Below are 144179 nucleotides of genomic sequence, written 5' to 3'. Positions count from 1 at the left end.
TTTAAATACATCCATACATCTTTTTAGTACATACATCTTTTTAGTAAATTCTACTAAAAAGTGTGCAAGTTATATTCTGCAGCCCATGAAATAATTAATAACATAAATACAAAATACCAAGTAATATTAAGATGCCGAAAAATGGGAACTGATTAAAATATTTATATCAACTCAATCTATTCACAAAAGAATCTCCACAAATCAAATGGAAAAGGCCTTTCTGTCGAAATCGGCAAAAAATTTAGTAAAAGATCATTTACCATCTCCCAGTTTTTGTTTTTGGACTCTTCAACAAGTACTTCGAAATGAATAGCTTCATTTTGCAAATGAATAAAGTTAAAAAGATTTTATTTTGAAACTTCAACTTACATTTTATAAAATACACCAAATTTTTTTACAAGGCAGACAGATTTTTAACGTGTTAGTTTTTATGTATGAGTCAAAATATTAATAAGTCAAATGGATAATAAAATTTTAAAGGAAAAAAATTGCAAAATATTAATTTTTTTATGGCAAACAAAATTATATTATTTTCTGTGTATAATATAAAATTTCATATTATTTTGCAAAAAAAATATTATATTTGTTGTTTAGGTATAAAAATATGTTTGTTATAAACAAGAATGAAATATAATATTTTATTTTAATGGCCATATTCCAAAAACTACGGGATGTACAGAAAAAATAATATACAATTTGTGATGTATGCTAGAGTAGACACAAGAATACCAATATTATAACATTTTATATGCCATAAGAATTTTTCAAAACGATTGAAAGGGTTTGATTTTGTTAACCCTTTGATGGTATGAGTGTCTGTTTCTGACAATGAACTTCGTAAATCATATTTGGTTATAACACGATTCTGATTTTTAAAAGCTTAATTTTACGATTCGTAGCTTCGCTCCCGTTGGTGTTTAATGATTAGACTAACCGAGTTAGTTAGACCCTCAACCGAATGAAATCTCTTCATACTTGCGAAAGTCTTTTTAGTGCATCATTCGTGAATTTTGCCTTTGTTGAGTAGTACATTTCCTGGCTGGCAAACAATTCCTGAAAATCTAATCTTTCGGCCTATATTCCGGGATTCAAGGGAATGCATGTGAATAGGGGAAGGTGTCCTATAATGACCCCTTAAAAATATAATTTATAGCCAAACTATTCGACATATGTACAGTTCAAATATTTTTGGTTTCTTTATTCAATTGTGAAAATACTGACATGTCAATTTTTTTTGACCTGTTTAAATTTTTGGAACTATTCAATATTTCTCAAAAGGATCCTTTTGACCGACCTTGTAATAATAGTTAGTAAAATGGTCCCATTTTATTTTATACCAAACAGTTCACATAAAATATTAACTGTTGTCTTACATTGCATCAACGATTACTATGAAAACAAAAATCACTGGTAAAATCTACTAAATAAACACAAGACCTGCGACATGATGGGATATCATTTTACCTATTATAATTTTACACACAAAATAGGGATCATTTAAACGTATATAAAAGGGATCATTTTGACTCTAACGGCATATTTGAATATGAGTATATCAGAAAAGGTAGCCATTAATTGTGACGTTTACTATTTTAAATTTTTACTGAAATCTTTAATTTATGGTTCAAAATAATGATCATAACTCTGCTCCATCTGTGATCATCCTTTTGATCCATAAATTAATGATTTCTGTAAAATTTTAAAATAGTAAATGTCAGATAAAATTTATTAAACAAAAACTTTTTTTGTGGGTGTATCTTTTTAATTTACAGCTCATGTGTTATTCTGATGTATGAGCCACATTGCTGTACAGTTTCATTAAAAACCATTCGCTAGTTTTTGCGTGAAAGCGTAATAAACAAACAAACAAATTAACTAACTAACTAACTAACATCCTTACTTTCAAATTTATTATATATAGGGATACAAAATTGAAAAACATGCAGAGTTGCCATTTGTAACGATGTGACCGTTAAAGGGTTAATCGATATAAGAGTATATTAACAGATATTAAATACATGTTTATAAGATGATACCTCTACCTATTATTATAAAAATATTTTTTTTCATACCTAAACACGAATATGTGCTTAATTCACGCATGTTATGAAAAATCGTTTCACTATTTAACGTGATAACAATCATTTAGTTTCATATTTCATAATTCAATATTTTTAAAGCATGTCATTTTTATTAATCTTTCTGATTTTATTATTTGGTATATTTCATGTATATTGACATAAAATTTGAAAGATGAATAAAAATCATTTTTAATATATTGCTAAATTGTTTACACGTTTTTTATTAGCTTTACCTGCATTTTCATTTCATTGTAACGGCATTTGGTTCTGGAGTATAAACTACTCGAATAATCAGGGCCGGATTTAAATTTCTGCCGCCCTGGATCACTTTAGAAAATGCCGCCCTATGACTGAAATTTTATTTTAATAGTTTTGATACCTTATTTTTTTAAAATTAGAATAACTAATTAATTGCAGAAAATTTATTATGTATTACATATTATTATTACTGTTCTTTTAAATTAAAATTAATTAGTATTATTTGATAATTCTCCAATTTTAGGAAAATTCATTGATCAATTAAAGTTTCTGTTATCAAAAAGACATACATAATTTGAAAATATTTTTAATTCTTCAAAAAAACTATATTAATTTATCAATTCCAGAAAATAAAAATATCAAATTTTATTTTTGCAAACCTTTATGGAAATAAATTAATTAAACTATTTTAATAGTTTTCACTTAAATTTCCTATATTATAATAATATGTATACAAAATTTTGATTTGATACATAATGCATAAATTATATTTCTTGAAAAATAAAATGTTTATTTAAAAGAATTAGTTAATTATATATTGTATAGAAAATATTTTCTCACATTCCAAATTTTGCCGCCCTAGAAAATTTGCCGCCCTGGGCACTAGCCCCGACTGCCCCTAGTGTAAATCCACCACTGCGAATAATTTCCATTTATATAATTTGCTCGCCATTTCTATAACAGAAAACTGGAACCTTTAAAAAGGAAGAACTAGGTCCTTTAAAAAGTAATTAAAAAAATGCATTGTCATCCAATTTACATACAAACATTGCAAGTTAAATAAAAGCTTGTTAAATAAAATGATTTTACTGGAGGCACATTTGCTTCTTTTCCGCTTGCTTAAATCTTCTACTGTATTACGTCAATATATTTTATGAGACTCAAAAAAACTCTTAGATCGTTTCGATAGAATTTTCTCTTATAGGTACACATATTTAAAAGTGCTATTGATGGATAGAAACCAAAAAATAAAAACAAATACAAATAAATGCATTATCTCTACTTAAACAATATCTTTTAGACTTTTAGATAAATCATAGAACACGAGCTCAAAAAAATAAAAAATAAAACTATTATTTATAGTTTTTATTATACATTGTCTTTGATGATGAATTTTAACACTTAAATATTCTGGACACACCTTATGAAGGTAGAACCAGAAACGACATTGGACGAACTTTTGTGTACACAACGTGTTCATATATATTTTGATAAATAATGGGTCTTCTCTACTGCTCACGAATGTCGGTATTATTTTTATTTATTTTTTAGTCATATTATCTTTGAAAATATAGACTTGTGCTCTGTATTGAAGATCAACGTGGAGGGCGTATGTGTGCGTTATAAATCCGTTGTATAGTCCCTTAAACACGATTTAGGAAGTTATACGTAATCCAGATTGTTTATTGAACGAATCGATGTTATATAAAGGCCGCGGCTTATTTAAATAATTTCGACGTTTCTAAAGCATTGCTCATCTCTACTACCCCTTCAAGTTGGGTTGAAGGGTTTTAAATTTTTATGTACAATCAAATACTGTCAATGCAGTGCTTTTGGAAGTGTCACCTTTTGAGCATCAAATTCTTGTTTTTCGTGGTACTATCTTTTTTTTTTTTGCTGTTTTCATAGCTTTGTGTCTCCACAGCTCCTCCAAATTGAGCTAGAGCACTGTTACTTTTTGCATTTCTGTGCGTTGATAATTTTAGGTTTAATTTTTTTTTCTTTTTTTTTTTCTTGCATGATACTGTTTGCATATCTGTGATTGATAATTCTGAAATTTTAAAGTATTAATTTAAGAATTCCAATACTTGATTTATTGTTTAAAGAATTATATCTACTTTAACTCTGTACTATATGAATTAATTAATTAATATTATCTTAAAAAAGGCATACTTCCGATTTAGTAGCCAATCCAATATGTGCGTACATTTCCCACAGTTTGTTTGATCAGGATATTTAATATGGCATAACATAAAATTTGCTTGTATTTCCTTTAAATTATTTCTATTATGTTTAACTTCTGATAACTCACAAGTCATTTTTTTGAATAAAAAACATAAATTTTGTACAAAAAATAGAAGTTGACAAATTTTAAAATGTTTTTGCATATTCTTAAAATTCATGGCAAGCTGAATAGATTAAAAAGTTTTAGTTTCCTGGTAACCTGCTTGTTGGATTTTGGGCTTGTTTTTATTTGTTGCACTTTTTTTGGTTTTACCTCCCACCCAGCGAACAAATCATAATGTGCGATAAGGAGAATAATTCCAAAACCTGAAAAGACCGAAACAGATAATCGTCAAATAATACGAAGTATTTACTAAGGGAAAACTAATACCTTAGTGACAGTGCACTGCTACTCTCATGTTTTTTTTTTTTATGTTGTACTTCAAACATTTCCAAACGTAGATATTGTGTATGTTTGTTCATTTTTATGTGTGACAGACGAATACGAAACTTGACTTTTAACGCTTTATTTTAAATGTGTGAAATGTAATAAAAATATTTTTTGAATTTATTATTCATATATATGTTATATACCTTGGGTCGAGTACAGTTTATTCAAAAGATGAAAACAATTACTGAAACTGACAATTTTGATGGATCATTAATTATCACGTCAAACTTGAAATAGGTGTACGATGTCAGATGAACTCTAAATAATTATCCTACCCTTTAATAAACGAAATGTTACTTGTCTTTTTATGTCAAAATTGTAATTAAGATTTAAAACTCACTTTGCCAATGCAAGGATGGTATGGAAATGGAAGAAAAAAGAAAAAAATCAACTTCAAATTTTCCATTCATTATCTGAAATTTTGTGAAAAGGTTGTATGAAAGATTTTCCATAACTCACATTTTAAAGAATTTATTATCCAAGTTCAATTTTTATAGATACAAGAGTAAAATTTTGCCATTCTTACTTATTTTTAGCCCCCGAACCAAAAAAAGGGTCTTATAAGATTGACCGCTATCTGTGTATGTCTGTCTGTGGCAAACTAGCGCCTAAACAAATGAACTGATTTGCATTTTTTTTTTTTTCGTTTGAAAGGTAATTAAATGGAGTGTACTCTAAGCTATGTTTCAAGTGCGAGTTTTAAGTTCCGTTCCCGAAATAACTAAAAAATAGGCGATGATCTTCAAAATTGGTTCAGCTTGGAGAAGGCTATAAGGAAAAAGGTAAATTAATAGAGAGTGTTCTTAGATATGTTTCAAGTACCAGCTTAGGGTTTCGTACCGAAAAATTTGTTGGGGGCTTCTTAAATTTTGTAAATTTCACTTGTTTTTAGTAGATTCTCCTTGCCCGATCTCTATCAAGTTGGCTGGATAAATTTTAATCGCAACATAAAATTATAACCCGGGGTAGGTAGTCATTTTCGGTTTAAGTTCATAAAGGCAATAATTCTTTGTACATGCAGTAGAAAATCATTTATATTACTTTTCCAACAAATAATAAATATGAATATTGAATATAATATTTAATAGATTTTAAATTACTAAAACAAATAAAGTAAAACTAAAGTAAAATTAATTATATAATGTAAATAAAGTAAGTAATATATTTACTATTTTTTTTGAAGAAGCTTTTAAAAGTCTTTCCTTTATGTTTCACCGTCGTGTCATTTGTGTAAATAATTACCAAGTTCCCAAACAATATATCGGAGAGAGTAGCTATATCAGAACCCTTTAACTTTGAAGAACTGGTGCATTAATTAATCTAATTTACTTTAAAAAATAATTTTTATTATTAAAATTATTGCTATTTATTAAAATGATTAAAAAATTTTAATTTTACTAAACCATCTTTTAATAAAACATTGCTTATTTGGTAACTATTCTAGATTATTTATTAATTAATCCAAATATATTTATTTAAACTATTTTTAATCCATACTATTAATAAACACATGATACATTTTTTTGCTATCAATTTTTTATTATAAATTGATAAGAATATTGTTTACGTTACTTATAAGCTCGGGATATCCGTCAACACACAAACGAATAAACCTCAATTTAAAAACCACAAAAAAATATCACAAATAGTCAAAAGGAAATTACAATCTTAATAATAATATAAAAAAATATTTGTATGTACAAAAATATAATAATCTATAATGAGAAATTTTTGACCTTCATTAACTATGAATTTTTAATTTGAAAACACAAGTTTTATTATTAGAAGTAGTAATGAAACTTTATCAACAAATGTTGAAGTTGTTGCTTCGCTATTTTTATTGGAGGGTTTTCAACTTCTGGACTCGAATATATTATGTCTCGATTTGTTTCAGAGTTTGAAATCTGCAGATGAACCATATTAGAGAACACTGATGATAAAAAAAAGATAAAAACATGGGCTTTACAAAATTTTTACTTCAAAATGTGCTCAGTTAATCCATTCAACACGTTTAAGAAGATAGAACAACTTCATTTGTTTTATTAATTTAATATTTTGTATAAGTTATCCAAAAGCTTCCAAAAAGTTTCTTTGTTAAGATTACATTCGAAAATAAAAAAAGAATTCATCTTTAGAATGATGTATTGAATTTGTTACCAGTAGTGAATGTATTTTTGAAATAAAGGCGAAAAGTTTTTTGTTTTTAGAATCAATATTTTTAAGCGTTACAAACTTGGGACCAAACTGTATATTAAGTTTTTAGCTGTTTTTTTAAGCTTGATATATTTAATATATGTATATATGGTATAATAATCACTAAAACACGTTCATAATCAGCAGAGAATTCGCATAATAAAAAAACACATACAAATTATTTTTTAAGTACTCTCGAATTGATTTTCTCTAATTTTGATCTATTTAATTCTTGATTCCAGTTTTGAATTGTTACTTGGCAACGGTAGACAAACATTTAATAACAAATATATTTTAAATCATTTTTATTGCGATTATATTATATTTTAATTAATCGCGAGTTTTTTTAATAATTGCGAATTATTTATAAGTATAGATACTATGTCATTAAATCAGTTAAAACTTGTTCGTAGTCAAAAGGATATTCCTTTTAATGATGAAATTGAAAATGTTTTTGATAATGTAGACCATTTATATAGTGATAAAAAACGAGTTATTAGTTTTGGTTCGTCTGAAGTAGTAAGTTGACATTCTCATAAAATATTCGCAAAAACAAATCAGAAACCAGAATTCGACTTTGATCTGTACGCCCGAACAGTATTGAGAACGGTTCGACTATCATTTCCGTAGCGATCTCCTGATTTGAATACTCGTAACTAGTATTCTGGGATATGACATGTTAAAAAATCGATGTAGTAGATAGGCTCTTGCGTCGATGTGGGCATTTTCCCTCATTGAACATATATATGATAGAACAGCTATTTTTAAGTTAGGGGGCTTGTACAAATCAGGGGTAAAAATTGAGCCCTAAAAGTCATGAAGAAAAGGTAAGTTAAAGCATCCATTTTATATAAACCGGGAAAATAGTGGAAGACAAAACTTTATGGCAGTTTCGGAGAAAGGTGGGGTTGAATTAAACCGGTAAAAAAGTGAATCCTACCTACATAAACTCAAGTGAGATTTTCTTATTACAACATATCCTTTTATGGAAAAATAGTGTCAGACACCCCAGACTGGAAGAGTGACGGTAATTTTTAAATCAAGCCTGGGAGTATTTTCGAAAAAACTTTAAAACAAAATAAAAACTGAAAAAAATTGCCGCTAACGACCGCACAAACGTTTCACTGTGCAAGCAGGCATTTTCCCTCTCTAAATGTGACCATAAGGGCCACACAAACATGAACAGCTTGTTTCTTTGAAAAGGAGAAAATTTGAACAACTTTAATTTCAAGCTTGATTTTTTAGTCTCTTCTTTTAACACTTCACCAGAATATTAAATTCAAAAGTTAGGAAATAATATTATCTTTATTAATAATTTTTTTTTAATTTTTAGCTCGATTACAAATTTCCAATAATCGAAGATGCAGTTAAGGAGGATGAATCAGAAGGGGATAAAATTATTATCGCATATTTTAAACAACATAAAATTCAAGAATTATTTCATACTTTATTAACACATATGTTAATTAAAATGCCAGGTTTCTATCACAAATATTTTCTTAAATATATTTAAACTGCTATTGCATTAGCTAACAATTAATCACATTAAAACAGTGATACCAGAATCCAACGTTTTGGGTAAAATCATCTTGCTAAGTATTTTTTTTTTTTAATTAGTTCATATTAAAATCTGAACCTGTTAGGGCATCCTTTATTTACATTTCAGAATTTTTATACCAAAATTCATCAAAATGTCGAATGATGTCATTTTTTTATTAACTTAAGATTAATAAGTTTCTTTGCATTTTAAAGATGATCCAGTTCAGTATTTAATATGTCTATTAGAAAGATTTAATTTATATGTTACTGGAGAAATTCAAGAACCTCCATTAGTATTCAGAAGGAGGCATATTGGTAAGTCAAAAACATAATAATACTATTGACTTAAAGCGAATTCTGGGAAAAATGCTAATTTTTTAGAACACGTTATTAAAACACACTTATTTTCAGTTTTACTAAAAATCCTTAATTTATGTATTATAATTTATTTATGATACCTAAAAAAATGCATAAGAATAGCAAACATTTAGTCCTTTATCAGAATAGGAAAAATTTAAAAGTTATTAAATTCAGCCTTGCATTGATATGGAACGTATTGAGGATATTTTTTGTAGTACCCTAACCAGGTGATAGATTTTCTTTCTCCAATCCACTTCGAAGTTAATCACATGAATCAAATAACAATTATTTTAACTTCATACTTTCACATTTTTAATTGGTTTGAAATATCGAAAATGATAAATTTTCTAATATTTATTTTTCTTTCTAAATTCAGAATCAATTTTTCAAGCAATGGATATTTTTGATAGCGGTACCATTACTGTTAATCAATACTTCTCAGGTAATAAATTATTATAATCATAATTTTTCTCCTTACGACCGTATTGGCCATTATCCTGATAATATTTTAAAACCCTTAACTTGAAAAAATTTAAATAATTCTAACTAACTAAAATTATAATAATTTCGAACTAAAATTTTAGGAAATTGAAAAACTTTATACTGAGGTTTTTCACAATTTTCGAATTCCTATTATAGCAAATATCAATAATTTTCAAGATACCAATAATACCGATGATTCTCGACTGCTCATGGTATCACTTCGAACGTATTAATAATAAAATCCATTCGAGAATCTTAAGTCAAAAACGATGGGTATTTTTACCAAAGAATTACCAGTTTGTAATAAAGATGGTTTAATTAAAAAAGAAGAGTTTTTTAAAAACGCGTAAATATTTTAACACACATAATTTTATAAACTATAAACAAAGCTCTATTGGTCATTCGAAATAATCGATTTAATTAGAACGATATATTTTTTCGTCTTTGACTTTTCTTACCAAATCTTAAAGTCAGGTACTCTGAAAGCAATACATATTATATTAATTGTTTCGTTGCTAGTGCCTTTAATTTATTGATGGTTTCCTATTATTTTTTGTTGTTTAAAGTCATGTAGACAGCGATTTTGTTGTATTTTGTGATTGTCTCCATTTCCGTAAACTTGAGGTAACGTTACTGCAACCATCAATAAACATGTTCCACTGCATGTCTTCAGTTTGAACATAATTTAAGAAACGGAATGGCTGAACTTCTCAGTTGTATTCTTATAATCGACCATAATACCCATTTGGCCGACCACCAAATCGACCGTGGATCGATTTAAAGGCAAGTTTACATCAATTGCACTTGAAGGAGCACTTCTTTCATCCTATGGAAATATTTGGACGACAACATGGATCATAAATAGTCTCAATAGGCTATAGTTTCGTTGAAGAGCACTCTCGTTTATATAACGTTAGAGGATTTCGTACTCTTTAGTCTAGATAATGACATTTTTCTACAACTTTTTCAATTTGCGGTTAAACTATGATTGAAAGGAATTCCTTGGAAATACTTTGTTACTTTAACTACAACTTAATTATTTTATAGATATTCTGGTCAACTCACTATGGTGAATGAAATAGTTATGCTACAAATGTGGTGGGATTTAATGCAAGAAGACCAAAAGCAGACTGAAGCAATCAGCAGATACTTATTAGATAGCAGACACATTAAAAACGATCGCCGATAAAGTTTTATACATTAATTTTTATATATTTAATATTAATTATACATAAATAAAATTATTTCAACTTTTTTTTACAATTATTTTATTATAAGATAAAAATAAAGTAAAAAATTGAGACAAGCTTTTATATTACATATGAACCGAAGTATATAACCTTTCAAAGTGCCTCCTTGATGTTAACATTGCATAATGTTTACACGTGACGGTAGTACAATTTTAACCAGCACAATTATTTACTTATATTTCCATTTCAATCGGGCAGAAAATTTAAGTGGTATTTCGATTCACATAGCATTTTGAGGACACCCAATGGTACTCAGCAGCTCTTTTCTATCTTTTTCAAAATACCTATATTCCCGTAGCCTTTATTTGAAAAATGAGTTAACACCTGTGTATTTGTTACACTTAACCCTAAATTACGATATCCCCAAGGACTTCCTTTTCCGATTTTTTCAAATATGGAAATATCATGTTTTTGAGGTTTTCAGGTCTTGCACACCTCCACAGCCCCTCCAAATGTGATACGAGGTTTAAAAATTTGTGTGTGAAAAGATTGAAAGTTAGTAAAAGTGCCTTCTGGTGGTTTAAACAAACCAATCCCCTTCCCGCCCTTTTATGTAGGCATTTCATGTATTCAGACCTTCGAAAAATCAGACCTACGTGATGGAGAGCGGTTGATGAGAGTTTTCAATTGTAAATAATCGAAAACTGAAACGATCTCAATTTAAAGATCGATAATTTTCCAATCTATTCAAATTTGTCAAATATTCTCATTTCAGAGCTAGAAGCTTAATATTTACTGTTTCCCTAACAACAGTTTCAACAAAATTTTTTACTAATTTTATGTGACTCTTCGCCAATAAACCTACATGCTTTTCATGTAGGTAATTTGTAATTTTTTATTATCGACGTTTTTTACATTTCTTATTGTAGTTTATTGCTATATGAAACTACTTGTTTGATGTTTATTGTCAACAGAAATTTTACGTATAGGCAATTAAAACCAACATTCAACATTTTGACCCCCAAACATTTTTATTTAACTTCTCTAAATTATCAATATAATAATTATTGTAATGTCGACGAGCAAACGTCGTGCAGACAGTTTGAAGGTTTCTGTAAATGTAGCTGAATGTAAAATTTGCCGTTCTGAAGATTGTACTCATTGTAATCCAAAGAATTGTAATTGTTGTTATGAAAACTGTATATGCGAACAAAAATGTGTATGTCATCAATCAGTAAAAGCAAACGATTGTGCTTGTGTTGAATGTACATGTCATAATGTAGATTCGAACAATCGAACAAAACCTCTGAAGGTATAATTTTTTATTATTCAATAATTTTTGTACAAAATTTGAACATGCACATACACCTTTCTTCCGCAGTTATCCGGTCAAATTAAACGAAAAAATTGGAGTGAAGGTACAAAAACAAAAATTCGCACACAGATCAAAATTGGTAGGATTGTTCAAAACACGGATACACACAAGGGAAAAATTTTTTTTGCTAAAAATATGCCTAATCCAATTTGGTTTAATAAACTTAATCGAAATATAAAACGAATTATTTTTTGTTAATTGTAAATTTTTCTGATTAATATTGACCTTTTTGTATAAACTTTGAATATGGAAGAAAGGAGAATTAATTGAAATTTATAAAATGTAAAATTCTTTTTTTCTTTTAAGATTGGTGGAAGACCACCCGATACCCCCGAATTTTTAGCGCATATGCCCGAACATGGTCTTAAAATAAATGATTATTTCAAAGAGCATAAAATTCATGAATTTTTCCATTTCTTAATGTGTCATTTATTAGCTAAAATGCCTGGTAAACTAGCAATAAAATAAATATGACTATTCCAACTACGAATAACTTTTAAAACCAATATTATTTTTTTATTATACAGATAAACCTATAGAATTCTTATTGGATTTGCTAGATAGAATTCAAAATTACGCAGTTAGTTTTGATTTTAAGCCACCATTATTATACGATGAGAAACATATTGGTAATAATAATATAAACTTTAAAATTTCAAAAATGTTGATGCTCGTTATTGTCGGTAACCACCCATTCTAAGGGGTGTAAAAATATACGGTAAAAATGACTACAGGAATCGAAATGGAAATAAATTCTAAGTAAAAGTCATTACTATCCGAGTTGAAATTCAGAGTATTTCAAACGATTGAAATTCAGAGTATTTAACGCCAAATAACTGAAAAATTTTTGTGCTGAATAAAACATAAAAAAAAAGGTACGATTAATTTTCTTTTCGTTTTAACTTCGTTTAATGATTTTTTATAGTACGTTCAAAAGTGTACGAATTTTACAGTTATTTGACGTTAAATACTCCGAATTTCAATGGCCAATAATTCGGAAAATATTGACTTTTCGAAATATGCTTAAGACACTTTTTGCCTAGAATTCATTCTTCTTTCGATTTCCGTTGTCATGCTCAATACATATTTGACCACATCTGGACACAAGCAACACTCAGCACCATATAACTTGATCTAGGGGGTACACTTTGCTTGATCCCAAATTTTCATCAAATCGGTCTATGGGTCAAAATTTTCAAATTTCGTCTTTTTTCCTCCTCGTTTAATTGGAGTATAAATTCAGTTCTCGAAATTATTTTGTCTTAGTTTTGCTTACATTTTTCCATTACTATTAGAACAAAAACAACGAATATATCTGTATAATGCTTGCATTCGTATCACTTTTTTTTGTAAAATCAAATATTGTATTTTTTATTTTTCAAGAATTTTTATTTCGAAAACATAGCGCCTAGAGAAAAAAATCTCACGAGTACTTTTTTGCTTAAAACTGATCAAAAATTTCAAAATTTTGTAAGTTTGCTTGAATTATCACTTGAAGATTTTTTGAAATTTTACATTTTTAACACTTTGTATAATACTTTAATTGATTTTTTAGTATCGATATATAACGCAATGGATCCTTTAGGCTTTAACTGTATAAATTACAATCAATATTACAATGGTAAATCTTTATATAGTAAATTTCTAAAATACACGCAGACTAAAGTTGATCACTTTTTAAATTTTTTCGAAATTCAAGAAGCGCTTAGTTGTGTCCGTTCATTTTATTTTTTGAATAAATTGAACTTTCGACAGATGATGTACATTAATGTAAAGTTAGATTTTAAGGAAAAATATCCATCACAAATCTATAACCTGAAACGAAAAAACTGGAAAATTGGTCTACTTCAGTTTGTAAGAATATCATTTTAAATTGAGTAACAAAACAATGTACCTATTTATTTTAGGACTTATAACGCTAGGTGTGGATAATTTCACAACAACTCCTCCACTTGACGAAAATCAAATGATAAGCAAGCATTTCTTTTGCTCACATGCGTAAGTTAGACATTCAGTTTCCGCATTAACTATCTAAATCTTTGCAAATTATTAATGATGCAAACAATGCCAAATATTCGATCATCTTTCTAGATACCAAGGCTATTTACAATCATAATTCATTCGTTTCCATCATTCAAAGGCAGAGAAACTTTATTATCTTATTTCTATACGGTTTTAGAACCAGTCAAGCCCCTCAGATTGTGAACTAAAGTAACATAGGCATTCACTACTTTTAGCTTAGAATTTGATATAACAATTTTTTTTCCTGCAGAAAACAATGTTTAATACTCGCTTTAAACGATTTGTTAACATATCCTAATCCAGAAGATGGAAGGTCTGATGTGACAGAAAATACAAATTCGACTGTAGGAGGAACATTGAACAGCACTACATTAAATGAAAGTGAAAATGAAAGTTCTCAACTAAATAAAGAAATAAATTAATAATTTTCTATTCAATGCCTATGTGGAAAAGTTGAAGAATGTTGGTCAGGTGGTGAAGCTTTACAAAAAAAAATTCAATGTTAAATTTTGTTGTAAATGTGAAGAATGTTCTGTGTTATACAAGGTTTCACTGTAATACATTTAATTTTGACCCATTTCATTTTAAAACAAATCTTTTGCATTTTGTAAATTCATTTTTTAATAAATAGTAATTATGAAAAGATTTTGAAGAATAACATGTTGTGATTAATACACAAAAAATACCGGTCAAGAGCGAATAGGACACGCAAGTATACTATAATTCCGTTGCCTCTTTTGGCATATTTATTAATAACAGAAAGTTAGGAAGCTGATTGCGTACATAACCCGTTCAATTTTTCATATATAAACTTATTTTCTTCATATTTTTCCTGCAAGACTATACAAGAAGGGGGTAAAATGGCATGAGCCCTTTTAAAAGCTTGTGATATTCAGATTTAAACTTATTTTATTAGTGGTTAACCATTTTGTTTTGAGCTGTCAATGAATCGATGATTAATGAGACCTATAAGAAGTTATCCCCTCCGAACTTAAAAACTAAGGCCAGTTTGGGTATCTAAGACCTAATTGGATGAAAAGCAAGACTGTCAGAAAAGAAAGAGTGCTTGAGTATGCTTTTTAGTTACTATTCGCAGTAACGAGTGTATGATAAATTTTAATAGCGGGCTCAGGATGTAAAAAGAGAGGTTGAGTTGTTGAGAGCAACATAGGTCAATTGGGTCTTATAAAACGTAAGAGATAGAACAAAAGTTTAAATGTAAAAAATGTCCCTTAAAAAAAAAAATTAAAAACTTTTGTTTTAAACATTTTTTCGTTAACATAAGATCGCAAATTAGATGAGAACATTTTACCGTATGTATTATATAGGAATATCAGTTATGTGTGTGTGTGACACCACAATCATGTTATATATACACCACTGCGGCTATCTATGAGTGTCTTTTTTTATTTACATGACGCAAAAAAGAAACGATTGCGTAAATCACATTCCCAAAAAATTTCAACTTGCTGTAGATACTTGAAATCAGAAACATTATTATCGCTTTGAACATTGACGCAATTATTCTATACAGAACCTTTAAAAAGTGATTTAAGTACTTAATTATATTAAATGAATTTTTTTAACATAATGCTTAAAAAAATTAACACGGCATCGGTTGTGCAGTTATAAGGTCACTCACGATTTTTTTTTCAACTTCAACCAATTATAAGAAATTAACCTTTGATTTTATTTGTGTTGCTGTATGTAAAATGAATGGATAGTACTAAGAAATTGTGTGACCTTTCAACTAAAAACAAAAAAATCATTAAAATTTCTATATTTTTTTTAAATATGAATTTCGTGTTTATAAAATAAAACAATAATTTTTGCCAACATTTGATGAAATAAATTGCGTAATATCAAAGGAATATTGCAAAAAAAAATTACACTACAATTCGTTATCTGACTCAATATTCGATATTTTCCAAAAACCCTTTTCGTAAGTCAAAAATTCGGTGTTCGACAAGTGTCTACTTTCAAGTTTTTTACGTATCGTCATACAACTTTAATGATAGGTAAATAACATTGTAAGAATTTCACAAAACCAATTGAAACAAAAAGGGGAGATACGCAGCCTTATTTCACCCTGTTCCTCAATTTATACTGTTGACAGCAAATTCATGTTCGAATTAAATTCTTCTCTCCATAACAATGCCAACCAATTCTTTGAAATTAAAATGATATGAATTCAATTATTAAATATGTAGGTATAAATTAACAATTGACTGAGTTAACTGTTAAAATACCTCAACATCGACAGTGCTTAATACCGTGATTTTTTTTTATAAATAAGATAAGTCAAAAAAATTCATGTAGGATAAAATAGCAACCATTGTCCCACGCAAATTTCGAAAAAATTTCAATAAATTTCTTGTTTATTTGGAATTTACATGCTCTAAAACGAATTTTTAACAAAAAATTGACCCTTTTTATCCCCTTAATATTATCGAATAGGTTTAATTGAAATGGGAATCAAAAGACTCACTATTTTAAGCTCCCTACAAATTTTCAACTCTCAATCTTCTACAGTTTTGAAAAAAATTGACACCTAAGCTTTGACCTAATTTGAATCCTCACGCGAAAACAAAGATTTACAATAAAATGTTTGATGTGATTTTTAGATAAGGAACATTTTTGCATTTAAATTTTTGTTCTATCTCTTATGGTTTAAAAGATATGTTCTACGGATCATTTTTTACGTCCTGCCCAAGCTTTAAAAATTTTATATTTTCGTTTTCCAGTTTTTTACTGATAAACGGGCGGACAGACGAAAATGGATTCATTAGGTAATTATATGAACATCTATACCAAAATTTTATTTGCTTATTTCTAATCGTTACAAACTTAGAACTAAACTAAATATACTCTGATAAATATCATCATATACGGAGTATAAAAAATAGTCGCTTTTATTATTTATTGTATTATAATCTTGAGTATAAATTTTATGGGTAGAACAATGAAATATATTTTTTGTTGTGTAGACCTTAATTTGATTTATATTATTTAAATAATACCAATAAAATGAGAACAATACAAATATTGTTTTATAGGAATTTTTTATGTCCGCAATATTATGAATCAACTTGGTTATAACAACTATAGGTGTCCTGAAATTATTAAATATATCTTCTAAAAAATTTTTTAATTTAGCATTCAAATATAATTCGCAGTGAAAATCTAGATGATCAAAAAAGTTGTTGTTCATATTTATATAGCCGATAAATTCATAGATACACCATAAGGAAAGCTTATTACACGAAGATACATTAATCGAAAAAAAGTCCTAACTCTGTCTCTTAATGCTTTTGCTGAAAATTTTCAAACGTTTATTATACATTGCTGCAGTATACTTCCTCTTCCCAAGAACATCTAACCATCTGGAAGAAATGCATTTAAAACTAACGACTTTAATCGATTTTATATTATTCGTCTTCGAATAAGAAAGATTAGAAAAGTTGTTCAAAAATTCTTGAACGTAAATTTCATTTCGCATCATTTTTTTATTTCAATTTTATTTCGATACTTCAGGTTCCAAAAGTGAACTAAAACCATAAATGTCCAAAAATACGAATCTCTGATTTTGATACGTCAGTGTACTACGTATTCAATTTTTGCTACCACAGAATATAAAATAATCTTGACCAGACCTCTTATCAAGGCGCTTACTGTTATGTATACGATACCAATTTTATTTTTCTATATAAACATTCATTGTTTACGCAAAATAAGGAACTCATATTATCGACGCGACAATCGAATCAATTGAATGTTTACAAACTAAAAATATCCGTGCAAACCACTGTAGATAGGTATAAAATAAACGATTCAGTATAAAAAGGGGCACTAGTCACTATTCAGTATGCTCGGCGCAAACAGATTGTATGAAAAAGCGTAGTTGAAACTGTTACTTGACGCTTAGATAAGGTTAGCTTATTAAAGATACCTATAACGTTTTAATATTTCAACCACATTATGTTACAAAGAATGTGAAACGGCTAGTGCTATCTTGTCTCTGATTTATCCTAACTCTGATAATCTAAAATATCGAAATAATTAAATACAAGTTGAAAGTATGAATATAATTACCGATTAATTAATTTATTACATAACATGTAAACATAACAGAAACAAGAACAAGTAACATGGTGCCCCATAATATGATAGACGATATATATTATTAATTACATAGATTATCAATAGTAAATCGATTATTGTGTCCGCTACAGGTTCTATGATACTGTTCCCAATATGACATGTTAAAGAAAACACCTTTAGATACAATGGTGGAGAAGATCCTAGATACATTCAGATATGGTTCAAGGTGCAATGTGCTTTTGTACCATGAATCACATATTAATCGATAGTTGTTTAACTTATCGATAGATGATTTTGCTACAACCGGCAAATCAGAAAGAATATAATAAGCCCGACGGTGGGGTTAAAAAATTTGTCAACTGCCATTGAATTCATTGTTATAAACAATAATAATTGTTGTTTTTAGACAAAATTTAAACATTTGGTTTCAGAAAAAAACGCAAAAAAAACGCAATAATTTTTCATTTCTTGTGCTGAATTTTTGCATGACTTCGTCGTCGTTTTTTAAATACGTCAATTTTTGTTCTCTGATTGATTACCTTTACATTTTACTAAAGTTGGATTTTAATTATATTTAACCTTTTAGAATCATCGAAAAAATGAAAATCTAGGGAAATTCAAAAAAGATCGATTCAGTTTTTTGTTAGCAGACACTGAAGAGAACGGCTGTACGTGAATTCATTATTTAAACACTTTTTGGTATAGTCAATACCGACTGGACACACTTCAATTCGTAGAAGGTATAAAACTCATATATTAACGGCCCTCGCACATTTAAACAATGGATGGACACAAGACAACAGCAAACATAAGCAAGCGAGAAGCCAAGATTTTCAATTCACAATAATGTTGAGTGTGTTTGGTTATTTTTATTTATTTTTTATATTTGATAAGACAACGCCTACAACTTTAAACAGTTCCTTTTGACTTCACAAAACACTATAACACTAAAACTTGTTAACGTTTTATATATAATCAAGTATACACCTTGCAATGAAAGAATGTGACTCGAAAAACGTAGACTTTATTAAACGTACACTTTATTTAAATTCTGCTGTTCACCTCTTAAAACGTTAACAAGATGAAAGCTACGGGAACACATTGTTTGATGAATAGAATTCAATAAAAAAGTTGTCAAATTTTAGTCCATTTCTACAAACAAAAACTTTAAATATCTTCTTATTTAAAGGACCCAAAAATTTTTTTAGAATAGTAGAAGACCTTTTTTTGAACTTCCTGATTCTAAGCTAAGAAGTACCATTAATTTGAATGATGGCTTTTTAGTTCTAAAGGTATGAAAGTGTCCCTCTATTATCATGAACCAAAAAATTGACCCTTTCCATTCCCAAAAAAATTAAACTTATTTTTCAAAGTAAAGCGTTCTTGGACGTTCTACTGTATCATCAATCTTCGTCTTCGGCATTAGTCATTTATAAATATAAATATTTGTGTGTTGGCAGATATAACCATTATGGCAGATATTAAAAAATGCTTAAAAACAGCATGGGTCCTGGGAATGACTAGTCTTAGACAGTTTATTCATACATTTGGAAAGTATAATTGTCAACTACTATGGTTTCTTAATGTACACTTATTCATTCATTTCCTGCTGAAACTCATATGAAGCTTGTTAAATTAGTTCTATATTAAGCCGCCGATTTCCGCCTGGTAAATTGAGTTTTCCAATATTTAAATAATTTATTGAAAAATGAACCATTCTAATCGTTCATTGAAATCAAATTGATTTCACAACAAGTCGTATATACCTACATGATATTTTGTTTTAAATATATTTTATCAGTAGGTTTTACACTTTCATATCACTACGCAAGTTCCACTTTAATACCTCTTACTATACGATAAAAATGGCCATAGTATGGTGGTGGCCCCACTCACTATAACTATATTATACGATAAAAAAAATTATTATTATTTTTGTTCCGTTTGCATTGTAAATGTATATCAACCATACTATATACGTATTACGTAGGTATACTATTGTTTTACGAATATTACGTCTATAAAGATTACAGCAGATATCATATGAAATTTATTTATCGATTCAAGTCAATAAATAATATACCTAAATAAATTTCTATCCCTATATATTATAAATGTGAAAGTAAAGATGTTTGTTTGTTTGTTACGCTTTTAAGAAAAAGCAACTCAATAAATTTTAATGAAAAATGACAATAACAAAAAAATAATTATAATTAATTATAATAAGGTTCCAATTAAAATCGGAAAATAGAATATTCTTCAGTAGGATTGTCCATAATATTTATTGTTTTGACATTTCATAAAACGAATAAGTAAATTTTCACCTAATGGTTGCTCGTATCAGGGATACGTTATAGATTGTCGTACTTTCTTAAATATTGTTGAAGAATTTTTTTATTTCTATTGAAAACTATTAGTATTGTCTCAATTTCTATACTTCTCAGTATACATAAATAATCAGTATACATAGATACATTATGAATGAATATGCAAAAACATAAATGATAAAAATTTTTTATGGTTGAAAATGAAATATATACGAAGTTTTTTTTATTTATAACTATACCGAATAAATACACTAAAGTAATAAATTTTTATCTTTCATTTGATCAGATAATTAAATTAAATGTTATTACGGTTATTAATCTATAATTCTCGTATGATTATTTTATCAATTTTGTTTGGTACAAGCCATAAATTATAATCTAATTAAAATTAACCGAATAACAATATACCTACAATATATTATACATATATATGTATAGTTTTTATTAATTTATAATTAAGAAATTGTATAGGAATATTATAATTATTATAATTTTAAATTACATCTTTATCAAAAATACTTACAATATTACCTCTACAAAAAGTTTATGAGATAGTGAAGTAATGGTATGGGGGATATACGAATATCGAATATCTGTGCGAAATTAACGAATATCTGCGGCTGCGCCGAGATTTTAATACTCGCCAAAGATATCGTTTTGCATCAAGGCTTGATCTCATAGCCTTCTAATATGAGGGGAAATATAAGCACCCATAATTGAAATTATTTCGGAAACTTCAGCATGATTGATTGCATCGTAAAACATCCACAAATAGGTAGCAATGAAACGATCTGCTAATTTCCATTATATTTCATCGACATAAAATCATTAATTTTATGAAGGTATAGGCGATTCAAATTTGGTTCAATTTGGTTCTATGTTACGCAATTCAGCCATGCCAAAAATGCCTTCCTAAAACTATTTAACTTTTGGGAGTTTATATCTACTCTCTGATTGGGACTACGTGATTGAGTCTTAGCTCAATATAACAGAAAATCATCGATGTCTTTGACTTATTATTAGTATTAAAATTTTGATTCAGTTATTTTGGATGATTTTCTCCCCTTTATCTCCCGGACCATAGATATGAACTATTTTTATAAACGCACTGACATGTACGGCATTGCTTGAATAATTTGCTCGCGAAAGCTGATGATTTTTTCATTTTTGTCGAAGCTATTTAAATTAATCGTTTATTATTATTATTTTTTTTTTTAGTTCTTTCACCCCTCATTCATGTGGGTATACTTCTATTCTAAACTATTATATTCAAGAGTGTATTGTTAAATATTCTGAAACAATTTCACAGGTTTCTAATTTCCATCCCATCTACAAGTATTACCTTTGTAGTTTTGCACTTTTTTCAGCTAACCACTTTGAACATTTTTGAATGCATTGTATAAACAGTTTGTATATTATAGATTGTGTTTTAAATTTTTTATTAGTAATAAAATTTATTTATTAGTGATATATGTACAATACAAGTAAAAAAATTAGGAATTTAATTATAATAAATGTATTATATTACTTATACAAATGACCGAAAACCTGTCGAAAAATCAACAGAATCCATTATTTGCACGTTGGTTGCAAATAGGAAAAACTATTGAGATTAACGTTTCGGACTATTTTTTATTCCTTCTTCAGATTCTACAATAACAATATATACAAACAACTTCGTTTTAATGTATTTATTAGTGTTTATGAGCGATATTTGTTATAAAGTATTAAAAAAATGCTGGTTATGTCTGTTTAACGATATATATATCGTAGTACCTTAATGATGACGTCAACCATTTAGAAAAGCACACTAATGAATCACAAACCATTCAACCATGTGATGACAATTTGCAGATAGCCATAAAATGAAAAGCAGAAAGCTATTTGAGTAGTATTTAAAGTTTGTATTAATAAAGCCCATTTTGTTGTATTTTTCGACATATCTGACATTTTAGTGTCAAAAAATATCTCAAAAATCCCCTATTGCTATATTTCTAGTATCTTAAGTAGAATCCTAACTTAAAGAGCATGGCAATTGGCACTTGGACCATTCAATAGAATTATATTTATGCTATTATAATCTGCAATATATTCATACATTGGCGTTTTTAAATTTATCTATACAGAGTGTAACTAAAATATTAGAGGCTGCTTAATCTCCTTATTCTAAATACGAACTTAAATGAGCAAAATACATTCGTGTAATCTCGAAACAATTGATACAAATAAAGAGTTTAATATTAATGGTATATGGATCTTTCTGTTGAATATATTCAAAGTCGTATAAAACCGAAATTCACAAGGAATTCAAAATTATCATTTTTTATTTTTTAGTGTTTTTGTCTTTACTCTTTTTTGGTTATTCTTAAACTTTTTAAGTTTTAAACTTATAAATTTTGGTTTAAAAAACTAAAAAAAACTACATTTTCATCTTAACACTATCTAATTCTTGAATTTATTATTATTAACACTTCATACCGTGTTATGAAAATTACACCAAGCAAATTTTTATTATTTAGCCAATATTTTGACACAAAATTTATTGGGCTTAAAAAAATCTTTATGAATCCTATATTCGAAATGACAACTTTTAACACTGTAGTCTAAGTGGCGCTTTCGTCAATCAGAAAATGTAATTTCAACAAGTTTAATAGGTTATTAAAGAGTCAATGACCATCATACACCTATTATAGAAATATCGTTCAATAAAATCATATTTACAAATTAAACATATAATTTCGTTGAAGGTCCGTTGCGTAATTTTCTGTATTATCTCAAAAATTATAAGTCATAAGGAAGTTATATAAAATAAGTTAAAAGTACGTAAAATAATTATTTAAAAAAAAAATATTTACCATCAAAAAACTAAATTCCTGAATTCTCTTAAGATATGTTGAAATTTTCCTAAAATGGAAAGCTAGAAGCAGAGATAAAATGTATTTCAGTTTTACTAAATTAATGGAAAATTTACGAAGTAACTGCAAGGATAGTAAATCGAGAAATTCGTTTTCCATTTTTTCGGTTCTACCATTTCATACAATAAAATAAATGGTTGAATAGCATTGGAAAACGAATGGTTTTAGATTGTTGCTGGTAAAAGAATTGAAATGATTTTGAAAAAGATAATGGCATGATCTTATAAGAAAGTACGGAAATTTCCTGCCTTTTAGATTGTCCTGTCAATTGAAACTTTGAAAAAAATATCCCCGGACTCGTAAAAATATTGGGATAACGTTTACGAATAGCCAAGTATCCAAGATAAGAGTACAAAAGCAACAAATTTTTTCGATATGTTAAGTTGCAAATTTCATACTACAATGCTTTACATCAGTTTCCATGCTTTTGCTAAAACATAAAATATTCAAGATTGATTTTTTCAACGGGTATTCGAACTCGTACATCAATAAAAATAAATATAGTAATAATAAATAATAATTTATTGATGTTCAATATCTTTTAAACATTTGTTATAAATATTATTTTAAACAATAAATAAAAATATTTAACATTAGAATAAAGTTTATAAGAAAAAAAACCACCCGCTTGGTTTTTTATTGTGTCGCTCGCAATACCATATTCAAAAACAACTAAAATGTATATTGTTTTGTTTTTGTGTTATTATTAAGTGTCTTTATTTCAAAAAAGGAAATTCGAAAAAGAATTATTTATTTACTAGCTGTTACCCGCCCGCTTTGCGTGGCGTAAAATATACCCGCTTTGCTGGGCAACATCCCCACTTGCACCCCTCCCTCCACATTTCCTTGCGTTGGGTAACAGTTTTGTAATGTACACGTCATGCTCTTTTATTTGATACCCCACTTAGGTATATTTGTAAATATTCGATATTTCCTTCCCACTTTCTCGCTACAACTTTCTACCCTCCGAAGGTAAAAAAAATTTCTAAATGTAATTTAAAACATTCTGACCAAGTTTTGAACTATTAAAAGCCATAATTTAAAAATATGAATTTTTTAGTCATGAACACCCCCGCAACCCCTCTTGTGGGTGGAATTTCGTAAAATCCGTTCTTAGCTGACCTCTACTTGGCAAAAGAAATATTCCTGCCAAATTTCAAGTCTCTAGGTCTTATAGTTCCAGAGATATCGTGATGAGTGACTATCTATCTATATCTATAGAAAGTCTCCTATATATATAAGATTTATTTATTGTATCTTATTCTTTTGTAACAAATCAATAATTATTTTGATTATTCGATTCATAAACAGGATCGCATTTAAAAAAAATCTGATGATGGACACTGACTGAATGACTTCCTTGCACATTTTTATACTACACCAAATGGGCTTAAGGATAGCAAAAAAAAAAAAGTTTCCATTAAAAAATTTTCGTTACATACAAGAGAAGATGACAATGATTTTTGAGTTATACGATATACTTACGCCACGCCACCCTATACAGGAACTTACAAGAGGCTCAGTGTAAGCCCTGGATTGTTCCAAGTGTGTACAACATTGGGCCTAGCTTGTTGGCACAGTTTTGGTGAAATTCTGTGCGATAAATTTGTCCCACGCTTGGTTACCATGACTGATTCAATCTTGATTGCACTGGCTGAACAAGATACGTCCGAGACTGGTCTGCAAGCCTGAGCAAAGACTGGTTGAAAATGTTGGCTCTAGCTTGCGAAAGAGTGTTGGCCTAGCTTTTGTGGAACTCTGATAGAATAGCTTCAAAGTTGTGTTCAAATTTCAATTGTCATTTTGAGGAGGTATATCTACACCATGTAGAGCTTTATCAAGATTAACTTGTTTTCATAAAACAAATTTTCCATAAGTCGACATAATTGGACACACTGCATATCCATATAAGAAATGACTTTCGAAGATCGGTTACTCAAAAAACATATGTTGTCCCGTGTTAACGGAACTCCAATTCGTTAATCCCAATACTATCTCGCTAAACACAAATTTTACTCCTATCTATTGCCTCTTATCTATCCCGTTAAACCTATCCCACTAAACCCAAATTTTATTCCTATGTATTTGGCCTTTGGCCTGGTCTTCGATCTGGTTGGAGACAAATATATATTCACAATACCTAAATAATACTAAATAATACCTTAATACTATTAAAAATACATAGTTCTTTTTATGTTGTAATATAATGTAGATAATATATGATTTATATGCGCTCCCACCATTTAATTTTTAATTTTTTTGCTGCGGAGCCCTCAAAAAAAGTTGGAGTGTACCGAATGGTAAATATCAATCATCATATAAATATCAAAATTTCATCAAAATCATTCAGTCCGTTTAGGAGGAGTATTGTGCCTAACATCCACTATCTACAGTGCCTAACATCTACACACTCGAAATTTATATAATAGATTAGTAAATAACCTACGCTTAAATTTTTTATATAGCACAATCTTAATTGCAGTACAGGATTCTTCATTCTCAGCTTATGATTCAATTAAATTTTGGTTATTGATAAGAATATAAGAAATTACTTGATGAGCTATGACGTGAACACATTCGGGCATATTTATACTGCGTTAAAATGAGTACTCGTGTTATCATTTACACTCACCCAACGGCTCATATTACACTAAAATACACTTAATACCATAAAAGTACCAGCTCATTTTTTTTCACACTTTAGAAAATCCAAATTTTCTCCACTAGTTTTACAACAAATTACTATTAAATACATCTCTGTACTAATTATTATCAATCTTATGAACTTATTTATTGACGAATGATCAAAAACACACCGGGTGTTTGACAATTATTTTCTTTACAAATCAATACAAACTAATAATTACTAATAATTATTTATGCTTATGGATTCTTATTCTATTTGAATAGAAATCGGCAACCATTATAAAAAAAATGTATTTATTGATGTTTATGCTATGGGTTAATAATTTTTATAATACTTAAATAATAATTATATTTTTTATTTCACAATAATAAAAAAACCATCTGCTAATCAATACACGCATTACGGTGGTATATTAATGATTAAAAACCATCAATTATCGTGTTTCAAACAAGTTTCTTTGTAAGATTGAAAATTTGGGATATAAAATGTCATTGTTTTCAAACTACCGTTTGATAAACAAAGTACTTAAAAAACTTGATTCAAAGATGACCCAGAATTATTACGAAATACCTTTATTTATCGATTTATAATAAATAAAAGAGTTAATCAATTTTGAATATTAATTAATTGATTGATGAGTAGATAAAAAGTTTTTAAGGAGGCAAACTTTCTCAATTTTCGATTTTTTATATATGTGTTTTCAACAAGAGTCCACTGCTGGTTCCCTAGCTGCTGGAGTCTAGATAAAATTAAAATACCCAGGTCACTTGGGCCAGTTGAATTTAACGCAACTCTATAGCTTTATTTTACAATTCAACACTGCAAGAACATAAAAATATTAAACTTGCAATACATATATATATATATATATAAACAATTAAGGACGTACGAACGCCTGAATAATGAAAAAGGCTTGATTTTTTTTTTATACCAGGTTAGACTAAGTCAAAAGTAAGCATAATTTAAATTGGCCTTATGGAAAAACGGTAAATGGATGATATGTTTTCATAGATTTCTCCAAAACGTTTTCATATTAGGTGAAAATTAAAAAAAATATTTAAATTTAAGATAAATCCTTAATAAATTATTGAAAACAAAAAAAATCTATCTGACCCACTAAATAAGGATGTGTGAGCACGGTAGTGGGGACACAAATTTATAAAAATATATTTTAATTTAAAAGACGAAAAGTAGGAATACAATTTTTCGATATCTCTGGAGTAATTTTTCAAATATCGAAAATTGAAAATTTTGTTTAATTATTTGGCTCAATATTTCGAAAACAAAGGCAGATATCGAAAAATTTTATTCTTTTTTTCGTCTAAATTCATGAAATTAAAACAAAATTCATATCAAAGTTGAAAATAAGGTAAAAATAATTTCAACCACAAGTCTAAACCTGCTTTTATTATATTATTTTCCACTTCACACTTTTAATAGATTACTTTTCTATAGTTAGTTATGATACCAGACTCGTTACAATAGTATAAAATAAAAGAATTACTATGAGTATGGAGCCATGTATCATGAATTTGGGTATATACTCACTTCAAAATGAAACCTCATATCAAAAACTTTTCGTACAAATAGCTGATCTTCCAAAACTCAAACAAAAGTCAAACCAAATGAAAGTTTATTGCGAAGCATCACCAAGTTATAGTCTAGGAAAAGTTAATAAAACTGGGACTTTAGAAATACTTTTAGATCTTTAGGAGATATATTAGATCAAGTTGGTCCTACTTCTAATGTTACCTACACTGCTCAACTACAATAAACTACCTACTGTTAAGGACTATATCCTTTGCACTTTCTATATCACGTTGACCTTAAACATTCTATATATGTCTAAATAAAGCATACAACATAAAAAACGCGTACATTACATAAGTAAATAAATGTCTCAGTAAACAAAACCATTTTTGAAAAAATATATTATTAAAAAAAAGTATAATAACATATTCCTGTCTACTATACAGTACCCAACCTTTTTAAATGCAAGACGTTAGCTATTATAAGCATATACAAAAAGTAAAAAAAACCTACCCATTGTTCTACCAACAATCCACCACTAGATGTATATTATACTGCCCACAATTCGTGTTTTGGACTGAGTTCACAGATTATTGTCGCGACCATTTAGTTTATATTATTACAATACATATACGTAAGTGAGTTGGTATTGTTATTATGTGTCATTGTGGGTATTGAATAAGGCTACAGTTTTATATGTTTTAGAATGAGAGTCGAAACTCTAATACGATTCAAATTTTACCCAATAACTAATTTCTAAGATCAAAATGGCCTAATCAAAGAATATGTAATCGTCTTATATTATATTTCTATGGCGAAAACGTTTAGAAAAATGCTTTATTTTCATCTGTAACTGAATCTGAAGTTCAAAAAATCCTCTTTTTGGTACAATGTAATTTTTAGTGGAAAATTTCAAAACTCCGGAAAGTATCAACTTTGGGAAAAAAAGATTTATTTTGGCGTATATAAAAGTATGTTTACGCTTTATTTTGATACCTTATTGGGTAGTTTTTCTAAAGTCATCTACGAACTGTAAGAAATTTCCCTGCGCTTTCGCCATATTTTGTATATCAAATATTTTTCTCATCAAATCAATACAGCTACACCGTTTTTTTATCTCATAATATAAAGCTATGTTTCACTGTTTAACTTCATTTTGACTCCACACTTTTTTTTGTTAGTTTTTTTTTTTTTTTTTTTGGAAAAACAGATATTTACCAGAATGTTGGGGTAACCTGAGTACAAATTGGAAATAAGTGCTATTCATTATCTCGTACTAAGAGCCTGTAGCAATGGTAGAAATTAACTTGAAAGCCAATTGAGAAGATAGAAACGAGCATAAGTTCAGAAAATATACATTTTGACCAAAACGCTTGTACAGATAAGAAATTATTTTGAGCCAATTAAAGTTTTTCAAGAATATAGTATGCTAAAATTTTTTACGTATTAATACGAGAAATCCCCATACTAAAAATTGATCTGAATAATATTTTCTATGTAAGTTGATCAATCCATCACTATTATTGGTAGACAACAAAACCTGATTCGAGAACACTATTTTCGCTGTTATAACCCACCATGTTAATGTAAAAAGTCATAGAGAAGTTGCCGAATAAAGCCGTATGAGTACGTTCAGATTTTTTTAAGCAGAGCCCTCAATTTTAGTATTATCCATATGAAGTTTTGATGGTACGAAAATAACATAAAGGATATACGTGTCCTTACACTCTTATTCGCCTCTCCCGGCCCGTTCTATCTAATACCCCCTCAGCTATACACACTTACCAAGTTTACTTAAGAAAGTATTGAAATTGCGCATAGACATCTAGATTCTAGCTAAGCTCTGCCTCTTAGCCTAACATTTTATTTACATATAAAAAATATTATTATTATTATTATTATATGCAGAATAAAATTTCAAGTTGACCCCATGTTGTTCGTTAATATTCCAATGTAATAAATCATTTTTTTATTATTATTTTAAAATTGAATTCTATAAGTATGTACATTTATATATAGTTCTGATGCTTGTGTAGTTTAAGATTTCCATTAAAGTGTTATTATACAAGTCATATTCTAGTTGGACTACTGGTATTTAGAATATTGTATTTTATGAGCCATTTATTTTTCATAATATTAGCTTCGAAAAATCGATTAGAAAACATCCTGAAAATACATTAAAAATAGTCATTGATTGGTAATTCTTGTGGAAAAATGTATTTTTAATAAAACCTGTTGAAAGATCAAAAGTACTATTACCTTCACCAATTTTGATTGATAAGATATTTCAATAAGCTGTTTCTTTTAAATTACAGATTCTTACAGATTCAAATTTTAACTTTATGTTTAATAACAAGCTCCAAAAACGAATAATAACATCGAAAAATATAGAATAAAAACAAATGCATTGAGGAGAATTACACTTTAATATTACCAACATATAAATTAAAAACACTTCTATTCTTAGTGCTTCCATATTATTTAATAGATTCACACACTATTAGAATTAAGAAAAGAAATGATTTGAACAAATAGAAAGAAATGAAAGAAATACACAGGAGCCAGGGCTCGAACCCGGGAACTCCGGTCTAGGACGTAACCATCTCCGTCACTAGTGCTTTATGTGAGTGACTCCAATTATATATAACATCTTCGTGTCTATTCCATTTGTATGTTTGTGTCTACAGAACACAAAAATTACATATTTTTATTATGAAACTAAACTTTATACATTTATTTCAAATTTTGTGTGAACTTGATAAGTCAAAGTCTTTAATACATGATACTATTAACGCATTTTACCCGTTAACATATGAGAGTGAGTCTGTACACTTCAATGGACATTACGTATTTTCCTTTGACCAAATAGAAAGAAATGGAAAAATTACACAGAAAAAAAGACACGACAAAAAACATACAAAAAGAATAGACACGAAGACGTTACATATAATTGGAATCACTCACATAAAGCAATAAAGCAGGATTGGCGGAGTTGATTATGCCTTGGACTGGGCTTCGAGTCCCCGCTTCTGTGTAATTTTTTCGTTTTTTTCTATTTGTTCAAGTAAAAAAAACTTAATACGAATATTTTTTTATAAAGAAATATAATATTAATATACATAAGTAAGGTTTAGGGCTAGAAACTTCGATAATCGCATTACAATACAATTATTTTGTCATTAAATCATTAAATGGAAAGAGGACTACAAAATGATGATTTGAGGAGAGGGCGGAGTATCCGTCGATCGTAGGGCTCTGGACACTGGTTCAGTGGAAAAGAATAGCCTGATTAGCCTCGTTTGTCTGAATTTTAATAATAATTAACAAATATAAATTAACACTTGGTATAATATTTTCTTATCCATAGGTAATCATGTCACTTAATGGGCAAAAGTAGTCACATAAGCATAAGCATATAGCCATATCATACACGTACGCACGTACTTTTTTTCTCCTATATGTACTCACATGTGCAACAATAGATTGCCTTTTATATTATTGTACATATAATGTACAAACGTGAATACAATCATATGTATACAGTCTAGGAGCTGACATGAATATTCACGTAAAAAACCTATCTCTCTTGGTTAGTAAACTCTACTCTTGGTTAGTAATGCAGTCCGTAATCGGTATATATTTTAGTTTGGGCTGGTGGAAGGGATTATCTTAGAATGGAAGTTTTATTCTTTCAGCCTTATCGGATAGATCCTTTGTCAATGCTCCAATGCTCCTAGAATTAGTTTTTTTCCATATTAAAAAAAAGTGATTAAATGTGGAAAACGATTTTGTTTTCTTTCTCGGTAAAAAAACATACTAAAAATTAAAAAAGTACGGTTTAGTTACCTTTAATCACTCTTAAGTCTTATGAATTAATTCAATAAACCTTAACGGGGCAGACTTAGTGCTTCTTCTAGAAGCAACCTTCACAGTCCCCCATGATACCAGCCTCGCTACAATGTATTGAACTGATATACGTATAAAACTTCATTTAAATAATTAGTACCTCGAAAGCTTTTGATCACCGACAAGACAAAGAAAACTGCTGCCATTACAACAGCGCTCACCAACAGGAGAGCTAATTTTCAAGGAGTATGACACGAAAATGAGTGAATGAGGCAGAAATTCTAATATTTGTTTTAGAAAAATTTTATACTTTTTCATTTTTTGTTACTTTCCTTTAATGTTTTACTCAAAAAAGGGATTAAAACTGAGGCTATTTCCTTTGAAGCTGGTAGAAGGTTCATTGAGTATTCATTAACATCGGCTACCTGCAACTTCAATCAGCAGACGATTTTAAATTTTTAAAGTAAACTACATGTCATCTCCTAGACCCATATGTTGTTATAATATAAGTAGCTATACTAAGTCTTTTTATTAGCTACTTTATATTATTTACTATAGTTATGGTTGTTATAGTAGCTTGTACATTTTGTGCTTATATACCACACAACAAACGAGTTTGTTTTTATTAATAATCTACTCTTTTAGTTACGGTTCTTTATGCCATAACAAAATAATAAAAATACTAGAAGTAGGTATGGTTATGTTTTGTGTTTAAAAAGAAACATGAATAAGGGTGCGAGTTCGAAAGAAGAAAAGGCTAGGTACAAATGAATGATTTTTATTTACATCCAAAAATCTAAAACATGATCAGATATGAATGTGTGAAACTAAGTTAAACTACGAATATATAGAAAATTACTACAAGATTATTACAAGTCAGAAATTGTACCCGAATCTCCTGAATTTATATTCGAAAAGAGTTAAGTATTCGACCAACTATAAATAATCCACGGTCCAAATATTCTTTTAAATTGAATATCATATTCTTTTCAATGAATAGTTCACTTTAAATTCAGCAATTTATAAGAAATCACTTCGATATTTTATTCCTTTAACTGTGTAGGTTGAGGCCAGTCAGAAACAAACAATATGAATGTATCCTTTTGTCCCATCCGGTATGATAACGAGCTTTAAAGCGTTATGGAAACAAATCAATACAACATTGGTGTACCCAAACATGACAATGCATCGAAATAAGTCATCTAAAAACAGGAAAAACCCAAAATTGTATAACCAAATTAATTTTAAATTAATTCAAAACTAATTACCGCTCTTTCAATGATTAAACCTATACAAACGTATGTAATATACCTTGGTAGAAATTAGATAATAGAGAATTAAATAAAAGGACCAAAAATTTAAAGTTTATCAATCAAATTCAGAGATAACACTTTCTTAAGCACTTTTCAAATCAGAGAAAATCTTTGGCCAGTTTGAATTAACTCCACCAATAGTTGCTTTAATATAAATATATATTAATAAGCTTAAAATATCGATACTCAGGGGTATTATGAATCTGTATGGAAACAAACACGCGGTTTCTTCTCATATTGGATCGAAAATATTCAAGGTACTCGAATGTGCATTATCATTTTTGGTATACAACTTTACATTCAACTTTTCGCAGGCAAGCCCACTACATATAAAAAGCTATCTATATGTTGATTATAAGAAAAATTTTATTATCTGCTTGGTATTTTTTAAAGATTTAGCATGAAAAAAATTCATCTGATCGAAAAATTTTAAGAAATCAACAATATCATTGAAGTGTGAACCTAGGAAATATTTTTTATTTTTAAAATGTATGTAAATTGGCAATTTTTGAGTTTATCAGAAAAAAGTTTCCCATATTTCACTGCGCCACCACCAAATTAATAATAATATTTCTATTTAACATTTTTTGTATTACAAAATTTTATCAGTTTTGAAAAAACAATCAGGTATAAATGATTGCTGGATATTAAATATTAATCAGTTATTATTAGATGGTAATGAAAATATGATATTATTTACGAGCTATTAGGTACGAATTAGGTAGAAAACTTGTGTCTCTTCCTCCTCATAGTTTGTGTTTTAACATTGGATCTCAAGCACTTCCGTAATATATATCATAGTATGTCTTGTAATATGTACATAGAGGTCTAAAATATTCGATAAAACTTTCACATTTATTAAATTAAATAATTAAATCAATAAAAAGTATTTAATTAATAACTTCACACATGTGATACAAAGGTTGATATGTTGATTGGTAGGTACCTACCAATCAACATATCACATATGTTTAATTCAACATTATATATGTGACTTGTTGAAGCCCATTGAAAAATGTAATTCAGAATACAAATTCTATTTTTTACACATTATTACGGTTTAAAGTTGAGGTCGTATACCGTATAGAACCCGAAAAATTAACCTGAACTATTTTGATTAAATTAGATTTTTTGACGAGCATAGCAACCGATTTTTTTCCTTGTCATAATAACAGTCCCATGCACGATACGAGGCGCTCGTTAACCTATATTTACGTATGTATAAACACACTCATTTGCATGTTTATGTGCAAAAAGCAACCAAAAACAACAAAAAACAATTAAAAACTGGAGAAAATTGTACAAAAGTTATTCCCAATGTCTCGTTGTGCCCTCAATAATACTTCAGCTTTTCCTCAATAATTTCATTCTAGCGAGACCCGGGCATACGTACAGACAACAAACCCAAACCAGTTAAAATAAATTCAGGGAATAATAAAAATAGATTCATTTTGAGAGTCAACACCGGGTTTACTGTTATGAATACAATACTGAACTTTCTTCTCTTTTTACAGCGAAGTGGGAGGCAAATTATGTATTTTAGATTCAAAACAGTTAACATGGAACATTCGGGAATAAATAATTCATATGTTGTGTTTTAATTTATTATTATGTATTAAAATTACTTTATTAAACAGAAATTTATATGTAAAAAATAAATAATAATTAATATGTAAATGAATTACAAGAGATAAAAAAAGATACATGGAAGATTTTTTGATTATATAATAAAAAATATAATTTAATTATGGAAGCGGATTTATTAGAAGGTCATTTAAAAGTTACTCTGTTTAAAGTCAAAGTTCTAGAATTCTTACTAAGCTTATTATTTTGTGCCTGTGAAGATATTTTAAATGAAAACGAATAAACGTAAAAAAATGGACGTTATATTAAGATCCATAAAGTAAAAAATTCAGGTTCTATTGAATCAGACAGATTAAGAACTCCTATTTTTGAGCCGTATCGTTGTCAACTGACACCAGATTTTTAATTTACTTGAATAAAACACGAAAAACTGATTCATTTTCTGAAACTTTCTACTGAATATCATCCTTTGTATATTATTTTGGTCGATATCTCACAAACTACTCGTCAATTGTCGAAGTGGTTGGATTTTTGTATTTTCCATTCAACATTTGATGAAACTTAAACATAAAGAAACTTAAACAAATCTGGTTCATCTGTAAAAAAAGCCTATAATTCTGGACATTTATCGAAAAATATCAATATACTCGCAGGAATTTTCGTTACAATATTTTCAAATTGACTTTACATGTTAATAATATCTATTAGAAATGAAGTGAAAAGTTGTATTCGAAATTTTCCATCAATTGGACTGTCCAGTTTATAATTAATAAAACTTTTTTAAATAAATAAAAATTTTACATAAAGCCTGTTATTATTCTCACTTATTTATTCCAGCATACGTTGTTTTCTTACCAATCTATTATGCTCAATACATTACAAATAATTAAATTCAACATATTTTTGGTACCTTTTAAAATAAATAAATAGTACAGTAGTCATTTTTTAATAATATATTATTATGTTGATAAAGTCAACTTTATAATTAATTTTAATCACACTATGATACTTTTATCATCTGATAATAAACAATTCTTTACGTTATATGTTGGTTATACTTTTTTCTGTCTTTTAGTCATATTTATCTCCAAAATTATAGACCTATGCATCATATCAAAAGCCATTAAGGAATGGTAAAAGTGTGATATAAATCACTTTTAATTCAAAAATTCTGAATTTCAGTATGAAGGATTGTTTAGTAGGTAAATTGATTTTTGAGCGGGGGCCATTGATTTAACAATTTAAAAGGAATCCACAGAGAAAGAAGTTAATGAGCTAGTGGAAAAGAAATACCTGTTGTGGGTGTCAACATACCAACACATCTTCCTCATTTAATTATATAAAAAAATCATTTTTTCGTGATTTTTATGGTTTCGGACACGAGTTAACGATTAGGAAGTGTCTCTTGGTAGTCACTTCTACAACCCCCTTCCCAATCTCTTATTTACGTATCAAATAGTTTTAACGTACAGTTATACTCAAATAATGCAGTTCTATTTCTGATTTGTGCAGTTCTAAATTGTTCTTTTGTGATCCTAAAAATTGAGTTGCGTGCCACATACTCCGCATTCCTATACTTTTAAGAACGTGCATGTGTCAACGATATTAGTAGAAAAATACATTCGCATTTGTAGGGGATATGACAATTTTCAAGTATCTACCATCCTACAAAATAATGTTTTGTACAGTTAGATGCCTTAATATGCAGCTCTAAACGCCTTAAAGTGCATTTATAAAAATTACTTGAAAAACACTGATAAATACATCATATTTCAATCAAATTCATTTAGTTATAAGATGCTTTTAATAAGGAGTAAATATGACCTTTGTTATAGAGAAGAGAAGCTCAAGTGTTTCTTTTTAAATATACCTAAAATATCAATGGTCCAGATCTTTCGTTCTTCACTGATGTAAGCTGCATTATATACAAGTATATTTTATATTATTATATGAAGGTAGTACTGTTATTAGATAACTTTACAGTCAATAAATTTTAAATAAAAAAATATAAATAACAGTAGTGTAACAGCATGAGTTTAACAATATGTTTTATATGTTTGTTAATTTAGAAAATTATCAATTATCATAAGATTTTGATTGGGTTTTAGTTTGTTGGTAAATTTGGCACCGTTTTTTTGTTAATAAATATATAAATTATAAAAATAATAAACTATTAAACTGATAGTGTAAATCAGTTGATTATTCATTGAAGCTCGTAAAACGAGCGATAGACGTTAGTGTTTTATGATTTGATCACCTAGTTAGAAATATGGTGACAGATATAAGCCCGTTTTTACTGATACATCATATCCTTTATAGCCCTGGATGGACGAACCTGCGAGTATAACGGCTCCTTATTTATTAGTACTCGAATTTGTGCTTTATTTCCGGATAATAAAGTTGAAAAATTGACTTTATTATTTACGATTAAGAGCAGTAAATGAGTAACAACGTGCTCCATTTTTTGGTATAATACTACTTAGAGACCGTACACAACCATTTGTTCTCAGATAAATCACATATTTACCGACGTAAAACATATTAAACTTTCGAGAAGAAATAAAGTTAAAAACATGCAACTTCTCTATTGTCAAATTTACTTACTGTTCTTTTTTATATAATTGTACGTGTGAAATTTTTAGTTTATTTCATTTACAATTAGTTTAATAACTTAATATTAAATGAATTCATACTTACATTCATAAAATAAAATTACTGTCCTCTTTAAAAAGAAGAAAAGTTATGATTAACAAAATTCAAACAAAGACAAGTTTTCGACCATCAAGCTTTCACATTGTTTATAATTTAATTAGACAGCGAGCACTACTTCTTCAAAGGCTCGAAAACCAAACCAAATATTTCAATCATACTCCTTTAAAACGAAAAAGAAAATAAAGAGTAAACACTTATATAACGACCATCCTATAAATTTATACTCATGTAGAGTCCAGTACATGATCGAAATTTGGCATTCCTTCCTCGAGCTGTTTAAACTTGAAGGTTACAAAACGTATAGTGATCAAAAATGGTGGGAGCGAAGGGAAACAACTTCAACTTTAGTAAAGACACACAGAAGCTTGTCGTGTAACGATTAAATCATTCCTACATATAGGTCCGTGCTTCTTATGTCCTTAATGGTGCATTAAAATTTTCAGCTGTCTCATTGAAGACGACCAAAACTTTCAAAATTTCTACCGATTTGAACAATCGGCAAAGAAAAGGATTAAATATAAATAGTTAAAAATTATGTTCTGACTAGAATGCTTTATAGTTTTAAAATAAGATTTTAAGAAAAAAAAATCATAAATTATGTTGAAATTTATATTCAATTAAAATTAGACATAATGATATACCAAATATGTCTGATTTAAAAAAAATTAATTACTAACTACTTGTTCAATTTCCCACTTTAATAATTATCTTGATAGTGTAGTCTTGTCATATTAAACCAACATCTATACTTAAAAATTATTTACTATGATCAATGAAATACTAACTCTCCATTGCTACTGGTTACTTTAAAAAGTTGTTTTAATATGTTTATGTTGTTTACGTCTTAGCTACTTGTTTACCATTTATATACGCGACCACTGACTGTGCGTATACTGGACTGACTATAACTATACAGTTGCAGTGTATAGCGGCTAAAATGTATAGATTGTGTAAAAATATTTTACTTAATGACAGATCATTAATAAATGCCATGTGATTAATTTAATCTTTTATCAAGTAGATAGATATTCCAAAAAGATTTCTTTTTATTTTTGTTAAATTTACATTTAGATAAGTTCGAACAATATTCTGATGATTAAATCTCTTCATAAATTTTTTTTTAGTTAAGAGGGCAAAACAATTTCTTTTTTTCTTCCAAGTGTGTCTAATCGATCTAAAATTTTATTGCCAAACAAGACGGCAATGTTTCAAGCTTCAATTCGTTTTAATTTTGAAAGTAGTCTAATTTTTTGTTTTTTCGAAATTTCTTAGAAACGACAATATGATAATATAAAATGTGAATCATCTTTTTCTTTCTTTTGAGCTAGAGGCTCAGAGGCGATCAGAGCTCTAAGGTCGCATTTCATGTTACAGAAATTCAATAACATATTTCCGGTGAGCGAAACGAGTTTTTATTGAGAGGATTAAAATCTAAAAATGAGCCATAAAAAAAGTTCATTCATTAAAATATTGAAATTTTTATTTATTACTTGTGGAACTTTTATTTTTGTGGCAAGTCGTTTAAGACAAATGTCATGCTAATCACTCATAGACGATTGAGGTTTTAAGTCGCAAATAAAGTAAAATAGAGGCTAGCGTCAAATTAAGATATTTCCACTATAAAAGCACTTGTCGACAGGTTTGACCTATTTTTAACAGGCTCAGAATAATGTCAGCTGTGAGATCCCGAAGTTGCAGAATTTTTAGTCGTTAGTAAATCGCGTGATAAACAGTTGCGAAGTTTGCGAATTCGAGTGTCAAAGCATGTAAAAACTAACTGACCTCCCATCTATTTTTTACGATATTAAAAAATTCTCTCGACAGAATTGAAAAAAAAAAGTAGGAATGTTGAAAAGTTGAAAATAATGATTTTAGAATAAAAAAAAACCACGTCGATTTATTTTCGAGATATTAATTTTGACGTAAATTTTCAAAATTGGGAACTCACTTAGGAATTTAATACTAAACTCTATTCTTGGTTACCATAATTTCAGCTTAGGAACTGCATATACCATGCTGAAAATACCTTAAATGTACTAAAAATTGAGTTTTCAAAATGTGCAACTGTAAGTTCAGCCATTTGAAGAAAAAACTGTTCCAATCATTTGAAGAAAATACTGTTCTATTCTCAATCGAAGAGTGTGCTCTTGAAAATGGTATACTAATTCTGACCTTATCAAAATAGCTGTGGCCTTACTCTATATGTCAAAATACCAGCTTAAAAAACTTCAGATCCATTAAGTTTATGATTAAAGATGAAAATTGATCGGATTTTAACGCACTAGAAATTTCAGAAAACTATGAAACTACATGAAATCTGATAATTTATTCATTTAAATATGGATTATTATAGACATAACTTAAGGAAAGAATTTTTATTTGTTATACTTCATTAAAATAACCAAAAAAATTATCGGCAAAACTTCTGACGCTTATACTCAGCACGGCAAGGAACATTTTAACACTTTTTACTCGAAATTAAATATACACATATTTTCAAAGTTGGCATAATTTATGATTATCATTTACGGTAATGCATTTAAAACTATTCACAGATGGCATAGAGGTTAAACTTGTTAAACCAAGCTGAACTTTTTTTTTACAACAATGTTGTTACTTTTTTATGTCATCAGTTAAAAGGGTTAATGTAATAACAGTTGTGGTTTTTTTGTATATTTAATTCCGTATTTCATATTTATTATAATTTATTTAAGTTAAGGGTAAACCCCGATTGTGAGGTGATAGCCACTTAAAATCTCAATTGTACTCATGTGATTTTTATATACGTCATGATATATGTTTTATTTTTTGGAAACATTTAACAAGTGGGCTTTTAGTTCAGTAAAATAATACATTGTGGTATGCAAAAGGTCGGGTAGTTTTGATTTTTTCCTATGTTGTTAGTGTTAGGCCCATGACTTAAAATCCAAGTTTTCCACCTCGGGGTGCCAAGGCGCGCCGCGGGGCGCACCACTTTTTAATGAAATATCGAAAATTTGACCATTCCTAAGTGAAATCTCGCGAACGGTTTATTTTACAGAAAATATTATTTTAATAAATTAAATGGTAATAAATTTGTAACAGTTTAAGCCCAACACCAGGTTTGTAGCGTAAATAATGGCTGAAATACAAACCTTCAAAATAAACCAATTTTTCAAAGATTTGTGAAAATCGCGATTTTTTAAAAATATTTCCACAATATAATTGTTTAAATCAAACGCCGTATAAATTAATTGTGTATGTTAGTTTATTTGCTATAAAAGAATAAAAGAAAGTATTAATAAAATTATGAAAGAAAGAATGAAAAGTGTGTTTGTAGGAGTTATATATTAACATTTTTTTATCAATGAATGTCCTATTTAGTTAAAACAATACAGTACACTTTGGAAGTATTTGTTACAAATAACGATAACAGTATCTATTTAAAGTTTTCGCATTTTTGATGGGCCAGGATGGAAATGCTCAAGCTCTGCCTGATGCTCCTTGTTCTCTTCATCCAGTGGAAAATTTAACTCTCCTATATCTTCATGTTTAGAGTTATTTATTGACGCCAGCATGTCGTCTTCGTCTTCAAAGCTCCCCTCAAACGGATTTATTTCCGAAACGTTTTCGCAAGATTCTCCTAGAGAACAGGTGCATAGAGAAGAACGTATAAGACCAGCTTTACGGCAACCACATGAGTTCTTGCACGCTTTCTTACAATTGCAAGATATCATTTTAAGAAGGGATTCAGGAGCTGCATCTCTGTCCATTTTGAGGGGACAGAGCCCAAATCTGGTAGATACCCAGCCCCATTCAAGAGGGTTTTTCTCTTGACCTAGCCACTTCTGTATCTTAAAAATGATACTTTTAAGCAATAACCATGCACGAACATTCAGATCATTTTAAACAACAAATCTGACAATAACATGACAATAGAATTAATTTGTTTTTACTAAACTACTAACACTCAGCTGATCAATTAATAATGCAGGTTTACCAACCTATATCATTGATCCCAATTATCTTAGTTAATTTATTTTGAAGATCTATAATTCAGCCATTATTTACGCTACAAACCTGGTGTTGGGCTTAAACTGTCACAAATTTATTACCCTTTAATTTATTAAAATAATATTTTCTGTAAAATAAACCGTTCGCGAGATTTCACTTAGGAATGGTCAAATTTTCGATATTTCATTAAAAAGTGGCGCGCCCCGTGGCGCGCCTTGGCACCCCGAGGTGGAAAACTTGGATTTTAAGTCATGGGCTCAACACTAACAACATATCCAAAAATCAAAACTACCCGACCTTTTGCACAGCAACCCCATATTTTCATACATATTTACTGGATTATTTATATGGTAAGGTAATTTGATAACAAAACATTTTCCCCTCTTCCTATTTTAAAAACATAAAAGACCCTTTTGATTAAATATAATGTTTATACAATGTATTATCTTAAAAGTTACCATTCTTTCTTTTATCGATTATTTTAAAAGGATATCTTTCAGTCACTAAGAAACCCCAGAAATAAATCTAGGCCAAAGCACCCCTGTTAAAAAAGATTAACCTATTGAAAAAAGCAAATATTATAATCATGAGACAAAAATTCCCTTACGTTTGATATTAATTGCATTATTTAATGAGAAGAATCTAATAAAAAATATACAAGTAAAGAAACATAAAAATATTGGACAATAAAATTAATTTGACTATCATTTAAGGAAAAGTTGGAAATCTCAAAAGTAGGGTTTTTAACTCAAATTTTCGGGAAGTCGAGAGATAAACCAGAAAGTCAGCAGATAGTGAAATTAATTTAATTATACCATCGAATTATAATACTATTCGATATGTTTTAAGTATTCTGTACTCAACTTTTCCATAATTAAATAAATTTGCTTCAAGTAATTTAAAATAAAAGTTGCTCAGAATTGTTGAATTTACCTGAATACGAAACAAATAATCTAAAAATATCTTCTTTAACTGAACTGGAGAACTTGTGTTGATATCTGAATTCGGGAGAGATTACACGATTTCGAGAGTCTCCCGATCAATTCTAAGGGTTTGAAATTTTGGCACTCTTATTTCTTATCACTTCTTTATAATGTATGGTGTTGATAATAGCTTTCTTTTAAGGCGATTGTATAATAAGCAATATATGATACTTCGAATTTTAATTGTAGATTCTATTAAAGTTCTGTTTTGTTGGAGAAATTTGATTAAAATCCAGAGTTAAATTTTTCGATATAGATCATAATCTTTAAAATATCGAAATCTAAAGATTTAGATGAGATCACTATTTACAAAAAAATATCTGTTAACATAAAAATTACAACTTAAAGAAGAAAGGATCAGAAAAAAAAAATCCAAAAAAAACTCTATTTTTCCAATCTCGATAAAAAAGAAAAATAGAAAAGATGAAAGTGATCACTTTAACGTATTTTTTGAAAAAACGGAATCCACATGAATATTAGTTTTCCAAATAGTCCCAAGAAAATTACCCTTCATACATAATGAAACATCCCTTTAAAATTTATTCAATATAGGTTTTTTATGTTTAAAATGCAAACTTTAACAGCTCAAATGTAAAAAATTTATGACCGTAAAGAGTGTTTAAAATATTATCTGCTTGTAGTGGAAATTAGTAAGAATATATTTACAAGATTAAAAAGTGTTCTCAAGAACATGTGATTTTATAGGGAAACTTCTTTAGCATGTGAAAAGAAAAGTAGCTTCAAAATGAAATTCTGGATTCCGAAATTTTATGGCCTTTGTGGGCTCAGTTGGTCTATAAACTTTCGTTTAAATAGTCATTAAATTAGAACAATTTTTAAGTGAATATAAAATCATCTAAATTTTATTTTAAAATCATCAATAAAAATATTAAACCGCCAAAGACTTAGTTTACATTCATTACATCGGGAAATCAATGATTTTTTTTTCAAAACAAGAATATTAAAGAGATTTGAAATTCTAAAAAAAAAAAACTAAAATATAATCTTTCCACACAGCTGTCAACTTGTTTATAATATTAAAAAACACGAATCTACATAATTTAAATAAAAAATAATATACTGTCAAGTGCGTTTCGATTACACGCATAAGTGGGATTATGTAGGCACTTAAATTATTCGATAATATGACAATAAGCTAACCCGAGGCAATCTTTTATTTACCCTCTTTTATAAGCTTTAAGTAAGTGAATTTTTCCTTTATAAGACTCTTTTTGACTGAAAAACGTATAACTGCTAAAAATTTAATATAAATAGCCCAAACAGAAATGAAAAATTTTGATTGAGGTCCATCCTTTCTGGCAGAAATTTGGTTTTTTTCAATACCACCGTAAATACCAACTCATCATTAAATTCAATTCAATTTATATGCCAGTCAAATTCTACATTTAAATCGCAAAAGGCGAGGTAAAACTGTCTTTTTGGTTTGTTATTTGATCCCCTTAGGGGAGTGTGAAACTACGTTTTGCACGCATCATATCTAAAAAACTATTACACTCACGGAGCTGTGGGTTGGCTTCAATTGTTTCAAATTTAATATACTTTCAAAAAGAGATAGTAGCAACTAATGTCAAAAGCTCATAGTTTTTGAATTGAATTGCGTAAAAACTGCTAAAAGGTCAAAAAAATTTGAAATTTTTCACGGATTACGCAGGTACCACAACGTTTTTTTTCTTGCAAAATGTAGTTCACCCCCCCCCCCCCAAATGGGTCTAAATAACATACCAAAACAGCAGCTTTACGTCGCGTTTTGCGATTTTAGTGGTTTTTTTGTAAGGTTTTATTGGCGTATTATAATCATTCTTATTTTCCACATACGTACCTACATTCTACCGAACATGCTATAATAATAGGATAGGAAAAATGAAGAACAGGGAAGGAATACATGACCATTGTTAGAAGATAAGTTGCGAAAGAAAAAAAAATAAAACCAAGGGAAAATTGTTTATATTTTTTCATCATTAATATATATTTTCATTTTTAAATCATAGAAAAATCGTAGACAAAGAGAGCATTTGCTAAAGATTTGATTTGACATGTTAACCTATTTGGAGCTTAAAATAAGCAACGGAATTATAAAAAATAGATAATCACAGTCAATATCACAAAAAGAATTTCAAGGTTTTGAATATACACATCTTTTTAAAATAAATATATACAGAAGAAATAACTAGTTCCGCACTCTAGTAATAAAATAATACTTCTTAATTTAGATTAGAAAAATGTTAATATGAATTTTATACATCTTTAAGAATAAAAAACAAGCCTATCCTGGGGCTCGACTCATGTTGACACATTGTATTGTTTTTTCTATCTTCAAATTACCCGCGACTTACAAGTTAGGTGATTAGTTTTTGAGATTACCTAATATCTTGTAACCCTTGGAATACATCGAGAAAATGACGAACAATTTTTTGTTTCGAAATTTGATAAAAGCTAGCATGAATGGTAATTTTGCAGAAGAAATACAAAATTCGACTTTATTGCAAAAATAATTTTATGCTATTGATGTTTAAATATGATTTTGGTCGAAAAATGTGGCTGTCACACTTTTCATAGCCATTACGGTCGTATTTCGCCAATAACTGACGCAATGTTGTATACCAGCCGTCTCTGGTTTATCGGCGTAGGTAGATGACTCTACATATCCCCCAAAGAAATCATGTTATGACTACAATAAAATTCTTTATCACCGCTTATAGCCCGCCAAATTGGATTTATCTTAGGTTTGGTTAGATTACACTGACTGTCCAGGAAGGATACATTTACGGTATAAAGCTTATTGTGATACCAACTTTTCCGCTAATAATTTCATTTATCACCTCCTCAATTTTTTTCAGACACAGAGTCACCTCTTCATGCATATACCATGCACTACACCAGCCGATCACAACTATTAACTAAACTAATTTTCAGGCATACCTCGAACGGAATTGGTTACTCCTTAAAGAACTGAGCTACTAGGGTTTGATTTAGTTTTGTCACTAAGACATTCATTAAACATCATCCAGACTACACATGTATGTAAAATTTCAGCTCAATCAGTTGTGGATACAATAATTGCAAGTTAAATAAAAGCTTGTAATAATTTATCTATTGCATACAACAACATAATATGTTTTGTGTAGGACTGATCCATTTTTAAGTACAATTTCATATACATTTCTTATCAATAAATTAAAATCGATATCAAGGAGAGAGCAGAAATCACTATTACATATAAATTTAGGTATACTTATCATGCGATTGTGGGCGATAATACTATCATAATATACATACGGAAATAAATCAAGGCGCCTACTTCATATTAAAATATTAATGAGTTTTTATTCATTTCTGATTTCTTTAACTTTAACTGGTTCTCAATTAAGACAAGATTTAACGGTGCTTATATTTTAATTTATTATACTAAGATTAGTTTTTAAAATCAATTTGCTATTTTGTATATGGTTGTATATCTCCTCTATATTATATGTTGTGTTTGCTGCATTCGTGCTCAGCGCACGTGGTGTGTTTTGTTATATTAAAATAGTTGCTATCATATACATAATTAAATAAATCGTGAAATATATAATTTTGAAAAATAAATATATACAAGCGAGAATCTATTGACAATTAGAAGACTTATTTCTGAGCCGCAACAATTCCCCCGAAAACAATACACCCGATGAAAATATACTCGCAAACCAAGTCACTTTCTACAAATCAATCGACGACATTACAATAAATAGTTCTCTTCTAAATTGGGCTCTTGCGTCAATTCATCTAGTAAACTCGTTGATTCAGGGATTCCCCATGCTTCGAATGAGATCGAGCTAGGGCGGGTGTGGGAGTTGTTCAGCCCTTGCATTAGCCCTATGAATCCGGCCGCTAATTAAATCAAGACTACAAATGGGATCGAGATTTGATTTGAGGATTTGTCGCAGATGAAATGGTTTGCAGCTGAATTCTCATCAGGTGATTTGTTACGTAACCGTTTCTTCAATATCGACTAATCTCTTTATTCTAGCCCACCATGATGCGCTATTTTTTTTTATTTTATTTTAGCTTCTAGATGGAAACCCTGGAAGTGACACTGTCCCTTTAAGAGTTTTTTTGGTTTAGCATAAAAACGTTCAATTTTGATTAAAGTTATTATTTTAGAAAAATTGCGATAAAAAATCGAACATTTTAGGTCTATTTCCTGAAAACGCATAAGAAAATGTTGTATTCGATATCTTATTAGCAATGAAAATCAATTTTACCCAATTGAAAGGCAAAGAGTATAATAGTGAATTATTGTACTATATTTTTATCCATGATTCTTAAGCATCTTTTTATATCTAAGACTTTATTTCAAAAATTCCAATGAGAATAGATATATAAAAGTGTTAAAGTTACCTAAGCCAACCAAAAGAATAACGCAGCCAATTTAAATAAATAAATATAAAACCTTATTTTAAAGTTCATATTTCACGAGTTCTTTAAAAAACGTTTCGAACGGGATGTAATAAACACTAGTTAATATACTCCTGCCGCCATCCCAAGTAACATTGGACCGTTCTTCTTTCTTATAGATTCTCTAGTATTTTGGATGCATCGTGTTCAGGATTTTCCACCGATTATTTTCGTACCTTTTTTATCTTCTCGAAATTACAAACTTACCATTAGCGATCCAGGCTGGGCTTCGATAAATCAGTCGCGACATTGCCTATTCCCACGGGTAGGTGTGATGGCATGGTATAGATACAGGTATTATAGTATCTATGTTAGCATAAGTAATATTAGAGTATTGAATAGGACTATCTACCAGAGTTATTGTATCGTCAACCAGTATGGGCCTGGCAACATACTGGTTCATATCGATAAACAAAATAAATAAACCGTTAGTTGAAAAAATTTTCCCCGACTTCGAGATGAAGAATAAGGTACGAAAATGATGGGGGAAAAATCATAAACACGATGAACACAAAAATAGTCGAGGACCTTTAAGAAAATAAAATACCACCAAAGTTAAATGGGTGGCTTCTGGAGTAACGCACACACATTTACAGAAAACTAATTTCGCAAAATAACATAACTGGTAAAAGAGATGAGAGATCGTGTGTGGTTGGGTTTCGTAAAGTTTACCTGTGTAATTTTATACCAATTATATTTACAAAAGTATAAAAATATTTATATTTATTATTATTTTAAACAATTTACTAAAAAATAATTGCATATTGAAATATAAAAAAATTCTCATTTACGGGAGATCTTTACTTTTTTTAGTTTAGTAAAAAAAAAAATTAAATTATTAAACAGAATTAAAATATCGTAATAATTATTATTATATTTAAAATTAAATAAATTTTTATGTAATTGTAAATAATACAATATTAAAGGGTTTTCCAGTAAGAATGACTAATCCATTTAAAAATGAGATATCTATCATCAAAATATTTATTTGCTAGAGTACTTAATGACTATTTTCGTGATATAACAGTAAAATGGCAAGCGCAGCTTCGCTGGGCATCGCCTTGTATTTAATTGAACATTTTTGTCGAAATCGTTAGCTCATGTATCTATGAATCAGTTATTTATCGAAACTTGAGATTTGATCGAATGGGCATAAAAGTAAGCACAAAGAATGCAAGAGATGATCGAATCGAATCTATGCGATCGAGTAATCGAAATGAGGATTTCATTAGGCTGAATTCGTAGGAAAATTATATACACCATATTTCCCAAAAAATACTCAAATAAAAAAAGTTATTTCCTGAATATATGAAATATATATGAAGAATTTTAATTCCAAGTTTGTAACGCTTAGAAATATTGATGATTGGTATATGTGTTATAAAATCATCTAAATAGTTCATTTCTGGTTGTCTGTCCACCCATCCACCCATCGACACGATAATTGAAAAACGAAATGTGATATCAAGCTGAAATAAGAGTGTACTCAGGATGTAAAAAGTGTGTTTGGTTTCGTAAATGAGCAACGTAGGTTAATTGGATCTTGAATTCGTCCAACTCGAACAACTTAAAAAGTATAAACAGCTTTTGATTGAAACATTTTTTCAAGAACATTACTGTTTAATCAGAGCGCAAATTAGGACAAAATTTTGGTGATCATTTTCTCCAAAACTATGAAAGATAGAGAGTTGAAAATTTGCAGATAGCTTCAATGAGTGGTCTTGTGAAACATTCTCGAAAAACACAAGTTAAAGAAAACACTATCGAAATTTTCGAAAACCAAATATAATGTCGCCATAATTATGTTGAACTGATATTCAACACTTTTTATACAGAGTATTTCCACAATTAACTACGTCAATTGTTTGTTTTCACTTGTTTAACTTTTAAATTTAAAACTTTTTTCATTTTTAATGAAAAACCGTTAATATCTAAATGAATTAAAAAATTATACTATTAAAAATAAATTGAATTATTTAATTTTTTTCAATTTTTGAGTGAATTCTCATGATTTAAATTAAATAACAGTGTTACAATTACATTAATTTCTGAAGATTCTTTATTACAATATATAATTCCATAAATCATTATCAAATAAATATTAATGCGAGCGTAAAATTAAATAAAATACACGGTGAAATTTTATTGAACAGTAAAAAAAGTACTAGTTGCAACAAAATATGTTCTTAACATGGTAGCTATTAATTATTGTCAAGAATATATTTACTTGCTATAAAAACAAACACTGCAATTTAAACTGAAAATACCCACTGAAGGGTTTATAATTAGCCATCGTAGAGAATAGGAAAGTAACTTTTGATTATTTTTGGGCTAACTTATTTCGCCGAATTATAATTGGCGAATAGTTTTCTTTTATATTTTAGTCTATTAATTCACGCACAGATTCAGATAATGACGATTGGAGAAATTTACCGCCCCAAAAAGTAAGAAAGTCAAAATTTTTTAGTAATAAGCATATGACTTGCAGCCCATTATACAATAATACAAAAAATCCAGTTGGATACCTCAAAGCTAGAACGCAATACCTCCTTTGTTTAAGATTTTTTCGATTTCTTTCCAAAATTGCACTATTAGTACTGATTTTTTGCAATTTTGGGAAGAAAGCGAGAAAATCTTTAACAAGTGGATGCGGGAATGGTTTAGATTCACAATTCGGTCCGGTACAAAATGTTTTAAAGGGTTCCACAACACAAAATTAAATAAAATGAAATAAATGGTTGAAGCGCATATAAATAATATATAACATTACATCTTACTATTCAAATGTATTTATTTGCGCTTCCTCCACATTTATCTATTTATTAGAACTATATAAAAGGTGCAGCGAGATCCAATACCTTTTCTTTCAGCCAGACCAAAGGCCAGTTATTCTAAAGTTTTATGTTTTCATTTTCATCTACAGTTCCCATGACTGACTATCTTTTTTTGTGATTTTATAAATTTTTACAAAAGGTATCCCTTAAAAAAATTTCCAAAAAACAGGGTAATTGTTTTATCCTCGATTTGAATAAAATCATGTTTTAAAGTAATTTTGGAACAAAAAATGCAAAAATTTGGTTCATTTGATCATTGGACCTGCAGTCTCTGAGATCACGGCTAAAGTCACATGAGAAGTGCAACATTTCGTAGAAATTTAATTTCAATAGATATCTCATAAAAGAAAATGCTCATAAAAGTGTACATTTTTGTAATTTAATAGCAGTTTTTTAGTACAAATTTTTTTAAATTTGTAGTCACTATTAGAAATAGCAGGAATATTAAAATTAGTAGGAATTCCAAGAAAAATAAGCTCATTTTAATGTTTAAACTAAAGTCAGGGCCAAACTGAAAAAGGAACAAATTTCTAAATTATTGATAATTTGCATGAAATATTCGAATATTTTATTCCAATTTCACATCAATATTCGACATGCTAACAAAATATTTTCTCAAGACACGAGATAATAAACGATTGCAAAACTTTATTAAAAAATATTTAAAATACGTAAACAAAAAACCAAAAAAAAAACTAAAACCCAGAATTCTTTCTAAAAATGCAGATAACATAATAAAAAAAAGCGATTAACAGACAATTACAAAACACTATAATTTGTAAAATAATATATCTTTGGAAGTTGTTCGATAAGCCAATATTATTGTTTTGGTAAAGGTATTCTCCTACACACACACCTCACTAAAAAGATTATCTCTTAGAAAAACTTGACAGCAGACAATCGTAAACAAAGACAACAATAGGAAAACAAACAACCAAATTCAATGTGACAAACAAGGTCCAATGCAACAATACAACACAATTTAACAAGTATTGAAATATTAAACAAAAACAGAAACGGTATTCAGTTTGTATAATTGATAAGTTTCTCTCTTTTTATTAGTTGTTTTGTAACTAAAATTTTTCAGAGTGGGGGAGATTTCAAATTGTAGGCGCACACTGTTAACAACAAGTTAACGCGCGTTAGTAGTATATTGTAACAAGTTGTGGCAAACTGTTGATGTTAAAGAGTTATGTTTTTTTAACAACTTGTTGGATTAAAATCTTAATTGTTACAGTGTTGTTTGTTTTTTAAATCAAGAACAAATTTTGATTCGTGTATTTTTTTAGTGACAATTGTTTTTTTTTTGGATTATGTGTACTTTTGTGTGATTAAATGTGCGTTTTTTTTCTACAACTTAATTCTACTCACTTGGATTTTTTAATCATGGTTTAAGTTAATTAAATCTAAGTTTGGTTGTTTTTTTACAAGTTTTATAATTAAATAATGAATTTTACAAAATACATTTATCCAGAAGTGAAAAGTTGGGAAAGATTATTTGTTAAACATTTGTGGTTACAAAAACGTACCACTACATCAGCAACAATGTGTTATAGAAATTGTTTTAATAGTAATAATAATAATAATTTAGTTATGTATATTATTTATACTTTAGTGTTGTTAAATCTTTGTAAATATTCTGTTGCATCAATTATTATGGGTGATAGCTGTGATTGGTCTGGAAGGTAAGAAAATCTTTTTATTAAATTTAATTTGTTTAATTGAGTATTTCAGGTTATTCGATCGTGATGTTGATTTGCTAACTTAAACGTACTCATCGATTAGTCTTAAGAGCTTTCAGTTCTACAGAATTTTCGTAAATTGTTAAAAACATTGTTCTTACAAAATCATCCACGAAATCTTTTGAAATTTAAATGGTCTAAAACTAAATTCTCTTTGCCTTTACAGCTCTAAATATTTGTTTCTTAAGAAATTAGCAATTTCTTTTTTAAGTATTCTTTTATTGAGCCTGGACAATCGAAAAAAAATTTTTCCAATGACATTTCACCTATTTTAGTGTTAGCCATGTTCTTTATTAAGTGACGTCTCGACTTTTTCGGCACCCATTTCGCAACTCTTCTTTTTTTTAGAGCATAGTCACTGAAATATTGACATTGCTCGTTTAGGTTGATTAATATCGTTATGAAAAGTTTAGGTTGCGAGGAAGACACTGTTGACAGATTGTATAATCATTTTGACGTTTAATCAACCAAATTTAATGATTAACAAATTTAATTATAAATAGTACGTGCTTGTCAAATTTGTTGACATACTGTATGATATTATAATTACTTACATTTTTTATGGTATTTCATTAAATTATACTATTCTACGGATTTTTATTAAAAAACATAATAATAACGAGTGTAAATTCTGTGTTGTAAATTCATTTTTTTAATGTGTAAATTATACATTGTACTGTCGTCAATTGACAGATCACGTACTTTTTCGTCATCAACAGAGAGCGCTAAAAAACTGCGTTTAAATATCTCAAAATTATAATGTATTTTAAATATTTTTTATACTAAAATACAGCATTTTTAAGCAGTGTTTATATTTTTTTACTATGTTATAACGGTGTAAACAATGAATTAAAAATATTAAAAAAATACATGAACATTTCGTATTTGGGTTTGATATTTAATAATATTTTATATTGTTTACTTGACAAACTTTTCATGTAAAGCTATAAATTTTCGAAAATCCTTAAAAAAATTACTAATTTTTGTGTCAACGTCAAAATATACACCTTACTTAATTCCACACCATTAACAGGTAGTTTTCTCGAGAGACAAATTTAAAAATTATATAATTCCCATGTATTTTGGCGCGATATATAAATCTCAGATTTTTATCATCTTACATTATAGTTACATAAAATATCTTATTTAAAAATCTGTAACACATATATATACCTAATACTTATATACACACATTTTGGAAGGTTTCACATCTTCCTGATTTTTAAGAATTCCCTTTTATAAGATTCCGCCCCATGTGTTTTTGTGTTTATATAAATAATAAATATTCTGTGTGTAAAAAGATATCTTACAAGTGAAATTTTTATTAGGTAAACTATAAGGTTTATTTTTGTGTGTGTGAATATGTGAATATAATACACATTCTAACGGAGATATTTGACTGCACTATTAATATAATGTCTTAGAACGTAGCAGGTAGCATTATTTGATATTTTTTTCCCCTAATTTTTAAAAATTATCCTTACAAATACGTGATAGGCATTTAAATCTTATGCAATATATTGATGTAAAAATATATTTTGTATTTCTGGGAGAATAGGTATTTGACATTTTAATTTGTCTACCAGGATTTAATTTGTGTATTATATAAAATACAATATTTAAATTCAATTTCTGGTAAAAACTTATAATTGCTTTGCGTGATTTTAATTCTATTAAATCGGTGACTATTCCCACCTTCTCCTACGCATTACTCTTAAAAGTTGCTAGTAGTTACCCTTTCAACCCAAGGATTCAAAAGCAATGCTCCTAAAACTATTCATTGTATATCTTGACATCGATTTTAATCTCCGAAAATAAATTGTCTTGGGCGATACCATGGGTGTTTTTAACTTTTAGTCCGAAGGGAGGAAGTAGCTGCCCTGATCCACCTCCTTAGAACACCCATGAATGATTTCCTTGTATAAAGAAATGGAAGTGTTGCAATTGCGAAAAAATTTCATGTTTTCAACGACAATATCCATTTTAAATATCCCTGAATCTGTTTTGACCAGTTTCGGCGTGACGTCACGGCAGTACGTCACATTACTCAAAAATTCTTGGGCGTACCTCTCCCAGTTTGTAAGCGTACATGCTAACTAGATAATGTTCACATTTGACTTTTTCTTATTTTTGTGCAAGGAATCTCTTCTTAAACCGACAGAAGGACGCTCTAAAGACTTCTAAAAAGGCAAGAAAGGAATCCATAACAGCAAAAATAGACCTAGTTCATAATTATATATAATACTAGACAAGATATTTGTCAATATTTAGTTTACACTGTATGCATCATATTAAAAACATTAATTATAATCGAAGAGACCATGATGTAAATAAATATCGTATGCATGATTAAAAGTAAACAAAAACAAAAAGTAATAAGACTAAGTTCAGTTCAAAATCCAAGAAGCTTCAAAACAATTTCTAGAATAATTTTTATTTTCAAAATTTGAAAAGTTTCTCAATACATTTCTAATTTTGTTTTTTTGTATTAAAGTAGATAAAATTAAGTTGTCTTACACAGATCTTTGATAAAATATGTTTGGGTGATTTATTCGGTAAACTTAAACAATATGAGTATATTCTTTAACCCAAACAAATTGTTTATCAATTATTAAAATCATAAGTCATACTTTTTTGAATTTTTAATTATATGCATATAAAAACTAAAAATAAATTTTTGTTTATAATATATTTTAAGTTTTAAAAACAAAAAGTTAATAAAGAAAACACACAAGTGTTTACCCTAAAGCCATATTCTCCAAAATAAAAAAAAGATTGTTATTTTTTGGGGTTGAAGGATCTAGATAAGTGCATATAATATTAAAAGATGCAACGTGTCATTACATGTGTCAGACCATTTTTTTTATGTTCATATACTCTTAAACTTCAAACTGGAGAGTTAATGAATGCTTATAGTCTTTTAAAGTTTTTAAATCGTATAGACTTCTTTGGTTTTTATATACCGGGTGCCCCACGATTCGATGGACATAGTTTAAGAGCGTATTCTTTGGACAATTTTAAGTCGAATGTGTCTTACATACTTTTGTCCAAAACTCAATAGTTAAAGAGTAGGGTATTCTTCTATTTTTGAAAAAGTACTTCAAAAGTCCGCTCTTCTATTTCCGTCACAATTTCCGTAAATAAAGTGAATATCGGTATATTCTTGACTTGTAAACGTAGCCATTAACTTAATCTTAAAATTACAACAAAATATAAACAATCAAATGTTACCATAGAAACAATTTTTCAAAACAATTACATGGCCACCAACTTAATTTAATATTAAGTTTACTCCTCTTGATCTTTAGGACATGATTGTCCAACGAATACGCTCTTAAGAATATGTTCATCGAGTCACGGGCCACCCGGTAATATGTTTGTATACATGTGTAGATTTTAAATTCATAATATAAATATTTAGGGTACCTTTTTTTGGTACGAAATGAATGATTAATTATATTTGGCTTTCAAATTTTGGGTTTTAATTATATTTTTAAGTTAACTGAATTAATGCAATCTGTTTATCCGAATGTTTTGGAAGCTATGTGTTCAATTAATGATAATGCAAGTTAGTTATACTTTATTTGAACTTTTGAAGTATATTGTACTTTATCTAAAAAGGCTATTGGGATTATGATCAAATTTTGAAGTGAAAACTTCTTTAGGCATGTAAGGCGATTTATTAGAATAGTTTTTTTAATAGTTTGGCACTGGCCTATTTTGGCGTTCGCTTCGTGTCCGACCGCTTTATGTGATAAATTTAATATCAGTCATCTACCCAATTCTAAACTTCAAATTTCAAGTCTCCTTCAGACCAACTTCTAAAGTTAATTGCTAGTATCATACAAAGAAGTTCAAGTTTCATAATTCAATTAAGAAAATAAAAAATTCATACAAACATTCATTGACTTAACTTTCATAACAAAAGATATTTTTTAATTCCAATTACAGTCATAAAAAAATAAAAGAATTGTATATATTTATTTATCAAATTACACAATTTTTGTATATTTTTATTTCTGGATTATTGAATTACGAATATATACAAATTCAAATAATCATAAATTCAAAAAAATATAATACCTAATTATATTATATGAAATTTGAGTTTTGATTGATGCTGTTTGTTACTAAAAATGAAATGAATAAATGTATTATGTATTACATATTATATTGTACTAGAGTGATACCCACCCGCTTCGCTGGATTTAAAAGTAAAGATTTAAAGATTGCTCTCGCTTATCCCCTTTCTATAACACTCGAAATAATAGTAAGGATTGTTTTACACAGATAAAATATATATATGGTTTTCTATTTTTTTAAATGTATAATAGTCGTAATTATTCATTTAGTATATGAGAAAAGATGGTCGTGAAATATTTTATATTGCCTATTTTTACAGAAATCTGTAATTTATGGTAATGTCAAATTAAATTTTTTTTTTTTTTTATTAATATATCTTTATAAATTATATCTCATGTGTTATTCTGATATATCAGCTATATTGCTGTACAGTTTCATTAAAAACCATTTGCTGGTTTAAACGTGAAAGCGTAACAAACAAACAAACAAACAAACATGCTTACTTTCGCATTTATAATATATAGAGATTACATTAAGTCATAAATTAAAATGCCTACGCACTCAAATTTATATGATATAGCCAATTATTTAATTAATTATGAATTATTATTGATAAAAATATTGTGTATTAGTGTGTGAACATTGAACAATATTCTTATATGAACGATATTCTGTTCGCTTATGTACATTTGAAACTATTTAAAACGTTATTATTTAATTAAAATTTGAAGAAAAAAACAAATCTATCATAATTAGTTTAAGAAAAATATATTTCTTATTTAGGTGATCAATTTTAAAAAGTAATAGTAATGTGTTTATAGATGTTTCTCATACATATTTACAGTTTCTGTCACTAAATTTTCTAATATAATGGATCGTGGGACCGAAAGGGTGCTTTGTTAAATAAATGATTAATACATACTTGAAACTTCGTGAGTGGCTTCTTTTTGGCGAGTTGACCAAACTTTTCTCTGCGTCTTTTTTTTCGAAAGTTCTCCGTTTTCAAAGGAGCATGATAACGTCATATTCGGTCTGAAAAAGCAGTTAATAATTATTAGTGTTATCGACTGGTCATAGCGATCGAAAAATTCCATGCCGCGAGTTGTCAGACCCAAACCTTAAGTAAACAGCTATCGTGCTCATGTAAAAATGCAGAACTTTCGATGAAAGTCGTAGAGAGAAGTTTGGTAGACAAGCCAAAAGGAAGCGACTCACGAAGTTTTAAGTATGTATTGTATCATTGTATCATTTAACAAAGCACCCTTTCACCCTTTTTTATTATCGCTTCTAGCGCGGATAAAGGAACTTAAGAAGTTTCAATTGTCGACTAAAAAGACAATTTTTCCATCTGTCACCCACAATAATGACAGATTTTGAGAGAACTTAAACTTCAAAAAACCCTCAAGTAAAAAATCTACAGCTGCAAAACTTTAATCATATTTCTCAACACTTAAAACGCGCACTTTTCTTGTCCAGTCTCATTCCATTTTTAAAACTTTGTAATGTCTGCTGCCATGCTGCCATTGTTTCTCATTGTCAAAAATTACCACACTTTATAATCGCATAGTAAGGACAACCTTTAATATCTTTGTTCTTAAATTGGCACGATTGATTTAACAACGGAATCTTTAACTCACTATGTTTAGAATCAAGGATGAAGATCGAAAATCTACAAGTCAACTAAAATTTAAAAAATAATCCCAAAGAATAAAATTCTTTGTTTTAATATTATGTAAATTTATTTGAAATAAAAATTCAATTTATTATTTACCTATATAATACATGTTTACTTAAATAATTTTGTTATTTTTAAAAGGTATCGGTCTTAAGTATCTTTTGTAGAAACGCAAAAAAAAAAAAACAAATAAGAAAAAAAACCATCATCTTTTCATCATGCTTCAGTGAATAAAAAAATGCAACTACGTAACGCAAATTAGAGACACTGCAAATCATTGTATATGCATTGAATATAAACGGAAATCAATAATATATTTGTTAAGCACAAAATGATTTTTATTCATCAATTGTCTATATCTTTTTACAAACGGCAAAAAAAATCCTATTTCAAAGACACTCATACGACCTCCATCTATAACTCTAAGTAATTAATAATCAGGGTATATATAAGTAAGGTAAATTGAACTCTTGATCAGCGAAAGAAGGAGAGATACTTTTTCACTTAATAAAGGTTCAGCGAAGTTTTTACTTCCTTAAAAATAGAGAATCGGCAAAATATATTCATTTAAAAAGTGATTGTTATTGTTATTTATAGAAATATAAATATTTTTGCAAAAACAAACTCAGAGCTTACATAACGAGATTTTGTCTTTTGGATTTATGTAGTGGAATTTTATTAGTGTTATTAAAAATTCTCGTATATCAGTATCCGTTGAAAAATCAAAAAGCGCGAAAAATGTTTCAAACGGAATAAAAGTTCCCATTTTATTCATATTCGCCTAACCAAACTATTTTCATTCATTTGTGAGATATTCAGTTTTAGTGCGAACACGTGAAAGGAGAATACTATGCAATTAAGTTTTTTACACGGAAACGAAAACCGTGGCACTACAGTCCCAAAATAGCTACTATTTCTGAGCTGCTTTCATTGCAGATTTCGAGGTTTAAGACACTTAAGAGGTCTAGTTTAACACACTTAACTGTGTTGGTTATGCACAAAAGTTTCAACACGCTTGAGTATGTAAAAATGTCGGCATCCAATTCGATAACCTTTTTAGTCACGTCATCAGTGGTTTGAAATTTCAATATTTTGGTGTTTTTCATAGCACAGTGTTGTCATAGCAACACCGAGATTTCATTGTTTTCGCTAGGCACCATTCTTAGATCTTCTTACATTACTGTTTCTTTCTAGAACTTCATTCAAAGTTGTTTTTTCTTGTTCGAGTCTCGTAAGATACTTGTTAAAAGATAAGCTTAATTTTATACTTTCCTTTCTTTGCAAATCTGTGTTGGCAAAAGTTTCAACACGCTTAAGTTTGTAAAAATGTCGATATCCATTTCATTAACATTTGTAGTCACCCTTTTTACACACTTAAGTGATTTGAGACTACAAACTTTGGTGTTTTTCACAACTCATTTGTAGACCACCGAGATTTTCAGTCTTCTCCCCAGCCACTATTCTCAGATCTACTTACATTTCATTATTCCAATTCTTCCTAGATCTTCAATCAAAGTTGTTCGAGTCTCGTAACATGGGTAGTTTTACGGAAATGGATTATTAAAATCGCCACTTACCTATTAAAAATAGCCCAAATTTCGTACTTTCTTAGAAGATTGTCTTAATAAATTTTTTTTTTGTGCACAGAGGTAAAAATTAAAATACAAAAATTTCCATCTTTATTTGTTTATTTAATTTACATATAACATTATTTCACTTGAATGTAATGATGACGGTAAATTGACATAAAGATAACAGAAAAACGTGTAGCAACTGTGAACACCACTTGCTTTGCTGCATTTTGTTTTGTTTTGTTTTGTTTTTTTTTCTGCAATCGATTCTCTTATGGTATACCTTTTAATATTATAAAATATTATAAATAAAAAATCAAGCAACGTATTAATAATTCGTCGTTATAATGTTTTGACTTGCGTTCCGTTGTGGTTTATAATAAAAATCAACAATTTTATGTTTGGTAATGAGTAGGACCCCACACATACTGACTGGGTAGTGGGTACTTATCAATTTTATTTTAAAATATACTGATTTTTTATAGTTTATTTTCTTGAATATTTTATTATTTATTAGGATACTAATATCGGTTGCCTCATATTTTATATCAATTGGAGATAGAAAGGGTTCGTTTTTGTATTTTTTTTTATTGTCTTTACCAAAATCAAAATCACCTGTAGGTAAAAAAACAATAAATATTTTTTTAAGTGATCATTTGAATAAATTTTGATTGTACACAATTTTTGAAAATTGAGATTGATAGGTTCGTTTTTAGAACTTATAGAACGTTTGGACATTTAACATAAGGATATTTTATACTTCATAAGTATTTTTTGAATTTTTGATGTTGGAAAAGTTATTTTTTCATGTAAAAATCGATGTCTTAAAATAGAACATCGATAATAAATTTCAGTAGGCGTTGAATAAATAGATTGATATTAAGAAATCAAGGTAATTTACAATAACATTGCTTATAATAACAAATCATAAAAATGAGCCCGCTTTTTTTTTGGTCTAGTCAATCCATAAACCACTGCTTCTTTTTAAATATTTAAGTCTGCTTATAACTGCCATATTGAATGATGCTTGACGTCATTGTGATCTTCCCAATAGGTAAACTACAGTAAAACCTCGCTTATGTATAAACTTCCATAATTTAGTGAAACTATAAGCGCATTTCCCGACAGATTTCGTTATTTAAAATATAAGATCTTTCATATAAATCAATCATTACAGAAAATACCACTCAGGGTCTTACGAAACTCAACTCATAAATCTTAAGCTAAAAAATTTAGACCATACGAGGAATGTTTCATGGTTCTGTGGGTAGGAGCTGTTTAGGATTTAAAATGAGCGATTTAATGAAGTTAAGTTCTCATATTTTTATTTTTCTCGAACCCTTTTTTTTTTGTCTTATAGTTAAAACTATTTTAATTTCCCTTATATCTAATTCATAAATTATAATTAATTAAGTGTATCCTTAAGTATATCTAATTAAGTTAGTCATACAACTCATTAAAATTCATAAGTTGTGATTACATAATTATTAAACAATTACATTTCAATTTTTTTTAATAAAAATTAATTTATTCAAATTATGTAAGACTTGAATAAATTGTTGGTTTTTGTTATTCAAGCGATAAGGTGTAGCATCAAATTTTTTTTCAAAGGTACTCCATTTCGTCCGAACGGATTTTTATTTATCCCTACGGATTTACGTCAGATGACCAATATTATTGAATTAATATTGATATCAGTCTGAGGAGTATATTAAAATAAAATAGAAATATATACATATACGACTTTTACTCTATAATGCATCAATAATGTTGATCATATTAGGCAAGTCCTCGCATTTTCTCGATTTGCAGTTCTATTTGATCGAAAAGTGTTCGAAAAATGGATATAGAGGATATATAATCGAAGGGATTTATGTATGTTCCATATTCCAGTATGTTCCTGACGCCCATACTGCATTGACTCGTCCGCCATAACTTTTGCCAATGCTACTATTCCCTCAATGGTCAACTCAGTATGGCGTTCACACCGATAGTGACACAATGATATCTACAAAAAATGTCTTACCGTGTACTTATTAAAATGCTTGTAACATGATTCGTCTTGCTTTCTAGTAAACAATACTTATTTACCAAAAAACACTATTAAAAAATAAATATAAAAAATTTGTTTTTGTTTACTAAATAAAATTCACAATAGTTCCCAAACAAAATCCTTTTAAATCAAAACAAAGTTTGTTTTGATTTAAAATTTTCATGTAAACAAAACATTTCAAAATAATAAACTAAAAAATAAGATAACAATATACAATTAAAATTCTCCCTCTTTATTTATAAAAATTAACATGAAAAATATAACACAAAATTTTACAATAACACCTTTGGTATACATTTAAAAAAACATAAATAACAGAGTGAGACAAATATATATATATAAAAAAAAATTACAAATTATATTTATTTAAAAACAAATTTGCATTAATAAACAAAGATAATAGATCACATTTATTAGGTTACGAATATATTTGTATCTTTATTTATTTATTACACACGCGTAAAAAGCATGTGTGTGAAATACGCACACTACACATGTATTAGATAGAGAATCGTACGTCGTACGTACGGTATTGTGACTTTAATGCGTGGGAAATGTTTTGTATGATAGTTCACTTACGGAGAACGCAGTGTGTTATGTGTGGAAGTAGTATTAATAAGAATTAAAAAGTTTTGTTTCCCCCTATCTAAAAACTTTTTTAAAGTACAATAATTATATTATTTTAAAAGCTTTGTGGTTCAGTGCACTTTTGGCCAAGGTTTTTACAATAGATATAATATTTGTGTCAAATTGCTATTATTGTTCCACTTGAGTATATATTTATAGTTTAAAATTATAATTAACTACGATCAGTATACGACCCTAATAATAATTGATGAGTTTATCGAGTTTTATATGATATATATATAAAGTGGAACAAATTTCAAATTATTAATTTTTAATATACAATTGATCATAATTTTTATTGTTCATATAAAGTTAAAATTTTCCATTGCACACAAATCAATCGTGGCTAATTTCCAATGAACCTTGAAATATTGATTTAGATTATTGCTATATGCGTCATCAAAATAAAGTCATTTCTTTTGTCTAATTAATATCTTTTGGATATTATTTTAAAGAAATAAAATTTTTAACAAACATATTGAGCTTTTCAGCATGTTCTATTTTCTCAATATTTTAAAATTCAGTGCTTAAAGAGCTAAGAAAATTGAATTTCGAACGTTTTTAAATATATTTTTCAATGTACACTCTGCGTCACAAAATCAACACTAAGTAAATGTAAAAAGGGTGCCATACTTGTAGATTTTGGACGCAGCCTATACACTCTAAATCAAAATAAACGCAAAAGTTGAATCATTCTAAGTGATATTACTATTACAGTACATGTAATTCACATATAATGTTATAATTATATCACTTAGAATGGTAAACACGTACATTTTTTGTGACACAGAGTATTTTCCAGCATAGTTTGAGTTCGAAGCCTATTTTCAAACTCGATTTTAGAATGTAACAAGCGTTAATCTTAAAACAATATTAATCTTGTGTACATTTTAATAGAACGAAGCAGGTTACTTTATTTATTGTCATACAAAAAAATGTTTGTTTACTTACAACTTCATACACAAAAATGATTGTTCGGCAAGTCGTGACGTCATTCAAGACACCATGAATTTGAATTTTCTTTTTTTTCCAGGTGTAAATCAGATATTTAGGTGGCGTATAAAACAATTTTTCAAATTTAAATCAAGACCCTATTGATTAGAGCGCTGGTTTGAAATGTAATAGTATTCTTCATGTCCTTCAAATATACATTGAATTAGATGACATCAAAGCTTGATGGCATCATGTAACCATTAATAACCGAACATATCACTATGAATTTGTCGAATAATCGAATCGTCCAATATTTGTCATTGTAGATGAATGTTTTCCAACAGGATTATTCATTCTTACAATAAAACGCAGTCAATAACATTTATCACTTTAAAAATTGATTTGATTCTTGTATTTTTGAAAAAAAATCTTCTGCTAGAAAAATATTATGATGGTAGGATAAGACATCAATGATCTATTATTTATTTATCTGTCTTATTCTTACCTACATTATTGCTAATAAACAAGGCACACAAACTAAGACAGACAAGACGTCCCTATACTTATAAATGCATGTATGTTTTTGTGATGAATTTTAGTATTTACATAATGTTATTATTCAAAACAATATTGCGGTGAGTAGTGTTAATAATTACCCTGGGAAAAAAAGATCTTTTATTTTGATATAAATAAATTATTATTGTTTTGACATTAAAAGTACCTATTATTTTTATTTTGCTAATGTTATTTTTGTACCTCCTTGTTGTTTGTGTATTTATTAGAATTATTATACCGGAACTAGTTATGGTGGTGTGTGTAGTGGTCTATATACATGTGTTATATGTATGTGTGAATGTATGTGATGTGTTTATTGATATATATAAATTTGTTTTTTAAATTAGAGTAAAAAAAACAACAAACCATGAGAAATTGAATATTTTATTGTGCTCTTGTACAGTACTTTTAATAAATATAAATGAGTCAAGAAATGGCGCTTAAAATTGCTGATATTTGTACAAACAAGCTCAAAAAATTGTGTACATCGTTTAAAATTATACGTTCAAGTAAGTATGCGAACTTATTTGCTTAACTCGTCGGTCTGGCTTATTGTGTACAAAAAATAAAAATAACTATTTATCATACATCATTAGTTAGTCACATTAGCTATGTGTATCGGACACTAAAGCAAACAAAAGTAGATAGTCACTCCCAATACTACTGTCTATTATATAGAGGTAGTAAACAACTACACTGTATACAAACATCGAGACAGATAGGCTTATTGCTTAGTTAAAATTTTATTAGCGAGTTTTCGAAGGAAATGGAACAATTGCTTTTGTACCGATGATGGAATTTCCAAAAAATTTCTTCAAATGTTCATCAATCTTACCTGATAGATGTTAAAAATGACCAACGTTAAAATTCATATATATAGATATATATGTTTTTATGTGTCCTGTATCCTTTTTAGCGGTCAGAATTTAAATCCGATTTGAATGAAAGGTATCAGGAAGGGTTTTGGTATTTGTAACGGATAACCAAGGAGTGGTGGGTGCGCAAAGTACAAAATTTGGAATTTTTTCAAGCACAAAATATTTTTGTATTATTTTATCAGCTTTAAGCACAAAGATTCTCTTGTCATTTTTTCTCTATAAAAATACAAAATTCGATTTTAAGATAAATGTATTATTTTTTCAATCTATGAGTGAATTCGCTTAGCTAACGCAGCTCTTGAGCTACGAATTGTTATTAAATGCCACCGATATTATCATCTTTGAGAAATCTCGGTTTTCTACATATTAGTGGACAAGTTCGTCAATATATCCTCCAAAACAACTATATGAGTGGATTTAAAGTGGAATTTGCTATGTATAAAAAATGTCATTTTATAATTAATTTAATTTTGTGGAATGTTGTATATTGTCATTATTTATTAATTAATTTATCGATTTTTTTGCATTATTAAATTCCATTTTTCATTAAGAATAATAATTGAAATCAATGTAACTTGAACACCACATCAAACAAACAAAAAATGCTGAATTAAAAATGCACATACAATATTGACTTACAAGTTACAAGTTTAATGCACATAAAAAATATACAAATTTAAAATTAAAATACTTGTAGATATTAATCAATAAATGTGTGTAGAGTGTATAATGTTGGTATTACATATAATAATTATTGATAAATGTTTTAATAATACAATTAATATAATAAATTTATAAATATATAAAGTAAATTTATACATATATTAAGATATATATCAAGATAATAAATTTTATAACATAATTATTATTTTTGCAAATATTACTGGGTGTCCTTGAATTGTAAACGGCTATTTCCTTCACTTACTCCTAATCAATCTCAAAAATAAAGATCGATTAATATATATTATATTAGCATATTTGATTCATTTATTCATGAAATATGAAACTGCATCCTTTGATACTTCGATTTTAAAAGAAAACAAGTGAAAACAAACAATTGACTGAGTTAATTGTTGAAATACCATGCATCAGTGTTGATTTCTTTATCACATTACACATACAAACATGTAACACATACATAACTGATATTCAAGTATAGAACTTATTATAAAATTTCCGCCTAATTGGCGCCCTCACGGGTAAACAGTGATGTTTACGAAAAAATGTTTCAAACAAAAGTTGTTTAATTATTGATAAGGAACATTTTTTACATTTAAACTTTTGTTCTATCTCTAACGGTTTACAAGATGGGTCCTACGGATCCAAGATCCAATTGACCTATGATGCTCATTTACGAACTTGACCTCACTTTTTACGTCCTGAGTACGTTGAAAAAATCATCTCGATATCTGTTTTCGTTTTTGAGTTATCGTGTCCACAGACGGACGGACAACCGGAAATGGACTAATTAGGTGATTTTATGAACACCTATGACAAAATTTTTTTCCTAGCATCATTATTTTTAAGCGTTACAAACTTTGGACTAAACTTAATATACTATGCATATTTCATATATACGTGGTATAAAAAGACATACCTCTCATTTATTAGTCAACTCAATATGTGCGTACATTACGTTTGGTTTGATCAGGATATTTATTATGACATAACATAAAAATTTCATTGTAGTTACGTTATATTATCTCTGTTAGCTTTAACTTCTGATAACTTTCACAACTATATTTTTTAAATGATAAGACGAAGAAGTTATAAAAATATTTTTGAATTTTCTTAAAAATCATGGCAACGTGAATCGATTGAAAAAGTTTTAGTTTCCTAGGTAGGCTACATACGGGTTTATGGTGTCGTTTTTTTTTTTGTTGCACTTTTTTTGGTTTTGCATCCTAACCAGCAAGCAAATCAGAACGATAACGTGCGATAAGGAATATAGTTCCAAAATCATTTATAGGAAACAAATGTTCATAAAAAATAAATCATTAAAGAACTATTATAAAGTATATTCATAATTTACAAATGCTATATTAATTTATTTATAGCTCAGATAACTCTTAAAACTTAAAACAAAACGCGCACACAAATAAATATTTTCAATGTCTGTCTTTGTCTTTAAAATATTGTACTGCTCTCGGCTGATTTAAATAATAACATAAAAGAAAATACTGCGTTATATTTTATTATTTATATATATTAAATTTTATATAATGAATTATATTAACTATAAAAGCCAAGGAACGAACGAACAAGGTATATGGTTGGCGTTGTAGAGAGAGTATAGAGTCCAGGTTATAAGAATAATTGTTAAGTGTAGCACGAGCCTTTAGGCTCATATGAATATATGGTCAAGTAACTTTAAACCAACTCACTTATTATTATTGGTCCATAGCTAAACATAACATGTATAAGATACATACATAATAATCAGCCGTGGTAGTTGTGACTCATTGAAGCTAGATCAATAACTTCCTGATACAGGTTGTTGTCTTCCTATAATATTGTAAAAAAAATTTTGATCGTATGTACGATAAGAGTATATAAGCTTGTAGTGAATTCATGTATAATATTTATCTTTACGGCCCTCAATTGTTTCAATACATACAATATACAAGGCGCGATGGGTTTAAAATTCTGTTAATATTGTTATTTCTTTTCAACTACACTACTGTATCTGTATGTATTTCTGTTCAACAATAAAATTATTTAACTTTGCGTTAAAATATGTCAACAATGAGCCGGTTAATGATTTTGGCTTTTCTTTTTATTCCTCAGAACAGATCCATCAATAATCAGTTACTTTTTTGACCCAACCTCTGCTATGCATTCCGTGTTAATGATCCGAACTTTAATTAAGCTTATCTCGAGTTAGAGACAGTCAATCGGCTTTAAAGTACTATGATAATTGTATTGTAATACACTTAATAAGTTTATTATATATGTACCGTTAATAATTTAGAATTTTCTGATACAATGCTCATAGCGAGACAACAACCTTAAGTAAATTATTTTATTCACTGTAAATTTTACGTAAAGTAATATTCTATACGTATCTACATAGCTATACAACTACACTGTGTACAATTAAGTATTTTACTGCTTATTGAGTGTACGCTACTACAATCAAATACACTACCAAAATATCAAATAAAATGACTGCCATTTTCACATATTTCTCTTATGCTACGTGTGTGTTAAAATGTCATTTTTAATTTCAGTAACTCATGTTTGGCGTGTGTAAGGCTTTCAATTACTTATTTTAAAAGTTTTGAAGACTTCTTAAGATTTTGCTTAAATGACGCAACTATCTTAAATGCATAAAAAAGAATTAAGTCTAAAAAGGGTGTGACATATTTAGTAGAACTGCCAACACTTTAATGTAGTGATTTCACTTTTCGGGATTAAAAACAGTAACAATCGATTAGAAAGTTAATATTCAAACCACCAAGTTCTAAAGACAATCATGATGTTCGTGCATTGCCGCAACTTGTAAATTACCTCTCTATATATATATTATTATACGTTACAACTTTGTTCTTTAAAACAAAAAGATATAAGCACATAGATTATTATATTTCAAAAAAAATATCATTTTATGGCTTATTAAAAAAAGACGGATATATTTTAAAATTATGTAAATAATATAATAGTGTCTTTGTTATTTAAATATGAAAAATAGTAGGTGTATATATATATATATATATAAGAATTTTTATACAAGTTTATATGTTTTAGTATTATTGCAGGCGATATACTTTGTACAGTCAAATATTTTGATTATTTCCTTAAAAAAATACCTCTTAAAAATGGTCAATTTTGTATTAAATAGAGATAATTTGCTGTTGCCATTTTGGTATTTACATACATTTTAGAATATACAAAATTCAAAAACTGACTTAGGAGACTCGGTGGGAATGTAGTACCTTTCGGTATATATTATGTATTAAATAATAGGAATTATACAATAAATTAACAAAAATAAATAAAAGGTAACAAAATTGTAACAAATAATTTTTACGAATACAAACCGATTTCATATTTAACATCCCGCACAGCTCAAGTCGTAGTGCTTCGGGTCCGAAGCACCCAGTTCGCATTTGGCTCACTATAGAATGTGTAATTAAAAAGAAATGTCGTCTTTCGGGCTAAACCTTCACGAATTCTTTTTCTACAGAGTGAAAATCACATATACACTATTTTTAGGTTTTTATTCCCTCGATTTGGTGATAGGGATCCTAGAATCCTAGAATTTTATAGCTTTTATAGCTTTATTAAGATGTTTTTGTTTTATTAAACATAATATGCCAATGCTATGATATATATTACAAGTTACTGAGATATTGTATCGAATTATATTAAATTAATAAAGTATAAAAAAATTACGTATATTCTTGTTCGAAAGTATTCAAACAGACAAGGAACAAAGTTTTTGGAGTTGCCATCAAATCTTATGTTGATTGAAATTTGATAATTTAAAATTGAGTAGGTAATCTCATAAAATTTTTTCATGAAATGATAACGATGAATTTGAATTTTCCAAAATTTTCCTGCTGTAGAACCGTATACGGTTTTGTTTTTAATTTACAAAGTACAATAATATTTATAAGAATAATATTATTGTAATATTCATGTAGCCAAAAGAGATGTTTTTTTTTTCTTTTTAATTTTTATATTTGAAACAGAGGTGTATTCAGACCATATGTAGATAACATGAAAATAAAAACATTTAACTCATAAAGATATTATTTTTCTTGCCTCTAAAACCACACAATAGGTCTAACAAATATTAAATATGAAATATAATTTAAAATATTCAACAATATTTTAATTGACCGATTGCATTATATATAGTTTTATAGTATAAGAAACATTTTATCCGTATAACTTGTTTTTATTTTTTTATATAATAATTCGTATATGATTATAGATTAAAAATAATGCGTTAAATTTGTGTACGAAAATCACAGTTAGGTTTTTACTACATTATATACGCTATAATGGTCGATGTGTACGATATAAAATGTTGTAGTAGGGTAAGTTGTTGTACCTTGAGTAAATTTTCAGTTTATTGAAGGATATTAAAAGTTTAATATTGTATTTTGCATTTTAAAGCTAAGCCGTAAACCAACGTTTCTTAAGAATTCGATGTTTCGAAAAGACAAAAAAAAAAAAAACTTATAAATATGCTGTTGCGTGCTTGTAATGTGTATACACACTACGTCTAAGTATTATACACAGTAACATGATTGTAGTGGCAATGGTTCACCTATATATGAACTTGACTAACAATGGCTAAACTACCTCAAATAACATTCTAAGTCACTACTAATTGTTGTAACGTAACCTATAACTTAAAATGTTGAGGAGGTAAAGTTTGAATAGAGACTATCTTGTACCTTGGATCTAAGCAACGTAATATAAGCCGATAAATGATTATAGGTACGTTTAAAAAGACATATAAATGTTAATTTTGATCCAAGATCCAATATTCTCCCCTCTATTATATATTTTTTGGTATAATGTTTTCAACAATTTAAATATATTATTAGTTTATATTTTTTATCATTTTAGGTAATCTTTCATGTAAATACGTACAATAACAAAATGTAAAAACTTCTTGTAAGTATGTATGTATGTGAGTGAAGTTGTTCCGTACACAATTATTATTGTACAAATTTTATTTTCTTATCTTTGCAAATAATTTGTGAAAGTTTAAATTATTTTATTTTGAAAAAAAAAAAATTAAATAAATCGAAATAATATGCTTCAATGTTATTTTTAAAGATTTTAAAATCGTGGCGCCAATGTCAATTTAAAAACAAATTGAACTGTATTGATAACAATGTTCCGGTATTCTGACTCATTCATAGCAATTAAAATAATTTTACATGAAGTTAAACAAAAATTAAATTACCTTTCATAAATCAACTTGCAGCTTATCTGTACTTTTACTTCTAAAAACGCTTACCTTATGAAACCATAACCAGTTAACAAAAGATTAAAGAATAGTATTAGAAAATTGTGTTGATAAACATGTCCTTACATGTCCCAACAACTTACCCATGTAACAAAGGGTATCACAGGTAATATAATATCTAAAGGGTAATCAAGTATTTCTGCTATTTGTTGAGCAAAAAAAATTAGATTTGTGAGACTTAAGACAGTTACATTATTGACAAAATTATCAATCACTTAAAGAAATTAATTAGTCGTTTCTAACAAGTTATTTAAATGTTTGTAAAGAAAAAAGTATGTATTAAAGTATTTTTATCATTAAAAACAAATGAATGTCCTATGTCAAAATACATTTTTTAATTTATCCCAACGTGTACAAATGATACTATTAATTATTTTGATTATTATTACTACTACTAATAAAACCTGTAGACGTAGGAAGATTTTAATTAAAGTCTTAGTGTCCCTCGAATGAGGTAACACTCAATGGCATGGTATTTCAAAAAATTGCTAGTTTAAAAGATACATTGTATTCACATCATCCATGTGTATTTAACATATTTTATAATTGAAATGTCAATTTTTGTCAAGTATAAAAAAAGTAGTCACTAACCTTTTATGAATATATTGAAAAATTTAAATAATTTTATTTAAAAAAAAGTTAAATCAAAGTTAAGTACTTTGTCATTACATGTTTAATCTTCACACATACACAACAAGCATTCTCTTTGATTTACTTTGATGAGGTAAAATAGAAAGAAAAAACCAAACATATATGCTGAGTAATAACTTAAGTATTAACAAAACATCAGTAAAAAGCAATTTATATGTGGCTCATACATACAATAAATACAATAAACAAGCTTGTTTATTGTTCATCCACAAAAAAAAAAAACGTATCATCAAATTCTAGCAAAGTCACTCAAATATGTATTCAATTTTGGTTTAGAGATAAATAATTTTTTTCTGTGTATTTATTTCTCTTCTTCGTCTCAAATGGATCATCCGATTTTAACTATTTACCTGTTAAATTTAGTGTTAATTGAAAATACATAATATTTACAAAACATGTTAGTGTTAATTAAAAAAAAATGAATTAAAAGAAATTAATGATATTTTTTTAATGAGTTTTATTATTATATTTACCTGGTAATAATAACCAATTTTAATGTAAAATTTGTATGAATAGGTTAAAATGCTACTCACATTTATATGTGTTTAAAATAAGAAAAAATTTAATTTTTGTTTGAAAAAGATTTACCGCAGCAATTTAATTTTGCTAAAATAGTTGAAACGAATCATATTTCTTTGAATTTCAAGGTAATAGATTCAGTAAATGATCTAGACTCAATAAAAACCAGGAGGTTTCGATTTATAGTGTTTTTCAAATTTTACGAATAGGGAATATTCATGACATTTAAATTTGGTTCAAATATTTGTCTTCCGTAACTTTAATGACTGGAAATTTCAACTAAACCATTTTTTTTAGTAATTAATATCTTTTTAATTACTTAAAGTTAATTAATAAAAGTACAAATTCAGTGAGGGCATTTAAAAATTTCTAAAAAGGAAATTCAAATTTTTATACGGACGTGACATCATAGTACGGGTTTGTCAAATTTGTTGACATACTGTATGGTATTAATTACTTACATTTTATATGGTATTTCATTAAATTATACAACTCTACGGCTTTTTATTAGATAACTTAATAATAACGAGTGTAAATTCCGTGTTCACCAATTGACAGATCACGTACTTATACGTCATCAACAGAGAGCGCTAAAAAACTGCGTTTGAATATCTCAAAATTATAATGTATTTTAAATATTTTTTTACCCTTAAATACAGAATTTTTAAGCAGTATTTATATTTTTTACTTTGTTATAACGGTGTAAACAATTAAAAATTAAAAAAAAACACATGAATATTCCCAATTTATAACTCGAAAACTGGAGGGTTTAAAGAAAAAGTTTAGAAACGTTTTTTGGTTTAATTTGATCCCAATTCTATGATAAAATTTTTTCCGCAGCGATTCGGTCAATATTATTTATTTGTTAAAAAAAAATTAGTTTAAACAATATCCTACCGGGTTACCCATCAGCCAACCTGCAATTTTACGCCCAGGAACATTTTAACGGGTCTATTAGGAAATTTAGGGGAATATTAAAAGATATTTTTACGTAATCAAGATTCTTTGCTTAGCTATTTTTTTGCTCACCACAGCTTGTTTCGAAAACAAACTAAATATTGTTACCAATGTTTCTGTTCTAAATAAAACAATTCTGTAATCCATATAAATTCCACCTCGATATTTGATTATTGAAATAAATATCATATATTGTGTGGAGACACAGTCAGGGACATACACATCCATAAAATACAATTCGTCGTTCCATTATAGAATTTTTTTCTACTCTAAACAATATTGTGCATTGTTTTGTGGTGTATGTATATAGAGACCTTTTATACACAAGACACAAACATACAAAACACAGCTGGAAATACAATTTTGATTTTGAATTATGTATCATTAAAGTGGTTGTTTTTTTGGAGTCGCACTGAGCATTGAGGTCCCAATACTCCAATACTACACATATTTATATCATTTAAATTCAGAAAATTCTATTTTTTTTTCTTTGGTTTGATACAAGAACATATTTTATTGTTCTTACATGTTATGATTAAAATTTAAAGAGTTCACCATAATCTTTGGAGTCTTTAAATGATATTATAATTTTTTTTGTTTTTTTATAAATAAAGTTACATATTTATTGACTGACAGTAACATTACTTATTTAAATTGGTTATGATATTTGATATGAAAGGTTGGAAGCTGGTCGTTTTTTTTTTTGTAGCTATGAGTTTCTTATTGAAAGACGTATCATCATTTATAACTCAGTATGGTGTATTGATATTATTCTGGAAATTGTTGGTTGATTTTGTTACTCAAATTTCTTTACTGAAATACATTTTTTTGTGTCTTTTTATTAGGAAAATCAACACTTGAAGTATTTTTTCAAAGATATTATAATATTCTATTTCTGTAAATTTCCTGCGGTGTATTATTATAAACTTTGATATATTTTATTCAACTACAAGCAAGGATGCATATTACTTATGATTATTTTGCCAACGCTTTCATCTGACTGATTTAAAGTGGAAATTCAAATTTTATAATTCAAACAAGGCAGCTTTGATATTCAAACTAGCGTTCGACTTCATAAATCAAATATGTAAAGAATTGGTAAAAAAAAAATCATTTATATTTTTATATTATACTAAAAATAGTGTCTATAATTGTCAGACAATCAAGTAAACAATGTGACATTAAATGAATAAATAACTTCATAAAATGAAAAAGACAATAGGAATCTTTAATTTATATACGAGTGTTGAACATATCATAAAGCAATAATGACATGTTATTTACATCTTTAATTACATATTAATAACAACTTTTGTTTGGTTTGTTATTTTTTTTAAGACTTTAAAATAACAATAACAAAAATATTTCTGATATTATTCTTTTGATTATATCATTTTTAATGTAGGTAAAGTTATATCAAAAAAATATTATTGTAACATAAACTTTAGGATACTGTAACTATACATGAGTTCGTTTACCGAAGCCAATCATGGAATCTTCAAAGTGTGTTTTCGAGTCTAAGAGTGTAATTTGATTGATTCGAATTTATAGTTTAGTAAAATATAAGTTATTTGAAAGCAGAATTGAAAGATCGAACCACTTATATCATATTGTTCATACTATGTGCTTTAAAAACGTATTTTGTTTTTTTCAAAGTTGATCTCGGTAAAATTAATCAAGTATAGTGTTGTTAAAAATAAATTGTGTCCCACAACTAACGCAAAAAGTAATTTTGATTGAAATCAAAGTTTTTTAATTAAAAGTTTTTTAATAGAAGTTTTTGTCGAAATTTTCCATAACCCTTTTGTATAAATGTAGCTGAATAGTGGTGATGCAGATCTGAATTTTTTCCCTCAGGGCGTGAGTGACCACAGACTTGTTGTCAGAAGCCTCATACTTCAAAACAATCCATGACAAAATCCAATAGAGTATTTTCCAGCTCAGAATCTGACTATCAGGGGAAACTTGTTTTCTATTTATGTGTATAATTGAAACAGAAAAATGAAATTGTGGTGTTAATGTCTGAAAATAAAGCATAACGTGTTAGGTTGTGGTAAGGAATTACTGGACCACAATTTTTTTTTATCTTCATACTTGAAATTTAATTTCTTTATCTATAAAGAAAACTAAATTAAAGAGTGGGGTGTGGTGACATTAAAATGGAAATAAACAGGCCACACGTTGTGTCATTGTTATTTTATATATTTTAAGAGAATGTATATTACACGTCGCGTCGAGCTGAGAATGTAATTCCACCACGCATTTAACTGCATATACTTTTTTTTAAAATTATATTTCTAAAAGACAATAGTCGTCGCTCGTCGAAGAGTATAAATATATATATTACCTACATTAAAAGTGGAATACTTATTTCTTAGTCTCTTTTGATAATAATATAGATTATATTTTGTTGAAAAAAAAAAAAAAAAAAAAACGCTTTTATATTCTTAGAATTAAGTAATTCATTTTTATATTAATATTTTTGTGTTTTGAGATGAATATCATTCGACTGCTTACTGCGGTAATTGTATTTTTCTAAACTAGTTATTTTTTATTTGTTTTATTTATAATATGCTTAGATCAAACTGTTGTTCTTGGAAAATTTTTTAGAATAAGTACATTTCATTCTGATGATAAACAAAAAACAAAACGATTTTTTTGTTCAAGGAAATCGTTTAAATTTTCAAGAACAAGCATTTCTGTGACAATTTTACTGAAAAAAATTTTGAAAGACTTATGCAAGGTATGAACGTTTAAAATTCCTAATTAAACAAAGAATAAGATACTCACTAGTGACGTCATATCGTTTTTTTTTGTACTTTTTAGTGCATATTAATTTGTTTTGGAAAAGTTTTTTTTTGGAGTCGGTTTTCTTTTTGTTAAAATTGTATTTTACTAGGGGTAATATGGCCAATTCGACGTCAGGATTATCCCCTATTGCAAAGATGAACTTAATTTTTGAAATAACATTGTATGGATATGGTTTGACAATTTAATAAATTAAATTTTCTGCCAATAACTTAATTGATTAATTAATACCTTCATTACTAAGTTGATAAACCATATATTTAAATTCTCCCTGAAAATTTTGTTCATAAAATAAATCGATTTGACAAATTTTTTTTTTTGAAAAATAATAAAAAATAAATATTTTAATATTTCCAATAAATTTATGATAATTTATGTGAATTTTTAAACATCTATTTTGTTTTCTTTTTAAATCGAAAAAAGCAATTACAATATAATAATTGACACTTTATTTATAAACATCAATTATATTCCTAAACACTTTGAAATAAAACGAAACATACATAATTGAAAATATTTATTTATTGACGTGATAAATTTATGACCATAGTTTTATTTTTTATTTTTTAAATAATAAAATGTAATAATGATTGTAAATAAAAATAAATAAGGAACATGTTTTGAAAAAAATACAAAATCTTGTTACTTTTTAAGAAGACAAATCGAATCAACTTCAAATAATCATGGATGACAGTCCTAGCTCAAAACATTACATATTTTGGTAAAATTACAAGTAAAGTGGGATTCTATCTAACAATAATTGGGTTTTATCTTCGTCTTTTGCCAAATTAATACAGACCACCCCTATTATTATTTTTATCGTTTACTAGCGAGCCGGTACGGCTTCCCATGCTTTACATTACGATATACTATACATATAAATCTTCCGAAAAAAATTGCCAACATAATCCGTTTCAAAATCTACAGAGGGCGACTTGCTTGGACATTCTGTACAGATTTGATTTTTTACTTTGATTTGTTCATGATGGGGATATGCACAGGGGGAGTTTATGATGGTTATGATTCGTTGGGCAGTTGAATCCAAATTTTGGATAGAAACTATTCCACTATTCATGAAATTCGTGGAGAAAAACTGCAGAAAACGTATACAAGCGTAGTTGGTAACTTACTTCGTATGTAGGCTATTTTCCACCGCTCTGGAGACGAGGCTTGTGAACGTTAGAATCCTGGCTTCCGATTAATATTCTAGAAACAGATGATCTTTCTATCTTTACACATTTTTTATTAGTAAAACTCTACTTATCACAAAATAGTCAAGTCATTTTCAGTGGAAATAACAACAAATTAATTTAAGACATTTTCAGGTTCATAAAATAACAGAATCATGCTACTTTCGTCTCGGGACATCATTTACTTCTTCCTTATTTCGAAGTCGTTTAAAAAAAAACTACATTTAAAATAGTTAAAGTCAATTTTTGTGTTACATTGTGAGTGACAAACCCATTAAAAACTCTTCGCCCGCACTCATAAATAGTTACACTGTAATAAAAATCCATTAATAGATAAGAATCAAATAGTTCATATATGAATGTGTGTATATGTATGTGTGTGTGTGTGTGTTATATGAGCCTGATAATAATAAAAAGTTCACCCACAATAGAACAGAACAGACTAAAAGAACCTTTAGGTAACCAATATTGTTAAATAGCCCAGGAACCTATCATATGAGTGTTATCATATAAGTCATAATAATAATTATTATTATCTGTTGAGGCTATTCAACCTTCAAATGTTCGTTTCAAAACCTGTATTAGAATATACAGCTCATGTCATAGATTTATTCTTGATTTAATATTCATCTTATACCTTTTACTAAAAATACTAAAATATTTGAAAACAAGATAATTATCGGCAATATTAAATTAATATAATTACAAAAATCAAAATCCAATGATGATCTAGATAATTTGGTAATGATTTACCAACAAAACTGGGACCAGGATTCATTTTGACAGCTTTGAATTTTATTAAGCAAAGAGATTCGAGAGCTTGTCTCAAAGAAATGTCTTAAAATTTCGTTGTTCGATATTACGTTCTTTCTGGTGTCGGACCAAATGTTTTTTTTTCTATATCATTATCTTTGTTTTAACGAATATTAATTAATTCTAAGCTTGTCACAGAATAAAAAAATTTCCCTGGTCCACCGATAGAGGAGTCCCCATATATGATCATTTTCCTGAAGGATAAAATTCGTTGAAAAAGACATAGCTTTCATAACAGTAGTTCAAATTTCTGTTCTAATTAAAGTGAGATGACAAAAAGGGTAAGAACTCTACAAATTTATTTAATCTTAAAAAGATACCTTCGTTATTCGAGAACGAGTGAAATAGGCTAAACGATTTTGTCATAACTGGATCTTTTAAACCATAAGAGAACAAGAATATTCAAAAGTTAGCACAGTTAAAAGTTAGAATAGTTTAAAAGTTAGAGTAGTTAAAAGTTATCAGCTGCTGTTATAATATTATATCGTCATTCAAAGACCTAATCTATGAAACGAACTATAATTTCTAATAGTGTTGTGACTTTGTACGGTATTAATAATACATGAAATAGTACGCCTACATTATAACAAACATGTCTTTTTCTTAGCATATTATCTATTTTGATAGATATTTCATTATAATATTATTATTATTATTATTTTTAAATATATTATTTACAATTTTATAACTGTTTTCTTTAGTCGTTGCGTGCAGAACCGAAAAAATCACCGGCTAAATTTATAATGTTACAATTTATTCATTTTATTAATTATTATTAATTTTCTTAGTTTAAATATTATACTATTATCTTTTATGTTTAATTACTAGTTTATTATTGAAACAAAATTTTTAAGAATACTTTCCAATTTGTAATCATTGCGTCCGAAAAAATTCAAAAACAATATTTTTGTTATTTTTGTAGTTTCAATATTCCTTAATACTATGACTTTAAAAAAAGAATTCTTTAGATAACAGTCTGTTATCTGCCTGTTCTCAATTGTGAGTGACATTTCGTTTATCGACTAACATCATGGTGTTTAAAATTATAGCTAACTTAGCCAACGCGCATAAAAATCTAAAGATAGTTAGTAAATTTGCCACCTCAAGCGCTGGCTCTGTTCTGCACTCAACGTATAATATAAATACAATTATATATTCCATATATTGATAATGAAAGTACTATACAGTGTTTTAAATATTAAAAATATATAATCTAATAAAATTTTGAAATTGGTTATCTAAGAATAAAAAGGTGGTATCAATCAATGTAAATGTCATTAAATTACCATAACATTAGCGGGTGCCAGAAATTAATGATCTTTGATTTGTGTTTATGTTGTATCGAAAAATTGAATTGAATCATAAATTTGAAATAATATTAACGGATTTTTATTTGTTTGAATTAATATTTTAGCAATAAAAATAAATTTCGTTGTTTTGGCATAATGTTTAGATAACAGCGATTAGAAAATGAATTTTTTTTTGTACTAAAAATTTTGTTTCTACAAATCAATTACCATAAATTTTTTTTCTTAAGAATGAATAAAAATATATTTATTAAAGCTAAAGTTGTTCTTCCTACAGTTTGACACTTTAATAACTGCACGTAAAATTTTGTTAAAATAGTATAGTTGACACTTTAACAGTGCAAAAATAAAAAATATTCCTTTAAAATCAAAATTCAGTTGCGACATTAAACATTAAAATTGAAATATATTCTTTTGTAAAGTGAGACACGTATAAAACTTTTTACATTAAAAAATGTAGATACGAAATATTGTACTGGAATACAAAAATATATTGGCTCATATATGAAATGCATTTTAGGCTCGATTATTGAAGAAATTTTTGTAGTATTTTAAATGTAGCATGCAAAATTAAGATATTGTAAATTTTGTTTTCTTCAAAAATAACGAAAGAGGTTAATGTTAAATTTCAAATTTTTCAAAATACGCTTCAGTTATCTGTTTAAAAAAAAATATCCCACTAAACAAAACAGGGCAATCTGTTTTATATAGTAAATGAGAATGACCATTAGAGGTACATCAAAACGACAAAATATTAAAACGATTATACATTATATGAATGATGTATGATACCCGTTGAAAAATTTACCATATACTAATGATTTATCCAGCACATGAATGTTAAGAGTTCAAAAAATATTTTTTTCACTATATTTTCAAAGTTGGCTTATAACTTTTTTCAAAAACAAAACATTTCTTAAAGTATTTTTGTTGACTGTTATTTGAGTCTAGTGCATGAATAATGAGAGACTGAGAAATACAATCTTCTAGGCGTTGTAATTTTGAGCAATTCAAGGATATGACACATCGGATGAGCTTTTTTTTTAAATAATTCTTTGATATTAAATATATATTATTTTTTTTATATTTTTTATATTGATATTAATGGTTTTTCAAGTGGATTCAATATGAACGATATAGAATGATGATACTACTTCTTAAATGATACCACACCAAAAAAAAAAAAAAAAAAACGATAAAGAGAATGACTTTATTTATTGATTTTATATAATTTAAAATGATTCAACTTCTAAGAATTTCAATTATATGTCTCAAAAAAATATTGATACTTAACCTTTTAATCTTTCATACATGTACTAAGTGTAGTTTTTTGTACAATTAATATATAATTTTTTACTTTTTAGATGTGTTTTTCTTAACATAATCTAATTAACTGCTTAAATCACCTCGCAAATCTTCTTGGAACAGTTTTTTCAGCTGTATCAGTTGATTCGAAAGGTAAAAAAAAAGTTATTATTTCTGGAATTTTCTGGGATATTTTAAACGTGGTTCAAAATATAGTATACAATGGTAGTTTTTGAAAGATGCATAGCTTTTAAAGCCATCATTTGAGGACATTCGACTAAGAGTAGAGTAAATATGTTAAATGGCATACTCTATCGAAATGTATATACTAATGCCACTAGGTCCAATTTGCGATCAAAATTTGACAGGCTTGGCTCTTGGCATATTATTTCTACCTTGTGGAATGTATAGAATTTCTGAAGTTAATGCAGTTTTATTGTAAATGACTGAGTTCATATGTTTGACTTTCAATTCATTTCAATAGAAACAATAAAATTATTTTATGCATTTTAATACCTATAATCAAGAACCTAGTTCTTGAATATTCTAAATACTGATTACCAGTAAAAATCTCATTAAAATATTTAATAGTCAGTTAACTGCTAACGATACCTGTGTAAAGTTTTATTCCTTACGTTTAGATTAAAATCGGGTTTCGTTCTAGAAAGATAAAATCAATTAATATTTATTTAAATGTTGAAGATTCAAGAAGTTAAAATAATCAATCCAATTACTTGACGTTTTCGATTATCGAGACCCTACTGTAGTTTCATAAATTTTATAAAGTTTTATTATCGGCAGAAAAAACAGGTGAAAAGTGTACACTTCGAGTCTATTGTTATCGATTATGACTATGAGTAGGTAAAACATAAAAAGCAAAAAAACCTAAAATTGTTTATTGTTTTTTAAAAACCCTATAGAAATGTCAAATCTGTTCTGTTTTTCTGTTCGGTGTAAGTTGTTTATTTTATATAGAAAAATAATATAGTGATTTCCTTATATGTGTAACAAGTAGTACGGTTTGTTTTTGTTTTTGCTGGTGTGCAAAATAAAGAAGGTGACCGCAACGCAACTCACGTTTCGATTCCACGTATAAGGGAATACACAATATGCTACTTTACTATATTAGTGTGTTAAATATAGAGGCATATAATAAACCTATGAGTATTTATTTGTGTGTTTACATAATAAATTTTTTTTTTGGTAAAATTTTTTTTTTTTTTTTTTTTTGTGTTTAGCTGCTAAGGCTATCAACACGAGTGTCTGAAGTATTCATTGTAAGTTGTACAGGGTGTAAATGGTTTGTTAAATTAAATTGTAAAGATTAAGGTCTTTCAGAACTTTAAAGAGTAGTTGTGTCGCATTCTCGTTATCTCTGAGTAAATGGTTTATATTTAGGTTTGTTTCACCATAGCACTTAAATTTTACTTTTGTTTTAGTACACTCACTTAGAATATGTTTCACAGTAAGTTTAAGGGTAAAATTTAATTTAAAAAACTTGAATTTACTACCAATTTCAACGACAGACTATACGACCCAATTTCATCACAATTAATATTTAAGTGTACCATCATAATATGACTCATTCAAATCTCAAGAGAATCGAATTAAAATTGAGATTATATTCTACCAATTTTATTTTAAATTTTTATGTAAGATAGAATATCCGTAAACTGACTTTCAATCTTGTTATTTTTCTATAAATAAGCCACATTAATGAAGCCATGAAAAGGGCTGCCAATAACAAATTACAAAAAAGGTATAATAAAACATTTGATGATAAATTAAATAATCATTGTGATTTAATTTTTTTTCTTTTTGGATATTATTTAATATTGATTATTTACTATTTAAAAGTTGTAGATAAACGCAAAGGCTCTAGCCGGAAATATTACCTGATTTATTATACGATAAAAATTAATAATTAATTAATAAAATTGTTTAAGTAATAAAAATTAATTAATAATTTATTATTAAGTAATTTTCATTAAAGAATAAAACTGTAAAATGTCATTTAGCAAAATAATAAAAATTATTTTATTATATTACATTATTCTTATAATTATTTTATATGTCATCTAATAAGGAACTGTTAAAACAAAGGACATATTTTTATTTTACTAATGTTAATTATTTCTGAAGCCATTTCTTAGATACTTTTATAGATGCTTTATACGTATATACAGTTTTAAAAACATAATTCTTCTATAATGTTGCTCCCGGGGCTGCGTTTTTATTTTTGGAGGCCCTGAGCATATAAATATTAGGATTTTGTTTACCCTGGCGTGCTAATTATATAATTATACAATCTCATTGCTGCATTTCGTCTCATTTTACGTATTTGGATAGTCGGCAAATCCAATTACTTTTAATAGTCAATTGAGTGGTCAATACTTCATAAGTTTGGTGTTAGAAACTTCGAAAATCGCATTTCAATTCCAATACAAGATTAAAATTTGGCCCTCTTTTTTGAGACATTTATACAATCGAACATGCAAATTATATAAATAATCGCCTTTAATAAGTTCTGCCGAATGAATTTGCGTCCATAAGATCATTTATAATAAGTTGAATGTTTTTCTAAATGACAATACAAAAATAATTTTATTTAACTCGAAAATTTACAGCATTGTTGTCTTGTGTTGGTGGATATACAAAGGGCGTACTCTCTGATATTTATATATTGTTGTTTTTATATATAATGTTGGAACACCGTACATATTTTTAATGTCAGACATACACACACAAGACAAACTTACAGACAGACAGACAGACACAATAAGATAAACAAAACATTCGTTATATTGTATAATAAACAAACGTAAACCATAAGGTATAAGTGCAACAGTTAAATTGATAGAAGCATATATTTTCATATAATATTGTGGGTAGAACCAGTTCATTTGATATCAAATACAATGTCATTCGAAAATTATGAATATTTGTTCCAAATGTCCGGTGATCTTCGAGCAAAGATCATTCTCGAACAATATGCAACATTTAAGAACACTCTTTAACGCATTTTCAATCATTAGTGAAAATTATTGAATTTTCTGGATAATTCGAATACACCAGAGCAAACGATTGAACTTCTATCTGGCAAGTTACATTTACTTTCTTCAGTTATAAAACGGTGTTAGTAACGGCACAATTGTCTGGTTATTATACTTTATATTGCTAAAAGGACGTAACTAAAACGACATTGAAAAAATAATTTTGAAAAAATTTTTCTAAAAATGATTTCAAAATCTGCAATTTTCGCAGTTTTTTGAAGTGAAAACTTCTTTTGGCACGTTTAGCATTTTTTGGGTGAACAAAAATCATGCGGAACTCGCGTCATCATGCATATAAATAATATATTACATTACATCATGTATTTATTTGCGCTCCCACCATATTTATCTAGAATTGTGAATAGCTATTGTATACTCTGTATGTATGTGTATTTATACAATTCACGACTTACTTAGTTTCTCTTCTATCGGCAGTACCCAAAGACTGCTCCGCATGTTCTTTCGGGAATGTGCTAGTAAAGGTATTAAACGTAACATCCCTCAATTGCCTGACGTACCTATAAAATTTCAATAAGAAATTCAACCATCTTGATATAAACTTGTTGGTGGCGGGACGTTGCTTAATTTTATACCATTACAGATGGAATTATTTTAAGGAAAAGAAATGGTGCTTGTTTTACATAACATTTAAAATTTGATGCATCACAGTACAAACATTATAATACCTATCATATGATATGCATAGAGCAAGCCTACACTTAATAATAGTCACAATATAAGTGATTTTTATTTTTATTTTATAAAATAAACCATAAAATATTTTTCAGTAAGCTAGAGGCGACTAAATGTATTATTAAAAATAAGTTACATGCTAAATTTTATGTACATTTTTTTATTTTATTAATGCTATTATTATTTAGTATATATAATAATAATAAAAAAAATAAGCAAGAAAGATTTTTGAATATTTATCAAATTATATATTATTTAAATTTTTTTTTATTTTCATGTAAGAAAAAAAAAACGTCTTTGTGAAGTTTAATTTCTTGTTGTAAGTTGTACGTACCTAAGGTGTGGCACGTGGATTAGATCGAATTAATATTTATCATTGTGATCTTAATATAAATCTTTTTATTGCATATACAAATTTTGAATAAAAAATTGAATGAAATTAGTTGATATGACTCAACATAAATCAATAAGTTATGATAAAAACAAACCTTGATTTTGAATTTGTTTTTAATATTACCGACTGGAAATTTATAGTCAAATAAATTGTAAAAGTAGAATAAATTACTTAGGAATTACGTTAAAAAGTCACATCCTGGTAATCAGAAATAGATTTTGCTCTTACCTGCTGAACACTAATAATATTAAGTCTATGGAATTGATATGAGAGCATATGGAATTGATAAGTAAAAGCTTTAAAACAAGAATAAGCTACCGACCATTCTTTAACGAACGTTAGTTGAATGTTGGCCCCAGATTTCATCTGAAAACAGCTAGTTCCAGTCGTTCTTACTCTATTATATCTTCTATTTTCCACAAAAATAGCATCATTTATAAACGCTTATTACGGTTATTCTGTACTTCTCTTAGGCCTGACTCAACCTTACTTTTACCACGGCTGAAAATTATTTACCCCAATACCTATATCTCCATAAAAAAATCAAACTTCGAACGAGTGAAAAAATAAAGAACCTACGTCTCAACTATGATGTTTCAGGCAGGTACAAACAGATCCTTCAATTTTTTCTAGTTTTAACACCATACAATCAATTAAATTTGCGTTTTTGATCATTTTAGTTTTGAATAGAACACACAAAATTATTCAAATTATGAAAAAATTTTAATTAAATCCAATTTTTGAAAAGAATATGTTTCATTCTCATTTTTAGCTAAAAATATAGCACTTATAAGAAAGAACCTAAGATTTCATGCAAATATTCTTGTAATATGACTAATTCTACTCTAATTTATTTAAATATTCATATTATTTCTATGGTTGTAAAATTCCATTCCAAATGTAACACGCAATGTGAACAATACGTTGCATTTATGTTGTTTCATAAAATGTACATTCCTACTGTGTGTTTAGTTCCTTTATATTTTATACTATTGCTTCCAAAACTTAAGGCTATTCGATTTTCGATTTAAATCATCGAAATCGATTGGTGTGATATTGAGTTATTCGTCCTCTTGTCGTGCATATACTTAATGCAAATTTAATAATTTTATGGTTTTCTCATGGATGCCGTTGGTAGAACTGGACCAAAGCATCAGCTTTCAAATAGATAAAGAATCATCAAAATCGGATCACCAAGTCAAAAGTTCGAAGATAACACACACACACACACAAAAAATACAGTCGAATTGATAACTTCCTCCTTTTTTGTTTGAAGTCGGTTAACAATATGTGAGTAAATAGACTTTATGAAGAATCAAAATTTTTTTAATTTTTTAGCAAATAAATTGTTAACAATAAATCACGTTGACAATCAATCATCAGCCTACCTGCATCTGACAAAATCAATTAATTAACATCGCTCCAGTAAATAAAAATATTTGTCGAAATACTACAAGGTGATTCAAGATACTTGTGTTCTTGATAGAACATACTTACCCTTACTAAAATATAGAAAACCGAATTTGTACAACTTATATCGAATAACCTTAAATTAAAAACAATATAAGAATAAGCTTAACAGAACTACAGATACAATTCTATATATTAAAAAGTGTACACTTTAGAAGTATAAAAGTTAGATTTATCTATTTGAAGACTTGAAAGTTTATAAAAGAATAAACACTGGTATACCACAAGAGAAGTAACAACTATCTATGTACAAGTATAATACATAAGAAGTACGTACTTCAATAATGCCTTTTTTTCATTTTGAAAAACTTGTTCTTGTTTTATCATATAAGAACTTTTTTTTTTCAAAAACTATAAGTGGCAACTGTATATATGTATAAAATGTCTTTGAACTAAACTAATGTTTTAAAAAGTTATAATAATATTTCCATTAAAATTTTCAAATTTATATTGAAATGAATTTAAGTAGTAGATATATTATTTTTGTCGATATCTTAATTACAATTTTTTATGGTCCACGGCTTTAAAAAAAATTATTAACGATTTACTATGGTTAATATTTAATCGTTAATGTTGCGAAAAATTACTTTGTTTAACGATAAATATGTAATTTTTTTTATCATTTTGAAATTTTATGTACTTTGCTTTATGAAAGCAAAATCATAAAGCAATTATAAACTTGATGGAGAATCTGTGAAATATGTTCCTTTGATAAATATTCCGCTGGGAAGAGTTTCCTGTGCTTTTATATTAACCTCATAATAACTTTTGTCCCATATATGGGACAAAATATTTTGCAACCGTTGATCAGTGACAGATGAAAAAAATTTTAAGCATTCAAAGATTGATTTCCCATCTCCTTTTAACAAAAAAAAGTTTTATATGTATTTTAAATGTATCTCTTTGATAATATCGGACAGTGACGTCACTAATATATATCTTCCTCTTTGTTTCATTAGGAATTTTAAACGTTCATATTTTGCGTACTTTTAAAGATTTTCAAAAATCAACACCACTTCTCTGTCCGTGCAGTGAGAATTCTTCCCCTGAGGTAATAAAAAAAGTTTAATCAACAAGTCTATTGTTTAATACAATAATAATTTATTAATACGATAATAATAATAATTAACTACAAATAGCTAATTTTTCATACACCAAATCTATTTTCCGCTGTTGAAATAACCATTTGCGTGCGAAAATCCTGAACTGCCTGTGGTCATCTATTGTTTGTGGCAAAATATACAATCATTTGAAATTTTGTGAGTACATTCAAAATAGGTTTAATAACTACATTGAAGGGACCAACAAATTTCATCGTTATAACCGATACTCGCTATAAACCTTATGTAGATACATTCACGTATGAGTTTATATAGGGATTCAACCTTTCATTTTTTATCGGTACTTCATTATAACCGATGTCATTATAACCATTTTTTGATTGTATTTAAATCTTTTCATGGTCAAATTTGATTATATTTTATGAAATCGATAATATTTAAAATCTAATGCACATACGGTTTGAAAATGTACAGAATTACAGTATTTAAAATAATTTTTTGTGTGGGATATTAAACAGAACAGACACCAACATAAAACTGATTCTGTGTTCTGTATGTGTCATGTATTTAAAAACCCACAACACTACTTATACTCAGTACAGACAATTTATACTTCTACACTAGTATAGCACCACAGTCCACATTATGGTTTTTTTTTTATCATACTTTCCACGAAAATATAAACTTATGCACTCTGATCGTCAACAGCAACTGTTGGAGTGTAATATCATCAAAGAAGGTTGTAGCCTCTAGTACAACTTTTAAGGATTTGGAAAATACATGTCTATTTACGTTTCGAAAATATTTGTAAATCATGTAAATTTTTTTGTAATTATGTTCCTTATCGCACGATATTTGTTTGCTGGTTGGAAGTTAAAACCAAAAAGACTGCAACAGACGCCAAAAACCGACATCTAGATTACCTAGGAAACTAAAACTTTTTCAATCGATTCAGGTAGCCATTTAATTTTGAGAAAATGCAAAAATCTTATAAATAAAAAAAAGTAAACGCTACATTTATAATGTATCAAGGTACGAAAGGAATATCTCTCAATCTCTCTAGGGCCTTTTTTAATTACCTCTGGCAGCATTCTTTAACTTTTAAATGTGATGAAATTTTATATGTACGGTTGTTTAATAAGCAGATCAGTGTTTTTAAAGGGGGTGGGAAATTGATTTCATCAATTTGGAGGTTTATTCCCTGCTGGGAACACTGCTTTTTCGACGTTAGAAAAAGAGAAAACAAAAGTCTATATTGAAGAATTACTGAGGGAGAAATATGACCCTAGTGATGAGTCTCTTTTGATTACGACGTTTTTATTCATTGTAATAATATAATAAGTGCATGCAGCTTGTGGCTAACAAATAATAAAATATATTTCTTAGAAAACTGGACGTTGGTTGCCATTTATATTAATAATAATAAAAATATACATACATACAAACATACATACACACGTGTTACATTTAAATAATAATAATAATAATAACCAATTCTTAAATATTATTAATAACTATACTTTAAAACCCGTTGAAAAATCAATTTATGTCCTCTACTGTCACTAAGAAAACTTTCTCATTTAAAATTTTCAAAAAATCAATTGACTTGTAACAGCTCCTTTAATAGACGCTGCCCGATGGAAAATATGACTAAAAATATTGGAAATAATTTAAATTAATGTCAAATGTGGACATAATATATAGTAGCAAGATGATAAACTATAATTACAGTACTTGAAAACAATTTGTGTTCTATTTATTTAATAAGTAACTCTAATGTAACAACTACATGTTATTATTTTGTAGTCTATAATCTATCTGTAACTGTATTACTATTACAAACACAATGAAGGAATTTTTATTACAATTTTTATAGTTCAATTACTGTCATATACATTTAAGAATGTTTTCAATCACGTTCTAATTTACTTGTTAATTTATTTTTATTTTTTTTTTTAGTTTTAAATTATTAGATACTTTTAGAAAAAGCATTTTTAAATGACAAATTGTTTGTGGATTCTTGTCATAATATTAAGTTGATCAGTGTGTTGTATTGGACTTTGAAACATACGCTAAATAAATTTTTTAAATCAATTTCATATTTTCAAGTTTTGTTGTAGTATTAATTTTACAGTTTCAAGTGACAGATTCACTCATCTACCCAATAAACTATAGCGATTTTGAGAAAAAAGCAATTGATATTTATGTGAATAATTCAAACAATTTTAATTAAATGGTACTGCAATAATTTTCAGAATGTAAAATGAAAGATTTATGATCAGACGAAAACTCACAAATTTACACGATTGTTCAACAAATTGGTCAAAAATGTAAACATAATAAAATATTTTTTTGGGTTAAAATGATATCAGTTTATATTTAAATTAAAACAGATGTCCATAAATTGTATCTTCTTCACCCTGTTTTATGAAATGTCAAAACAATAAATATAATTTTTTTAATGTATCTTTATAAATTATAGATCATGTGTTATTCTGATGTATGAGCTATATTATTTTCACGTTTTATTCAAATCACTAAAACAAACAAACATTCTACTTTCACATTTATAATATATAGGTATTCAAATTAAACAGACTAGGCAGTTTGGACGCTGTTATTCCAAAGTGAATTTTTTCAACATTGACCAACCGATTTTAAATTTTTTTAAAGAATAATTGTGAAAATATTAACAACTTTAATGAAAGCGATTATTTGAGTAGATTACTATATCAATACCATATTTTAATTTCATCAAATTCTTAAAAAAGTGAATTTATGACAAAACTACCTTAACGTTATGATTTATGTATTATTTTATACAAACAAGCTTGTTAAAAAAGATTTTATTCTTATAACACTTAATTGTTAATTTAAATTTATGTGCACTTATTTCAATGCAAATTTTATTCTTGCAGCTCCAATTGTATTGTTATACCATACCTATATATATATATATATACAATTTACATAAAAATATATAAATTTCTATAACAAACGAACGCTCTAACGTATTCTTATATAGAGATAAGTCTATAAAAAAATATATATCGTATATAAATCGAGTTATTTCAGAAAAAAAAAAAAGATTCCTTTTTTTATGTTCTACGAAGAGTTTCTATCATAATAAATTATTTAGTTGACATTTTCTATATCTAAATTCTTTCGAATTGTTGGTTTAAATGAAACAAACTTTACTTACGGTAGGTTGACTTTGGGTGATTTTCGAAGCATTAAACAAAATACTGAATGGTTATTATAAAATGATTCTTTCGTTTTTATAAGTAGAAAATCGAAAATTACTATTTTTAAAAATTGTATTTTTTAATCAAAACTGAATTTTAACTCTGTTTTAAATCAAAAATTTTTTCAATCAATTTTATTTTAATAATTTTCTTGTTATGTTGACACGAATTATATTTTATTTTATATCCAATAATATTTTATTGACAGGTTGTTTTAGGTAAAAATATTTTTTATAATGTTTGTTTCATCTATGAAAGTTATTAGTGGTAATAGCTGTAAGGCAATTCTTCAATAATAAGCAGTTGCGCGGTCTTTGTATTTTGATCCTTTGAAAATATATACAAATAGGTTCATTATAAATTATTTTCAAAACAAAACAGGTAATTTTTGCCATTCGCGTAGTTTGAAATACGAATTTTAATATGATATAAAATAACGCAATGGCTTTTGAGACAGTTTATACGGATAGTACATCCTAAATAAAACGTCCGAAGCCGCAAGTTTAAATGAGAATCTGTTGCATTCCCTCATGCACTCTCTTTAATTCCTGACCACTTTCCTCATATTACCCTCAAAAGTGTTTGGATCAATTCTTTCAGGCAAGCCTATACCATTATTTTTGTAAGTAAATTATCTTCTGATACCAATTTCGGTTGGTTAACAGATCGGTGTAGTTACCTATATCGAATTTATTTTTATGTTTATATGGTATAAAAAAATCTACACCGATCTGGTTGTAATTGGTATCAGAAGAATGATAATATAATTACGAAAATAATATCATAGGTTTGCCTGAAAAAAACTGTTCATGGAAAAAATTGATTAAAATTAATTGAATTAAAAATAGCCATGAAAACTTTCTCAAAAGAAAAACTATGATTAGAGTGGTTAAAAATCAATAAAATTTATAAAAACTAGGCATAATTGAACTATTTTTAAAATTCTGTTGAATCAGTACTTTCTATGATAAGAAAATTATTCCTTATAGAAAAAAAATTGAAATGTTTTGAATATATTACAAAAACTACGCTACTTAGAATTTAGTTACAAATTGCTACCGTGTTTATGAATTCTTATCTAAATATCGGATCGTACCCAAAAACAATTGATATCACGTGGTATTTTTTTTAAAGATTTTTAGATAGAATTACAACTCTCATAAATTATTAAAAAAACAATACATTAATAGTTTTCTAACAAATTCTTTTGGTTTGACATAATAATTTTTGTTGTTGTATTTTTTAAAATTTATTTTTAAATTATTCTTACTAAAAATATTTTAATATTCTTGTGGTTAAATTATTATAAAAATTAAAGTTGTCAGTGGTAGCTGTTGTTGGTTGATTCATTCTACGAATATAATAATCAAAATGCAAGATAACAGATTTTAAATAATAATTCCGGAAATTGTTTTCACTTGACAACGATATTTATAAAACATTACTTTTTTATGATGATACATGTAGAATATTTTAAAAGCTTTCGTAACAAAAAAAAAAGGATGTTATTTTTTTTTTTTTATAAATAAAAATATTAAAATAATATTAACGAAAATGCAGAACTCAATCAAGTGTATGTAATATTTTTAGCAAAACGTTTTAAATTACTTAAGTTGCTAAAAATAAAAACGGAAAAAAATAAGAATTTACTTCCAAGTATCAAAATGTATGCTGATGAAATTTAATATTATTTACAATTTAATTTATGTACGCGATTGTGGGTAAAAAAAATATTTTTATAATATTCAAGACGTAATTAACGAAATTTAATCTCCATACTGTGTACGGTTCGATGTGTTTAACTCTAATCGATATAACACGTGAATATTTTATTGCATATGAATAAATTGAGTAAACCTTTTAACGTAGGTAAAACAGAAAATTATTTAATAACGCTAGCTAAGCTAAAAAGGTGTAGTTTATTTATTCAATCCCATTAAAATCACCGTACTTTATGTTGTCCTATCTTTATAATCATAGAGTTAAATACCATAGAGTTGCAAAGTCGCCGCTAGTCGAAGTCGAAGCTGATAGCTGTACTTATCACTATTATACTCCTACCATTTCTATCACTTTTTTCTTCTCTCACTGCGGTCAAAAATTCACGTATTGCTTTATGCCCTATGCCGCATAACTGGGCAGACTTTGACTTTGTTGTGCTCTGAGTGACTTTTAGCAAAAGAGATATGTTCCGAAGTGAGATGGATTATTTACTGTATATATGTTACGAGATGAGATGAATGATACTCTTTTAGAGCAGGCATGGGCGAGTTATTTTAAGTCGAAGTCATTGTTATAGCTTTATTGTGTGCCATAAACTTTATTGTCTGTTTCTTTATACTCTTTATACTTTATACGACTCTTCTACCTATCTCAGTTTGTCTTATAGTATTGAGATAGGTAGAAAAATATGTTATCTCTCTGTCTTACTCGTGTTTTTTTGCCACTGGCTAGATTGTCACTGTCTTACTCGTATTTTAGATACAGAAGTATGAGCGACTTCTCTAAGCCACGTTTGCCCATGCTTGCTTTAGAGTATCTTATACCACACAAAATAAAGTTAATGAAGTCGCAAAGAAATAAGTTTATGTTTCGTTGCAATTAAAGCAGTATTTATCGATTGAATGTTGCATTCTGTCTGTCGAAAAATAAATAATATCTAGCTTTTTTGAAGAATAAATCCACTATGATATAAAAAGCCCGTATTAAGAATTTAATCGCACATGTCGCCCTCCAATTTACAATTTACTTTATTTCGAGAATTTAACTTACTGGGAAATCGTCTGTTATTCTTATGGTAAACCCACGGCTAACCACAACAATAACGAGTTTCACCTCAAAAATAATATTTCATATAAAAGTGGTCATGGAAATTCCATATTTAATCATATTACATATTATATATTTTATGAGTCATTTTACAACAAAAACCGAAGCAGAAAAAAATTAAACAATGGCCCCATATAAATACATTGTATTTAAAATAACGGCCCTATAAAAAAAAAACAAAAACAAAAACAAACCAATACACAATCTACTTTATGTTTTGCCCTAGGAGGACATCGAACAGAATCCATAAATAAAATCGAACCAAATAAAAATAAAAAAATAAAACAATATACCATAAAATTGATAAAAAAAGACTACTTTATAGAATTCTATATATTGCTCTTTATCAAACCAGTTTTTTTTTTTAAATAAATATAATTGTGTATTACCTACACATATAAACCGGCCCATTATTGGACATATATAGAGCCAAACCAATACATAGAAAAATAAACGTTATGCAAATGACAATCGCGTTTGTGGACCCGATCAAATCAACTCTCTTAGTTGTAGTATGGTGACTCCAAACGTAGTAATAACAAGTGAAAACGAACAATTGACTGAGTTAATTGTTGAAATACCATGTATAGACAGTGTTGATTACTCTGTCACATTACACATACATACATGTCACACATATATACCTGATATTCAAATACAATACATACTTTATAATTTGCGCATGATTTGCGCTCTCGCGAGTAAACAGTAATGTTTACGAAAAAATGTTTCAAACAAAAGTTGTTTATTTTTTTTATTTTTTGATTAGGAACATTTTTTACGTTTAAACTTTTGTTCTATCTCTAACGGTTTACAAGAAGAATCCTACGGACCCAAGACTCAATTGACCTATGTTACTCATTTACGAACTTGACCTCACTTTCTACATCCTAAGCACGCTATAAAAATTTCAGTTTGATATCTCTTTTCGTTTTGGAGTAATCGTGATGACAGGCGGACAGACGACAGACAGACACACAACCGGAAATGGACTAATTAGGTGATTTTAGAACATCTACACCAAAATTTTGTTCAAAGCATCAATATTTTTATGCGTTACAAACTTGAGACTAAACTTAGTATACCTTGGCATATTTCATATACATGGTATGTATAAAAACAAAAAACCAGTCTCTTAAATAATAATTTTACAATTCGTGAAGGTCGTAATATATCCGTTTGATTTCGTACAATGTTTGCCATTTCGTTTTTTTTTTCTTATTATTTTGATTTATTGACAGGTTTTTGGAGATTAAAAAAAAATTATTGATTTCTGAATATTGTTCAAATAAATATTTGGGTTATAGATTTTAATCTAGATTGAATTTTTTTTTTTAATTTATGATTATATTTGTTTCAAAAGATGCGTCATTTTGTTTTTAAGGCAAAACGACTTTTTTTTGAAAAAGGTATGCCAGGGTATTCAATTATAAATAGTAATGCATTAATTGTTATGACTTGCAAAATTTATGCTTGAAATAATTTTTGCGGAAGTTGCACAAAAAGGTCAAATTATTGGGAAAAGCTACTTAAAACTGACAAGTAAAATTGTTTATTTTTATCTAGGTGAGACATTAGTGGCCCGGACTATGTGATATTTCAAATGTTAATAGTTATTGGATTTTATGGTGGAAGCGCAATGAACTATTTTAAAATTATTTTAGTCTTCCTTGCGGTTTCAAAGTCACAATCCAATACAATTGAAAACGATATAATCTAATTCGAATTTTATTTTCGTTATCTCTTAAAAAGCATTTTCCTTAAAAAAATTAAATTCTTTCTCTGATTTCCCTTCGTTTTTTCCTGCACGTCGTCTGAATCTTTTTTTAAATTAACTAATTTATTTTAATTTTTATTTTTCAGGTATGTATTCAGTTCAAATCGATTCAATAGTTTACAATTCTAAAAATTCTGGTAAGAGTACAGTTAATACATTTATGTGAAATTTAATTTTCAAATGATTTGTACAAAGGAAAATCGGATTTCTTGAAACCGGAAATTTATTTTCACGTTAAGTAAATGTTTGCCTTTCTTTAAAAATGTAAAAGAAAATGTTTGAGACAACAAATCCCTTTTTTTCTGCCTTCAAGAAATAATCTAAACTAAATAATTTTTATTACGTAAAAAACAAGCAAATGACATAATCAAGTCTCTAATATTACACAATAAATTATTTAACAAAATGTCTTTGACATTAAATAATAAAATCTTAAAGTCAAAATTTAACCATGACATTCACAAAAAATGACAAAAATAGGAGTGCGCGATATACAAAACAAAAAAATTACACCTCCATTCTTATAAAAAAAACCAAACATTAAAATAATTTGATATTTTAAATTTGAATATTTATAAGATTATTCATTTTAATCCGCTTAAATTTATTTCATTTTATTCTTATCAACCTTTTGTATAAGTACTGCGCGATTCAAACGAAATTTTAACCAAAAAAGATAAAAAAATTCATAAAATCTATCATAATATTTCTTTTATTTAAGTACATTATTTTTATCCGTATTTGGATTCGAAATGTTGCATTGATCTTTTTAAAGATTATTATTTTTGATTATTATAAAAGATATTTATGCTAATAACTATATATTTTAAAGATTAATCGAACTATAATTTAAAAACATGTTTAAGAGAAAAGTTAAGCAATAACTTATTATCTGGTTAAAAAAAATGTAGCAAACATAACAAGGATTAATTATTTTTTTATGTAAAATCATAAACTGTAACACTTAATGGACCACTTATTTTTATATCAGAGCTACACCTAAAAAATATTGACAATTAATCGTTCATAAAATAAAACTTCTTTATTTTAAATTAAATACTTTTCATAAATAATTGTTAAGTTTTAGGTTTCAAACCGACTATGCTATATTTTTTAACTTTTCCATCTCAAAAAATTTAGTTAACTTGACAAAGTAATCGAATATACTTTCAATTAAATAAAATTCTTAGACCATTTCTTTCACAAGTTGAAAATAATTAAAAGTAATAAAAAACTAGTTTAGTTAATGATCACCTATCACTTAGGTATCAAATTTTGATTGCAATCATATGCCTAAGCAACGTGTTACGCTTAAATCAATTTTTATTACATTCAACCCTTTTTTTATAGGGGTAACGATATAAAAAAAAATTCCGTATCATAAAAGTACAGCATTTTTTTACAAAACTAAATTGAAATAAAATTGCGTATCATCATCATTGACTAAATAAAGGTATAAAATTCCAATAACTAATAATTATCTTGTTAAAAGAGGTAAGCTAGTTATTGTGAATTATAAGCAGGTGTATAGAATATTAGCTTGAAGGACATACATACAATTATATTGAAAATTCTGAATATATTGAAGGTGGAATTAAGTTTATAGGTATTGATATATAATGATATCATAGTTTCTAACCTCTAAATTTGATAATTTTGGAGTTGTAGAATAAAAAACACTCATTTGAACCTTCTGTTTTATAAAAGTACTTTTGTAATCTGTACGCGAGTACAAATACTTCATAACGAGTTGTGTTTTAAACATATATATATTCACTATGAATTACTTCAATATATTCTCGGTGTTTATTTTAGTCGGTTCACCTACTTATACACTTCCTGTTGTAAAACTGCGTGTTATTAACATTGAAAATTTGCTAATGGTTCATTTTTCCAACGCCTTGTTACTATAGTCGCAGAACCAAAACACTAAAAACAGACAAAGTTCGAAAAAATTTGAACAGGAAGACGGATTTGATTGCGCTTTTCTACACCTTTTTGCAACTTTTGTGACCCAAATCTTTATAATTCCATTTTAAATTGACCGTAAATATACTTAATTCACAATACGGTTAATAGTGAAGAAAATGATTTCAAACTTGTTACGCGGTGGTTTTTGGGGTCGCTGAACACGAATATTGCGTCAAAATTGATCTCTGAGGTACCTGGTGCCCAGAGTTAACGGTATCCAGATCGTCTCCTGGAGTTTTTGGCTTTGTGATAACAACATTCGAAACTCGTAGCTCGGAGGTTTTTGAAATCGGTTAATACGAATGTCGCGATAGAATAGGGTATCAGGTACGTAACGAATTTTTAATATTTAAAATTGACGCCATCGAGAGCTCATTTTAGCAAATTTGATTAGTTTAATCCATTATGAGCTTTTATTACTAATTTTATGGTATTATTCCACCTACAAAATTTCCCGAACTTCTTATAAATTATCATAAATATTGATAATAAAAAAGGATTTAAAAAGTAAATCAAAATTCCAAATTTAATGGTTACACACTCAAACAAAATAAAAAAACAAAACCATATAACGATACTTTTGGTGTGACGACAACCCAAAAAAAAATTCAAAAGTCATTCCTTTTTCGATAATAATCGTGTTAATTCATACTTTGTGTGTTCCATAAGACAATTTTAAAAAATGAAAAAAATACATTTATGACTGATAAATGCATTTCTGCCTGTGTGTGTTTTAATGTGTCATAATTGAAGAAAAAATCCTTGAAATGCTTTTAAGATTTATCAGTAGTTTATTATTATATTTTTAAGTAATCAATAAAGTTAATTCTTTTAACCATTAACATCCAACAACTGATTATTTTTTTGTTGTAGTTGTGTCTGATGATGAGGAGTCTCCTCTTAAAGTGAATCTATCCGATATTTATTTTTTTGTATAAACCACTTTGATTTTTTAGAGTGTTGATTAAGTTTCATCAAATTATTATTGTTGTAGGATGAGCACTTGTGAATGAGATTAATCTTTAGTTCCCGTCACTTTAAAAGATACAAATTTTCATAATCATTCTGTTTAAATAGTACCTTTATTTTGACTTTTTGAGTGCATGTTGTGTCTTTATATTATTTATTTTTGGTAAAAGCTTTTATCATTTTGAAAAGTTATTAAAACAAGTTTTGTTTTCTGTCTGTTAGATTAGAAATTATTCAGCTGCGTGCTTTTTATTCTAAAAATTTTGTCTGTTGATTGGAAATGCACACATAAATAGCTGTAAATTGGCGTATTTCAAAGTGTTTCGTTATTTAATTGTGAATAGATTTATGATATTGTAACGTTCCGGATGGAGGGCGAATCAAAGCAATTATTCCCCTTCTTGGACCTGGACTTACCATTGATTTGGTTGGCTTAGTGTGTTTAGGTCAAAATACTGTTAAATTGACGAAATTTCTAGGCCAAAATTTCTGATTTCCCTCCCTCTATATAAAATATTCCTGTTTTGGGCTAAAAGCTAGATATACTCACGGTGATATACGTGAGTGCCTAATAAAGTACGGAAATTTCTTTATGCTATTTAAGGTATCGAAATTGAAAATTTTGTTTAATTATTTAGCTTCCAATATTTCGAAAACTAAGACAGATATCGACAAATTTTATTCTTATTTTTCGACTACATTCATGAGGTTATAACAAAATTCATCATCAAAGTTGAAAATAAGGTACAAATAATTTCAACACTAAATCTAACAAGTGAAAACAAACAATTAACTCAGTTAATTGTTAAAATACCATGCGTAGACAGTGTTGGTTACACTGTTACATTACACATATATTTATGTTATAGATACATAACTGATATTCCCATATAATACTATGCAATTTACGCCTAATTTGCGCCCTGACGGGTAAACAGCGATGTTTACGAAAAAATGTTTCAAACAAAAGTTGGTTATTTTTTAATAAGGAATATTTTTTATATTTAAACTTTTGTTCTATCTCAAACGGTTTACATTTATGGGTCCTACGGATCCAAGACCCTATTGACCTATGTTGCTCATTTACGAACTCGAGCTTAATATCTTTTTTCGTTTTTGAGTTATCGTGTTGACAGACAGACAAACGAAAATGGACTAATTAGGTGATTTTATAAACACCTATACCAAAATTTTGTTCATAGCATCAATATTTTTAAGCGTTACAAACTTGGGACTAATCTTAGTATACCTTGCATATATACATGGTATAGAAATTGCCTTTGTGCTCGTACATCCTTAATAAACAGCTTGAATTAAGCATTTCAATCAAATCCATGAAATTGAAACAATAAAATTGTAAATATTTACAAATGCGTGTATGTCAAAGTGTGCAAAGCCGCGTGGCACCATTGTGGTATAATACATTATAAAATCATGATGTCAAATAAATAAGTTTTAAAACAAAAACAAAACAAAAAATGAAATGCACAACATATTTAAAATAAGTTTCATCATTGAAATGAAAGACAATTGATTCCTCTCTTTTATCTGGACGACGCGAACGACTACGAACAACCGATATGATGATGGATACAAAGAATTGATTTTGCAAGAATACAAAAAAAAAATAAATAATATGTTAAAAATAAACAAAATATCAACAAGCAAGCATAAAAAATATCAAATTGTTATATAAAAATGGATGGACATGCTATGATGATGCCTATGCCTTGGATGTTGTGGCTTTAGTAGAGAGTAGATGGATCGAATAACGAATTTTTCTATAAAGAAGTTTGTTGTATGTGAACGTGATGTGATTTCCGATTTGTTATGGTATCGTTAAGATGCCCATTTCTGGTCAATCGTATTCACAGACACAATAGTTCAATATAAAATATATATAAAACTAGCTTTGTGCACAGAAAACAGTCATCTTCTTCTCATCTTCTGTTTATATACAACCAGAGTTAGTTGAGTGTTGTCAACAATATATTCACAACCTGCTGATATTCTATATGTAATCACAGACTATATATACTATTCAAATATTTTAACGTGAACAAAAATAATTTTGGCAAATAATTAACTTATCCATAAGCATTGGGGTAATGACAAGAGTGGAAAGCTGCCCTTCTCGTGAATCTGGACTGCTCATACATTTTGGTTGGTTAATACTGCCCCTATACTTTCTGAACTATTGTATTTAAGAAATTTTGCTCAAGTCCAAAAATTACTCATTTATCGACTCTTAATTTAAAAAATTCTCTTTTAGAACCTTTTACATATCTCTAAAGGAAACAATCTAATGGAGGTAGTTCGCACGATTTTGGAGGCCAATTAATTAGGTCCATTAAGTGAAATTAATTTTAAAAAATCCAAAATTTTCATTAATATATTTCATAACAAGTGAAATTCATCCAAATCCAACGGATTACGGAGCCTAAAACTCGCAGTTGAAACATAAATAAGAACACTCTCCATTAAATTATCTTTTTCCTTACAGCCTTCTCCAAACTGAACCAATTTTGAAGATCATCGCCTATTTTTTAGTTGTTCCTGGTACGAAACCCTAAACTCTCACTTAACCCCCGAAACAAAAAAGGAGTGTTATAAATTTGACCGCAATGTGTGTCTGCCTGTCTGTGACATCGTAGCGCATAAACGGATGAATCGATTTGTGTTTTTTTTATTTTGTTTGAAAGGTAATTTAATGGAAAGTGTTCTTAGATATGTTTCAAGTGTGATTTCAGGGTTTCGTACCCGGAAGAACTACAAAATAAGCGATGATCCTCGAAATCGCTTCAGTTTGGCTAAGGCTCTAAAGTAAAAGGTAATTAAATGGAAAGTGTTCTTAGATACGTTTCAAGTGCGAGTTAAGGATTCCATACCCGAAAAATTTTGAGTTTTTTTAAATTTTGTAAATTTCACTTGTTGGTTCGGGGGATAAAAATAAAGAGTTTCTGAAACTCTTAAACCAAACACAAGCGCTCGCCGGAACTATAGTAGAAATTATTGTCCACATAATAACATTCAAACAACACATTATTTTGCTGGTAACTTTAAACCATCATCACACGCAGTTAGCTTAGTTAAGCATCGGATATTCTCAATATCTTTCTGATTTGAACACGTGTGTTTATATACCTATATATAAATGTGATGGTAGGTTTTTACCAATATTTGTTTCTTTTTCTAAGATAGCTCTTTGTATAAGTAAATATAAAAGACCATATAAACTGCCCTACCATAGCACCTCTAACGATTGTTATTATATAAAACGGTTTGTGTGTGTATTTTTACTAGATATGTTTTCCCGCTCGCGTTGGATTGCGTTGTTGTTTTGTCTCCGATGTGCAGAATAAGATGATGATGGTACATATTCTCGCTATTGTATTGTAAATATACATTTATTATTGTATTGATCACTTATTGTGAACAACAATCTTGTTTTTGTTCTTTTTTTTATGTTATGAAAAATACCGCCAATTTAACGATCAAAAATTTAATTTGATTTTTGTTTGTTTGTACAAAGAGAATCTCTTGCATGATAAAACATAGATGAAAAAATGGATTCGAAAATTACTCGGAAGTCAGCAAGGGCGGCGAATTCATACCCAAAAATATCGGCCTATTAAAATTATAATATTCTAACAAAATTTTGGTGATAGTATTTGATTGAAGATGTTGGTTTCATGAGGGTATCAATCAAATCAGTTGAAAATATCTAAAAACAAGTAAAAACAAACAATTGACCTTGTTAATTGTTGAAATACCATGTATAGACAGTGTTGATTACGAAATAGTTTGTTTTTTCGCATTATGTAAGTAAAGAGAGATAACCACTCTTAGATAGCCATACATGACAGATGCATACATGTCACACACACATGACTGTTATTCCCATATAATACATAGTATATAATTTGCGCCCTAACGGATAAACAGGTATGTTTACAAAAAAATTTTAAAACAAAAGTTGTTTATTTTTTTATAAGGTACGTTTTTACATTTTTTACATTTAAACTTTTGTTTTATCTCTAACGGTACACAAGGTAGGTTTTACGAATCCAAGACCCAATGTTGCATATTTACGAACTCGACTTCACTTTTTAGGTCCCTTCTTTTTTGAGATTTTGTGTTGACGGGCAGAAGGACGGAAACCGAGAGTGGACTAATTAGGTGATTTTATGAACACCTATATCAAAATTTTGTTCGTAGCATCAATATTTCTAAACGCTACAAACTTGGAGCTAAATTTAGTATACCTTGATATATTTCATATATACATGGTATAAAAAACAATCAACATACTGCGTGGAAAATTCATCAATTTTCTGAAATATATTTATCCAATTTTTCACGTTTAACGTAAGTAAAAATATGCTGGTCATTAGCCACTCACTGTTGATTTACAGAAATCACAGACGATCATTAAGAAACTTTGATGCTGTGGATAAGATATTAGTGAATGATAATCATTAAAAGACAATTATATATGTTCTAATTAAGCAACAATTTCATTTTTATCCATAAAAAAATAAAATTTATGTTCCCATTTTTTTAAAAGTTTTAATAACAATTATATTTAATTATATTTGGTTAAAATATTCTGACATTTATCACATTTTACAATCGTTAATAATTAACAAAACAACTTATTTTTTATTTTTGGGTACATTAGCTTCTGTGAGTTTTATTAAAGTTGTTTTTTAAAGAAACCAGTTCGCATCTCATCAAGAGACAAATTAAAATATTATCAAAAATCGTTAAAAAACAATTTGTCAAGTTAAAAAGAATTTTTATCTAATTTCATTGGTAACGATTTTATTGTGGTGTTACAATTGACTGAAGATTTATTTTGATACTATTGATGTCAAAGACATTCTTTGCCTTAATATTTACTAGAACAAACGTGTTAAAATATATCTTCTCATCGGTCAATGTCCATATGAAGATTTTATCTAAAAAAGATTGATTTTTATTTTAAACAGCCATAGTACGTTGCCACTGTTAATTTTTGAGTATTACTTATCCTCTTCGGAATTCCAGGAGTATTCGTATATTTTCTCCACGCACCGTTGTACATCGCTTCTCAAAAAATGGATACCCACCTCCGCCAACCCAGTGATTTTCTGATTGAAACAACTCAATCGTGGAGCATTAAAGTATTTAAACTTCCTCGTCTTCCCATCACTTCAACCATTTTTATAAGTTTAAAAAATTATCCCATCTAAGTTTAATTTACGTACAGATGTTGCTCCAAAACTTTCTAATTGTGGAAAAAAATCTCCAAGACATAAACAATAATTATTTCCATTTACAACTTTATAAGAGGTCTAGAACAACAATAAATTCGTCCAAATATAGGCACAGTTATAATTGGTTATTTAAATATAATTTAAAAAATTCATTTTTAATAAAAAATAAATAAATGCAAATTTCTAATATATAAATAATTTTATAACTGATTCTTTAAATAACAAATATTTTTAATATTTAATAAAAAAAAAATTTATTATTAAAATTTAAATTATAATTTTAAGAGTTGAAATGTGGTTATTTTACCAATTACATTTATAAATTTTATATACATTTATTACAAAAATATTATTATAATAATATCTTTTAGAGAGGTAATAACGTAAGTGAAGTAAGCTAAAGCGTTGAAAAGTAACTAGCTTCATATAAACAGCCAAGCAAATAGCTTCTGTATAGTTGCAACATCGGGTAATTATTATAATATTGTTGTTTATTCGATGCTCAAACTTTTGTGTCCTTTCAAAAAATAATTTAAGTATGACTACTTTTTTACAGTACAAGCTTTCGTACTTATAAAACGTCCTCTACATCACTTTTCCATGATTACATCAAGCTAGCTTAAAATTTTTCACATCAAAATAGGTACAGGTGTTTGAACCGGTTTTCTTTATGCCTTTTCTAGTATGATTATTTTCTCTAATACCATAACAGCAGTAAGGATTAACAAGAAACTTGGATCATTAGACATGGCAAAAAGTTAGACAAGGGTTGCAAAATCAATAAATGTATTGTTATCCTTGGGAAAAGGCTGCAAAACTAAAGCGTAGTTTATTAGTAGTTGATTAGATTTGGTTGAGACTGCACCAAAAACTGTAATAACAACGCTGAATTATCTAATGTTGGCATAATTTCAATTCCGTTTCCATACATTCTTCTATTGGAAAGCTGTTGATCTCACCGCGAACTACAAATTTTTATTTTTCAACGAGATTTCTGTTATAATAATAATAATAATCATAATACATTTTACTACTTGAATTTAATAAGTTGTGTGTACATTTTTCAAAAAAATTTTATAATAATACCCGCGTTTGTATATTATACACATTACTTACTACTATCTGGGTATATTATTTGTAAGTATCACAACACAAGCCAAGAAGCAGTCACATGATTTCGTAATCAAGAATTTTTTTTTTCGTTTTAATAATATTACCTACAATTTTGCTTACTGTATGTAAGAAGGAATATTATAAGTTGATGATGTGTGTATTACATTCTCTGATTGTAATCACTAAACATTATTACTGGCTATTTTTATGTATAAAGATGTTAAAAAATCAATGGTATTGTGGAAGTGAATCTTGATAATGATATTATTTGATAAGCTCAATTTTTGAAACAGTTCCTAATCAATATCTTACGAAATTATTAAAAACAACCGAAAAATCGGCCTTTAACGCAAATTGATAAAGTAAAAACGTAAGCAATACTTTTAAATCGTTTCTAAATATTAAAAGAGTATTCATGAAAATTGTTTATATTACTCAACTCACATTTAAGGATTAATATTGTGGTTTATTTTATGAAAAATTCAAAAAAATTTCGACGATATCTCATGAAATATTCTCGATAAGCTCATAGTTTTTTCCATTCCTAAATTGGAATAGAAATGTTGACAGGCGAAAGTATTAATTCTACAAAATAAAAGTATCCACTTGAAAAAAATTGGTAAATTTACCTATATTTGAAAAAAATTGCAATATTACAAAACAAGTATTATTAAAATACAATTTATTAACTATCGTAATCATTTTTATCGTAGTACAATCGCCAAGGCAATTTTAGACTTATGATTAGAGTTTTTTTTTTCAACTTTGATGATGAATTTTGTTATGATTTCATGAATGTAGACGAAAAATAAATATAAAATTTCTTGATTTCTGTCTTGATTTTCGAAATATCACAGGCTTTTTCGAAATATCTCAGGCTAATAAATAATTAAACAAAATTTTCTATTATCATTATTTTGAAAATTACCTCAGATATCGAAAAACTTTATTTTTACTTTTCATCTTATATTGTCAAGTTATAACATAATTCTCCATCAAAATTGAAAATATATATTTTTTTTAATTTGTATCCTCACTACCGTGCTCATACATCCTTAATTAGTCGGACACAACGGGTTTCTTTTGTTTTCAATAATTTATTAACTTTAATTAAAATAATTTTTTTTTCAATTTTCACCGACTAGTTTTGGAGAAATCTATGAAAACATATCATCCATCTACCGTTTTCCCATATAAGATCAATGTTAAATATGCTTACATTTGAAGTCATTTATTTATTTAAATAATCGGACAACCCCCTTAAAATTTTCATAATTGATTTAAACTTAGTCCAACTTCATATAAAAAAAATTCAAATCGTTTATCCAAAATTTCCATGGCGCTCGTACATCCTTAAGAGACGGTTGTTACATTCCGGAAAAATATCATCCGTAAATTTTTAAAGCAATTTTCTCCTGTAACCAATGATCTACTATTATTATGATTATAACCATTAATATTAATTTAATAATTTTTAAGCAAATAATTAATAAAACTTGTTTATATTTTTTTTAGCTTCAACAATATATAATTACATTTAATTATATTAACAAGTAATATAACATTAAATTATTAACTTATGCAACAATAACACTCATAATTTTCACAAATAATTATTAATGACCAAGAAGCAGGGCAATTAATTATAATAATGCATTGCAATTATTAACAATTTTTTAAGATGGCCTACATAAAAAAAATATTTAAAATACTTAAACAATAAATCTTTGTGGAGTTATGAACAATTTTTTTTTCTTCAAAAAAATGATAATAATTATATAGTAACTTGTGTGTATATTTTGGGGGCTTTAAATGTCCACCTTTGTAAACGACATTAAAATTGTTTTTTTTTTTTTGTTGTCATTCGAAATGATTACTTTTTAAACCGTTATTTATTTCTTTAATAAAATATAAAATGTAATTAAATGCATTCTATACGATAATTATATTTATTACTTATAATGATTTTTTAAGTTAAGTTACTTTAGGGTCGTTAAAATCTAGGCAAAGCTATGAAGCTCTAGCCAATCATACATAGGTTTACGATCAGAGTGTTGGTTTAGACCGAACTAAATATTAAATTGTATTCTCGACTCTAAAATACTGAGCTAATCTCTACAGATTTAAATATAAAATGGCGAGGAACGATGTAAACATTATCTTAGAAATTATTAACCTACTAACAACAAAAACGGAAGAGGTTATCAATTCGACTGTATTTTTTTTTTATGTGTGTTACCTCAGAACTTTCGACTGGGTGATCCGATTTTGATAATTCTTTATCTGTTTGAAAGCTTGTGTTTCCCGTGAGGTCCTATTTCATTTTGGTTCAGTTCTGACAACGGCATTCATGAAAAAACCATAAAAGTCTTAAATTTGCATTAAGTATGGACGACAAGAGGACGAATAACTCAATATCAAGCTAACCGATTTCGATGATTCTTTTTTTAGTAACAAATTAGTTAGTGTACTTCAAATTCACCAAAAACCACAAAGTAAATAAAACTTTTAACAAAAAGAAAACCGACTTCAAAAAAAAAACTTTTCCAAAATAAATTATTATGCACTAAAAAGTAAAAATAAGCTATAATATAATGTAGTTAAAGTTATTGTTATTTTTGGAGTCGGTGTCAGTCAAGCTAATTTAGCAAACTGTTCTGTCAGAGTTGTTTCCTTGGCTGACATTGTCTCCAAAAATAACAATAATTTTAACTACATTATATTAGAGTTATTTTTTTACTCTTTAGTGCATATTAATTTATTTTAGAAAAGTTTTTCTTTTGAAGTCGGATTTCTTTTTGTTAAAAGCTTTTTTATTTGTATCTTATTTTAGACTTTGATGATGAATTTTGTTATAACTTCATGAATGGATACGAAAAATAAGAATATAATTTTTCGATATTGGTTTTCGGGTAACCTTCCCCCTCCCTAAAGTTTTCAGAATTGATTAAGTCCAACCTCATATTAAAAAAATCAAGCCTTTTATCCAAAACTTCATTGGCGCTCGTACCTCCTTAAAAACTATGGATTTCAAAAAAAAGGAGATAGTTAAGGTATTCCATCGAAAATTGATCAAAATTGAAATCTAACCACTAGAAATGCCATGAGGTAAAATAAATAGAGAATGTGAGATTCCCCTATACATATAAAGATCGTAAATGAATATTTCCCATAATTTTTCTTAATCAAATGAACAAACCCTGATTATTATACCACAAACAGGTTACATATAGGTGTATATAGATGTTCATGTGTACACATATCGCCCCAGGTCTAAGAGTAATTAATAAATTATAAATTTATATGACATTTTTTGATTTAATATTATTAAAAAATAAATTATAATTTGAAAGGATCACTCATATCTCTGTGATTGGTTACATTATTATGTGATTATACATACATTTATTTTATACTGGTAATGCACATCTTATGCAGGCAAGTTAAGCTGTATACATACCGCATTGGCATAAATATGTTCTTTTTGACTTCTATAGTGTATACACTAGTTATATTAGGTGTAAGCTGAAAAAGATGGTTTTATTACATTTAAATATCACTATATTTATCAACTTACACTTAGTGTAATGCACCGAGCAAAATGAACAATCAAATGTATGTATTTTATACGATAGTTACTAGAGAGCGGATTTTTTGATTTATACTGTTACTAAGATTTAATTTTATACATTAACCGCACTTAGAAAAAGAAGGATAATTGTGAAAATTCATATTGGAAAAATCATTTTGCTACGCGACAATCGTTGGCATAAAATGAAACTAGAATGAGGGGTTTAAGTTGAGTTTGAACAGACGTTGAATAACTTGATGAAGAAACCTTTAAGAAATCTTAGTACTTTACAACAAAACTGTGTAAATGTATCTAATAAAAATAGCCCTTTTCTTTAATACTTAATAAAAAGTAGCCCTTACAATTTTCACATTAATGCTCTAATCATTGCATAAAATCTTTAAATCAGATGCGCAAATACACAAACTCGCGCTGAACAGACAATTTGAAGTATAGGGCGAAAAAAGCTCAAACCTCCAAACCATCTTGACTCAGGATAAGTGAACCCGCCTCACCAAAAACAATTCTAAAATTTTGAGGTTGGCAGGCATTTATGATTAATTACTAGTTTAATATTAAAATAGGATTTGTAAGAATTTTTCCGAATATTTATGTATACCTATTAAATTCTGATTATCAGGCGTAAAAAAATTAATAAAATATCTTGGAATGAAAATTTGGAATTCATTTTTCTAGAATGAAATTGAGAAATAAGCTGCTGCCTTTGGCACTAGTTCTGTGACAGAAGTACTGCGCCGGTACAAGAACAGCTAAATTTCACATGTACAAAAAACGGAAGACGTAAACAAATTAGATAATATATCTTATGTCTAACGTTTTAAAAGTTGGGAAGATAAAATACTTAACTCTGTTTGGCTAATATGCCTACCTCTTAGACTTACGCCTTACGTTTTCTTATATGTGATGGCCATTAGCGATAGCGAGTTGTAAAATATGCACCAAACAAAACATTAAAAGTGCATGCAATCCGACCTTAAAGTATTAATAAAAGAATATAAATACACATTATATGTCATAATGTACTAAGTTAGGAGTTTATAAGTCGTTGATGAAGATGACCATGAAGACAAAAATGGATGGACATTATTAATTTATTAAATATAATTTATGACTTATTGTTCAAATGGTCATGTATGTCTCTTTCAAAATTTATAATAAACGGATATTTATGTGCATATATATGTATGCATGTATGTGTATGATTTAAAACAACAACAATAACAATAATAATAACAATAAACAAGATAAAATAATAAACAATACGTGAAGTTATTTTTTAAAAGAAATTATAAATATTTATGTAAAAAAATTGGTGTACCTCAAAATATTATTCGACTTACATTATTAGAGACGAAACTAAGACTAAAATGAAAGTGTACGTGGAAATCTTGTTAGATTTCGAAATAATATTGAGAAAAAAAAATCATTTAAATTAAGGCTAATATTTTTCGGACTGGTAGTAGGTGATAAGTTGAACTAAAATAGAGGAAATCTTTTATTCATTTTATCACATTGGTTATAAATCATTGAGTCTGAAACTAAAATAAATCGTAATATTTAAATTAGTAAATACTATTTCAAAAAAAAATATCTGGCGATATAATAATCAAAATCGCAAAAACTGTTCGTCCAATCAGTAATACAGATTTTTTTTTTAATTTCTTGGACAAATTTTCCCTTAAAAATTGAGGATTATGGAAATCGTCACCAAAAAAGCTTTACAATTGTTCCTAGGAATATTTTTAAAAAAATCGAAATTTTTTTATTCCAATTTCCACAAAACTCACAAACTCACTTTATAATGATATTTTAACCGAAAAAATTCAAAAACCCTCTTCAATAGTTTGAAGAGGGTTTTCCCTCTTCATTTTGTAGAGCGAATCTCGAAGCGATTATAGGTATTATATATTGGAATATTCGGAACTCACTTTGGAACTGAATATGTGCATAGAATTTTTGCTAATAAAATAAAATTATCGTGAAAGTATTTCAAAATTTTTGCCGTTATGCTTCATAATATAATTTAATGATTATTTAATCCAATATCATTTAATAAAACAAAAAAATTTTCTTTCTATATGATTATCAAAATGTAATTATATATTTTCAAATACTTTATCTCGATATAAAATTAAAATTTATTATAAATTATATGTTTTATGAATATTATTTTACTTCAAAGATTAATATTATTTAAAGAGTAATCGATAGGTTTTATGTCGTTAATATATTAAAATATTAAAGTTAAAGCTTATGTCAAATTATCGTTTCAATTTCATTCCTTGAACGACATATTTATTTTTTCGATAATGTTGTTTATTTATTTAGTTCACATTCCGAACAATGTTCAAAAAATACTATTGGTTTTATATTATAAATGGTATTTTTGAAGTGAAAACTTTTATTAGTGCGTCCGTACAGATATAACACTTAACGCCTCAACATTTTTGATGCACCTTACAAATTAACGCTCTTATAAGCGGGGCATAGTCATCATTACGAAATTTTCTACGGCTCAAATTTCATATTATATTCGTGTTAAATTTCTACTCTTGAAATTTAATTTTTCGTGGTTCTTTCAAAATAAAATCCAAATTAAAAAATAAGTTTATTTTAATGTAGCTGAAACCCGTATAGTTTCAGCAGAAGTTAAATAAATAGATAGATATTAAGAAACCATAGTAATTTACGACAATACTGTCCAAATGTATCAATGAATTATTTAATAAAAAAAATTTTATTCATCACACTTTTCGAGTATACACATGAAATATGTCAAAGTAAAACGTTTGATTTTAGAAAGAATATTGGAATGCTATTAATATAAAAAGTATATTTTAGTATACAATAACTATGTTTAAAATAAAAGATAACATTTCCTTAACAAATATGTTTAATTCAATTTTAATAAATAAAAATATTAAAAAATTATTATTAATTTGTGCAGTTAAAAATATTTTTATTTGAAAGATAAAACGACACACGTTTTCATTGTGTTTTTTTGTTTAGTTTCCGTTTTTATATTTTTTTACATACATTCCTCATATTTTCTATTAATATTTTTTAATTTTTATAAATAATAAATAAATAAATAAATAATTTTTATGTACAAGATAATTACTTTTATGGTTTTTGAATATTAACAAAGAAACAAACATTGACAGGAATTTGTACATCCATTTTTACATAGTTATAATGCTGTAGGCATTTTGTTCATTTGGCTAACCAAATGTCATGAATCATTAAGATAGTTCCTTCTACAGATGCTATGTGGAAAATTTACTCATTTTTCAACTTTTTTTTATAACTATTTATTGCTGTCTACACTGCAAATAATGGTATTTTCAAAAGTCGGAAGTTTCGATTCACTTCTATGGCGGAGTTGGAATTTGTCTGTATGTTTTATAGACTCACTCTCTGTATGTTTTATACACTCAAAATTGTTGAAACTACATAATAGAAAAAGGATTTTTTGACTTTTTGGAAACCATTTCTTGCGCCAAGATAATTTCTATCGTTCTATAAATTTTTTCTAACTCCTTATATTATTATTTTTTTCTTTAAAAGTCCAAGAAATTGTATTCCTTGTGTAAACACTTTTGCCTGTTTGAAAGGAAAACTTGTTAAACAGGAAAATTGACGGTGTATAAGTTAAAGTTAAATGCTTCTAATCAATAAAATCATAATAATCATGATATTAAATAATGATTGGCGCATAGCTATGTTAATAAATCTTCGACCTTTGGCAATAATAAAACCTTGATAAATTACAAACGCTAAATATAAATACAAAAGTTATTTTGAAAGATAATAATAAAATTTTTATAAAATTTATGCAGTTAGTCATAAAATAATTTGATTGTTTTTAATTATAAAGTCTGTCACAATTTGCATATAAAACTTTGTTAAATTGGCAGTAAAAATCAAGTAACTTATACTTAGAGATTATAAATTTTATTTGAAATTTATGCTAAATCCATGAATTTAAAAATAACTTTTATTTTAATGATTAATTAAAATTAATCAGTGATTTTACGTTTTGGTCCAGAAGATGTACGGAAAAAATTACGAGATGATTGCGGCGTGCTTTTAACACCAGCCAGAGATGTCTTATTTGTCGAGCTTTCATCAAGACTCGATCTCGTTAACCCAGTAAATAAAGCACTTTGGATCCAATTTGATCGAAATATTTTCATGTTAAACTTTTGGGACATAAATCTCACCTCGGAAATGAATGTGAATGGCCGGAATTTGGTTCTTGTCGATCTGCTCATGTTTCGGTTTTCTTCTCAGAATTATTTCAGTTTTGGGAGTTTATATCTGCCTGATTTGGGCTAGGGGATCGAATATTGGTCCTAAGCGACAGATAGATCGATGTCTTTGACTGAAAAGTCAATAATTTTTCCTATGTAGCTCCCTGTCCATTGTTTGGCTGTGTGTAGACATTTAATTACTATACAGGTGCAATAATTTGTTGTATCTAACAAAATTATATTATTTGAATGTTTTAAAAATAAAGCAAACATATCATTGTTTGAAAGAAAAAAATTATAAAAACTTAAGCAGAACGACAACCTTACAAAACGAAAAAAAAAAATTAAAATTACAAAAACACGAACTCACCCTTAGGGAGACAAAGTCAGAATTCATCATCGTTGAATATTATACAGTTGAGAGTATATTTATGTATAGATCATACATTTTAACGAAGGTTAAAGTGAAGCACCTTAATATTGTCAAATTTTTTATTATTATGAACACACCGTATTAAAAGTCGTAGTAAATTTATACCATATACTGTTATGTTCAGATTTATCAATAATTTTACGTTATCCGAACAAAAAATTCAAAATTATTATCAGATTCCTCAAACAACTTGTGCATTTACATTTTCCTGAAGTTTATTTCGAGGATCTGATAGGGTTCAGATCCTCCTTGAAAACATAAATTTGGATCTAAAAACTGATCTAAATACGCAGATAACCCTGTTGTCCACGTCAAAATATTTAACGTATAGATAACTCCTTAGTGCTTTCTGCGAATATATTATGCCTGTTGCCTGTATTAAACATGTATATAATGTATATTATAATTAAGGTACATGTTAAACAATACAGAATCTAGGAGGTAACTTGCGCAATTTTTCTCAGATTGAATTCTTTTGTTACCCGTGTATTAAAGTTGTTTAGTAATGATTCACGTTTATAGCCTCCGGCTAACAAAAAGGGGTGTTATAAGTTTAACGTGTCCTAGTGTCGGTTTATCTGTATATCTTGTGTGTCTGTTTGTGGCATCGTTGCTCCTAAACGGATACACCGATTTATATTTTTGTTTGAAAGGTAATTTAACCGAAAGTGTTTTTAGCTTCAAGTTCGAGCATAAGTTTCCGTACCCGACATTCGTACATCTAAATCATCCGTTTCCGTACAACTAGTAATGAAGTTATGACCTTCAAACGACTGAGCAAATTTAGAAACATAACTAGGAACACGCTCGATTAAATTATATATAAAAAAAGAAAATTAAAGAGTCTCTTTAATAATTCTGTAAATTTTGTATTTACAAATATACTTTAAAAGTAATAATTACTTACGCTTATTAACATACAAAAATTATTTTTCCTAATCCCGGTCTATCCTTTCTTTAAAAACATACTTGCATAAAATTCGCGTAATTTACCTACAACCATAAAAATAAGCAATGCTAACACAACACAAGCATGTATAAAAATGTGAAGGATTATATTAAAAGTCATAAAGAAGTAGTATTTTAATAACACCCCAGATTAGAACCAGCTTTGCCGCGAGCACATATGGTGTGTGCATTACAAAAAATATTACTACAGAAAAAAAAATTACACCGTGCACATTTTTCAAACATTATTCGGGTTCATTATTTTTTTTTATTCTCAAAAAATATACATCAGAGTAAAAAAAATGAATACTTATATTTTTAAAGATTCTAATCATTTTTGGGGTATAAAATTGGGGTTAATCAATATTAAATTAGTCTATAATTTCAATAATTTTTATTAGTCCGAAATTTTCACCTGCTAATAAAATCTTTCAAGCCTATCTCAGACAAATTATATGAAACATCAATATTCCAAATATAATTTTGGATCAATAAACAAAAAATTTTATTTGGTTTGTCATTACTTAAGTCAGTTTGCTAAATTGTCTTCCTAATAGGCAGTGAAAGTGGATATGTTTTAAAAGACCAAAAATAGATCTGTAATGTATTGTATAAAAAAATAATTTGTAAAAAGTGTTTTCCAAAACCAATACCACCAAAATATATGATTCATGTCTTGAATATACAGAAATTCGACCTGGTGGGAATGGAATCTATATTCTTTGACATTGGGAGACAGTTTTCAGCTATCTGTGTCAAAAGAATACTGTTAAGAAAATATGTATTTTTGCGATTTTTGAAAGAAAATTTGAAATACAAAAAATTACCCGTTCCGCATTTTAACCTTCTAAAACATCTGTAAATGATTCGGGAGCCACTATAAGCAAAAGTTCTTCCCTCTCTTTCCTTTCGTGCACTTTTATACCTGAGACAACTACTTGCTTTTAGCTTTAAAAGCGATAATCGAGCGTATTTAACATATGCTGTTTATGCGAGAAATTTGGTTTAGTGAAAAATTTCCATAAGAGTAAAAGAGATTGTGATAACTTGAAATTCCGCTTATCTACGTTTGACTGTATATATAATTTTATTTTGCAATCAAAGAGAGAAATTACCTTAACGAATGATAAAAACCACAAGATTGACAAAAAATAAAAACGCTTAACAACTTTTGATAAAATATGTATATGAAATAAAATTTAGATTAGACACAAACCATAACAAGTAGAGCATATCGTGCAATGCAATTTGTCGGTATAATTCTCTTTTCGTCGTACGATTTTATTTCTTAGAATATATATATTTTGATATTTGATATTTCTTCATGTATACGTCGTATAAGATAATAATAATAGTAGTTATGAATGCATAGTTTTATTGCTTGTTCGATGTGTGATGTCATGTCATTTCTCTAATGGTATCAGAAACAACGTCGCGATGAAGTTTACCTGGTACTTGAAACAATCGAGGTTATAGAATCTACCTGCTAGCATTCTCGAAAAAAGCTTCGAAAATTGATTATTTTAAAATGATGCCCACACACATCATTACTTTTAATCTTCATTTTATTTTAAACTACATCCATATATACAACTAATTTTATGGTGTGGGTGGAGTCGGTTATTTGATTTACCGCCACATTATTTATAATTATAGTTGCCGCTGACTGGATTCGAACCCGCAACCTCCAAGCCAGTAGCCTAACTAGTAAGGTGGTGGATTGCGCCTTAGCTCTCACGGCCACTGAGCCGGTTATTGCTCTAGATATAATTCTAAAATAATAAATAGATTGGATTGCTTGGAGAAGTAGGTACTTCACCTCTATATAAGTTCAGTATAAGAGAAATCCGAGATTCAACCGTCTAAAAATCAATTCTCGTAGCAGAATTGAGGAAATATGCATTTCTCAAAAACATTTCCTATTCAACAGGCTTTCGTCTCGTGATAATAGCACATAAATATTGTGCAACAGCAAACATAACCTTAAAAAATGATATTAAAGTATAACAATACAACAATTGTTAAGATTATAATATTTTTTATTCAAATATGAATATAATAATAATAATTCAACCCACACAACACACCCAACTCTAAACATATGCCAATCAACCATATCAAATGTATTTTATGTATAATAATGTACAAAAACATACCATAATATATCAGATAATGTTATCTATTTATGTTGTACGACTTTATATACAGCTTGTATTTCGTTTAACTGTCTATAGAAATGTATTTACGCTCTCTCTATCCCACCAACTTACCATGCGAATGTTTTGGCAATACTCACATACTACGGTTTAACAAGTAAAAGTATATACAGGCTGTTATTTACTTGACCTTGGAAAACTCTACTACGAGAATAAGCTCGCCAAGACGTTCGACAAAGTTCTTTACCAAATTTTGATCTGATATGTAATTTTCGAGATATTTTTGACCCAATCACAAAACACTTAAAGTCAGGAGGCGAGTAGTCAAATGTTATTTTATATTAAGTTGGAGAATAATATTTTAAAGAGACTGTACAATTTGGATTTAGGAAAAAATAAACCGAAAAAAATTTCTGTAATAGTGTCCCATTTTTAAACACACGGGCTTAAAACTTCTCTATAGATTATGCCGTACAATTTAGATTACATTTACATCATTGTAAATCTAAAATACTTGTCAAATGACCTCTATAAGGTCCAAAACTTAATTTTGTATTAATCAAGTTTTAAATAACTAATTTATTTATTTTGTATTTTTCAGGTATGTATTCATTTATAAATACGTCAAACAACTATTCCGAAAAAATCCGGTAAGAGTGCTTATGCACAAAATGCCTTTATTTTTGCCAAATGAGGCCACACAAAACAAAAACTGTAGGTAAATAAACAAAATTCTTAGATTTTTCAAATAGCACCGATATTTCCCCCGTTAGAAAAAACTATGAGGATTGTCATTTGAGAGAAAAAGATTTTTTAGAATATTTTGTGATTGTATTCTACCCACGCCCCCAGAATAGGCACTTTTTGGGCAATATTTTTTATATTTGATCTCAAATTTTAGATGATATATCTCGATGACTAAAGTTTTCAGAATATTGGAAAATTAGACATTTGTAGATCATGACCTAGCCTTGATACAAAACGAAAATTGCGAAAATTAGTTTGTGCTTTCTGTATTAAAACTAAAGAAAACTATATTTACAATATATTTCTTAAATTTTTTTTAAATTCACTATTATATATTTAACTAGCTGTTACCCGCCCGCTTTGCTGGGCAACATCCCCACTTGCACCCCTCCCTCCACATTTCCTTGCGTTGGATAACAGTTTTGTAATGTACACATCATGCTCTTTTATTTGATACCCCACTTAGGTATATTTGTAAATATTCGATATTTCCTTCCCACTTTCTCGCTACACCTTTCTACCCTCCGAAGGTTAAAAAAATTTCTAAATGTAATTTAAAAAATTCTGACCAAGTTTTGAACTATTAAAAGCCATAATTGAAAAATATGAATTTTTTATTCATGAACACCCCCGCAACCCCCCTTGTTGGTGGAATTTCGTAAAATCCGTTCTTAGCTGACCTCTACTTGGCAAAAGGAATATTCCTGCCAAATTTCAAGTCTCTAGGTCTTATAGTTCCAGAGATATCGTGATGAGTGACTATCTATCTATCTATCTATATCTATAGAAAGTCTCCTATATATTTATAGATAAATATAAATGTAATGAAAGCATATAAATAAAAGAATCTAATATCTACATTTTATCTTTTTGTCTCTGTTTAATAAATCCTTGTTTGTTTGATATATGCATGTAACAACAATGTATGATTGATTTAATATACATTCCAATATTTTATGATAGAACGTTTTAAATTATTGTAGAAACTTTTTATTTTTTCTTCACTGTAGGTAATACATATTTTATTTGTGACTTTTATAGTGGTTAAATATATAATGGATATTTATTTATTTTTTTTTTACTGTAAAATATTTCCATAAATTTTTGGCAGTCAGAATAAAAAAAACTCAAAGGATATATTTTAAACATTTCCGGTTTATTTTTTAACTAAATCGATCAACTAAATTTTTATAGAATAATATAATTCATTTTAATTTAATTTTGACGAGTTAATGAACATGTACCTGTATTTTATTTCATCCTTCTTCTATAAAAAAATGATACAGATAATAAAAAAATTTACATCAAAGTTTTTCTCTGATAATTGATTAAATATTGAGATATTAAACCTTAGTATTATGAAATTATGAAATAAAATCTGTATTTATGTATTAAAAAAATGTCTCATTAGTGCTCATTTAAATGCTGTTTTGGTTAAAAATATGCAAACCAATATTATTTAATTTGCTAATTTAAAAAAAAATCAATAATTTAATTAATTAACAAAAAATGGTGTTATAAATTTAATTAAAACAGGTACAATAAATTATAGATAATTTATTTAAACAACTTTCAACAACGCCCAAGATTTACATATTATTTTAAACAAAAATTTACATATTAACTAATTCTACAATACCTATAAACTAATAAATTATTTAAAAATCAGAAAAATCATTTAAATAAATTAATAAATAGAGCAAAATAATAAATTTCGTTATTTATTAGTAATAATATTCAAATCGAAGGGCAAATAATCGACTTAAAAGTTAATATTGCATAAGTAATGATTGTGTCTTATCTGAAATTGCGCATTGAATATGAATAATTAAAAATCATTTTATAGAAAAACATAAATAATTTAATAACTGCTGGAAAAATATAAAATCTTTCTGTGTCAAAAACTTTAAATAGAGGTGCGAGGACTAAGCAAGACTTGAATATTAAATTAAAGGTGTAGTGTTAAATGATGTTCCTTTGGCGATTCACAGAAGTAACATCATAATTCTGCATATTTTGCTTATTTCTAAAGATTTTTCCAAATTATCTTTTCTGTATTAAAATTAATCTTCAGCCTCAGTATAAATCTAAAAATATAGTACTTGTTGTTCTATTTGTAAACCGATTCATGACGCGGAATGTTGATTCTAATTCTTTTTATGAAGACAAATCTTATATTTCATATCCACTTTTCGTCCTATTTTGAAAAGCGAACAGGTACTACTATACAATTTTTCTGCACATTTTTCTTTGATTATTGTTTGTGTCATGTTCGTATCTTACAAAATTGACGCCCAACATAAATTTAGGAGGTTTTGGGACTTAAACAATGTTTTTCGTAATCATTCTACCTACTCTGTATTGAATACACAATGTGTAGATTACTTTATGGTTTCAGTCCAATACAGAATTAAAAATAAAACAAAGCCATTATAAGTTTTATAATATAAAATTTTATAACATAGAATGTTTATATTTCATAATTCGATTAGTAATAATAACCTTAGCAGCATATATCGAATTCGTTCGTTCATGTATGGTTGCGATATGAATACAATTTTTATCGTAATTATTATTCAAATTAATTTTAACGACAATTTAGGTTATTCGATTACATTATTTTCTAAAGAGGTTTTCTATTCTTTGTAGTATTGTGTGTTTTATTATTTATTACTTTGGTATTTAAATTATTTTGATTATTTTATCTAATTAAACCATGAACTATATGCAATTAAATATTATGATATTTAGAAAATGATTTATTTAGAATTGGTTTTCGATACACATTTAAAAAGAGACGATAGTGTAGACACTTTCAATTTATTCACAGAAAAAAATTCAATTTGAATCAAATTATATTTACTTGATTCAAAAATATTAGAATGAAGCAAAAAGGCTTAAGATGGTTTGGCCATTGATAGATCAAGTGCATTCCTATAAACGATTGTTAAATTACATTAAAAATTGTATTCCATTGGTTTGTGTGGAAAGATAAAATTTTATCACAATTTCATACAAATTCATAATTTTAGTCTTGAATTTTTATAGAAATTATGATAAAATTTATTGAACAGACACAATTAAAAAGACCATATTGTGTAAATTTAATTTATTTATAACAGATTTGTAGGTATTAACCACGCTCGATTAATTTTAATAAATGTTTTTTTAAAACGTGTTTAAATAACAAAAATAATATAATTTTTATAAAAATGCTAATAACATAAAATCAGACAAAATATATATGTTCTACTCAACAATTTTATGAAACAGGACACAAAAACTTTTATTCATATAAAATTAGAAGGGAAATAAAAACCGTAAACCTAGTTTATAGGAAAACTTTTTTTATCTTTTAGTATAAAAAAATTAGAGTGAAAGTTTTTGTTTTTAAATAAGTATGGGTAGGCTGTAACTAATGTGAAAGAAGTGTTTATATTTTTAAATATATCGTCGCATTTTTTTTAAATACACTTAGCTATGGGTAATGTTAATAATTAATTTTAATAAGAAAATATAATTCGACTACAATATGAAAATTATAAATTAAAATTTGTAAGGCCTTAAAATAACTATTTAGATTTGCTCACGTTTTTTAAGTGTTTTTTTTTTTTTTTAATATTTCTCTCAATCGTTATTTTATAATTGATTAATTTTCTATATAAAATATTAACGACTATTGCGTGTTATTTGTTAAGAAATAGTTAAAAGCACAAAATCATAAAATTTAAATTAAATCACATTTAAAATCTCATTAAACAGTGCCGGAGAAAAAAAAGTCAAGGTGACAATTCTTATAGAGGTCCAATTTAAAATATAACTCTGTAATTGAAAAATTTGGACTTGGTATTCTATGAATATTTCAATTATTTGAAAACTAAATTATTCGATTCACAAAGATCTTCTGCTGGAAGGAGCCGTGTGATCCTTTAACTTGTCTTCTGGTGCAGACTGTTTAAATCCGCCACTGTCGTTAATTTTTTGCATTTTTATTTTTAAAATGCAGATTAGAAAGTGTAACAACAAACAACACTATATAATATCATTAATTTAATATTAATTATTCAGCCTTAAGTTAATTTATAATAAATACTATATTAATTATTTTATTTGATAATAAATAATAATAAGCACATATAATGGTTCTGATTAGATTTTACAGTGAAACGTCGTTTCTGGAACATACGAAACATTACTCAAAGAAATATAACAATAAAAGTTTAGTATTTTTTACATGTACGATGTTAGTATGCGATAGCATTGCATAAAATCGATAACGTTGCATTAGTGTGTACATATCTTTGGAATTATATTCATATAAAAAAAATAAACCATATAAAATTAATGTGTACATCTTTGCAATTATATTTATATAGTTCTATAAAGAGGTTTCACTGTATTTTTAAAATAAAGGTCACTTTTGAACACACCCATTTGATTTTTTTTAATGAAAAAACTTTTATTACGTAATCTGTTAATGAGAAAAAATTTGAAATTAATTCTTAATAAAATTAACTTAAGGTCGTAACATTTAAAATAAGAAGGAAATGTATTTTTCCATATCAGTAAATATTGATAAAATTCAAAATTTGGTAATAGTTTAAATTTCAATTGAAAATTAAAATTTGTAATTATAATATTATTTTTCGTTTAATATTTACAAACATATGGTTCTGAAAAATTGTTAATGTTTTTTAATGTCAAATATTCTTGGTCATATCCTACAATTGAAAACTTAAAAATGAATATATGATATTTTTTGATGCACGTTTGTATGTAATCCTAAAATTTTAAGAGCCTTTTGTGTAATATGAAACCAACGGACATTGAAAAATTATATTTTCAAAAGATTAATCGAGTGTGTAGAGGACATATACTTTATAATCACGTAGTGTGTTGTATACGGATGTTAAACTGTATGACTTTTACTTATTATTTATTGTGACGCTTAGCTAAAACATTTTCTACTTTTTTATTAGAGGTTCTAGCTAAAAACGTATTTTTAATTTAATTTTTTTTACTTATTTTTCAAGTAATACACCAGTATTTAGCCTGGAAAATATATTGAGGGCTCAGATCTGGATCACTCTCATAAATTCTTCAAATACCTTCAAAAAGCCTTTACAGCTTACTCTGATAAGCTCACGCTTTGATTGGCTTGATACTTATGTTAGTATGTAACGGAAACTATGAACATGATTTTATCCCCTTTCAAAACATCGAATTATCTTGAAATTTGGCACATTTATCGAGGACCAATAACAATACAATAATTTAATAAGTTCATTTGATAACCATATAATGAATTTTTGATAAATAAATAATAAATAATATCTAAAAAACACAAAATAAATAATAGTTTAAAAAAAAACTAAAAAACACGCTTTTGTAAAGAACTGAACTAAAAAGTAGAAAATAATTTCTTTAAATTCAAAAAAATCATCTATGGTAAAAAAGCGGGGAGTGTTTTTTAAGATGTATTATAATGACTTTACTTTTACTAATATCGTTAAATCGGTTTTTTTCGAATTAAACGTAATTTAGAATTTTGGGAAATAGATTCTAACAATGGATGTAAGTGAGGGCGTCCAAGACAGAACTCCCACCCATTTTTCGGGATAAAGGCCGGTCTATTGATTTTTCAATAAATCAAACCATACTTAGTACTACAGAACCTCAAGAAATAACTTTTTTATAAAGATTAAAAGAAAAATAATATTAAAAGCAAATTATGACTTCAGTAACAATTTATGTGCATTTTAAAAAGATTATTTTGACATTAAAAAAGTATAAAGTATTTTTTTTCATAAATTTTTTTAATAATAAAAAATTTAGATGATATTTACTGCTTGTTAGATGATATTTGTGTAACATTTTCTGTTCAGGTTGAACAAACTTTTTGCTGTAAAAGTTCAAATATTTATAAAATGATACAATATACGTCTAAACGTTATCGTAACAGTGATATCTTATACGGACGTATTGTTCTAAAGGCACAATTGTTGGTATATTGTATTTTTTAAATTTATGGATAAAAAATTGATACTTTCAATAAAAAATATACATTTTATGATCATATATAAAAAGATATTTATAGATGATATATACAGAATGAATCGCCAAATCGGCTAGAAACTTTTGGTGATAAGTCATAGCTTCAAGGTTCAGGAAAGACATATTTTTATAATAGAAATTCACCTAGTTTACGCAGCACTCGCCTGAAGATTTATTAATTTTTTATTTGAAAAATGATCGAAGGTAAACCGATAGCTAATTAATACAATAAAATCTTAAATGAGTTTCGATAGTTACTGATCATGTAAAAGAGGGCATTTACAATTTATATTAAAATGTTAATAATACTGACAGAGTAAAAAAAGTTAATTCACCGCTGCGTTTTCATTAAATATGACAGTTAATCAGTTAGTGCTGTGCGGACAATAACAAAACTAGCGCGGTATATATCGAAGTTGAAATATCCATATCAATATATAAAGTAAAGATTACGGAACTATAACTGCAAATGTGAACTGTACAACTAATCTTGTGTAATATATCTCCTAAATAGGGTAATCTGTAGTACCTCAGATATAATGAACCTTCTTGATTCACCTAACATTGAATGTAACTTGTATAATTGTTTCACAGTTTCTCGACAAATATTGTTTTCTATGTGACACTGCAACCATATTACCAAGACGTTTTACCTTGAATTGTTTTTACTATTGATTTTACACGTTGTTTTGTATTTTAAATCACACCATTTTATCTAAATCGCTGCTCAGTTGGTTGATATTTTACTATGTCATGTTTCAGTATAAAACATAACTCGCAAAAACGCTGTCAGCCATTTTGATGACGTATTATTTGTGAAAACAACAGTCGTGTATGTCATTATTATATGTATAAATAAAGTTGATGGTAACATAACCTACATTTTTTGTTAAAGCTATCAAAAAATTAATAATTAATGCCTATTATTTTTGCCTATATGATGTCACTTCATGGCGGCTCGTATTTTAGGTAACGTGATATACAGATTAAAAATTACGACTCTTAATTTTAATATAATAAAACAATAATGTGCTTTTTTGACTCAATCAGAATATTTAAATATATTTCTACATAAATTTCAATTTTTATCTAATTTTATAAGTAATTTTTCACTACTGGAAGTACCTTTTTGTTGAAGAGAGGTATATTAATCGGTGGGGATATGATTTAAGGTACATTAGGATTTGATTCAAGTTACGATTTCTGGTACTACATTCTTCCCTACTACATAATAAGGTATTATTTCATGAGAGATAAACAACACATGAGTGTGTTTTGCACAATAAATAATTATAAATAAATACAATATGACAAAAAAGAAACTTTTAAACAGATACACACAACTCAGGTACTTCATAATGTATTGATTCATACGTCTATCATTTAAAATCGTACAAAAAAAAGTTATTTATATTTAGAGATAGAAATAGGTTTGATTTGTTTAGGTATTAAATACAAAGTCTTTAGGCTATCTGTGATGTTTTCAGATTGTATTCTTGATATCGTTTAACATATATATTTGAATGTAATTAACACTTCTTTGACAATTTATATGCTTTTGAAAATTAGAAAATAAATTGTGAATTATTTCACACGTTTTAAAATTATGTTCCAAAATCGAAATATTGTCATCAAAGTAAAACAAAATAAACTAATTAAAGTATTAAATGCACTCTAGTGGCCAAAAAGAGCTTTTTGCTTTTTTTTGTAAAATATGAACAGTATATTTTAAAATAAAATTTTGTAAGCGTGGCAATAATAAAAGTTTAGTCCGGAATTACGACGTTATTATTTTAATTTTTTCCCGTACTAAAAACAGGTCCTATAATGTAAATCCAAAATTTAAAATAAAACAAGAATCTTGTGGGTTGGTAAATTTAATGTCTTTGCAAAATCAACACAAAACATAAAAATACAATGGGCAATAAATTTTTATATAAAAACTAAAAAAAAAATTATTTTCAAGAAAAAAACTGTTATAAAAGACATAAAATGCACGCCCTCATTTCCATAAGTAATTATTAATTACATCCACAATTTTTTTTTTTTTTTCATATAAACGAGTTTTTTTTGTTAATATTACAAAAATTTTGTATAAAAATTCATTCAATCGATAAAATAAACATTTTGATATTTGATATTGAACAATATTTTTAATATAAAAATCACTCTACTTGAAAAAATTTTGAGACGTGTTAGTTAAGTATAGAATATGTAATTTGATATTATACTGTAGCGTTAAACCGGCCATTGTTACTATAGTACAGACGCTACAAGATAACTTTAAAAGAAAGTTAAAGCATTTTTTGTTTCAACAATAATATTAGAACATAAACTATAAACAGTATCAAGACCAATAGGGAATATTAATGTATTTTAAAGATATAAATACTGCTTAAAAATGCTGTATTTAAGTGTAAAAAATATTTAAAATACATTATAATTTTGAGAATTTAAAAACACAGAATTTACACTTTTTATTATTAAGTTTTCTAATAAAAAGCCGTATAAAAGTATAATTTAATGAAATACCATATAAAATGTAAGTAATTAATATCATACAGTATGTCAACAAATTTGACAAGCCCGTACTATGATGTCACGTCCGTATGAAAATTTGAATTTCCGTTTTAGAAATTTTTAAATGCCCTCACTGAATTTGTACTTTTATTAATTAAATTTAAGTAATTAAAAAAAAATTAATTACTGAAATAATGGTTTTGTTGAAATGTCTAGTCATTAAAGTTACGGAAGAAAAATATTTGAACCAAATTTAAATTTCATGAATATTCCCTATTGGCAGAATTTGATCATCTTTGTACTGGGCATTCAAGTAAATTTACCTTTTTCACTTATTTTATTGAATATCTCTATAATCGATCTGCAATAAAAGCAGAGAATTTTAGGCAATATCTCAAAACTACCCGGTCGTTAAAAGAACCTGCTTTTTGTATTTTTGGCTAAAATTCAAAAAGAAAAATTTTTTAAAAGTCGGGAAAATTTTTGATTTGAATGAAATTCATTTTCCAGAGTAATTTTGATTCAAAAAATGAAAACATCGGTTCCTTTTTACGATTGGACATGTAGTTCTAAGATTCATTACTCATAAACTCCTCTTTAAAAGTTATAAATCACTAAAATGTTTCTAAAAAAATACCAATGAACTGTTTTTGGAAATATTTTTTCAAAACTTCAAAGAATTCGACACAAAAGTGGTGAGATTGTTGGAAATTAAAACGCACAATATGTCAATTTTTGTCGCTTTTAGCACCGGTACTATTTTTACATTGAAAACATACAACAAAGTTGTCTCACTAATTATGTAGTACTATCGATGATATTACCAACATATAACAAATAAACAAAACTTTAATAAGAATTCATTAATAAAACTCGTCAAGTGTGTTCAAGTGTGTTGTTTGATTAGGTATTTATTATTAGACTAGTCCACAACTCACTAGAGAAGAGAAGAGGTACAAGTTTCTATGTTGGTTTTAAATTTTATAAGGAATGCATGTAGTTTTTTAGCTTTCTAAACAAATATTTTCTATCCTAAGAAATATAATAATTTCCAAAAAACATAACAAAAAATGTAGCAAACAAAAATCAATATACAAAAAAAAAATCCCAGCAAAAAATAATGAGACTTACGCTTCCAATTTCTAGAGTGGATTCTGTTATTTTTTTAAAATATGATTCACAGATTTTAAAATATTATTGCCCCTAAAAATTTATCTGGTTAATTATGATATAATAATGGACAAATATGCCAAGTTTCATTAAAGTCTGAATGCAAAGTCTATTACCGATATAGATATAGTTCATTAAAGTCTGAATGCAAAGTCTATCTTAAAAATAGATATGTCAAAAATACTATTCGCATCGTACATGAGTTTTATTTTAGGAGTTTTCGTGGTAATGACACACTATTTTATATATCGTCCCTTATTTTCATAATTTAGAATGTAACAAGTTTAAGAAACTGTTATTCAATATTTTTTATTTGACATTTACCATATCAATTAGATATAAACAATTCAAAGATATAGTCTTATTTTAAATAAAACGTTTGCTTTATTGCAAATTTCATAAGAGAGTAGCGCTGCGAACCATTCAGTTGTTCCCTTCATCTATTTTGTACACAACAAATATTGAGGGACAAATATAGGTATATTTCAGATTTGAACGAGTTAAATCGTCATAGGACCTTAAAAATTAATAACAATTAAAAAAACTACTTCCTAATTGGTTTTCTTTCAAATTAAAAACTCATTACAAATTATAATATGTAAATAAGAATTTTATCTGACTTATTTTCACACCATATTTAAAGAATTATAACAAAACAAAACTATAATATATTCTACATATGGCGACGCAGCACGGTATGTGATTTTTATATTCTAAATTAACTTCATTTACCTACTCAAATTTCCCAATGTGTGATACATTTAAAGCGGACCCAAAATAGGAAACTCATTTATCTTTTATTATTTATATGTTTTATGTATAGTATTCTGACATTTGAATAATGAATCTTTCGAAAGTGTAATTTAAAAAAAAGTTTTTAATTAACTATTCAATTAAAATAATTTACATTAATTAAAGAACACAATACGTAACGTACGAAGAAAATTGGTGTAAACACCAAACAACCTCTATGCACAGAGACGATTAATACATTACTGATTAATCTTAGGAAATCGAAATTGTAGCTTTATAAATTTTACGTCCTGAATTAATTTTCCAAATTATTTGTACGAATAAATGTGTAATATTTTAAATTAAACAATTCTGACAGTTTACTACATTAGCTTGGCTGACATCGAATCCAAAAATAACAATAATTTTAACTACATTATATAATCGTTATTTTTCACTTTTTAGTGCATATTAATTTGTTTTGGAAAAGTTTTTCTTTTGAAGTTTGTTTTCTTTTTGTTAAAAGTTTTGTTTTATTTTGCGATTTTGAGTGAATCTGAACTACACAAGCTAATTTGTCACTAAAAAAGAATCATCGAAATCGATTGGCGTGATATGGAGCTATTCGTCCTCTTTTCGTGCATACTTAAAGCAAATTTAAGACTTTTATGGTTTTCTCATGGCAGAACTGGACCATAATGAAATGGGAAAACGCGAGAAGCACCAGCTTTCAAATAGATAAAGAATTATCAAAATCGGTTCACCCACTCGAAAATTCTGAGGTAACACACATAAAAAAAATACAGTCGAATTTATAACCTCCTCCTTTTTTGTTTGAAATCGGTTAAAAATTGATTGAATTTTAATAATTGATGAGTGGAATCCAGATCAAAGTTCCGATTCTTTTTTAGAGATTTTAGTCTGTTTATAGAGGTAACAAGTATGTTTTATAAAATTGATTGATATTTCTTTGTTATTAAAAAAAATTTGATGAATTTTTTTTTGCATGTTCGTGTGTTATTCTGCTTTCGTGAATATATTTTGCATAACTACACGTCTATTAATTTTGACAGTTTCATTGATTTTTGATCGTAAAATTCGATTCAAATCAAACCGTGAATAGATGATTTTGATAATTTTTAATATAATAATTGAACGAAACAAAAAAAGAACATGGCTTAAAGCCAGCAACAATAATTCACAAATTTATAATAAGGTATATAATTATAGTTAACAAATCAAATTATCTAACAAAAATATATATAAAATTATACAAATGTATTCAAAATGTCTTAAGAATGTTTCTCTTTTAGTAATTATCTTTGTTGAATTTTAAAAACCATGTTGATGATACAAGCAACAACAGTGGTTAAGTTAGAAGAAATATTTTCTATATAACATTTGTAGTGTAATTATCTTAACATAAAGGTAAAAGATTGCGTTTAAAAATATGAAAAATAAAAGAAATTCTCTCATGATATTACTAAAAAAATATATTTTTTTGAATAATTTATATATGATTCGCTATTCAAGATATTTGTTTTTGCAAAATTATAAATTTTTACACCAAGAAAGACAATCCCAGGTAAGAGCCATATGTAGTATTTGATAAAAAAAAAATTTTATCAAAAAGGAAACCGACTTCAAAAGAAAAACTTTTACAAAACAAATTAATATGTACTAAAAAATAAAAAAAATAACGATGGTATAATGCAGTTAAAATTATTGTTATTTTTGGAGTCGATGTCAGCCAAAATTTGGCTGGAGACTTCATTGCGTAACAAGATTAAAATTTATGAATTTTGATAAAAGGCGATTCAAATACGAAGATAATAGAATAAAAGATTTTGCTCTAAAATCAATGAATTAGGTTGCCAATTTCCCGTCAACTTGAAAATTGTAATGGATGATTGGACAATCAACGAATCTCATACTTTCATACTTCGACTTCGATGAATTTTCATTGATTTTAAGTTTGTTGTAAAATTAAACATTTTCCAGGGCAATTTAAAAGAAAAATTCACGGATAAAAAAATTTTTTGAAGCAAAACCTTCAATTTTAGATAATTTCACTCTAGCGTCGACAATCTTTTCAACATTAATTATGACTTGATGAAAAAATCTAACAAATTTTTATAATTTTTATTTAAAACGAATATAATTTATTTTTTTGGTTTTTAAAAATAATCATACTTTTATGAAGATTATTTTTTTGAAATAAAGGAATTAAAAAAATGAAATGAAATGAAGACGCCCGCAGCACAAGATATATTAACAAAGAATGAGATAAAGAGGTAAATAGAAAAGATAACTCTTCTCCTCGTCTATCTCTTTCAAGTTAATTATATACTTATCTTTATCATTTTATAGTTTTTTGTAAATGAAGAATGTTCGTTCTTTAAAAAGTTTTTTTTCCTTCATTTGCTTTTGATTATTAAGTATGTTTTGATTATTTTATTTTAATAATGCCCTTACATGGGTTTTTGTTCATTATTTTATAGTTTGCTAATATCTTAGAATACTCCAAAAATAATGCACGTGCATAATCAAGTCTTTGCATATCATCCCTATCCATATAATCTGCGGGTTTATTTACACAATAAGGTCCTTTGTTTAGAAACTATAATGCGATAATTTTTAATCAAAATCATACCCAAATTTAAATTGCAATTTTATATCTCAAAAGGGTCAATTTTTTTTGTTGAATACACCAAAGTTTACCTTATTTTACCACGATTTTTTGTCTTAGAGCCTCTATATTTTCTAACATGCTGTTAATCAATATTGAAAACATTATTTTTCTCAGTATTTAGATTAAAAGCTTTGTAATTTTTGTTGCCAACCTGTGTCCAAATTTATGCAAATAGGATAGATATTGTAATAAGGATCTTTTACTTTTTGTTAAAAATTAATAATATTTTTTCATTTTCTTTTGCAGTGGCTTAGATGCAGAATCAGAAGATGGTAAAGCTGGAGTCACGCCAATATATTTAAGGTGTACGGGTGGTGAAGTGAATTGGATCTATCCACGAGGTGCATTAAGAATATTGTTAAGGTTACCAGCTGGTGATAATCGTGAATTTAAAGCCTGTATAAAATTACGTGGTGATAAAGATATTGCTCGAATATTTTTGGAAGGGCAACGATCTTTACATTCGTTACAATTAGAACCAGGATCTAATCAAATAAGGTAAGAAACTTTCAAATTATGTAACAGAATGCTTTGTTTTTGCTGAAGTGATCAAGGTTTTATTCAAGGGTATCATAAATTTCCCCTTTCCGTGCATTATTTGAATCTTTTTTTTTATAACAATAATTTTAACTAGGGGGTGATTTTAAATAGACCACCTGGTAAAAGTTTAAATATGCATTTTTGCATGAAGAAATCGATTTTTTAAACATTTAAAATATTCGAATCGATATCTTTTTTTTTATCTAAAATCTTTGCATAACGCCCTATAGGCAAAATAAAATTCCGAGGATCATACATATGTTTAAATACCAATAATCAATTGATTGCAATCGAAAAGCAAAATAAATCAACGGTTTTAGGCAATAAAATTCACAGACAAAAAATTATCAAAATATTTTTTTTAAATCGTTTCAGATGCTTTCAAAGTCGAAATAATCAAGCAGCATTATATGTGGAGTCAACCGATTTACATGGTTTGAAGAAACATGTTATCGAATTGGAATACGATTTACAACCGCTACCCGAAGGTGTTACACATTATGATCCATACGAAGGTAAATATAATTTTTATTATCAAATATTTATTTATTATCAATCATTACTTTTTACTCATATTATCTCCAAAAATATAGACTTATTAAAATTAAAAATCACTAGAAAGACTAGAACACGATGGTAATCGGAAAAAATAGACCGAAAATTTTATTGATCCGAAGTATTGTTGTAATTACGAGTTGGCTCGGTTGAGTTTGTCCACTATAGAGGCTACATAGGTTCTGAAGCTTTAGCCCTAATGTTCAAAAATGGGACACTATTACAGATATTGTAATAAAAATCAATTGATTTTGATATTGTCATTTTCGCAGTTTCTCTTCTTGCCCTCTTATGTAGATGTTTCATGTTTTCAAAAACATGAAAACACAAAAATCTCATTTCAATAATAAGAAGCACATATTGATGAGAAATACGACCTTTTTGATGGTGGTTTTTTGCTCACAAGTTTTTTCAGATGAATATGATTAACGATTTTTAATTCATGATAAATTGTTTATAAACGCGACTTATACAATTTTTAAATTTATTATGTAATTTTTTAGTGTATATATATATAGCTACAGTTTGATTTATGATTTGATATAACCATGCGCAGTTATTTATTATTGACTATATAGGTATCTCACGATACACTTTCTGTTGTTAGTTCCAAATTCATATTGCCCAAAGTCATTAAATACTAATCAAATATAATGATTATTGAAACAGAACCGTATTTAAACATATTTTGAGTTTAACCAATCAAAATTACATAACCTGTACCTTCTGGTTTACAGAAGTCCTATAGAATTTGAACTCTATTATAAAAAGTACTATTTAGCATCCACGAATCAGGAAATAAAAGTAAATTTTATTTACTCAGTAAAAAGAAATACTGGATTGAAATAAACGTATTTGATTTGCTGTTGATGTTCTTATCACAAGTTATAACTTTCTTGAATCAACAATCTCAAAACTTAATTCAAGAAAATATATAATTGACTTAACTTACAAATTTTCTAAAATTACATTTCCTTGAAAAAAGAATTTATTTTTGGTAATCAAGAAAAAATTATTAGTATGGTTAATTTCATGAACATATACAGTGTATCCCAGGAGTAACGGATACCCTTGTGGCATCAGGTAGAAAATAAAATGAGTTCTATTCCATTTTTGATGCACGGGTAAGTAACTATTAATTTAAATACAGGCCGCAGGGGGGATCGTAAGAACCTGTGAGACGTGAGAGCTTCTACCTGATGCAGCAAGAGCGTCTGTTACTCCTGGGACATACTGTACATCTAAACCTTCCATACTTACAACAAGTAAACAATTTCCTCCAATAATATTTCAAAACAACCAAGGAACTTTGAATTCTCGTATATTTATTAAGAAAATTTGAGGAAAACTTTTTCAAATCATGTCGGCAATGCATAAAGAGAAAAACTAAGTCGAACCTGTACAAATTAAAAACAAAATTAAAAGAAAAAAATAAATTACAAAATCGTGCTTAATTTTCAAAACAACATTATTTACATTTATCATTCATTATTACATTTTTAATAAAACAAGGAGAAAGTTTTTGTTGTGTGTACATTTTTTTTTTCTGATTCTGTTTTTGTATTATTGCATTCAATAATAATACAAAAAAATAGATATCGGAGTCTTGAAGGTTTAATAACGCGCCATATTCATATTATCTCTTTTATAAAATAAATAGTTATTTATCTCTCTGTTTTAAATCAAACTCAATATTTTGACAGAATGATATAAAAGACAGTTCAATTAATTTATTCTTTCGTATTAATATAAATATAATAAATTCGTATTTATTATTTTATGCTATTTCACGATTTCAATGATTGTTCAATTTTTTTTTTAGTTAAATGTCAATATAGTGTTCATTATCTAGTCAAATTTCTCAATTAATTTATATTAAACAAGCCAGCGCTTAATTTTTATAAAACATTTTGTAATGGTATTTTTATCTTCATTAAAATTTCTTTTGATTGTAATATCTATTCATTTAAATTTGCTTGTAAAGAATTATTATTATTATTAACTTTTATTTTTATGTACAACATGGTTCAAAATTGTATGCATTACCGATTATTACACCAGTACAATCTTCTTTAATACAGGAAATCTTCTTTAAAAATATCCATCTATCGTACAGGAAAGAAAACAGTCCTCTTGACACTGAGTTAATGAAAAAAAAAAAAAAAGTTAAAACTTTTGCTGGTGGGGGAAGGCGAAGTTACTCCACTTATAGTCCACGATGTAACTACAATAACAAACGAGTGCGAGTTCGTAGGATCACTCGTGTTTGTTCGTAATATATAATACTTCTTTAGAAACTTTATGATCGGTGACTTGTACAAAATATTGTGTCCCGTGATGCCATTGGTTCGCCATTCCTGCCCTATCGTTTCGAAATAAATTTTCGTAATTCTGAGAAATTTTAATATCACTGTAGATATATATATATACAAATAAATTCATCGTGCAATAAATTCTAGTTGGTTTAAAACAGAAGCGTAGCTGTGTTACAAAAAAGAATTATTATATACAGAACACAGAGTTAGTTCTATATGGAATAAAGTGTAAATTAATTGATCTTGATTGGTCATGTTGACGTCATTTTACCAATTAAATTTTATTTGCCATACTTGATTAAAGTCGACTATTTTAAAACACACATCACATACATATATTTAATACAATGAAACAACTGAAAAAAAATTGGTTTTTATTAAAATAAATTACATTCTTTTTTAGATTTATTTATCTAAATTTATATAACTTGGATAAATCAAATGTATTATTCATACGCAATGGAATATTTCTAGTCATTAAAAAAAATTTTATATGCTTCCAAAGGTCTAGACTTTTTTTGTGCTTGTTAATTTTAACTTTCGATCTATTGCCATTAAGAATTCTATAAAAATATTTTGTTTTCATCGGTGTTAACTGGAATTGTATATAGAAAAAAAGGATTAAATTCATACATGTATTGTTTTCTCTACAAACATTTTGTTACCTCACTTTCTTGACTGTGTTTCTATTTGTCTTTTTGGTATAAAACCTTTCATTTGGAAGTCGCACGAAATGTGTAAACCAGACATGGGCCAACAAGCTTGGAGAAGACACTCAGACTTCTGTAACTCACAAGTTATAACAATGGTAACTTCGACTTAAAATAACTCGCCCATGCCTGGTGTAAAACCATTTTTTATGATTATACAATATCATGGCATACGACCAATTAACCTACTTCATGGAGTATGAGATTAGTCTTCTCCAACCAACCCCATGCCCCAACTGTCTTAATCGTATAAAATTCATATTTTATAAGATAAATTACAAGTGAGGTATAAATAGTCTTTTTTCAACAATCGTTTTTCCGTGTTTCCACATGGGTTTAACAATTTTAAATTTTATTTGAAAAGTAAAAATTTATTTATTAGAATGAATAATTTTTATCGTAAATTGAAATTTTGACACATTTTTCTTGAATATTTTACAATCAAAATTTTCACATAATAAAAATTGATTCAAATTTTATTACATGTTTTGTAATAAAGTTATAAATTTGTAAACTTCCTGCATAGAAATTTTATTTTTCAATTTTTGCATTATCAAAAATTACGAGTACAACACAATACGTTTTTATAAATAAGTAATATTGATATTGAATTTTATTATTATTAGAGGAGAATTCAAACAAATCAAAATCTGATGAAGACATCATAAAATTTCATTTTACACTTACGAATACTTCTATTGAAATCGGAAAATCGAAAATTTGTATTCTACTTTTTATACCATGCATATATGTTATATGCAAGGTATACTAAGTTTAGTCCCAAGTTTGTAACGCTTAAAAATATTGATGCTACGAACAAAATTTTGGTATAGGTGTTCAAAAAATCACCTAATTAGTCGATTTCCGGTTGTCCGTCCGGCCGTTTGTGAACACGATAATTCAAAAACGAATATCAAGCTGGAATTTACTAGCTTACTCGTAAAAATATAAAGTGAGCCGAGTTCGTAAATGAGCAACATAGATCAATTGGGTGGGTCTTGGTAACCGTTAGAGATAGAACAAAAGTTTAAGTGTAAAAAATTTTCCATATCAAAAAATAAACAACTTTTGTTTGAAACATTTTTTCGTAAACATCACTGTTTACCCGTGAGGGTGCAAATTAGGCGTAAATTGTTTAGTATGTATTATATGGGAATATCAGTTATGTATGTGTGACATGTATAGGTATATGTGTAATGTGATAGAGTAATCAACACTGTCTATGCATGGTATTTCAACAATTAACTGAGTCAATTGTTTGTTTTCACTTGTTAAAGAAAAGTTTTTCACGAGTTTCACAGAAACACATTTTTGATGATCACGCTGAATAAAATAACTTTATATCAACACATTAATAATAAAATGATCTCATTACATCCGATGAATTGTTGATGTTGCATGTCTAAAAGTCATTTTTACTTGATTCATTTCGGTTTTTTGTTTTTTGTGACTTAAGTCAGTATTTTTTGTTATATTATTTATTATTAAGTATAATGAAATGTATGTTTCATCAGATTTAATGTAACATTAACAAACAATACAAAAAAATTAATATTATGTTTTTTCCATTTTGTTATAGAATGTCGACCATGTAGTCATGAAGAAATGGTACACGCTTTCTGCACGAGCGATTTAGGTAAGTTTTTTTTCCACTATTTAATTGTGGATTCTTTAAAATGAAAAAAAGCCTATTTATTTTACCTTTAAATTAATATTTTCATAAATAATTATTTTCTCTTTTTCCTATAAATTGCCAGTTTATTTATTTTAAAATATTTTAGCAATTTTAAACAGTATTTTTTTTTAAATTAAAATCAGTAAGTATAACGCTCTTTTTCGTGCAGTAACTTTTCAATTTTAAATCCAATCAGATAGTTGAAGATCAGTAGCTAATTGTGTATGGTATCGGGAACTGTCAGCGTTTTCGAGACTTTATTTTATGAAGATTGCATTTGGAAGCCACGGTTAAAGTTAGTGTTTATATAAAACTGTAGAAAAGTAAATAAAAAATGATGAGTCGTATATGGACTGCCGCCAGGAGTGAAAACTTAAAACTTTGGAATTATTACCTTCAACTAAAAACTTTTATAATAAAATCGCTGAGCGCGGATATAGAAGTTATAACTTCATAAATATTTTGAGTAATAAAATTAAAACCATTTAAAAACAATGAATAATCCTCCAAAAAGAAGACATCACAGTTAAATATATAAAAGTCATAAAAAGAATGTCTTCTAATCAAAAATACATAATGATAAATAAACACTTTTTTTATTATATGTAGGCCTAGGGCCAGACCTAGTAACTCATTCCTCTTCGAAAATTTCATAGTCGAGGACTCTTTTTCAAAGAAATCTCGAAAATTTTGTATTATGCGGCAAACATATAATTTATGAATATATTTGTTCAAACAAGAAGATAATTGAATAAGAAATGTAAAAATCATTTTGCCCGACTCTCGAAATAACGAGATGTCCATCCACATCAATAGATTTTTTTTAAAATTCTACTTTGTTAAAAAAATTTTAATTCTGATCTTTGGTAACTTCTGATCCCCATTGATACCACTTGTACTTTTTTAGCATCTTTTATTCAATTATCTTCTTATTTAAATATCGACCACCAAAAGTACTCTGAAAATAAGAAATTATATACGTCCTTGGCAGTAGTTTCAAAAATTAACAATCATTCTGAAAAACGACTGTCTATTACAACGCCTGGGTCTAGACCTATTCAAAATTTTAAAAACACAATTCTAAATTACAATGTATTGACATTTCTAAAATATAATTTTCTTATCATTTTTAAACATAAATATAGTATTAACATTTCTGAATAGAAAATAAAACACACATGATAAGCAAGAAGCGAATGTCATAAATTTTATGACAAAATATAGCACATTAAATATTGGGTTGGGTGTCTTAAGTCAAAATAACGTCTTATTTAAAATATTAAGTACTTCTTCCTAGAAATCTGAAATATTACCATAGTTTGATGTTATCTTTATCACTTAATGTTTGTATAAACATGGTATAAATGGTTTTATCATAACAATATAATTAAGAAATTTATATCTTTAAAGATGACAGCACATGTGCGCATTCAGAGGAGGGCTTTGAGGCAACGATACAAATCAGGAAAGCTATTATCATTTACGTTCAACTGAGGAAAGATTAACATGATAACACTATACGATATAACCCTAAAGACTCGAAATTGACCAAATGCCAGTCATTTATTGTCTGATCTAAAATTTCCACTCGAAAGATCGAATTTTACAAATAAATAAGTTTACAAATAAAAATTAATGAATAAATCTTCGACTTGGAACAAGAAAATTGATGCTGCAATTTGCAAAATTGCATCTTGAAATGAAACAGTACGGAAAAATTACTTTTCTGGTCCAGGACGGGAAATTAACTTTACGTACTATTATTTGTTTTATTGCCCAGAAACCATTTACAATACCAGAAAAACATATTTCTTTTTCTGCCACCAAAACGCTACTTGAACGAATACCTAACGAATACCCCCTGAGTTTTATCAGAACAAAGTCATAAGATAAATGAACATTACTTTGTTCTCTCTTGAGTTAACTGTTTTTTTCGTTACATCTATTTCCCGTCAATCATTTTTGTTACCATTTGGCGAATCTGTTTAATGAAAGATGTTAGCAAATTTTTAATGCTTAAGTACTTAAAATTTTGATAAAACAAAAGAGAAAAATACTTTTTAAAATAAGTATTGATTTTTAAAGTTTAAAAGATAAAAAAAAATTGATGGAATTTTGTAAAAGTGACTAACTTAAAGTTAAATTGACTAAGAACAAACCATTAAAACTGTCTATAATATAATATTTTGTTTATTTTAACTTTATCTTAAGTAAATAGTTTAGTAACATAATTCATATATCTTGTACAAATAATGTTTAAAAAAAATATGTCAATATTAAAATATAATATTTACCTTTAAAGTGAATGAGATGATAACAAACTATGACACGTCCCTTCATGGTGCAAGTTTTAAAATGGAATTCTTAAAATCCATGCAAAAAAATTCATAATATACGATTTATTTACAACTTTTATAAATTTTATTGTTTTTCGATATTAACTAATAGCTTTTAGGATTGTATTGAACTATTTTTTCTTGCCTCTGAAAATGTATTAGGAAAATCATAGCCATGCGATAACAACAGGTCCATTAAGTTCATCAGGCATTGAATAGATAGATGGATATGGAAAAACCATAGTAAATAAAACAATAATGTTCAAATGTATGAATATTCTGTTTAAATAAAGAATAGCCCACTTTTTAATGATTTAGTCCTTTCATAGGCCACTGTTATTTTGTTTTAAGTCTGCGTCCCATACTTACCAACGCCTCCATCATATTGTAAAAGTGGAGCGAAACAATAGGGAATATTCATGTATTTTTTTTTATATTTTTAATTCATTGTTTACACCGTTATAACAAAGTAAAAAATATAAATACTGCTTAAAAATGCTGTATTTATGTTTAAAAAAATATTTAAAATTCATTATAATTTTGAGATATTTAAACGCAGTTTTTTGGCGTTCTCTGTTGATCACGCATAAGTACGTGATCTGTCAATTGCTGACAGTTCACTGTATAATTTACAACTTTAAAAAAATGAATTTACAACACAGAATTTACACTCGTTTTTATTAAGTTTTCTAATAACGTATACTAGTATAATTTAATGAAATACCATATAAAATGTAAGTGATTAATATCATACAGTATGTCAACAAATTTGACAAGCCCGTACTATGATGTCACGTCCGTATAAAAATTTGAATTTCCGTTTTAGAAATTTTTAAATGCCCTCACTGAATTTGTACTTTTATTAATTAATTTTAAGTAATTAAAAAGTAATTAATTACTAAAATAATGGTTTAGTTGAAATGTCCAGCTAATAAAGTTACGTTTGAACCAAATTTAAATTTCATGAATATTTCCTATTACATACTGCTTTTTAACGAAATAAACAAAACTGTTTAGAATCACACACAGAAAAAAAAACGAAAGAAGCATTTAACCGCACTTTTTTTTCCTACATAATATTTCCAATACATTATGTGTGAGAATATTTTCGAAAAGTGTTTAAAATTTGTTATAAAATAAATAAATAAATATATGAAATAAGTTTTTGATCTTCTTAAATAATATTATAATAATAATATGTGTATGATGTAACTTTATAAGTGAGAATTCTCATATAAATTTTAAAAAGTAGACATAAATATTTATGTTGAGTTTGTATTTTATATGTATGTATTATATGTACAGAGTGATTCATGTTAAAACATTCAAACTTCAAATCTATAATATAAAAATGAATCGCTGAATGTGTTGTTAAGCGTAAATCTCGAGAGCAGCTAAACCGATTTCGCTAATTCTTGTTTTATAATATTCCTTGACGTACGAGGATGGTTCTTACGGAGGGAAAAATTTAAAAAATTACATGAAAAAGTCTTAAAACAACACTTTTCTATATTCCCATAAAGAAGAATCGTAATAATATTAAAAGTCAATTTGAACTTTAATACCATACCGTAAAGTTTAAGTGTTATTAGAGGGGTTCCGGGAAAGCAATACAATTGAGTGACGTTTGTATCGTATAAATTTTATTGTTAATATTTATACTATTGTAACATTACTAAAAAACAAATTGTCTATGGTAAAATGTTAATTGCCTGTTGTCAAATGTCAATTGAAATGTAAACGTCTCGACTGTTAGGCGATACGAAGTTCGCCGGATCAGCTAGAATCTAGTGGTAGATAAAATAATCACAATTTCACCATACTCTTAGCCAGGAAATCGTTCTTTTCTAGATACAGAGTATTAAAAACTTAGAAAAAAAGGGAAAATATTATGAAATATTATTAATCAAGTGAGTGGCGCTAAAGATTTTATTTGCCTAACGGGTGATGACAATTCCATATTTCTTCCACTGGTTCTCTATATGCCTTAAATCAAGAAGAATCTTTAGTTCATATTGTCAAGTTCCCATTTTTTCTATAAAAATATGTTTACAAAATTAATCTTTTTCTTCAAAAATTTCCATACCTTGTATCTAGAATTTGATGATGGTCCTGCCGTTATAACTTGGACCACCCTGTATATATAGTTATTAAAATTACATTTATTTTATTTAGTATTATACATATATTATTATATTCGTTTATAATAATGCATTTATGTACGTACATAGACTAAAATTATGTATATTAATTAATAATAAATTAAAATAAATCGTGATAATATCGTTAACTAATTAATAATAACTATATATACCTGTTGTGTACTTGTATGAAGTCTATTTTTACATGTAAATATTAATATAGACGTGTAAATGAGAATCTTGTTATGTTATATAGTTCACAATTAGGTATCAAGTTAGTACACACTTTTTAGAATTACAGTAGAGTCTCGATAAAATCTGAAACGTCCAGTAGTTGAGACATTTCTCTCTCTACATGGTTTCACGAATGTGTAAAAATTGAGTGTTGAACATCAGGTTGGGTTAGTGTCAAGAAATTACCTTTTGAGGATGCCGACTTGCCACTGTTTTTAATGCTTTTAAGGCAACTTAACTACCCCTCCAAATCTAGCTAAAGCGCTGAAAAACTTTATGTTAATAGGCTTTTCCCCTTTCCTACATACTATTAAATCATTATCCTAATCCTTCAATAATTTTTTGAGAATTCCCTCTTAATAAACTTGTTTTCTTTTTAAACTAATAATTTGTTTTCTTTTTGTTACAGTAACTCGTGGTATAATTAAACAAGTTGAACATTCTGATGATTTGGAACAATCAGCATTAAATGTTCGTGTCACAAAATTAATACGTCACATACCAAACGGTTTAGATGAAGATGAAAATGATTATCATCGTAAAGAAATTGTTACACATACATCAGGTCGTACAGCACGATCTGTAAACATTTATGTGGCATCACATTGTGGCGTTAGCCATGGTAGTGGTGAATTTGTTTTCATGGCACGTCGACGATTAGGCGATTTAACAATGAAATGTGCACCACGTCTTGAAGATTGGATGGATACTATACGATTAATGAAAGATCAAGGAAAAGAACTTTGTGTTTTAAATAGCTAGTAAATTGGAAGGATCAATGAAAATGGATGAAGAAGAGCAAATAATTTACAAGAGCAAAAGAAAACAAACAAAATTTATTTATTACTTAACGTTTTTTGTTTTGCAAAATCTTGTAAACTATTGTTGAAAAATTAATGTGATTATTTAAAAAAAATCTTGCCAAATTATAGACTTTTGTATAATGTTTGCAGTGTGCTTAAAAAATAATTATTACTTTTATTCTTTTATAAAGTTTTTGTTTAAACAAATAATTATACCAGTGATTTTTTTTAAATCATGTTAAATTCGTGCTAAATAATTTTTTCGTTGTCAAAAAAATACTTCAGTAATGAACCTCCACCGGAAAAGATAAAAAATGGAGTTTATTTAGTATATACTTAAAATTTTTAAAATATTGACCCTATTTTTAACTGAATTTGGATCAAGACCTAGAGTTCTTGTCCTCGGAGGAAGTTAAAAAAAATCGGGAGTTTTCCTGATTTTCAGATAATGAATTGTTCAACAGCCATAATAATTGTTATATTTTCTTAAAAACTTGCATTATTACTTTATTTACTAAATAAGTTCCATTTACATACGCCCTCAAAAGATTATATTTTAATTTTAGTGAGTTTGGCTCATCTGATCAATGGTGCTTCTAAAAAGTATAAAACTATGTTTCATAAATTATATTTTTGTTAAATAAAATTATCTATTTGTGACAAAAAATGATTTTTAATATAATATAAAAATGATTTTAAAAAATTATCCGTATAAGGATAATGCTTTTAATTCTAAAATGATTTATTTTAATATTCATAATATTCAAAAATTATTGCTTTTTTAAAATTGATAATAGAGAAGTTGCCTGTTCTTGATTTTTATTTTTTCGAAAGATTGCTAAAAATAACTTTAAAAAATTAGTTTTTAATTGATTTTTCATGTAATTTTACAGTTGAAAATGATTTTTTTAACTATAAATTCAAATTGTAGTGACGTCAAAACCTCGCTTTCTTAACTCCATCGCACGGAGAAATGGTAAAATATCATGAATAATGACAAATGGTTTGTCTCTCAGCTGGCTGGCTCACAGTCTCAACGGAGGTTAATACGTCACTACCGTTTAATTTATTCAAAAATATAACTATTTTTTATTAATAATTTTAAAAAATGGAGATATTAATTTAAAAAAAATACTTTATATGAATTATTCTTTCAATTATATTTGAATTTGTGGCAAAAAAAATGAATGCAATTACTCTATTTTAATCACTTTTCCTTCTGTGAAAGAAAATAAAATAAAATTGTGAACTTTTCCTCAAATCATAATTTTGATAATTGATAATTTTGATGAATATGATTCTTACATAATATTTCCAAAAATTTGTTTGGCAAGAGGTATATCATAATTAATATTTATCTAACAACAACCTAACTTCAAAATTTAAGAGTTTTGAGGTTTAAGGGATAAATCACATGATTTATTACACATACCTAAAACTTAATGCTTGACTTCTATTTTACTTTTACTATTTAGTTTGGTTTCACAAATGGATAATTTTGTTCTGATTGAATATTAAATCATAAATATTTATTGTTACAATTAATTACCTATTGTCACAATTACATATGTAATTTTTATTTGCCATAAAAATGTAAACCTGTAAAAAATGTATATAAGAGATAGAAAAAACTAATGAAATTTAAAAAAAAAATGTTTATATTTTTATATTAAAAAAATTAAATTGATCTCAAATAGAGAAAATGCGTGTAATAATTTACCTATGTATAAAGAAAGATGAAATTATTAAACAAAAAATTTATTAACAAATTTAGTGTACAGTGAATGTTTTTAATAAAAAGATATGTAAATAATTTTATATAAAAAGTAATTGTTCTGCCAACACAATTGTGTTATATCGAGCAGAACGTAAATGTGATATGTATAGTAAAATTTTTTTTAATTCTATAAATGTGCCCTAAAATATTGAAATAAAAAGTTTTTGAAATGTAATTTTTTTGCGTTTTACTTCTAATAATACTTTCAATTAAATATACCTATACTTTTCTTTTCAGAAAATTTATTCATACTTTTAAGGAAAAACGTATTTCTGGTTCAAAAAATACAGTAGATATTTAGAGGTAGGTAATATAAAAATAGTATATGTCACAACAAGAGTGAAATAATTCACTACTATATAATTATTTAGTAAAGCTAAGTATTAAGTTATATATATTGAAAAACAAACGTCGGGTGGCTGTGTGGGTACAGTACTTGCCTATGAAACCAAGGTACGTTGGTTCGTATCCTAGTGTGGTTAAAATTTTACTTTTAAATTAAATGAATTTTTCCTGATGTTTAAATTTTCATCTCCTTTTATATTTAAAATTATCTATAAAACCCACCCTCTTGCCATAAATAATGTCAATTAAACATATGTCATAAATCACTATTCTGTCAGGGGGTGGGAATTTAAATAATCATAAATATATCGCACTCTCATGTTCTCCTGTTACAAAATATTAAAAAATATGTACAAAAATGGCAGCTCCGCGATCTTAGCACCTCATGTGCGGAATTTCGATTGACCAATTATACCATCTGAAAGGTCAGAAATTGGTCATAAAAGGTCAGTTGGTCTCATTAATTGGTCAGCATCAGAAAATTTTTTATTAAAGATTGAAAAAACTCCACCTATGCGCGATCGGGAAGCATTCGCTGATAATTGGTCAGCTAATATAAATAATTGGTCAGTTTAATTTTATATTCAAAAAATAATATATATAATTTCGAAAAAATTTTCAATTTTTTCAACATTTGTACTAGGAGAACATAAGTGGGAATTTGTAGTTCCTGATAAGGAGAAAGGTGAGTAAGTGTTTTCACCCCGAAAGTCTAAAATTTTATTTTGGCAGAAAGTTATTGGTCTGCCCACTAGAGGTCACACTCACCAAACACGGGTGTGCAGACCACTAACTTTCTGACTTACGAGGTGACAACAATTACCTTGCTATCAGGTACTACTTATTCCGTCCGTCCTTGATGTTCTCCTAGTAGAAATGTGAAAAAAATTGAAGTTTTTGAACGAAAAAAAACTAATTTTTTCATCATTTACTAGGCAAACATGCTGTGGTGGAAATTTGAAAAAAAATGAAAATAAAAATCAGATTTTGCTTAAAAGATTTAATGAACTTTTTTTAATATATGTCCCTCACCTAGTTTCGAACCAAGGGACTATTTATTCGAAGTCAGATACGCTAACCATTATACCATTAGGGCTCTGTTATTCGTATTAATAAATAATTATATTCATATTTTCGACTTTCTTAAATTATAAAAAAAAGTAAAACTCATTTTCGGAAAATTTTGAGTAGTATTATTACAAAAAAAAATGGCAAACGAAGTTTGAAATACTTACCTATCGTGAAATTCGAAATACTTACCTATTTTTAACTGAAATAATATTGTATAGCTACAGAGAGGTGGGGAAAAATAAAATAAAAACAGGGTTTGAGTTTTCAACTTTATTTAAATGAAATCAAAATACATAAAAACTATTTACGAATTACTTGCACATAATTCCATATAATTAATTTCATCTTAAAAAAATTTTTTTGCATCAACTTTTTTTTTACAAACCAAATACCACACAAAAATAAAATGAAAATCCAAAAAGAATAAGTATTACGTATTTACAATCCAACTTCTTTATCTCACCTATATTTTATAAGAATTTGTTTGTACCTTTACTAAAAAAAAATTAATTAGTTAATTAATAATTTTGTTCTGAAAGGAAAAATGGGATAGAATAAAATAAAACAAAATTTAAAATATATAACGATATTTATTTATTTATATTAATTTGAAAACGTTATCCCGAAAATTGATTTTTTACTATATAAAATAACCATTATTATTATTCATTCAAATTTTTTATAGGTGACATATGTACAAATATATATAATACAAGTGAAAACAAACAATTGACTGAGTTAATTGTTGAAATACCATGCATAGTCAGTGTTGATTTATTTCTCACATTACACATACAAACATGTGACACATACATAACTGATAATCAAGTATAGTACCTATTATAAAATTTCCGCCTAATTGGCGCCCTCACGAGTAAACAGTGAGGTTTATGAAAAAAAATTTTACATTTAAACTTTTGTTCTATCTCTAACGGTTTACAAGATGGGTCCTACGGACCCAAGACCCAATTCACCTATGATGCTCATTTACGAACTTGACCTCACTGTTTACGTCCTGAGTACGCTGTAAAAATTTCAGCTCGATATCTTTTTTCGTTTTTGAGTTATCGTGTCCACAGACGGACGGATGGACGGACGGACAACCGGAAATGGACTAATTAGGTGATTTTACGAACACCTATGACAAAATTTTTATACTAACATCATTATTTTTAAGCGTTACAAACTTGGGACTAAACTTAATATACTATGTATATTTCATATATACATGGTATAAAAAGAGTGAAAAATTTAAATAAAAGGAAAAATTCATTTTTTTAAAAGTAAAAAATTATAAAAAAAATATTTCCCCTACTCTGTCTGGTTTATAGTGAAGAGCTGTGCGTAAGTACTCACTGCCCTGATAAAACCATCTGGCTCAAAGCATGCGCGTTACGACAGAGACAACTTTTTTAATTTTTTTTAATATTAAATTAAACTGACCAATTATTTATATTAGCTGACCAATTATCAGCGAATGCTTCCCGATCGCGCATAGGTGGAGTTTTTTATTTTTTCTGCGAATGAGGTGCTAAACTTATTAATTGACCTTGAAAAACTTTAATCTTTAATAAAAAATTTTCTGATGCTGACCAATTAATGAGACCAACTGACTTTTTATGACCAATTTCTGACCTTTCAGATGGTATAATTGGTCAATCGAAATTCCGCACATGAGATGCTAAGATCGCGGAGCTAAAAATGGCTTGCTTATGCTAAAATTTTTTAATAGGAGAACATGTCATATAGTTTATC

At 27.4% G+C, this 144179-nt stretch overlaps 3 protein-coding genes across 3 annotated transcripts; all 3 read left to right on the top strand.

Moving 5' to 3' along the window:
• The first annotated feature begins 7308 nt into the window (after nucleotides 1-7308).
• On the top strand, nucleotides 7309-10498 carry LOC123296092. Its single transcript, XM_044877553.1, has 6 exons — nucleotides 7309-7446; nucleotides 8261-8405; nucleotides 8680-8781; nucleotides 9203-9270; nucleotides 9570-9655; nucleotides 10357-10498. Exons 1-6 carry the CDS (start codon nucleotides 7309-7311, stop codon nucleotides 10496-10498), a joined length of 681 nt encoding a protein of 226 aa, XP_044733488.1.
• Nucleotides 10499-11533: 1035 nt separating this feature from the next.
• On the top strand, nucleotides 11534-14464 carry LOC123296479. Its single transcript, XM_044877958.1, has 6 exons — nucleotides 11534-11811; nucleotides 12181-12322; nucleotides 12402-12503; nucleotides 13430-13495; nucleotides 13782-13872; nucleotides 14147-14464. The coding sequence occupies exons 1-6, from the start codon at nucleotides 11572-11574 to the stop codon at nucleotides 14316-14318; spliced, it is 813 nt and encodes a 270-aa protein (XP_044733893.1). The 5' UTR covers nucleotides 11534-11571; the 3' UTR covers nucleotides 14319-14464.
• A 36118-nt stretch (nucleotides 14465-50582) lies between these two features.
• LOC123296091 (meteorin-like protein) lies at nucleotides 50583-139380 on the top strand. The gene is made up of 5 exons (XM_044877552.1): nucleotides 50583-50821; nucleotides 128169-128420; nucleotides 128838-128977; nucleotides 133622-133678; nucleotides 138838-139380. The coding sequence occupies exons 1-5, from the start codon at nucleotides 50583-50585 to the stop codon at nucleotides 139188-139190; spliced, it is 1041 nt and encodes a 346-aa protein (XP_044733487.1). The 3' UTR covers nucleotides 139191-139380.
• The last annotated feature ends 4799 nt before the right edge of the window (nucleotides 139381-144179 follow it).

This window comes from Chrysoperla carnea, chromosome 3 (assembly GCF_905475395.1).
Source record: "Chrysoperla carnea chromosome 3, inChrCarn1.1, whole genome shotgun sequence".
NCBI lineage: Eukaryota > Metazoa > Arthropoda > Insecta > Neuroptera > Chrysopidae > Chrysoperla > Chrysoperla carnea.
This window is presented reverse-complemented; position numbering and strand designations above follow the sequence as displayed.

Coding starts and splice junctions, on each gene's coding strand:
- LOC123296091 (XM_044877552.1), top strand. CDS start 50,583: ATGAATTTTACAAAATACATTTATCCAGAAGTGAAAAGTTGGGAAAGA. Junction 50,822..128,168: donor AGCTGTGATTGGTCTGGAAG/GTAAGAAAATCT, acceptor TTTCTTTTGCAG/TGGCTTAGATGCAGAATCAG. Junction 128,978..133,621: donor ACATTATGATCCATACGAAG/GTAAATATAATT, acceptor ATTTTGTTATAG/AATGTCGACCATGTAGTCAT.
- LOC123296092 (XM_044877553.1), top strand. CDS start 7,309: ATGTCATTAAATCAGTTAAAACTTGTTCGTAGTCAAAAGGATATTCCT. Junction 7,447..8,260: donor GTTTTGGTTCGTCTGAAGTA/GTAAGTTGACAT, acceptor TTTAATTTTTAG/CTCGATTACAAATTTCCAAT. Junction 9,656..10,356: donor GAAGAGTTTTTTAAAAACGC/GTAAATATTTTA, acceptor ATTATTTTATAG/ATATTCTGGTCAACTCACTA.
- LOC123296479 (XM_044877958.1), top strand. CDS start 11,572: ATGTCGACGAGCAAACGTCGTGCAGACAGTTTGAAGGTTTCTGTAAAT. Junction 12,504..13,429: donor ATACGATGAGAAACATATTG/GTAATAATAATA, acceptor TTGATTTTTTAG/TATCGATATATAACGCAATG. Junction 13,873..14,146: donor CATTTCTTTTGCTCACATGC/GTAAGTTAGACA, acceptor TTTTTCCTGCAG/AAAACAATGTTTAATACTCG.